General features: G+C 46.1%; 6 protein-coding genes and 2 long non-coding RNA genes across 14 annotated transcripts in view; 5 read left to right on the forward strand and 3 right to left on the reverse strand.

Annotated features, from left to right (window-relative positions):
• Positions 1–2,970: 2,970 nt before the first annotated feature.
• ostm1 (osteoclastogenesis associated transmembrane protein 1) lies at positions 2,971–7,101 on the reverse strand. The gene is made up of 6 exons (XM_076013488.1): positions 6,618–7,101; positions 5,899–6,013; positions 5,218–5,315; positions 5,030–5,140; positions 4,368–4,533; positions 2,971–3,754 (listed from the first exon to the last, which is right to left on the reverse strand). The coding sequence occupies exons 1-6, from the start codon at positions 7,098–7,100 to the stop codon at positions 3,699–3,701; spliced, it is 1,029 nt and encodes a 342-aa protein (XP_075869603.1). The 5' UTR covers position 7,101; the 3' UTR covers positions 2,971–3,698.
• Positions 7,102–15,800: 8,699 nt separating this feature from the next.
• Positions 15,801–16,652, forward strand: LOC142879998 (uncharacterized). Its single transcript, XR_012925367.1, has 3 exons — positions 15,801–15,912; positions 16,001–16,078; positions 16,216–16,652. It is a non-coding gene; the product is annotated as an uncharacterized LOC142879998 (long non-coding RNA).
• Positions 16,653–23,395: 6,743 nt separating this feature from the next.
• nr2e1 (nuclear receptor subfamily 2, group E, member 1) lies at positions 23,396–31,026 on the forward strand. The gene is made up of 9 exons (XM_076013588.1): positions 23,396–23,518; positions 26,242–26,387; positions 27,108–27,195; positions 27,398–27,633; positions 28,031–28,177; positions 28,310–28,406; positions 28,509–28,658; positions 29,576–29,681; positions 29,957–31,026. The coding sequence occupies exons 1-9, from the start codon at positions 23,458–23,460 to the stop codon at positions 30,117–30,119; spliced, it is 1,194 nt and encodes a 397-aa protein (XP_075869703.1). The 5' UTR covers positions 23,396–23,457; the 3' UTR covers positions 30,120–31,026.
• Positions 31,027–31,909: 883 nt separating this feature from the next.
• On the reverse strand, positions 31,910–43,606 carry snx3 (sorting nexin 3). The gene is made up of 4 exons (XM_076013634.1): positions 43,401–43,606; positions 35,687–35,782; positions 35,408–35,532; positions 31,910–32,774 (listed from the first exon to the last, which is right to left on the reverse strand). The coding sequence occupies exons 1-4, from the start codon at positions 43,560–43,562 to the stop codon at positions 32,669–32,671; spliced, it is 489 nt and encodes a 162-aa protein (XP_075869749.1). The 5' UTR covers positions 43,563–43,606; the 3' UTR covers positions 31,910–32,668.
• A 768-nt stretch (positions 43,607–44,374) lies between these two features.
• On the forward strand, positions 44,375–71,019 carry afg1lb (AFG1 like ATPase b). 2 transcript variants are annotated; one of them, XM_076013628.1, is made up of 13 exons: positions 44,375–44,539; positions 44,698–44,987; positions 48,210–48,279; positions 48,392–48,493; positions 48,764–48,891; positions 53,303–53,402; positions 56,306–56,364; positions 66,455–66,537; positions 67,277–67,347; positions 68,335–68,429; positions 68,921–69,061; positions 69,557–69,664; positions 70,419–71,019. In XM_076013628.1, the coding sequence occupies exons 1-13, from the start codon at positions 44,425–44,427 to the stop codon at positions 70,557–70,559; spliced, it is 1,503 nt and encodes a 500-aa protein (XP_075869743.1). In that variant the 5' UTR covers positions 44,375–44,424; the 3' UTR covers positions 70,560–71,019. The 2 variants fall into 2 exon arrangements, with proteins under 2 accessions (XP_075869743.1, XP_075869742.1); XM_076013627.1 differs by having other exon boundaries at positions 44,377–44,539; positions 68,329–68,429.
• A 1,299-nt stretch (positions 71,020–72,318) lies between these two features.
• On the reverse strand, positions 72,319–73,919 carry LOC142880019 (uncharacterized). The gene is made up of 3 exons (XR_012925371.1): positions 73,693–73,919; positions 73,023–73,181; positions 72,319–72,917 (listed from the first exon to the last, which is right to left on the reverse strand). It is a non-coding gene; the product is annotated as an uncharacterized LOC142880019 (long non-coding RNA).
• On the forward strand, positions 73,034–112,771 carry foxo3b (forkhead box O3b). 3 transcript variants are annotated; one of them, XM_076013626.1, is made up of 4 exons: positions 73,034–73,169; positions 74,616–75,403; positions 110,662–112,164; positions 112,388–112,771. In XM_076013626.1, the coding sequence occupies exons 2-3, from the start codon at positions 74,819–74,821 to the stop codon at positions 112,132–112,134; spliced, it is 2,058 nt and encodes a 685-aa protein (XP_075869741.1). In that variant the 5' UTR covers positions 73,034–73,169; positions 74,616–74,818; the 3' UTR covers positions 112,135–112,164; positions 112,388–112,771. The 3 variants fall into 3 exon arrangements, with proteins under 3 accessions (XP_075869741.1, XP_075869739.1, XP_075869740.1); XM_076013624.1 differs by lacking the exon at positions 73,034–73,169 and adding an exon at positions 73,913–74,269; XM_076013625.1 differs by lacking the exon at positions 73,034–73,169 and adding an exon at positions 73,913–74,100.
• A 17,795-nt stretch (positions 112,772–130,566) lies between these two features.
• Positions 130,567–141,488, forward strand: part of armc2 (armadillo repeat containing 2) — a 17,823-nt gene continuing 6,901 nt past the window's right edge. Inside the window, exons 1-13 of one of the 4 annotated variants that reach the window (XM_076013601.1) lie at positions 130,567–130,794; positions 131,776–132,062; positions 132,162–132,234; positions 132,902–133,043; positions 134,020–134,143; positions 134,249–134,308; positions 137,125–137,192; positions 137,730–137,834; positions 138,626–138,810; positions 138,920–139,022; positions 139,298–139,503; positions 140,188–140,333; positions 140,855–140,954. In XM_076013601.1, coding sequence (XP_075869716.1) covers positions 131,872–132,062; positions 132,162–132,234; positions 132,902–133,043; positions 134,020–134,143; positions 134,249–134,308; positions 137,125–137,192; positions 137,730–137,834; positions 138,626–138,810; positions 138,920–139,022; positions 139,298–139,503; positions 140,188–140,333; positions 140,855–140,954 — 1,503 coding nt within the window. In that variant the 5' untranslated portion in view covers positions 130,567–130,794; positions 131,776–131,871. Of the gene's footprint in view, positions 130,795–131,775; positions 132,063–132,161; positions 132,235–132,898; positions 133,044–134,019; positions 134,144–134,248; positions 134,309–137,121; positions 137,193–137,729; positions 137,835–138,625; positions 138,811–138,919; positions 139,023–139,297; positions 139,504–140,187; positions 140,334–140,854; positions 140,955–141,488 lie in introns of all 4 variants that reach the window. The other 3 variants (XM_076013600.1, XM_076013602.1, XM_076013603.1) reach the window with 3 other exon arrangements.

Consider the following 141,488-nt stretch of genomic DNA (forward strand, 5'->3'; position numbering starts at 1 on the left):
AGCATAATCACTTTTATTTTCTGTGCGTGGTGCACTCTTCTTTATTTTATTTTATTTTTTTTTCATATGGCCCTGCACCAGAACAGCACAAACTGGAGCGAGCTGTCAAGAATGAAATACCAGTCAACTCACAAAATATAAATTTCTTTTACAGAAATCATCACACTTGCAAGAGAATTAGTCTCAAAGTCATTTTTTTCTCAACAAAGCCCTTTGTGAGTGGATTAGGTGTACAATAATTATGTGTGGCATTAGTTCGAGATTAATGCAGGATTAATCCCCCCGCCCCCTTGGAAAAAAAGTAAGTTCAGTGAGAGTGTAAATCACTCCAACACCCCCACCAATTATTGGGCTTGAAAAAAATATTGATTTTATATGAAGCTGTGTCTTTCTTTAGCCCATCTCATGAATGACGTCCTCTTGGAACAACTGCTGACTTCTGTGACTGAATGTCTGACCACAACGTCTGCGTTTTACTGACTTGGCCAGGGGAATTTTACACCATAGTTATTGGCGATGACGATTCCAGTCCGTGAAGGGCTGACAGTAAATCTAAAGCCAGAAGATTACTGTGCTTCACTGCAGTGGATTTAGCACTGATGCAATTTGAAGGCTTTTACACAGAGTCCAACTTTGTCACCAGAATGATAGAACTCTGACATTAATTTGCAAATTACGCTCAATTCAAAAGGTTCTACTTCATGAATCACAAGATGCAAAAATAAGATTCCTGGAAAACAGCAAACTTAGTCCTATGTTTTATATTTTCCATAGTGTCAGCGCCCTTTGTGACATCAAAGAAGGCTGGCTTCCTTGTGAAATCATTATCCTCAAAGAGGAGCAAGCAAAAAAAAAAAAAAAAAGGGAAATGAAGGATGGATTTCCCAGTGGAAGGTTCACTGACAGGAAAGAGAAACCTTTAAATTTACATTTTTAAAGTTTTTCTTAATTCTGATCCAATGTCAAGCTCCCTCACAGTGGTTGGAACCAGGATTGTTGACACTATGGGTAAACCCAGCCAGAGGCAGCCGGTCCACCGGTTCCTTCGTTCACGTGTCAAACTTTTTTTTCCCGTGACTTTCAGCCCCACTTTGAGAACCCGACGAGGGTGGAGGTGGAGGGGGTGCGGAGGGGGGGGGAGGCTTAGCACCAATCAGAGCTGTCATTCTTGAGCTGACCGTGCACGATGACCGGGAGGTGGGGATAAGGCTTGTGTTTGCAAGCGGCCGCAAACCGGATCATATGACTCGGCATATCTGTAATGCTCTTTAGACCTGCTGATGGCCAGGAGTGGCTGCGCTCCATAAGACCAAAAAGCCAAAGGAGTTTAACGGATGTGTTGCCGTTATTATTCGGCCAAGTATCTTTATCCCACATTTAGATTAGCTGCTAATGACGGAGGGGGAAAAGCCTCGCTGAAACACAAGGGGCCACGTAACCTGAGAACAAGGGGGCCAATCCTGTGTGCACAAGCAGATTTAACAGCAATACAGCGCGCACTTGTCAGAGACTGTGGCTGCGGTCACTGCGCGGCTGCTGCTGCTGGATATTCAGGTCGGGACGAGAGACACAAATTAGATTTGGGTGGAGGATGGAAAAGCTACTGCACGCTCACGGTAGAAATGGATTTCTCTCCCCAAAAGCACACTTCTCAAAAAGTTTTATGAAAAGTAGGCTTCTTAATGCAGTTGGGAAGTAGCCAAACGCATCGCCCAGCTGCACTGATGGGATTTAAAAGGCTTGCACATTCATGTGAGTCACGCTTTTCACTGTCACAGCCTGCTGTAGATTTTGAGAACATGGTAAACGCAGAGAGTGGGGACCCTTACATTTGAAAGCATCGGATGTGAGCTAATAGATTTTACTTCTCAATGAAGTTTGGAGTGCTGACAAACTATGCCTTGCCACCGCTACTACTACTCTTAACAACAACAACAACAACAATAACAATAATAATAATAATAATAATAATAATAATAATAATAATAAATGTTAAAATAAAAATCCTGATTCACCTTGGATAGTTTGTGTCGTATCACTGCCTATTTTGCTAATTAAATTGACATTTTACCTGAAAAGTAATTTATTACGAAAGAGGATTGGGGCCACAAGAAGAGAGAAAAATATTACAGGAAGGAGATCTTTATTTAAGTTTTCATTTCGAGTTTTAAATTGAAATTTAGTGAATGAAGTAAATATTTTGTGAAAGTTTCCGTGAAAAAAAAAGTGTACGTAAAAAAAAAAGACGGAATTTCGTGAATAAAGTCAACATGTTGACTTACTTCACGTTGCCATTAATTGCGAAATTTTGATTTTAAATCACGAAATTTCGTCTTTTTACGTCAACTTTGCTCTCGAAATTTCAACTGTAATCTCAAAATGTCAACTTCATTCTCGAATTGGAAACTTGGAATAAAAAAAAAATCTCTTACTTTTTTTCTCTTCTTGTGGCCCTAATCCTCTTCCGTAGTTTATAGACGTCAACTGAATAACAAGGTTTTCTATGTAAATGGTAATAAAGTAGAGCGAAACCCACTCACTCAAGGGCAGCATCTCGCGTTGAACTAAACAACGTGACAAAACTAAACAGGCTCTGGCGAAATAACCGCACACGCAGGCGCAGGTCATTTCTGACTTACACATTATTTATTATGTATTCAGGATTTCTGCTTTCCATTTCTTTACAGCCAAAATAACTTAAATCCAGCTCGCCGCTTTCGGTGTGTGCGAGGAGATTGCACTTCCGCGTGCAGCCAGAAACTCTGAACAAATTCAGTTAACATCACTGTACGCTGACAAAAAAAAAAAAACGGAAAGAAAAAAAGAAAGAAAAAAACACATTAAAAGCTTTATGAAACCACAAGAGGACACGGTGACTGGAAAACAGGTAAGATCACAGTGTATCGCTCTGGAGTGCTTTTACATTAAATGTGTTACGTCTTTATTTACACCCCAACCCCACCCCACTCCACCCCCCCGCAGCGGATACATGTCACCACTAATGGACATCAAGTGGTTCCTTTTTTGCAGCTTTTTGGGACATACATTAGACACAGAGAACCCATTTCTCAAGCCATAAATAGAACTTGCGCACTCTCACACTGACAAACACACGCGCAGGACGCCGCATTCAAGGTGCTCAGATTTTCTAGTGGTGGAGAACAGCCTGGAGACCTTTAGTGCAGAGCAAAAAAAAAACAACAACAACAACAAAAAAAAAACCAACATGAACTAAAATAATCGTGCTTTATTTAGTTAGAACTCTTTGACTGCAATACAGGTACCGTGTAATGAGAATCTGGAGAAAATAATGACCATTAAAGAAGGCAGTTAGATCGCTTTTCAGACAGTCTTTGTACAATTTTTTTTTTTTTATATATTTTTGCAGCCGTTCTCCTCGAATGTGTTTCTTTTTTGTTAGTTTGTGGGTTTTTTTGGGGGCAGGAAAGATTTTAAGGAAATAAAAGCAATTGCTTTACGTCCCCAGAGCGCTTCACTGTTCTCGAGCTTTCAGTTCTTCGGAAATCTGATTTTAAAAAAAAAAAAAGAAAAGAAAAGAAAAAAAAAAAGACAACACGCTCCTCGCCAAGTCTGCCAACCCTCGGGCACACAACAGCGGCGCGTCAAGTCTTCCTCTGGTTCTGGCTTTCGGTAGATACCTGTCCTTCGTGTCCAGGCTCCGCCCCGGAGCTTCGTCCTCAGCTCATTTTGTCCTGGATGTTCATCAGGCTGGTGTACGACTTGGCTCGTTTGGCTGAAACGACACGGCAGAGAGAGCTTTCTGAGAAGCCTTAATCATTTTTTTTTTTTTTTTTTTTTTTTGGAGACGTTTTTACCCGGCGGGATAAACGAGGGATTGTTGAAAATGGCCCAAGAAAACACCGAAAAGATTTTCGTTGATTGATTGATTGATTGATTGATCGATCGATTGATTTCGTACGTTGAGTTTCAATTCAGCGTTTGCTACTGGGAGGCTTTTAAAAATGAAACGTTTGGCGTAAATGCAAAGACTATGAGATTGTCGAGCAATCGAGCCGAAGTCGACGCGGCGGCTCAAATTCGCCGCAGAGGCGCCCGGCGGCGCGAGCGGCCCCTCTTCTTCAAGTCATGCGAACCCATCGGCCGACACGCACAAAAACATCCTGCGTGTGTGATCAACGTTCCAGAGATTTGCTGGGGGGGTGGGGGGAAGAAGCTTAACGACACTTTAATAACCTCCACCGTGCACCGGCTCCTCTTCATCCCTCAATGCCACAGTCCTGCCCCTCCTCATCCTCGTCCCCGTCCACAAAGAGTCCAAGCCCCATCAAAAACTCCCCCCCACCCCACCCCCGCGTGACAATGGGCGAATTAAGCTGGTTACTCACGGTGTATGAGCTTTCGTTTCTTTTGTTCCGAGTGAAGGAAGCTGCTCAAGTAGAAGATGACGGGCAGAAAGAGCATGAAGCTGGACACGGCGATGACAGGCACCGTCTCCTCGCGGGGGACGGAGCACATGAAACTCTTACTCCAGAGTCGGCGGGTCACATTCATCTGCGGACAAAAGTGGCAAACATCAGACAAGCTTAAGCTGGCGTGATTTTACATACGCAGAGCCGAGGAGGTCAGGACTGATTTTTATTTTTTTTTCAGGTTTCAGGTCCAATTCTAGGTCACATGACAGAAATATTGTTAAAAAAAAAAAAAAGAAAAGACAAGAAAAGAAAACCACTGCAGAAAATTGTGATAATTAGTTTATTTAGTTTTGAAGGAAATATTTTTTGGGGGCGGAGAGAGAAACTGCTGCAAAGACAGCAATATTTCTGTGGATGCTCTATTGATTGTTGTATAGATGATTGAATTGTTATAGGGAGTTCCACTGGCATAGGGACAACCAGATGTTCTCAGAAATTCTGCTGCGTGGTTAAATCACTCGCCGTGTTTAGAGTCAAACACAGAAAATTTCCCATTCTGGTCGAGACACGACATTCAAATTTCTCATTCTTTGCTCAAAGTGGTGCACATTCCCCTCTCTGGAAATTCAACTTACCGAATCCTCTATGTCGATACACATGGTCTGGTTCTTCTCCTTCTGGCCGTAGATCTCATTCAGCTGTCTGTACTTGTCCTTACAGTTCCTGCACAGCTCCGTGCGATTCCCCTGAGAGAGGATAAAGGGACGAAAAGGAGTCACGGGCGACCTCTCGACGCAGAGCGCGGTCGTCGTAAAAAGCCAACCTGTTGATACTTCTCGAAGCAGGTGAGGGTTTGGTTCAGCACGGCCATGAAGTACAGGGTGTCAGAGGAGAGGTTGCGGTAGTCTTCTGTGATGCAACCTGCAGAAACAAAAGCACTCACATGATTTTGAATAAACTAGGACAATGCACATGTCAGCAAAAGCATGTAAATATGCCGGAGTTAGCATAAATGCTCTTTTTCATCCGTTGTCCTAAACTTTAGGTGAGGACAAACAGAGTGCAACAACTGCTGATTAACTTGAATTCACACAGTGAATTTAGGGCCTGTTCTTCCAATATTAACTTCCTCTTCACTAAGATGAAGGCTGGAAAACAATATTATTAGCCCTCTGTTTACAGTCTTCTGCAAAAACAACCAGTTTTGGCCTTCTGCTAAAACCGATGCTCTGTTCAGCCTCCCATATTCGGAACGGCAATCACAACTTAGGGTCAGAGGGCAGCAAAAAAACACCTGGAATGGGAAGCCGGCCCTTTGTGACGTCACAAAAGGCTGATAAATGACTGCCATTGCCGACAGCCTAGCATATAAATATCTTCCCTCCTATCAAGAGTGTACTCGGACCTCTCCTCTGTCTCGGTTAATCGTTTGAGTCCAAAGCTCAAGTGAAGGGCAAACAAAACTCCAACGTGACGACGACGGAGGAACCCCAGAGGTACTCACTCTGACAGTTCGAGTCGGCCCACAGGCGCTTGAGGCTGCTGAACAGCTCGAAAACCAGCATCAGCCGGTCGCTGCGCAGAATGCTGTCCCTGCAGCTCTCATTACTCGGACCTAGCTGTAGACAAACAGTGAGTCGTTATGCTAGTTAGTTTGATACTTTAGTAATCCTTCTTCACAGGGAATGAGATTGTTACAGCGGGAGTGCGTTATCATTAATTCGTTCAACACAAAACAGATCCATCCACAAAACTAAAACAGCTTCAATAATAAAATATATACACATACGTGCACATATATATACATACATAGAAATTAATCCAAATACCAATCATCTAAAAGTATACAAATGTAAGGCCAAACTAAACTAAAGTGAAACCAAAGTGCTTAAGTGCTGAATATAAGTGCTGGAGTCTTGCACAAAAGAAAGAGAGAGCAACAGTTATTGCACATTAAAGAGTTTGATGGCGGTTGGAAGGAGAGACTTTTTATCGTGCACAAAATTACTTTCTAGCCGTGCAACTGCTGCTTAATTCGCGATGAAAAAGGAAGTGATGCGCACTCGTGTTTACTCATATCAGTCCGCGCATCACAAGACCCGTGATCATATGACAGCGGAGCGGGGCCTGTACTACAAACAAAAATAAATAAAAATAAATAAAATCCAGGGATCTCTCGTTTACAGCGAAACAACGAGAGTGATGTGGTTGTCTTGTACGCACCTGGTTCGACGAGATGTTTTGGTAGGTCTCGTTGAGGCTGGCATAGGCGGAGAAACAGCTCTGGCACACCTTGACGGGTCGGGCTGCGGACACCAGGCAGTTCGCATAGGCGATGTAGCGCTGTCCGAATATGACGAGCAGCTGTCTGCAGTAGTCGCTCATCTCCACGTCCTCGGGGAAGGACGAGAGCAGACTGAGCGACACGCCGGGCCAACTTTGAAACACGGCCGCTCTGTCAACAGCTGCGGCGGCGGAGAGTCCCGGAGACGACGTCTCGTCTCCTTTGTCGAGCAGCGAACCGGAGAGGTTCGACCCGTCGCTGGGCACGACGGCGCCGCCGTTCAATAGTAGCGCTATCAAAAGAGGCAAAAACCAGCTGTTTTTAGGCGCAGCCATGGTCGAAAAGTGACCTGGACTCAGCTGCGACTTCTCCTTCCCTCGAAACAACACATGATTTCCTGGTTCTCTCTGGAAGCGGATCATGTGACACGCGGTGGTCTCGCGACATCACGTCTGCTCGCGTCAGTCCCAGAAACCGAGTAACTTCCTTTGTCGTATTTTACATGATCGAAATTTATTTAACTACTTGAAAGTACTAAATATATTCAGTTTTTAAGCCAAATTATTGCTTAAAACTGCTATTATTGCTATTATTTTCAAAAACCTACTCGATATTTCACAATATCAAAATCAATCTTTAATGTTGTTGTTGTTGTTGTTTTTTTTTTTAATCAATATGATTTAGGGGAGAAAGGGGCTGCATGTCACACTTTTTTAATCTTGTGTGAATTGCTCATCATCTAAACATATTTCATATGTTTGCCATCAACATTAATGTGTGCATATAATTTAAAAACACTTGAGAATATATGGACGATAATATGTTTGCTATGCTTTTCTGAACCAATTTTCACATCGAAAAATATGACCAGAAGTTGCCTAACCTAACTTGCGCTAAAAGACAAACAGCTAGCAAGTAACTTGAGCCACCATAAGTGATTAGTGCATTGTGTGCTCCAAACATCTGACAACAAAATGGGCAACAACATCAATATCAAATGCTGAAGTGGTGTGACGACCAACCCTGAGAGCAGCGTCATAGTCAACCCCAACCGACCTCTCGACAAACAATTTAAGCTATCTACCACATGGCTCTAGCTAGCTAAATACTGACTCGAATCAAAGCTTTTACTTTCAACTTTTTAGTAAGTGTTTGATTTTTAAATTATCAATAACCAACAAGCTTTTTGCACAAAAATAATTACCACATTAAAAAATACTCTGACCCATACAATATCACGTTACAGCGCCCTCTAGTGTGGCTGTAATAGGCGATGCTACAACCATCCCGTGTGACTAGTGTAGGAATTTTGCTTTTATCATCTGTATGATGTATCTGCCTACCTATTTGTGCAGCAGAGGCTCCCGGTGCACGCTTGTGTGCACACGCGTGCATGTGTCGGAAACGCAGCCTCTCCCCCTCTTGGCTGGGCTCTCGCCACCATACAATTTGACGAGCGGCGCTCTCGGCTCGCGGCAAATAATTACGGAGTCAAGGTAAACGATCTGGGCTCCAATCCTGATTGTGATAATTGTCCAAAAACCTACTCGAATCAAGCAACCCCAGTCAATGGTTGTTAATGTGAAATTAGTGGCTCTTGATAACTTGCGAGCCGCATCAATTCCGCAGTCATCAGAGCTCTAATGAAAATAGTGGGGGTAGAGAAGGCGCGCGGCATTAGCGGCCTATTCTACCCTATCCTATTCTATAAACCTATCCCACCTCCAGCAGTAAAGATGGATTCTTGGCCTCTGGTGCTTGTCTCGGTGCACATGGCGCAGTAACAGCTCATTAACTCCTCTTCTCCTGACCAGAGTTCACCTAATTGTTCAGATGTTCCCCATTCCTTTAGGATTCTCTGGGGGGGCTTCTCCGAAAGAGGACGTGATTATACTGTGCATGATCATGCTTTTTGTTGTCGGATTTCTTTCTCCGAGAAAGAAAACCTCCAGAAAGATATGCCAACTTGAATCCATATTGATACAGATAAATAAATAATTTCACGAATCCAGAAAAACACTATATTCTCGACATCCTCTGGACTATGGCAGTGGAGGCATTATTCACCAAGTTTTGGAGCTCTCTATCTTAATCAGTAGAGCGCAAAGTAAAATCGGCATATCATTACTACTTAGGATGACCGTTATTGTCAGATGGCAGAAAACGTCTTCATTAGCATGTGGTAGAAAAATCAAGGGGACAAAAAAAAAAAAAAAAAAATCTCTAATTAGATCTTGTAAATTCGATGAGGGCCATGATGAGAGCACTTTAGGATCCAAGTCGTGATTTAGTGCATGCGGCGATGGCATGGAAGGCTATTAATAAAGTGGGAGATGGAAAGGCCACAAGACAACTAAACTACTTTGGCGCTCATAAAACAATTCAAAACAACCGATAGAGAAACTTACTGTGCACTTTAAATAAATATGGAATAGACCTATAGTTTTTCTTTTATATTTTTCTAAATGGTGAAAAAAATATATTTAATTCAGTGGGTTGCAGCTAGTTACAAAAATCCACTACAGGGACAAAACATTTTTCTATAATTACTTGACACAAATGTTACTTATAATTAAGTTAAATTTAAACACTAAATACTTATATGACATCACACCTACAGGATATACTGCAAAAGTTGCATTTATTAAAAAAAAAGAATTGAGGGAGAGAACAAGTAACAAAAACAAAAACGGGCTAAATGGAGGCTAAATCGACTAACCTTATCTTGGAGTGTTGAAATGGTCTTTAAGCCCCATAAATGATGTTTTCATTAGCTCCAAAGGGCTTCTTGCACATTCACACAGTTTTGTAGATCTGATATGAACCCCTTTCAAATCCCTGAGAAAGCCTCAAACTGGACGATCACAAAAGGGGTTAACTCAAACAGTCCAGTCTTAAACTTGGCTCTTGGTGCGGGGAGAGAAAATAGCTGTAAAGTTATGCAGAAGTTATTCTTCATCCTTCGGGCCGTCCCTAATCCGCCCAAACCCTCATTCTTTCATCGGAGAACTGTGCCTCCTTTCTTGTTCCCCCCTCTCTATACAACATAAAGTCAGACTGCATTTAATGGTTATGTCGGGATGGGAGAGGGGCTTTCTTCTTCCCCCTTTTCTGTGGAATATTGCCCTTTTCGTCGTGTGAGTCTCCCAGCCCGCGGGGACCCCCATATTCATTCCTCCGCGTCTGACTCGAATCACAAACTAACCCTGATTTTCACCACGGTGCTGGGAAATGCGGGCAGTGATAATAGAGATTTCGCTTTCATTTTATACGCTTGACTTGGTTATTGTTGCTTTTCTCCACTACCGTGATTCTCCCCTTTTCCAGGGATTAGCCCTGACTTCGACCGCTATACTGGCCACCGAAGTGCCCCTGAGCCCTGGGATGACAATTGACGCAGATCAAGGCGGTCCCATTCTGGACCCGTGAAAAGGGGCGACCAGGGTCAGGTTAAAATAGGGGTGTCTTAATGGAAGAAACAGACTCTTCTCTCAGTCTGCCTGCACCAAGATTCATCATTTTTTTTCGCAGTGGGATTTTGAGGGATTACATTTACCATGAACCAGTAACAAACGCAAGCTTATCATGCACTTCTGCTGATCATTCCTTCGACTTGCATACCTAATGACGGCGATGGCGAGTGATAGGGTGAGGTAGGAGGAAGGCGAAACTGTGGATAATGGTGATGGCGAGTATGACAAGGGCCTGTATAGGGGGGGGATTATAATCAAGATCACGGCTAGGATGCGATTGGCAATGATTGGAACAGCGGCTGTGATGATGGTAATGGCGAGGGTGATGTTATAGTGCAGGCAAGTACAGGCAAGCACGGTAACTGAAAGACATGCTGATGGTCCAAGATGGTCCATGATGGTGATCACGGCAATGACCTTTTGTATGCGTGATGTACAGTATGTAGAGTGGGAAGTTTATTTAATTGCTCCTTACTCTATTTTTATCCATGTTAAGTTGAACTTTGCCCTTTTTTACATCTTTACACACGCATACTTCAAATTTGAAGCACTGGCAGTTACAAAGAGCGAGCTCAAACTGAAATAAACCAACTTTTTATTTACTTTTGTTTCAGATCTTGTGCTGATTTTTGAACATGAACTAATATATCAATGTCCCCAGTGTATTCAGTCATTAACCGCATCAAAATGGGCAAAGACTCAAACTCAAACTCACTCAAAAAGTATTACAGTTGTCTTTGACTGTTCTGATGTCTGTGTATCTACTTTAATTATTAAGATGTCTCATATTTATGCTATGAGAAATAGCATTTGATTGCTCTGTTTAAAGCAGAATAATCCACCTGTCTTTGTAGTATGTTCATTTTACTTTTTTTTTTTTCTTGTTTGACTGCTGACTAGATAAAAAAAAAAACACAAATCTTTGTGCTGAGCCTTTCTGAGGTTCTTCAAGTTTCGCGTCATCATGGGATGATCGGCTCCGACCAGAAGTCAGCGTTCATGCTCTGGCAGTTGAGAAAGAGCCTGACCGTGCAGATCCGCTCATCACCGGCCCGTCGCACGAGACAGAGTCTCCTGTGTTAGCAGTGTCTCCGCCAATCAGGCCTCTCCGCGTCGCCGCAAGGAGTTAATCGTTGTTGACGGTGTGTTGTGCACTCTCCCGTGGGCCGGCCGATTCGGGGTCTCTCCTGGAAAGCCCGGTCTGTGCTCACGGTGAGGGCCGGTTGGGGGCGGGAGGCGGAGGGGGAGGGAGGGGGATAATTACCAAACACGCAGCCGACTGCAGCGGCACAAAAGCCGCTTTGACTTCCTCACTGCTGGTCGCCTCCGAGGGACGGTCCCGCTCGGCGCTCACCCGGCTCACCCGGACCACTTCTCATCACTCCTGAGGGGCAGAGACGTCTTGTTCCATAACAAGACATGAAACTGACTTCTTTCAGCTCCAGTGAACTGGACATAAACCCCGACTGACAACCTCCAGTGCCCAAACAGAACAGGGAGAGGACGGGTGGGCCAGGACAGAGGACAAGAGTGGGATTGGGGTGGAAGGGGTGAGAGTGGGGAGGGGGCGGAAGAGCACACTCTAAATAAGTTGTTATTCACTTCCATCTCTGGCGGTGCAATAGATTTACACAACTGTTGGTGAAAAGTTTTGTGCAGCGGGGGCCACAAATTGCGTCCCGCCGCTTCTTTTTATCCACGGCCTTACAGCCGTCAATTTGTAGCGCGCCGGAGTTGCGCCGTCTGAGAGTTCAGTGCATCCCGGCAGTGAGAGCGCGACGTGCTGTAAATGTAATGGGCTGAGACTGATTGTTCCTGACAAGCAACAAAACACGTCGTCCCTCCCCTCAAATTAGTCCCCTAGGAGGGGGTGGGGTGAGGGGTTCACGTCCCAGGAGACGCATGGAGCGGGATGGCATGCCAGCATATAGCGCAGACACGCACCCAGTAAAAATACTTGACAACTACTTGTAGTAGTAATAGTAGTTTAGAGGCCAAATGTGTAACGTTTAAAATGTTGATTTCAAATTGAATAATTTTTTTTTTTTTTTTTTTTAAAACAGAAAAAACAAAACGTGTTTAGGTTAATAAAATCACTCAAATTTATAACTGTGTTTTAACTCATTGATAATAAACACATATCGTTAACCTAATAGCACTAGGTCATATTTGAACGTTTTCAGAAAACATTCACAACATTTTTTAGCAAGCGCATTGTTTTTTTTTTTTTTTCTCACAGATATCATAATTTGGCCAAAAAAATTGACTGAGGCGATTATGCTATTAGGCTAACGATATCTTGAAGCAGCTGTGGTGCAGCACCATTTTTCTACAGTGGCCCCAGACATTGTTCTGCTCAGGGTCCCGTGATTTTATCCTCACATCGCAGCTGGTATCAGAGAGAACCAGCTAATATGCTTTGTTAGCATTGAAGCTATACGTCTTACACACATAATAATAATACTAACAATAATTCAATTTGTCCTTGTATGTGTGATACGTACACTACCAGTCAAAGGTTTGGACACATCCTCTGAATTTAATGTCTTTTCTTTCATTCTCTTGACTATTGACATTGCAGTTTCTCACTGAAGGCATCAAAACTACGTATGAACACACCTGGAATTATGTAGGAAACATCAAAAGTGTATATTAACTTAATTGAATAAATTTACTTAATTTAATGATTTAAATTCTTCAAAATAGCCACCTTTCATAAAAAGCATGTTTAGAGTTATTCAACATGTTTTTCTTTGCTGCATAATTACATATATCTTATCCAGTGTAGAAAAAAATAGCATGAGAAGCTGAGTCCAAGCTGTTGACTGGTAGTGTACATTCCTTCTTTGCTTTCAGAAGGCTGTCCACTTTTTGGATGTGGTTTACAGCCATTAATTGAAATATGTTGCAGAATAATCTACCCCGTTAATCCTGAATATAAAAACTTCCTAAAACATCTGATTATAAAGCATATGCATATGGAATACTCTTGAGTCCACCAGAGTGGGCGAGGTGGCATGATGACTGGCTGCTGTATTTATTCAGTTTGCCAGGGATGAATGGGCCGGTTAGGCTGGGAATAATAATTTCTTTAAAAAAAAAAAAGGCAGTTAGCTAGTGGGATAGCAAAAGCGGTTAGCCCTGTAGCGGGGCGCTGATTTGTGAACGAGGCAGTGGGAGGAGTGCTGGAGGGCTGCGCGCTCAGGAAAGCCTCTCCTGGGCCAGAAGAAAAGGATTTGGCCCAGATGCAGGCAGCGATGTTAACTTTGAGTGGCCCCTGTGGCTCAAGCACGGCTCTCCCTCCTTCTTACTTCCCAAGACCCCAGGTTGCCTTTGCATGACATCATCCCCAAACTATGCCCCCCCATACCCATGTGAATCTGAGCTGTCACAATCGCCGACTCCCCTTCCACCACCGCCTGCCGCCTCCCCCCAACCCTATTAAACTGTACTGCGCCACAAACCCATATGCCTCACCCGCCGTCTCCGCCGCCGCCGCTGCCGCCCTCCCTCGACTACCACCAATCTCCTCCCTTCATCTCCTTTTTTAACCCCTAGAAAGGCATTGTTTGAGTCAGGGCCTGATCAAAAAACTGTTGCCCGCCAACCGCAGGGCTTTCTGTAAATTCAATAAGGCCACCTTAAAGATTTTCCTAATTAATGGATGACATCTTTGGCTGGAGGAGAGGCTCGGCATTCTGCTCCAGCTCGCTCTTTGTTCGCCTCCTAATTAACTTTCCTAGGTCACTCAGGTCCCCGCAACCTGAGAGTGAAGAGCCCCCATTGAGGAGGGAGTTGTAAACTTACTTTTTTTGCCTCGGCACTTAAAAGAGGAAAGCAACTATAGGGAACAGAAAATATCCTATTTAAGTCTTTTGTGAGTGAACTGCTTGCACATGTTCCAATAAAGGAAGTCTTCTAAATAAGCTGCCATGTTGCTCTCCCGCTCCCCCACTCTCTCTCCCTTATCCCACCTCTTTCACTCCCAACTCCACAGAAAGGTTATGAATGATAGCTCTAGGTTTGAGGGGGGTAAAGGGCCAAAGGACAGCATCTGGGCATTGTGGAATTGTGAGCATCTGAAACTTTGAGGGAATTTAAGGATGGGAAAAGCGCCGAGCGGCCGGGTGGTTGGGCTGGATGATTGGGAAAATGTGGTGAATATGGGAAAGAAAAGGGGGAGAAAAAAAAAAAGCAAGTGCCTCTGTGCCCTCGTCATTGTTTGGGTGTTTCTAAAGGACCCCCGAGTCTCCAAACTACTTTTATCATTCCTCATCTTAACCTTTAACATTGGCAAAATAATAAATAGTAATCAGTCGCATGTGAAAGACCTTTGCAGAACGACACACCCGATGATTTCAATTTAACGAGCGAAAATTGGATTAAAGTTAAAAAAAAAAAAAAAAAACACACACTTTTGATGTTTTATTATCAGCATATTTATTTTAAAGCTTTCGAAATGTAGTGTCGCTACAGTGGATTCGCAGAGCATATGATAGAACATGCAGTTGGATTTGATTAAAAACCAGGAAGAAATATCACATGCAGTTTTGGCCACTTGAGGCATGTGAGCTATACAGACGATCTTGTGAGTTATATGTTGTGAGGGGAGAGATAATAAGCAGAATATCATGAAATTATGAATGTCAAATTTAAAAAAAAACAAATGAAATGACTTTTAGTTTATCAAATAGACATACATATATATATATTGTTTGTTACCTTTATTTAATCTCGTTAATACACTGAGGCAAGCCTCATATTACAGTGCAGACGAGAGTACAAAGCAAAACAAAAATTAACATACAGATCAACTCAATAAAATACAGTAAAAATACAGTAACAGAGATGATCAGAGAATACACGTACAATTGGAAGACAGGAAAGTAGTGGTTAATGATTTGAAGTGAATGAATGGGATGCGTGAAGTTAATTTGAGAGTTAGCTGAAGTAGATTCCAAATGTACAGAGCATAAGCAGAAAAGGCAGACATTCCAAGCTCAGTCCGGATTATAGGATTAAATATATGTATAATCTATTCCGCAAATAAGAACAAAATACTAGCAATGCAGCTGTAGTATGTGTAATACACAATACACCAATTATTTAACCCAGTTACCACAAATGAAACATGCTTGTCAGCACTCCCACTATGTAAGTCTACTTACAACTGAATTTGAGCAGTCGCAGTTGCCGCCCTAAATCAAAACTGACAACGGACCTGACAGAATTATTCCAGCTGGTAATTGCGTGCTTATCTGTGTGGAAACGTGTCGGAACTCGCCCTGATTCCCCCAATGAATCAGTTGTCTCCCCTTGCGTCTATTAGGACCTGCGAGGTGAGTCTGGGGCTCCTGGGGTCCCGGAGGGTTAATGACGGGAGGAAACTGCGACCCCCAGTCTGTGACCGTTGAACCTGACCTGTGAGAGCCGCGGGGGAGAACATCGGGACGAGCGAGACTGACGACAGATCAACGCCACAGCGACTCCAGGTGCAGCCAGTCTGCAGCTAATCCGTCTGGCGGCGGTTTCCCCCGTTTGCACTTGGAAGACAGTTATCTTGCGTCAAACATGCTCTCTTTTAAGCTTTGATATTTTATTTCCATGGTGATCGTGAGGCAGTCACCTTAGAAAAGTGAAAGCATCCCTGTTGAAATTAAAGGGAATATTTCAAACTTTCGATTTTTCAGCTTTGATCTGCATTGCAGGTGGACTCAGTGGAGTAAAGGTGGTAAAGGCCTGGACTGGCACCCTGATTTTTGTAGGGACTGCATTAAAAATGTCTATTATTTATCATTGCTATTGTTATTATTTCCTTTTATCAGACTGACACTGGGTTTCGATTCCAGTGGCACAACACGGAGCCTTACAGTGGACCAAACTTGGCACAGAGCTCTCTCGGGTGGCCCTCCGTTGGACTCAACAGGGTGACATGCCCGCTAAGAATTCCCTTCAGACTGATGAAGTGCCCACTTGGGTGCCGCTTCCAGCAGCAAACATACGCAAAGTTCCCCCTCAGCCGCCCGTCTAGTGGAATTAAACATGTTAAATGTATTTTTTTTAGGTGTCGATCCAGTGGACAAAACATGGGCGAGAACTGCCTCTCAGCGACCCCTTCCAGTGGACAAAATGTTCTAAAGTGCCCTCTTGGATAGTGTTCCAGTGGACAAAACGGGACTATGTGCCTTGAAGGTCCTCATTCAGTCGGCAAAAGGGGGTTTGGTGCCATCTTGGCTGCCATTCTGCCAAATGCATCTTTAATTAAAAACAAATGTACAGCACTGAAATGTGTACAACAAATAATAAAAGTGTGCTTTATTTGGGGGGGAATATAAGATTCCAGACAACTTTATATGTAGAGCATCCACTCCATTAGGGAACAGACATAGGGACGAAAGGCTCCCTGATCTAATTCAGTCAGTAGAACCTCCCAGCTGGTCCCCTCCAGGTCACCAACATCTTCGATCACATAACCAAAAGAGAAATTCTTGTCCGACATTCCAAACGAATCATCTCTGTTGTGAATGTACAGTTCATTGCCACTTACGCCATCACCGTCACATAATAAGTCCTAAATAATGAATATTTCACCTTGTCAAAGGTGCAAACACTCCACCACCATTGATATAGAATCTTTCCTCTTTTTTTAAAAAAAAAAAAACAACAACTAAATGATCAAGCATTGTGTCTCACTCCACAAAGGACTTTATTTTTTAAACAAATTTCTGCGTAATTTATCATTTCAAACCATCTAATCGCTTACATTACTGGATGACATGACACGAGTTGAAAGATGTTAAGGTTGCACACCAAACTGATTCATTCTCAGTCGTGTCTGTAACACTAATATTAAGTAAATGGGAACCCAGACAAAAAGGCCACATCAAATACAAACTAATGTAATTTGAGAGACACATCAAAATCTGGTCGCCTCAGCATCAGCTCAGAACGTCGTCTACGGTGTTGGCGAGTCATCTATTACTAAGTAATCCACTACTGTAATTAAACTACTTTTTTTTTAATGTCACGGGATTACTGTGGCACAACGGGTGATTATATCATAATTACTTTATCAAGTAACGATTCCATTACTTTTCTGAACTATTTTTACGATTGCGTTTGTAGCTGGAAATACAAACATTATTTTGAGTTAATCTCGTCTAAATCAAAGAATATTGTGGTTGGTTGTACGTTATGTGCAGGAAACAAGACATTCTCAACTGTTACTTTATCTTTTTTTTTTTTTAAATCAAACTAATTAGTAATTGATTACTTATTAAACAAAGAAGTTAAAGAAGTAATTAGATTACTTTTTAAAGTAGTAGTCATAAATCATTAGTTGGATTACTTTCATGGCGTAATCCCAACAACACCGGTCGTCTGTCGGTTAATTCCATTCCCAGTGCTTTCAGAGTGTTGCTCCTCTTTACGAACTCAAAGCTTTTCAAAAGCTCTACAAACTCAGCCACCGAGTCACATAGTCAAAGTGCGGCACGCCACAGGCGAGGAGCGAAATCTCCAACCGACTGTAGATACATTGATTGGATGGCGGGCTCCTCGCCTCTCACATGTTTGTCTTTGCAGTGTGAACCGACTAAGCCCCTCTACTCAGCTGTCATAATTTGTTAACGAGTCCTTTCAGGGAGGGGGAAAAGAAAGGGAGAAGACAGAAAAAAAGAAAAGAAGGCTCTTCATGAGTGACTGAAAGCAGAGGTCCGTCCAGAGAGGGAACCCAGGGGCGACATCAGGCCGATTTCAAACCGGCCCGTGATGGCATCTCTGTATATTTTAATATTAATGACCCCGGCTGCAAAGCCGCCTCTAAGCCTCCAACAGGTGCCCCAGCCTCCACTTGAGTCTGAAAAACCAGGGATCATTCAGCGTCCCGCGATCCGCAACCACCAACCGGCGCTCGATGCAAAGAGGCGCAAAGAGTAAATTGGGGGGGGGTCGTCGGAGCGGAGAGTCCGCCGTCGCAAGTGGCGAATACGTTTTTTGAGTCACTTTCCCTGGACGAAACACGGGGTCCATATTCTCCGCCGGCGCCCCCCCCCCCGAACCCCCACCACCACCACCACCTCCACCCAACCCTCCCTTGAGAAAGAGATTGACTTTTGTTTGGAGTTTGTGAGAAGTGGGAATCAGAAGCGGGACAATGGGACTCCCCACGGTGAGAGGCTGAGAGGAGCCATCTCAAATCAGTCAGCCAGAGGACTGACTAATCCGTCCATTGTCCCTCCCCAGCCACCGGCCGCACATCAACACATTCGCCCCCCATTGTCCCCCACCCTCATGCAGCGGGATTTGCTCTCCCCAACAGCCAGTTTTGTCCACGGCAGTTCGAGCGGAAGTTTCTCACTGACAATTTGCCCCAAATAGATTTGTCAGAGCGTCCTACTGCACCGCACCGACTTGTGTGTTTCAGGGTTTAGGTTCTGGGCCCTGGTGTTTTTTTTTTTTTTATTCCCCGTTTTTTTTTTTTTTTTTTTTTTTTTTTTTCCTTTCCAGAGAGATTCTTCAGTTCTGAGGCCACGCCGTGTGTGCGTTTGTGCGTGTGTGCGCGCACCCGTGCGTATGCGGAGTTTGCACTACGTTGCGTGTGCACGTACGGACACGGGGGGGAGACGGTGGCATGAGATGAGGTCAAGAGTGCGGAACGTTGCTCGGGATGTTGAGGCGTTCACTGGGTAGGATGACAGAAATCGGGCTGGTTCTGACTGGACTGGGACTAGACTTTTCGTTCCGGACGTTCTGTTAACCTTTAACTAGGTCTTTATGACGTTCAAAACGACAAAACGGCTTTTGATCAGTCAGACAGCAGTCGCCGTTCGCTGATTCTGAGTCACGATGCCGCACAAAAGATGAGCCTGGAACCAAAACTCTAATTGGTAGAAAGTTGTTGTTGTGTGTGAGTCAGACTTTAGATACTCACAAAGGCGATAAAAACATTAGTCATATCTGGAATTTCTTTTTCTTCTATTCTTTTTTTTTTTTTTTTACCTTCCTCTCACCTCACACAGATAGCTTGTGCAAGAATTCAGTAAATCACTGAAAATCACAAAGTTATGGCATCAAGTCAACAGTCCTTCATATTTGGTCTTTAAAAAAATATTTTCAGAATCAAACACGAAGCAAGTGAAACGTCTGGTGACTGAGACTGATTGTAAGTTGCAGTGTGTCATTCAAGCCATTCAACTTTCATCAGTGGCCTCGAAGCTGCATGGAAACACGTGTTTATTTAGCAGCCGTAGTTTCCGAACTTTAGGTGAGACAATAAATAAAGGTAATTTATTGTAAAAGTGATTAAATGAAATCGTAAAACATCGGTCCGAGTCTGATGAAGCACATTTTGAAAACTCCTGTGACATGAGTCACCGCAATTTACTGTTCAGATACAGTTACCTTTAGTTCAACGCGAACTTGGTGAAACAGAGTGCACAAAACACAGGCGTCACAGGGGACATCCTTGATTGACTACTTAGTCAACATGACTGAGTTGCCATCCCAGAAATGATGACAGCAGAAAATGCTAAATGCTAAATGCTAAGACACAAAAAGGTTTCATTGCAATATAAAGTAATTGTAATTATTACAGCTCCATCCAATCCGCTCCCTGGATTCCTGGAGGCACGTGGACAGGTGTCGTCTGTTCGGCTACCCCTGCAGTAGAACTGTCCTTGGTGCTGAACACCAGCTGCTTAAATTTCACTTTTTTTTTTCTAATCACTCCACATTTCAGACCGGCACTTATGGGACGCACGTTATTTCCGTTTTTACATTTCACCTGGCACATGCATGCGCTTAACGAGCGCATGCATGTGCCTTCAGACGAGCCCGTGCCCGTGCCCGAGCGCGTGCCCGTGCCCGCGTGCGGCAGCAGCAGCAGCACATGCATTTGCACACCCACCCGGCCGAGGAACAGCGAGTGTGATCTCCTCGACGGTCCCATTTAAAAGAAAGCGCGGCTGCGTGGCTCTTTGGTTCGCCCTGAATCCGCCTCATTATTTGCTCTCCCGAGCTTTGTGACTTCTCCCTTAAAGCCAATTGGTTCACGCTTGGTCGCGTCGGGGCCTTGCACAGTGATAGCAGCGCGTAAAAAAAACAAAAAAAAACAGATGGAATGGCCTTAGCTGCGGCCTCCGCGATGATGTGCCAAGATTGAATGGCACGGCAAGCGTTTGTTCTATCTAATGATGAAGGTTCTGCAGGTTTATCAACGAGGTTTTAAACATGCAGGCAGGTGGCTGGAAACCCACGAACTGACCAGTGCGCAATTTATCTGTCGACTCCGGCTGGACCTTTCAGTCTAAAGTCCATCATACCGCATGTCAAGTATCCGTATAGTGACGCTGAGCTTCTTTACGCACAAAAAAAGAAGAAGAAGAAGAGATACACAATCCACTGGCGTCTTTGTTGCCGTCGTTTCATTGACTGTTGAAGAAGAAGGGAGTCACTCATACAAAAAAAAGTGAAAGAAGGCAACCCGGGCAACCATGATGTTGGTTATATTTGTGGAAAGGCTATCAGTGAATAACGAGGATTAGGGCCAGTTAAGGAGATTATGTCACACATTCACCATTCACAAGCCGTCGCCGCCGCCGCAGCGGCAGCCACCCACACGAGCGCGCGCGTGCACGCCTGCGTGCCCCGACGCAAGCGCGCGCATTGAAAAATTATTAAAAGCTAGTTACACTTGAGTTTTTGACGAGAGACACTATTACAGCGGTTCGTGACTTTAGATTTAAACAGATCGTTGTCGTTATTAATTAATTGATTAATTAGTTAGCGACGCTTTTTAAATGTGCCTGATGCTAAAGTACTGAAGCTTAAATTCCGACCAATTAAGCACGGCACACACAAAAAAACACAATGTGTGAAGTTTCTGTCAAGGACCCAGAGGCTTTCTATATGTCGCTGCAGGGAAAAATCAAAAGGAATATTATGGTGATTTCTCCTCCCGCGGGCTTGTTAGTCTCCATCCTCTACTGTTCAGCCTTAAAAAAAAAAAAAAAAAAAAAAAAGAAGAAGAAAAAAAAGGGCAGGTTGAAAGACAACAATGGCTGATTGCAATTAACTACGCCTCTCCGCCTCGCCCCTGTCCGCTTAAATCGACACTTTTTGTGAGTCCATATGGCCTCCAGTGTACCGTGGGAATGAACACAATTAAAAACAGAATATGGATTTCTGTGGCTCTCCGACCAAAGCGCAGCAAGCTGTCAAGGTCAGGGTGTCAGTGAGTAACCTCCGGACGGACAGACAGACAGACAGACCGCAACCCCGTGCCAAGGGCTTACCTAGTTATATAGGTTATGTTTGGACACTTTTTGGTATAATTTGGATTTTTAATGAGCAGTTTTTTTTTAATTGCCCGATTAACATATGCCACATAAAAATAATGCGATATAAATTCATTAAAATAACGAATTCCATAGTTGTGTCATAAACGGATAAAACAATTTGAATATGTCTCCCAAGCATAGAGCTCAATTATTTAAAGGGTAAAATGAAAAACCTAAAGATCCTTTAAATAACTGCCACTGCCACTGTGAAATTGCCAAAAGTGAAATGGCCTCGGATTTGAAAGTCAAAAAGAGGCGCCAAGATTTGATTAGATTTTGGGTGCACAGTACAAATTAAGCCAGCAGAATATTAGGGACGGATATCTGTGTTAAATTGCAAATCAGTAAAAAAAAAAAAAAGAAAAAAAAAAGAATAAAAAATAAATAAAAAGATGATAACAAAATAATGCTCTAAAGAAAAACTCTTAAAAAGCAGTATTTTATTTTGTAACTCATTCATATAAACATAAAAGCAGAGTTGTAAGTGTCAAATAATAAACACGTTTAAATGTAGGATATGTTGAATGATGATAATAACAACAGTTGTTACTATTTGTCTATTTTCGCTTTTCCTCTGCACTGATGTAAAGAACGGGTGATAAGCGAGGAACAGAAGATGATCCATGTCGACCAATAGGTTGTAAATCCCGCAGGTGCGGATCGTGCTGAGGAAAACAACAGCCAGTGAAAACGGCAGCAACAGGTTTAAAGAGCTTCATAACCGAACTAAACAAACTCGGGGCGTCTTAAGTCAAGTCAACTCCACATTTTTTTAACGTCATTTTTCGTGCATCGAACACTCCTGTTGAAAGTGCACCGACAGGTCAGTGTCTGCGCTGGAGAGGACAGTACAGTATGAGGTACACGGCACTGTCTGAACCTCCATGGTGATAATAATCCCCGTTGTTTCAAGACATTTGTGTCCCATCTTTAAAAACAAATATGCAAGCTGCACGACTTCTTGACGTGTGTTGAGTTTTAGAATTATTTTGTAAAACCCCGGTAAAAAACAACAACAACAAACAAACAAACAAACAAACAAACAAACAAACAAACAAACAAACAAAACGTCAGAAAAACGACGCCAAAAACCGGGAGCGTCGAAGGGAAAGGGTCGGAAAAAGAGAGAAAAACCTTGCGCGCAACACGTGTTTTTTGTCCCCCTGCGCCTCTTGATCCATGAGCAAGGCACTTTGCGTCGCTCGCGCGCACATTCACACGATCAGTCACCGCCGCGCAGTGGCTCGCGCGCCCCGTGACGTCAGGCCCGAGTTTCGGAGTAGAAAGCCAAGTGGATGAAGTAAAGTGGAGATCTCCTCCCTCCAGCCTCCTCCCTGACACTTCTCATAAATATTAGCAGGGCTTATTTGAGGAGGGCGCACCACAAAGTCACGTCGTGCTCCGCCGGCTTTTTTCTTCTTCTTCTTCTTCTATCCCCCGATCGGGTTTTTTTTTTTTTTTTTTTTCCACCTGTCAGAATATCCGAAATTTGAATCTTCTTTTCTTCATCCAACCGTCTGGAACACACTGGGTTCCGCACAAGCCAGCTCCGTTTTTTTTTCTTCTCCTCCTTCTCAGCTCCCCAACTTTTACGCGCAAGGACCGGAGGGCTGCTGTTCGCTGCCCCGGAGGTTCGCAAGTCCCTTTCCCAGCAACGCCGCTCAACAAAGGCGAGGGTTGCCAGGTACGATGCGTTAAAAACAAAAAAACAAAAAAATAACCCAACAACTCCGCTCTGAGCTTGAGGTCCAAGATCGGAGACGTTGCATTTATCTATTGATTTTTCCAACTTGGAGAGGAGGAAACTCTGGACATTGGACTCGCCGACTTCATCGCTGTTGGCTTTAAGTGAACTTCTGCAGATTGCCCTGCTTTCATTAAAAAAAAAAAAAAAAAAAAAAAAGATCGATAAAAAGGGGGGCTCCTGTATAATTTTCCCCCACCCCCTCGCAAGCAAGATAGCATCCATGATGAGCAAACCCACCGGCTCAACAAGTGGCTGTCTGGATATTCTCACCGTCAAATCAAGTAAGTGTTGCGTTGTTTTCTTCCACCCTCTCGCCTAATATCCCCTCGCCGAGCTTCCTCTTGGGAACGTTGCGGTGGCATCAGGGTTTAAATGACTTAACTGGAGGCCTTTCTGCGGCTGGAGTGTGACAACAACCTGTTGCGGCGTCCCATCATCACCGGGACTTAGTACCAGTCATTTTTTTACCGTTTGATTTAATGGTAATTTATCAAAAAGCGGCGAGATTATGTCTGCCGTGTGCAAGGAGAATTTGCCGAGCACACACACACACACACACACACACACACACACACACACACACACACACACACACACACACACACACTCTGACTCAAACGCGCACATACACACACATACAGAGAGAGAGAGAGTGCCGGACATAGACTTGCCGGATTGGACAGATCACTATGTGGTCTGAACGATAAAGATTTTTCTAATTTCATACAAATTCATGTGGTTAATTTAATTGTCGGCGCGGACGGGCCTTGGATTGACGATCCGTCTTCACTCCCGTCATTCGGTCCAATGTGATGCCACTTGTTGCCTTTCACGTAAAAGGGTACCGCGAGATATGTATGAAATAGCGAGATAATTATTCATTGCAAATTTGTTTGAACAAGAGCTAATTTTATTATTTCTTTTTTTAATTATTATCACGTTATCTTACACATGAATACATCTCAAGTGGGCCTTCTTGTCACGCGCCTGCGTCGGCGAGCTTCTTTTCAATTACAAATAAATAAATAAATAAAACTTGGGCCTGGAACCAACATATTGATTTCGTTTTTTTAAAAAAAATGAAATCAAACAACTTTTTTGTATTTCTTTCCAATTAATTTCCAGATTTGATTTTTAAGCAAAGTCATAACTCGACCAGTTTAAAAATAATATATATCCTTTAAGTTAACATTCCTTCATATTCACATAAACGTGCGTCTTTCGATCATTTTTTGGAATCTTCCCTGCATGTCTCATTCATGTCAAAACTATCTATTTTTTTCATTTTTAACCTCTATTCTAATCTTAGGTTGCCAACAGCAATTAATTTTTTTTTTTTTTTTAATCAAACCTCACGCGTTTACAAAAACAACCAGTGCCATTCTCCTCTTGTTGGGTGGTCAGCACAGACATTTCCTGCACACACTAAATTCAATTTCCAGTCCTCCCTCGAGTACGATTTTTTGTCTCCTTTTTTTTTCTTTTTCTTTTAGCAGGGTTCTGATGGTGATTACGTTAATAGAATATGCCATATATCTCCAAGCAATTAGTATACACAAAGGGGACGAATTGGACCCCCACAGCGGGAAGTTAAATACATTTCCCCCTTTCACAACAAAATTGTGTCATTTTATTTAATTGACCCTCGGCATTTTCAGAATTTGATGTTCATTTCAGCTAATCTTGTTAAAATGTTGCAGTGTGTATCGCCCTTAATTTAAGGGCTCCTCGTTTTCTGCATTTGTCTGAGTGAGCGGCTGACCTTTATTCGCCACACGTGATAAACTAGTGGCAATGTCAAACTTTTTGTATTAAAAAGGATACACTTAAAAAAAAATAATAATAATAACTCATTTTAATTCATGAATCATAGTGGCAGGTGCGTTTGCTGCTTTTCTCAGTTGCTCCGTCAGAACTTTCCTCAGGCCAACTCTCTAAGCACGTTATTAGTGGAGCAGGCCGTATAACATGGAAAGTTGTCGCTCTCCATTTTATGGCAGTTACACGACAATGGCCAGGAGTTAAATGGACATGCCCTTCTGATTCTACATAATCTGCCAATTGAAGCCATCCAAGTTTCTCCTGAAGTCATTGTTTTCGGTGCTCGCTGGTTATTCCCATGCTACCCTTTTTGACGGGTCACTGGCGAATCAATGAGCAGGTGGCAAAACGTCAGCGCGATTACGAAGACGGCTTTTCCCTCCAGAATTAAAAAAAAAAAAAAAAAAAAAAAAAAAAAATCAAATAAAGATAAACGGCAGAATCACATGCGTCCATATATTCATATTCAAAAACAACATTTTCAGCCCCAAAGGAAAATAATTATACTTTTTTTTATCCTACACTGAGTTCGATTTACATACACTTCATTTGAGTTTGCGCGTATTATTCTCATGGTGCAGTGTCACTCCCTAATCCTGGGGCCTATAGACCTGCGGGATAAAGCAGCTGTCGAGTTCCATTATGAAGGGGAGTTGGCAGCTTGTCGAGATCCAGGCAGTCAGACGAGGTTCAATGGGGGAAAATCATTAAGTTAACACTTTCCCCTAATGTCTCCATTGTGCGGGACCAGGCCCATTGTCTTAGAACGCCGCAGATATGACGCTTCCCACCGGACTTTGTTCTGGAAAATGCGCGCATGTGAATTCCCATGGACCGGTACCGGTGGAGGCCGAGGCGCCCGCGGCGCTGTGCGGTGTCTGCGAGCGCGTAGTAACATAAAAACAAGTCATTTGCGAGACTGTGTACAGTCAACATCAGTCTATAATGCACACGTTAAAGGAACTATTAATAATAAGAATGTTTTTTGTTGTTGTTGTTGTTGTTGTTGTTTTTTAAGTGAGGAGATTTTCAACTAGGATTTTTTTCTTTTTCTGTAGCTTCTTTCAACGTTTTACCCAAATGCAACAATAGACGTCATCGTCATCATTTTTGCTCAGGCATTTTTGTTCGACGCACGTCACGTGTCGCCTCCTCTAATAATGAAAACTGTGGCCTCGCTCAGGTCGGATTCTGGACATCCCATGCAAGGTGTGCGGCGACCGCAGCTCAGGGAAACACTACGGTGTTTACGCCTGCGACGGCTGCTCGGGATTCTTCAAAAGGAGCATCCGCAGGAACCGAACATACGTCTGTAAATCCGGCTCTCAGGTGAGGCCTCCTTCTAATTTTTTATTTATTTATTTTATTTTATTTTTTCATTTATATTTTTAATTTGACACACTGCGTTGAACCGGACATCAGGTTCAACCGGAAATGCTAAATTAGTTTTAAAATTAAGATGGTTTTTACGTTTTTGGCGCTCGGTATTTTTTTCTTTTTTTCGGAGCACACACACCAAACATTCGCAGAAAAATTCAAACATTATTTTACATGACTTAAAAATAACACGTAAGTAGCCTTACGACCAAAAAAAACAAAAACAAAACAAAACAAACAAACGTCTGTTTTAAAGAAGCGGGAACAAATTACGTAACTCCCCGTCGACCCTCCCCACCAAATTGACGGTGCGTACGTACCCCCCCCCTCTCTCTCTCCCTCCCTCGGTGCGGTGTTGTCGACGCCTTGATGAGCGTAATTTTGTTATGCGCCCACCAGTAAGTGCTGCTCTAAACACCGTGCACATGTAATCCAATCTAATGTGATGACTCGGGGCGGGGATAAAACACTTATCCTACCGAGTGAAACCTGCTAGGGAGCTGCAGGGGAGTTCGGCTCCGTCACAACGGTAATAATAGGACCGATCTTTCACCTGGAGCGGCCTCCCACCAAGATAATAAGAGGAAAAACCTTGTCGCTCAAGCTGAGAGGAACACAACTGCGTCTGACCCATCTCACCCTCTGTGTCTGTCTGTCCGTCTGTCTTTCCAGGGTGGTTGTCCGGTCGACAAAACTCACAGAAACCAGTGCCGAGCGTGCCGTTTGAAAAAGTGCCTGGAAGTGAACATGAATAAAGATGGTAAATGGGTTTCATTAAAGTATCACGTGGGGATGCGCACATCAGTCATGTGCAAAAACCAATAAATCCATATATTTTGTGGCTGCAAATATTTGATGTTAAACAAAAATCCCCCATCACCGGTTTTCTGCTAAACAAATCCCAATAAAACCAGAACACCTGTTGAATTGCTGATCAGCTCCGACGTTTTCCCGCCACGCAGCCGTCCAACACGAGAGGGGCCCCCGCACGTCCACCATCCGCAAGCAGGTCGCGCTGTATTTCCGGGGCCACAAAGAGGTCAACGGCTCATCCACGCACTTCCCGGGATCCTCCCTGCCCGGCCCGCCCTTCTTCACCACCGTCACGCAGCTGGAGCCCCACAACCTGGAGATGAGCGGCGTGGCCACCACGCCGGAGAGGCAGGCCATCGTGGGCTTGGCGCAGCCCACCCCGAAGGTAACCAAGGGGGGGGACGTTCTTTATTGTGTGTCATTAAAGGGGTCTTCTCTATTTTCCATTTTGGTGAGCAACAACAACAGCAACAAAAAATCCACTGTGCTTCCAAGTCTCAATAAACAACTCCCTGAATCGATTCTGATATTCGGGTGGAGGAAATTATAGCCTTGAAAAATGTTATTATAGGATTATTATTTCTTTCCTGCTCGGGGTTAGAAGTTGAAATTCTTGCCTCGACTCAATGCAACAAATCTGCCCGTTAAGATTTCTCGCTGTAAATCCGCTCACTCAATTTAGCCGGGTGCTTGGAATTTGCTCTCTGTGTTTGTAAGGAACCAAACGAATAAAATGATTTATTTTTTTTAACAAAAGTTTTCTTTTTTGCTTGTCCCTCCAGTATCCTCATGAGGTCAGCGGCACTCCCATGTACCTCTACGAGGTGGCGACGGAGTCCGTGTGCGAGTCTGCTGCGCGTCTCCTCTTCATGAGCATCAAATGGGCCAAAAGTGTTCCCGCCTTCTCCACCCTGCCCCTGTCGGACCAGGTACAGCTGCAGGGACTCAACTCTGTCTATAACACCATCAGATGTCAAGTTAAACCACTATTTTTAGTGGCTTTTGCACTTGCGGTTGAATTAAAATGCCACGCTTAAGCCGCTTTGTTTGACTCTTTGCAGCTGATTCTCCTGGAGGACGCCTGGAGAGAGCTGTTTGTTCTGGGTATCGCCCAGTGGGCCATCCCGGTGGACTCCACCACCCTCCTGGCCGTTTCTGGTGAGCAGCGAGACGGGAGGCCCCACCTCCATGGTGGACGAGCCCCCTGACGAGTTGAAGTCACGCGACGGCCTGCCTGACACTCCCCTTATTTTTTCACAGGAATGAACAGCGAAAACACAGAGTCCCAGCGGATGACCAAGATCATGGCCGAGATCCAGGCGCTGCAGGAGGTGGTGACCCGGTTCAGGCAGATGCGCTTGGACGCCACGGAGTTCGCCTGCTTGAAGTGCATCGTGACATTCAAGGCCGGTCAGTACGAGTTGCCAGAATTCCACTGAATTAATCTGAGCAAATTTTTTTCGTAAATATTTTGATTGAATTTCTCATGCACGTTCTTCAACCCTGAACCCTTTCCCATGAAAAGTTTTGTATTATGCAAAACAGTTGCACAAAAAAATTGGTTGAGAATAAAGTTTCAAGATCAAACAAAAACAAAAAAACATGAAGAAATTACACTTTGCTGAGATTAAACTCTGCCCTATACCAAGGGTGCTTGTACCATTTGGCCATCTTGCTTTTGTCCCCTTTAAAACATTGGGGAGATAGGTCTGCCTCAAGATGGCAGTGAAAATACTGAGAGGTCACATTGTATTTGAGCTGACGATCCAAGACCAGTAGACTAAAAAACAGTTTTTATCGGACTGCTGTGATCCAGTAAAATACCGACAACTTCCACTGAACAATTCACCTGTGCAATATTGAAATGTGATAACGCCCAGTGTTCCCTTTCTGCAACACAACAACAATCTGTGCAATAATGGAAATGTGCAATATACTATGGGGTGATGGAGTGCATGTGTATTTGTGAAGGAGTGTTTGGGTGAATGTTTTTTATTGTTGCTTGTATTACTCTGTTTCATTGCTTATTTTTAGTGTCTATTTAGTATGTTCTACTGCACCGATGGTTGGCACTTAGATTTTGTTGTCAACCTTGACAATGACAATAAAGTTTCTATTATATTCAAAGCTTTGGTTTAAGCAGGAATCTAAAACCAAAGCATTTCTGCTGCAGACAAACGACTAAATACGACCTTTTCTGATGATCGTGACACAGGACCATCAAACTACCAGTCTTTCTTAGAAGAGGAGTGGTTCGAAAATTAGGTTCATTCCGGTCGTATTTGTCTTTTTCAATCCAACTTTCTCCATGTATTCCTCCACTGCAGTTCCCACGCAAGGCAACACCGAGATCAGGACTTTCCGGAACGCCAGCGCCATCGCCGCCCTCCAGGACGAGGCGCAGCTCACCCTCAACAGCTACATTCACACCAGGTACTGTTGCCCAGTCCGTTTATCCATCTGCCGCCAAGCCAACCGCGCCGTCTATTTAGTCCGATTCGTTGCAAAAGTTAATGAGGCTTCAGAGCCTCTTGCCGCAGCTCCCCGTAATTGCGCGCAGGTGCGGGAGACCGACATTAGGTTTTAATTAGTGGCTATTTGAGAGCAGATGTGAAAAAGCCAACGGAAACAGACAGTCTGCGCGCGGAACCCCTCACACACCCCCGGGGAGATGGAGACGTTTGACTCACTCCTCTCGTGTCCTCCAGGTACCCGACCCAGCCGTGCCGCTTTGGCAAGTTGCTCCTGCTGCTGCCGGCGCTCCGCTCGGTGGGCCCGTCCACCATCGAGGAGGTGTTCTTCAAGAAGACCATCGGCAACGTGCCCATCACCAGGCTCCTCTCGGACATGTACAAGTCCAGCGACATATGAGCCTCCAGGCGAATACTCGAGCGACACAGGCACCAAGAACCCACCCCAGCAGGTCCTCAACAGAACCTTCAACCAGAACAGAAAGTTCAAATCCCTTCTGCAGCTGTCCGTCTCACCTTTCGGGACAATTTGAGACATGCTGAATCAAAGACTGACTCAAGAACCCTCACAACATAGCCGGTTAACAGTTGCTCTATAGGTTTAAGATTAGCCTGTAACTTTCCAACATAGAGTCGCAGAGTGACACCGAAACAAAAAACAGCTCCATCCTCTGGCGTGGGGGCGACAGACTTGCGCTGAAAAGACACTCGAGAGCTCCCGCCAAGTAACGCCTGACAAAGAAATGTTATATATTAAGATTTTTCTTTTCTTTTCCTTCTTTTCTTTTTTCCGAGCGTCTGCGAGACCAATGAGCTTGACAACCAATTTAGCCGTTTTATTGCTGTGTTCAATCTCACCTGGAGGAAACCAAATAAAGTTGACCCGCGCCTTATGAGGAAACAGGAGTGTTGGGGAGGGGGTCGTGAACTGCTGTCCCTCCATCCAATGCTGAAACCAAACGCATGGACGAAGGGGTGACGAAGACGAAGCGCAAAGACCCTGCTGCCAAGGACTCGGTGCGGCTTCGCGGCCGCCGTTCAATTTGTGCCCGGCACAGCGTTCAAACGTTTAGGTCGACTTGTGAAGTTAGACACTAACACTGGATGAAATAATATTCAGCACTTGGAAATGTTTTTTTTGTTTGTTTGTGTGCGTGTGTGTGAATGTGTGCGTGTGTGTGCGTGGCCCGTGATCTTCTCAATTCTGTTGTAAATATTTGGAGCTATAACTATTTAGAGTTGTTACTGAGAGAATAAAAAAAGGCATCGACCTGATCTGTCTTTAAAATAAATTCAACGTAAAGGTGGCAGTTGCAGAGTGCAGATTTATTTCTTCATTTACATTGTGGGAAATGAAAAAATTAATAAAAACCCAATAGGGATGCAACTTAACGATTAATCGTTAGTTGATTGACCTTATCGATCGATTAACGATTAATCGATAAGCAGCTATTTTTCCTGAGAACCTAAATATCAAAATGAAAAATGTGTAAGGAACACATTATTTAACCCTTAAATAATGTTGAAGGTCCAATGTGATCTATTTTTTACATCAGAGAACAGTGAAAACACCCTAAACATCTATCCTCTGACTTTAAGTTGACTTCTGATGGGTCACATTTCAACTTTTTTTTGTTTTTTGTTTTTTTAAAGTTGTCTAAAAGTAACCTGGTCTAGGTATACTGGTACACATCACAACATTAAAAAAAAAAAAAAAAAAAGCCCTGCGGAAATAAAAAAAATCAATTAATTGCGAGTAATTTAATTTAATCGATTAAATTCTTAATCGACAATTAATCGATAATCGATTAATTGTTAACATCCCTAGATCCCAATAGAATACGTTTTATGTTCGAGTCTAAAAATTCAGGAGTCGGTCTATATTATTGGAAAGGCAAGAAGATTTAACCTATTATGGAACCTTTGACAGCAGCTTATCTTTTTCTGGACAATCACTTTCAGATATGCTTTTATTTCAAGTGAGGATTTAAATATGAACAATACTAAAACATGGACCATATGCTCATACATTGATACGTTTTTGCTTTTGAGGCCGTAGCCTATTCTACTCTGAATAAAACAGAAGGCTGTGTAAACAAACTCTGATTTGCCAAATGGCCTATTAGGAACACACATTGTATTAAAGGAGAGAAATGAGGAAAGGGAATAATACAAAAAAGAAACATCAGATACAGTTGGTACATGGAGACATTTCTCTTTTTTTTTTATTGGAAAATCTTCAAAATAAACAAAAATGGCACAGCAGTATACAAATCTCAAAATGCATATAGCCAGTAGAAATACTGCACTCCCCCACCCCTGGTTACTTCTTCTGTCTTACTAGAAAATCACTGTGATAACTCGGCAGGCGCTGGTGGACACACACACATATACACACACACTCACATACATCCCTCGTTTGGAAACACGATCATCTTGGTGTCATTTTAAAGTCAAGGCTCATCAAATATATAATATGTGTGAGTTCTAGTGAAGGTGAGCAAAACATGCCAGTACTGGATACATATTTGGAAAAATGCTGTGGAAGGGGGGGGGGGGGGCTTTATGAGAGCTCTGCATACATTAAAGACTTACTCAATACTACTATATAAATGAATATATTCAAGACGTAGGTAAATGATAAATACATAACATACGCGTATTAGTGGCATCTCTGGAAAAAAAACCCCCGAGAGAAATTACGATAAATTAATTTCGACCACGTGTGCTGAAGAATCGAGACAATCAGGGTCACTTTGAAAAGAGCGAGCGGCATTACTCTCATGGGGGGAGGGGGGTCGGGGGAGGTGCGAGGAGGGGGTGTCTTTGTTGAAATGTTTATTGTCTGAGAGAAACCTGGAACAAGTGAAGAAGAGCTTTGGGTTGTTGAGGTGGGCCTGGGCCGAGCGTGCACCCCCCCCCGCCCCCCACCCCCCGTCCCCGGGGGTCTCAGGCTTGTCTGATTTTGGATGGGGTGTAGGCCTTGTCCACATGCTCGTCCTGGAGGAACATGTGCAGGCATCGTTCGTTCTGGGCCAGGGGGTGGCCGGCCACTCTGGAAACACAGGGTGGGAGGGGAGGAGGACAAAGTGGTGAAAAGAGACTCACGGCGACGAGCACGACGGCTAGGAGACAATAGCTGCGTTTCCATTGCAGTTAGTTTTTTTTTGCAAAATAAAAGCAATATTTCTAAAATTTTAGACAAAGTGCGATTGCGATTTGCAGGCGTTTCCATTGAATGGTGCGAAGCGCACAAGCCGGAATTCTCGTAAAGATCTCGTCCCCACCTTCAGGAGGATGGAGGTACAGAACATTTTGGGATAAGTCTGCATTTCGATGTTACTTGTTGTCATATCTTTTCGTATCTATCGTTTGATTACTCGTAAAAAATATTTTGTGTCCATCTCCGTCCAAACATAACGTGCCATTTTCACTTGAAGTGAACTGGTCACGTGACCCCGTGCATCACATCTGCTGACGTATAAATGCGGAAAAACTGTTTCCGTGACACTTTTGCGATATGTCTCCATACCGAGCAGTCTGAAAAACCACCTCATGAGTGTAAAAACCTTTTAGCGATATTTGAAAGCTTTTTCGAAGTTTAAGTGTTTCCATTACCGTTTTTTTTATTTTTTTTATTGCGATACTTAGGTTTTGCGCAATTCTAGGGTTAATGGAAACACAGCTAGTGAGCACGGAGGGACTGCTGGGTCTCTGGTATCGCACGCGATTTCTTTCTCACTCTTTTAAAGCATCTGTAACAAGCATGGGCAAACTACGGCCCGAGGGCCATATGCGGCCGACAAAACTAAAAGAAATTATATCAACAGTAAGTAAGTAGCTGCATTTCATAAATTTTTCTCAGTAGTTTAAGAGTCATTTCAATAAAGAGCTAAATATCATACGGCTTTCAAGGCACGTATTTTGTTGTAACATTTTCGTTCATTATCCAATGATGTATTTTTTTCCTCCGATGAGCTGGGTCATCAAAACACTCCATCCATCTGCTCCTTTGTGCCACTTTTCAGAGTGCATGTGCATTTTTCTTTTAATTAAAAAAAAACCCCTTAAGATTAGTGACAACACATCCAGTCGCGAGTCTGTTCTGCCCTCTGGCACCTTGTTTTTGACCCCTTTATTAAACAAGTGGTAGGTTGAACAATCATACTTTTTATTAAAGCAGGTATCCAAAACTTGGCGTTTCTGCAAAAAGGGTGAAAAGAGGCCAAAATTTGCAGCAGCGCTTGTTTGGATTATGAATCACGCAAAGCGGCCCCACGAGAGATCTGTATGAAAAACCGAGTGCCATAATAATACGGTATAACAGGTGGCCTTTAAGTAAGGTTCATCCCGTGGCATGACTCAATCCCGGCGTGCACCTCGTTGCGAGTTACACAAATCTCCATTTGTGACTGCGCCCCCGCCTCGTTAAAGCCACTCTGAAACTGAATTTCGCCGACTGTCTTCGGATGACCAAAGAAAAAAAGAAAAAGAAAGAAGGAACATGAGCAAACAAGCGAGTGCACCTGTGACCCCAAGACATTCCGTATTTTTTAATTGAATTTCTCCGAGCAATCTCCACGACAACAATGCGTTTCGATCGCAAACATTTTTTTTTTTTTTTTTGGTCGGGGGTGGGGATGGGGGTGGGAGGTTGAACCGCCCGGAAAAAGGCATCGGCAAAATGATGCACCAGGGTTACGGCGGGAGAGATCAGGCTCGCCCCTGACGATCAAACCCCCCTAATGGGTTGTAGGACTCTTGACATTGAGTACACGGATGTTCAAGCCTCAAGGCCTCGTTCGCTTTCTCGAGTGGAGATGGAAACGCTTCATTTTTCCCTTTTTTTTTTTTTTTTTTGAGTACAAATTATATTTGACTAGCCTGATTAAAAAGTGACGGTTATCTCTTCTCTTCCCTCTCACTTGTCTCGTGGGGACAATTAAGTTTACCGTTTTCCAAAAGATCTCTTCACAATGCCTCCAATCACAGACTCAACAATGCCGGCCGCATCGGCGGCTGGTGTCGAGTCGGAATAATGATATGATCAACAGCGCTCTTTCTCTCATAAGAAACAAGGAAGAAGACTCTTAATTACTGATACATTCTTATCCTCTTCTTTTAACAAGAAAAATAAAATTAAAAAAAATTTATGGACTTTAATTTTCTTTTTTTTTGACTATCGTTGCGCACTTAATAGTCCGACAGGAAACATTGACACATTTGCACATGAAACAGAGATAATGGCCAAAGACTGCAATCAAAGCAAATAATTACAATCGCACTGGTAGCTTTTATTGTTCGGCAGCTGAGAAACTGAGACGCGCGGGATCAAAAATACACAGGGGTGCACATACCATCCCACAGAAGCAGGCGCTGTAATTTGAGCGGCAATTACCATAAATTACACATCAACAGTACAACAAATGTGGGAAAAAGAATTATGTTAAGGGGGCTGCACAACTTGAGTCCCTCTTCGCCGTTCCTCGTCTTCCGCGAGCTAATTGCGAGACGGAGAAAACTGGGGAAGTGATGAAGTTAAATCCACTTTATTTTGTGCAGAGTTTCACGGCCGGTGAGAAATGATTAAAAATAAACCCTGCGCACTTTGACTGCACAGAAATGAAAGAAAGATTTGCAAATTGGAGAATTTGGAGAGGTTTCTTCGGTAAAAAAAAAAAAGCTTACTTGTTTAGAAACTGTTCCAGACCCTTTCTCCGCTCCTCTATGAACTCATCATCAAATATCCCTTCATCGCCTCGGAAGGGGAGCTGCCGGAACAGAGCTTTTCCGGGTAGGGGCGGGACCACCACCTGCAGCGGGGGAGGAAAATAATCAGACAGCAAAATGGATTAGTCGTTCAGTGATACTGGCTTGGCAAGAAAACTCTGGAACTTTGCGTTTTGGTGAATTATTAATCTTGGATTAATCACGGCGGGGGCCTGGAACAGTAGGCTTGAACCTCACCTTACTTTCCCTTTCCAGCTCCCCTCTGAGCCACTCAAAGTCGCTGTAGCGCCTCCGTACTGACGACTCCTTCAGCTTGAAGATGGGCAGGTTGGTCTGTGGGCACATGCAAAAAAAAGAGTCACGCGATATTTTGGCTGCGTTCAGACTGCAGGCGAATGTGATTCACATCCGATTCCTTCTCAAATCCAAGTGTCCAAATGGGATCTGGCTCTGTTCACACTTGGCGACATTATTGACCCATTTGACAGGTTGCCGTCGCAAAGACGTCGGAGCGGAGGCGTCGTCCGGCGCGTGTAGACAGTCAAAACCAATTGGTGCGTTTGGAGCTGTTCAGACTGAGACGCATCTATCCAAATGCCATTTGAAACTACCTCCCGAAGGTGGCTTCGATCCGTTTTACAAAAATCGTATTTCATGTGATTTGTGACTGTTCAGACTACAAAAGAGCCATCCTGTTTCAATCTGGATGGGCTAAAAATCGGATTCTGGCTGGCAGTCTGAACGTGGCTTTTGATTCACGAAGCGCCGGTTTCCAGAATGCTCGCATCCCCGACTCCCTGTTGGCACAGAAAAAGCAGGGTACGGTTTGAAATCAAGGTTTCAAGTTCAACTCTATAGCAAGTGAAAAACTCTGATGTTTAAGCGGCGGCTATGTAGCGTAGGTAAAGCCGTGGGACGAGGGACAAAAAAAAAAAGGCGGAGTGAAAGTTTACCGCAGCTGGCATGGCCAAGTGTTATCTACTCCTGTACTCTGAAGAGAAAGAGGAGGGAAGAAAAGACCAGGAAGACAAAGCCTCCTTCAATTTTACCCCAACTGAAAAGGAAAAATATAAAAAAATGGCCTCCAGGCAAGGAGTGGGGGATGGAAAGAAAAAAAAGAAGAAGAAGAAAAAGTTCACTTAATGTTTTGCTCACCAAGGTCTGTCTGTCCGCGTTTCTCCATCGCCCTTTGTGGGCGCGCGTGCTCGTGCGAGTGTAATTGTAACTCGCCGCCGACGGGCACTCGAGAGCGAATCCCATATTAAAAAAAAGGGGGCGGGAGTACGTGGGGGGGATGTTTCGACATTGACGGCGAACATCGAGCAAACAGCACACTATAGCACAATGCCAAAGCTCTTCACTCGTCTTGACGGCGCATGGCCATCCCATGGCAACGTTCAAACAAGGAGGGAGCTGAATGAGCATTTCATTGGCGGGGCCCCATTCACGGAAGGTCAGAATTCACGGGGAGGGAGGGGGGGAAATCACAAGAGCCCAGCCATCGAGCAAGTGGGCGCGGCGAGTGAATGCGGCGGCGGAGGGACTGATCGATGGAGCAAGGCAGCTGCGGCTGTGCTCGGCCGCGGCTGGAGTTAACTAAAGCGGGGGTGGGGTTTGGGGGGTTAGGTGGGTGAGTAAAATGCACACGCAGAAAATAAATAAGGGAGGTGCTTCCGGGTTGCGATGCCAAGAAACTGGAGAAGTCAGGGTTCTTCATCAGGTTGGTGCGGCGCTGGTAGCGGGAGAGAGCGGGAGTACTCTCTCCGTTTCCGCCCTTCCCCTCTTTATTCCCCCGCTCTGTCATAATTAGTCTGATTTTCCGCCCTTGAGACTCCTCCGAGGGTGTTTGAATGGAGGCGGGGGGGGGGGCGGGGGGGGTTGTTTTCTCCCCTCGACTTTGCCCAAAATTATGGATCGCGCCAAGGATGGGAGGGAGGACGGCAAATTCATTTGGTGAAAGGTCGGTGAGTCCGGGAGTCGAGGAGCGGCGCATCGGTCTTAATCGCACAACATTGCGGGTTGTCATTAAGAGAGAATGCAGGCCAAGGACTCATATTAGGCCTCGCAAAACAGTTTAGCCGAAGCTCCGATTGTCTCAAGTTGGGAGAGTGTCCCCAAGGTCGGCCGAGCTCACAGTCCTCACTGTCAAAGATCTCCAGCAAGATTTGAGGTCAAGTTGAAGCAATGGAAGTTGGAAGCAATGGGTACCATTTTTACAGTCTTTGGTATAACGCGGCTGGGGATTGAACCCACAGCCTACCAGTCTCAGGGCGGACACTCTACCCCCACACCACTGAGCACACTGGTCCACAACAATCCAACAGTTCAGTTCCGGCACTAATTTGGGTCAAGTTTTACCCCAGAAAACTAAGACATACCGACTACCAATTGGAGTTTATTTGTTTTACATGCAAATTGGAAGAAGACATTCGATGATTGAAGCCAAAGAAGAGCTCATATAGGACCGTTAGGACCGTTGGCGGTGAATAAAACACAAACCCCTGGGATTGGAGCCTAGAGTCTTGGCAAATGACGTGTTGAAGATGACAGTAGCAGTAATAAATGCCTTCCCGAGCTCAGGCCTCTTTTTCACCACGGCTATATCATTTGACCCTTGCAGTCTGAAAACCTCCTTTCCCTGTCCGCTTCCTCCGAGTTCTCCCCCAGGTGAAGTCGTCACTCGGGCCCGCGCTCCTCCCTCTCCGCCCCAGGGTCACAGAAGAAGTGGATTACCGTCGCTTTATCGCGGCGGTGCTCCGGCATAAACTTGCCTCTGTCCCCGCTGCGTCATGCTACCTCACAGCGTGGAGCGCCGCAAAGTTAATCCCCCACCACAACAGATCACAGTTACAGGTAATCTGCCACCGCCGTGACTCTAATCCCATCATGTGCGCGCTGAAAACACTTAACCACGCGCTGGCACACACTGACGTGCCTGAGCTGTGCGTGCGCAGGTGTTAAGTCCAAAGAAAGATTTGGGCCGGTCACAGAGGCCCGACGATGTAAATATAATAGTCCAAAGAATTTGAGCGTGTTGGTGCGCACAAAAGCCGAGCCCGGACAACAATGACGCTAAAGGTGAGAGCAAAAGGAGAGGAAGTCACCTGGCCTTTCAGTCTTCCTTTGCCTTCTTCCGAACCCTGTGATTAAGAGCTCGGTCTTGCGGGACACGGGGAGGGACAAAAAGGACAGAAGTGAAAAATGAGAGTTCTCACTCTCCCCGCAAAAACACCAACACAGAAGGAGGAGGTGCGTGAGAGTTCCACGAGTCAAAGATCAGGTTTCCCCCCCAAAACCGGCCTCTGTTCTCTTCACGGCTGGTTAGAGGTTAGGGCCCCGGGTGTCTCAACTTACTGGCCCCTGCAGTGATTGGGACATGGGACCAAGCCAGTGCGTTGCATTTCCTTTTTAAATGTGCAAGAAGGCCCACTGACTCTATTGCTGTTTAAAACGCGGAAACGTCGGCATATGACAAACTGAAGCAAGCTAACAAGGTACCGAGCGAAACAGGAAAACATGCAAAAGTCGACCAAACACACTGAAATGGGATTGTATATTATTAGAGCAGGTATGGAAAGAGGAAGTGGGTGTATCTTGGCAAAAAAAAGAAAAAGAAAAAGAAAAAAAAGGAAAAACGGAGCAAAAAGCTAAATGTACTGTCTTCAAAGTAGACCCTTCCTTGCTTCCCTTTCCATTACGAGCGGGTAAAGCACAATCCACGCTCCATAGGAGGAGCATGTGATTCATAATGTCTGAGACACAATGGCGCGGGCTCATTGAAAATGGGCTGAAAAGAGGCAGGACCCTTAAAAACAGCGAGACAGCGCGAGAGGGAGAGGGAGAGGACAAAGATCACGCATCTCCTGAGAGACTAGTTCAAGGCCACCGTGCATTAGCTTTTAGCAGGATGGATTAAGTCAAGTTTGAGAGCGCGCATCCTAAACCTCCCCGTGTCCCCTTTTCCCACCCCTTCTATACAGGCTTCTTTTTAGACCGGTGCCATGAAAAAAAAAATGGCAGCATAATACCATCTCATTGCATCATATTCCAAAATGGGGGGAAGAGAAGGCTGGGAACAAAAGAGTCGGGGGCTGCAGGTCTTCTGCTCTCGCCTCTCCCGTGTACTCTCACACTCCTCTCGCTCGCTGGCCCTTCGCGATCTGACAGCCTAGCCTCTCTCCGACTCGGCGAGCTGGCAAAAAGCTGCTTTGTTGCCATAGTTTCAACTCCCACTTTTGATACTGTCATTTCAAGTAGGATATGGTAGCCTTGATACAATATGTTCCCCATTTCCATTAAAATAGTTGTCGAAGAGGATGCTGTAGACTTTGGATTACACTTGACTGTGCCTGACAAGCGCCCGCCCCTCCCCCCGCTCTTCTGCCTCCCCACCTGCACACCCGCTCCCCATCTCTCCCCATTTTATTAATGACCAAAAGGCCCCCGCCCCAACTGCCCAAATGGAGAGGAGAAAGAAAGAGAGAAGGGGAAGCTATGGGAGCGGAGAAGAGGAGGGGAGGCGACAGAGCCATAAGAGGCCTTTTATCTCCTCCTATCCATAAACAAAGTGAGATCCCAAAGTTTGTTCCCTGAATGTGCTCGCCAGATGAGATGAGAAACAACTTAAGACAAGGCATTTGATAATGGCCAGCACTGAGCCCTCCCACTCTCTCTCTCTCTCACACACACACCAGCTTCAACCCTCAGTTTGCTGGGGCTCAAGATGAACTTCTTGAAACAAGCATCGAGCAAAGAAAGAAATACCCCAGAAAATATATTACTGCGATATGACAGATAAAGATAGTAGGCTGCACAAGCTCTCCATAGAAAAGACTGAACTTCCCAGAATACTGCGGGTTTATAAGCCATTACAGAATCTGCACTTAAATCAAATGGATTTGGGCGACAACAAAAGGCCATTGTTTCAACACGACCCTGGACATTACAAGTCTGCTCAGGCAAAATGAGATATCCGGCTCCTTTCAGCGCTGAGCTTCCACCTCTTTAAAAACCTGACTGAAAGACGGAGATTGATCCCATTGCTTTAAGGCGCACAATGCATTCCTGCTTGTGAACAAGTGACTGTGTAACCCGTCCCCGCAGCCACTGCGACCAGCTGACTTCCAAAAATGAAAATAAATCTATTTTCAAGGTTTTGCAGAAAAGTTTGCAAATAACCACCAACTACCGAAAGTTTGGGAGTCGATATGAAAGGGCCGAGGCCCTGACCTGCCGCTTAACAGCAAACGGTTAATTGCCGTCTACGCCGTGGTGTCGTTGGAACTCCACGGTCCGCTCCCACATATAATGACTGCACACAGCTGGGAGCGATATGGGATAAGTGGGTGACGGGGTGAAGGCGGGTGAGGGGGTGGCTTTCTGCCCTCCCAGGGATGGGGGGTAAGGATGGGGAATAAACGCTCCAGCACCCCCTCACCCTGGCCTGTTTCATTCTTCTCTCAATGAGGGGATTAGGGCAGACTCTCTCAGTGCAACCACAAGGGCTTTCTCAATTTTGGATGGATAGCGGAACAGCAGTGAGAACAGGACACACAGGAACGAGAGAGAAACAGAAACCGTATAGCCGGACCAGACACAAAAAAAAAAGAAAAAAAAAAGAAATTCTTTAAATATTACGCCAAAGACAGAGACCGGGGGGGGGAAAAAAAGCAAATCAAAAGCTGCGCATTCCGGGACGAGGCACTGTGGCTAACGCTCTTAATGCACCGGTGATGGAGGAAAATGCCTCCAAAGAAAGCTGAAGAAAGGAGGAGAGAAGCAAAGCAAGGTTGACACCGCATTTGTTGAGAAGTGAGGGATGCGCCACTTATTCTGTGGTCTTATGCAAAGCAGGGTCACACAGGGCTCGGAGGTGCACAATAATGCTGATTACACGCATATGCTAATTATTACACGCTAATCAAGTACAGTAGCCTTATACTCGACACTAATGTCTGAAGACTGCCTCTCGTCCCCCGGCCCAGTTCTTTAAGATAAATGGAAACTATAAACACTAGTGGGCTGCTCACCAATCTAAAAAAAACAAAACAAAACAAAAAAAAAACTTCAGACTGCTAACTACAGGGGTGTCATTCAACTGTAATGACAATTTAGAGAGAGAGAGAGAGAGAGAGAGAGAGTGATGAGGCAATCAAAGGGGCCTGGTGACTCCAAACAATTTCAGCTTCCAAATAAAGGCTTTGCATTAAAACTTAGAGAGCGGCTGAATGGCTCAATCAATGCAAAGCGACATGTTTTGACAAATGTGATAAAACGTAAGACGAGTGAATCATTATGAAAAATGAATAAATGTCTACTCTGAAAAGGAATATTACAACTTTCCTTTTCTGCCCAATGGTGAGGACAGAATTGAAAATCGTTCATATAAAGCAGAACTACAGCAACTTTTAACTAATATATAATTAAATCTGGGTCATTTATTTTTTTCAGTTAAGAACAGTTAAAATGTGAGTCCAGGAACTCTTTACAAACGTACCATAGCTTCTGCACTGATTTAGTATAGACAATACCTTGTGCAAATTCCAAAAAAAGACCTTGTGACTATTGTTTGCCCCAACCACCTTGGAATCATCTCTGTCACTGCCAAAACTCAAACTGTTCAAAAGTGGCTTAAAATGCTGATTTTGGTAGGTGATTTAAGAGCTCTCTATTGTTCACTGTGCATGTGTGTGTGTGTGTGTGTGCAAAACAGAACACATTTTGCAATATCTGAACTGTTTCCTCACAGATTGCTCAATGCCACATTTTGACGTATTTCCTGAACCAAAGTCAATTGTTGATAGGTTTGATTCGATGATCTTAAATGTCTCCAGCGTTCTTTCTCGAAAACATTTTTTTTCAAAATGATTTTTCCAAATCACATTTTTTGATGATTGAAGAAACTATTTTTTTTGTTTTTAAATTTGCATTAATTCTTTTTTTTTTTAGCTCTAGTTAACCTTGAGTACAGAAAAGGGAAGGAAGTGTGTTGTGGGGGAGACAGCTGGAGAGGAATGGGCGGCGTGTGTATCCTGTCCACAGTTCAAGAGATGCCAATGTGCTGACTGTACTGGGCTTTGGCTCCACGACATCTAAACATTCATTTTTTTTAATACAAAATCACAACATTGTAAACTTATAGCTCATAATTAAACATAATGATAAATAAAATAAAGATGTACACAGACACACAGACTGCATTGTGATTATATATGAGATTAAGGTACTAGAGAGGAGACAGTACAAGCCAAGGCTATCATCGTGTTAAGACGTTAGTTGTTACCACTGCTGTTGCTTGAAATTTACGGTTGGAAAATGAGGTGTGGCTATCGGGTTTTTAAACTGATAGGCACTGTTACTATTGACGTCTTAAGATACAGCACGATTCGCCTCACTAATGATCTTTTTTTTTTTTTTTTAATGTCACTCTCGTTTTCAATCTTGCAACACAGGCTTGTAATTGAACAGCGGATAAACAGACAGTGGGAGAAAATTCATTGAGTAAACATTTACTTAAGGGGCTTTTCGCAAAGTAACAGCAGCCAACCGCTCATCCCTCCTTTACTGATCATCACGTGAAATGTTGTCCGAGAGCTTCATAATTATCATGTATATGGTTTACCTGCTTGACTTTAAACGCTGCGTCATCAACTAGCGTTACACGTAATGTGAGTTTTACTGTCGCATTGCAAAGCAGTGCTAGCTGCTGTGGACGATCTTTACTAGCCAGCTAGCTTGGATGGCTAAATGGTGTTGCCAAAAGCGTCGCCATTTAAAAAACAACCAGTCACACGATAACATAAATACGGATCCTGGTAAACTGTAAGCCTCTGGCAACAGTGACAGAGTTGTCAAGAAGTCAAAACTTTCTTTAGCTACAACGAGCGCGTCACATCTTAAGTTGGGCTAGCTTAAACGCTAACGTCTTTAGCACTTGTTCTTACTGGCTCACCTTCAGTTTGACTTCATACGTTGTAAATCTGCCCCTGCCGACCCCGATGGTTTCAGGGTTGCTTACATCAATCTCTAGAAAATTACTGGGTGGTCCATAAGCGTCATTTAGGTTCTGAGGCTTAGTAAAAAGCCTTCGTGTATCAGCTATGGTGTTATCCATTTCTTTCCTGTCCTTCTGGCAGCAAACGATGGCATCAAGTTGCCTTGAACGCAAACATGAACGTTGCTTTTGTGCACTTCAAAATAAAGCAACTGGTAAGTGGTGCGTCGGTGTGATTAAACGATCTAGAAAAATGCGCATCTTCGAGCATTTTTTGCGACACGAAATTGTCTTATACATTTCAACGATTGCTTTCATCCGTCACTCTGTTGTCAGAAACATCATTAAAGGATTTATGTTGAAGGAAATTTTAGCGAGTTCCGGTATTGGTTTTGTATTCACGAAGGCTAACTTCAGAAGTCTCTTCCGATCAGCTGAGGTTCAGCTGACACCACTCGCTGACCCTTCTCGGCCACCTGCCGTTCGATTTGTTTACAATCCAACGTATCCATGACTTGAGTTAACCAAATAGTCATTATAATAATAGAAACAATGACATGAAATTGCATATCTGAGGTGAATGAAAGCGTACACGGGAGAGTAACCGCAAATAATATATTTAAAGGTTTAACTAGTCTTTACGCTAAACAAGAACAGAAACTATTCCGAAAGGTGAATAAAAACAACAGGACGTTGCATGTTGTCATGCAAACAAATACAAACCGAACTATTAAAAATAAAATAAAATAAAAAAATAAAAATAAAATCCAATGACAAGCTGATAAGAGAGGCATTAATGCAGTCATTATATTGTTAATACAATATTACTATTGACCAATTTAAGCAGTAGTCACGAATTTCTTTTCTTTTTTTTTTAAACCATAGTTAAAAGAAGAAGAAGAAGAAGAAGAAGAAATTCCTGCTCTCTCCAGGCAATTCCTGTTAACGGTGTCTTAATAAAGTTCTCGCATTTTGAAGCATCATGGCGGCGCACACGATCCTCGCAGCTGTCAGAAGCTCAGTAAAAACATCCATTTATGACAGCGTGTTGACCTTAAAGAAACCTCGACTTGTTTCAAATGGCGATACTGTGAAAAGTAAGTTTGCAACCGTCATGTTGTCGTCAGTAGTATTTGCGTTGCGCTTCATTTAACGTGGCAGTAGTAGTCTTTTAGCTTTGCGTGTTTTTGTCGCTGAATATCATTTGACTCCGGCACGTTGCCATGTAAAACTGTTCTGTTCTATTGTGTTTAAGGTTACGCTGTTTGGAGGCAATGCTCTTCTTCTGCGTCCTGCCCCGCCGGGTCTCCAGCAGCAAATCCCTGTGCGTCCTCCAGTGACACCGTTGGACACTTCGACCGCCTTGTTCGCAGCGGCATCCTGAGGGAAGACGCTCAGCAGAGGGCTGTCGTCAAGCAGCTGTCTCTGCTCCAGCACAGACTGGGCAACTACTCCAACAGCGTATACCTACATCAAACACATCGAAAGGATGACGACTTGCGTCTCACGTCAGCCGAACCCAAAGGCGCTGAATCTTCAGCAAAGGTAGAACAGTTATTACACATAAGTCATGAACTAATATAAGAACTTGTATAAGAAGCAAAGCTTAAAACGTCATCGGAATGATCTGGTGCACCAATACAATTTCCCCAAAACTCTAGTGATGGTTTTAGAATGGTTGCTATGTATTTTTCTTTATTTTGTAAAACACTAGACCACACTTATCACAAAGTGGCTACAGAACAAATGCTATCTTTGACTTTGACTGGCCTTCTTTGACCCATTGATTAATAGGACACATCAATTACACAATACAAGCAAGTCAATTCACTTTTAGCCAATGAGAAAAATAAACATTTCAATTGTTATTGGTGTTAGCTGCTGAACCTGTTGATCAAATACAGACATGGTAGTGAGTAATGGGTTACCTGGGTTAACTGGTTCGAGCAGTTATGCTAGCAATGTAGAGAAAACAAACGTTTCCCTCTGTAAGTGTATTTTTTTTCGCCTACCACATAAAAAAAAAAATCCACAACTAATGTAATGCTGCGACCAATGTTTTATTCACTTTATAACCACTAGTTCATAAGTCAGTTGTTATCATTTTTAGTGTAATTTTAAGAAGGCTAAATAGCTTTAAAAGAGCTTGTTGCTCAAATTTTCAAAACATGAAATATTTGCGTGCACAATTTTACCGAAACTGAATTCATCGCTTATTTGCTGTTATGTTTCTCTCTGTAAAGTGGAAAAATAACAAAACAAAAAAACACTGCATGCTTCCATTTTGACATGCGGCGTCATCCAAGTGTGCAGAAAACCTGTCCATCACATTTGACGTGAAACAGCAGCGTGAACAACGCGTTCTCAGACGAAATAACTACAGCGGCCTGACATTAACATGACTTCTTTCTCTTCTCATTTTCACTTCTGAAAAAGAGGATCCGCTTAGTGGAGATTCACTCGGTTAACTTTCGCTTCTGGGGGAACTCTCCCAAGAGTTTGTAACCGCAGCATTCATTTAGCCAAAACCTTTCATGGTGTGGCATCTGGACTCCCTCTCTGTCTGTGTTGTAAAGCCCCATTTAAAATCCAACATATGGAGGGAGTCGACAAAAGTCCGCTGCCCTGCACTCTGGTTGTATCACTGATGGTGGCCATGGGGCTCAGGTCAAAGGGAGGGTAGGGGTCTGGGAAGTGCATTGTGCATGTGAGTTTTGGAACAGCCTACTGTAGGGGACTGTTGTTGTTTTTAGGTCAGGGGAGCTGACTGTCTAGTATTTGCTGGTGGGAGTATTTTTTTTCTTCTTTCCGTCGTTGGTTGGCTGGCACAGACACATAGGGATAGACTGAGATTTTTTGGAAGGCAGCAGGGCCGACCTCCCGCTGAGCCCATCCCAGCACCCCGCTCACTCTCTCCGTCCCCACGCGGTAATGAGGGGATCCCTATTGTCTGCGCCATTCTTGTCCTTTTTGCTTTTGATTCGGGCCCTGACAAATACTTTGGTGTCAGGGTATCAACACCACCACCCCCCCTTCCATCCCTTTGCACCTTACTCCTCCGCCCGCTCCCTCGGCTGGACGACTTACGCAACCATTCTGGCTCGAATCAGGTCACACCGCTGTCCTTTCGGTGTCTGCCCTCCGCTGTGAAAGTGCCGCCATTGTCCTCGCCAACTGATCGAGTCTGCGAGGAGTGTACACTTGACTTAATATTGACCCGATGTGGCGTGGTTTTGCGGATGGCCGGCTAACAATGGGGCCATTGTTTGAAGGGGAGCAGCCCTCTTCAAGTCAAACTGGCACCGCCGAGTCCTCCTGTACGCCGTTGGCCTCCGCGCCGCCATTCCGTCAAACTCGCACGCGGTCCCCAGGCTTGTAGGTAAACAAGCGGAAGCTGGCGGCGGGTTGGGGGGGTTCTGCCCCTCGCGTGAACTTTGCGGTCATGTGCCCGTCTCTGTCCTCCTCCGGCGCAGGTGAGACAATGCCGCAGTGCCCAGCCAGACAGAATCGACTGAAGGGGCGGCCTTGTCCTTCTCCACTCCGCCGTGGCAGAATGGCTTCCAGCCACCGCTGACAATCACCCCGCCGTGCCAGAGGGCAGCTTGGGAAGTCAGGGAGAAGTCACACACTGTTATGCCAGGGCAGACAGGAAGGGGCTTGTTGCTCTTCCAGGATTCCGCATTGGCGCGGCACCGCCAGGGATGGATGGAGTTGGGTGGGGGGCAGCGAGGGAGAGGATGGGTAACAAGTTTGTTTTTTCATTTCGTTTTCAATTGGCCATTGTCCGCGTTTACCAGAGTCAAGTGCTCCTTCTGCCGGGCGGACACCGAGTGCAGTGGACACAGAGTACCAGCTCAGTGGGATTGCGGCTAAATTAAATTTAAGAAAGAGAGGGGGAAAAAGAAGAAAGGTTGAGCCCTCCTATTTAGTGCCGAGTTCATTCCGCAGCTATCCGCCGTTGCCCAGCTACGAGGACGGACGATCCCGAGCCACGTTTTTTTTTTTTCAAAAAGCATCTGTCATCCGTCCTACACCAATTTGCTCCAAGTTATCATTACATGCGGCAATTACGCCGATGACAAACTTGTTTACATGGCTCGGCCTCTCTTTAAAGATATTTGGCTTTACCCAGTATTCTCAGCTCAGTCACACAGAGGACTTTTTTTTTTTTTGAAGCAAGGACCTTTTGATGATAGGAGGCAGGCAATACAATGACTTCCAGCAGCACCTCAATGCAACAGTACCGTATCACAATTAGCAGCGCTAAACAGGCTGCACAGACAAGTCCACTCCATCTCGTATGGAGCCTCATCCAGTCCTCTCTGTTTTGTCTGACAAATCCCCCCATTGTTCCTCTGATGATGCTTTTCTTTCGTGGGAACCCTGGCTTGTCTTGTTGATTAGATCCCCTTTGTCTTCCTCCCCTGCAGCGGGGCTAGTCTGGAGAATGTGAAACCTCACACTGTAGCCGTGGCTTAATGCCTCATCATACTTTGTTTATCAAACCGTGATTCAGCCCTATATGGTAATGAATATAACAAAGTTTATTTAGGTCACCGGCCTATAGTTTTGCTTTTATTGTGATTTAAATAACGAATTCGGCCATGCATTTATTGCATATAAACCACCTCCCCCGCCCCCCCCCCCCTTTTTCCCTCCTGCACGGCCAATGTTGTTTATGATAAAAAGCAGCTGGTAAAAGATTTTGAGCAAGGCAAATAAACTACTGTCATTTCCTCTTTTTGTCTCTCCTTCTACGACATAAAGGAGGAACTCGCCTCGCCGTCACCCCCGCCGCCACCCCCTCCCAGGGGCCTTTATATTTACGGAGATGTTGGTATGATCACTGACTGGATCTTGTATAATGACTCAAACAAGCGTCACTTTAGCATTTCGAAGGTTGGAAAACATCATGATAAAGTGGCCTCGTTGTCTTTTCCTTTCATCAGGCACGGGCAAGACCAGGCTCATGGACATTTTCTACTCCTGCGTGACAGACACCCGTAAAAAGAGAGTACACTTCAATGGCTTCATGTTGGACGTCCACCAAAGTTAGTATTATCTGCCCCCCTCTGTGCCACAAAAGCATTGAAGGTTGCCTTGCGTGACTCCACAGTGCTCCCCCCCCCCCCCCCCCCCCTTGCAACTCGCGTGCCGGATATCCTGTATTTATCCCTTTTTGTCCTGAAGTTCTCTGGCTAATTGCCTGCCATTATGCACACAGGTGAAATTACGCCTTTATTCGGCATTGTCGTAGAGTTCTGGCTTTGCCGGTGCAGGTGTGCCTCAAGATGTGCCTGACGTTTGTGTCCCGCTTAAAGGAATCCACCGGAGGAAACAAAGCCTGCCAAAACGAGGGCTCGGGAAAATGTTCACCTATGATCCCATATCGCCGGTCGCCATGGAGATAAGCAGCGAAACCTGCCTCCTCTGCTTTGACGAGTTTCAGGTGAGTTTTCAAAAAGGCTGCGGTGCGCGCGAGTGCGCTTGGTTCCTGAAAGTCGCTCCACCGTTGTCTGCATGCTCATTATTAAACGTGCCTTGTTCACTTCAGCCTTTAGCTTTGAAAAAGAAGTTACGGACACCGGTGCTTGTAAGGATTCACATTGTTCACACCCTGGTTGCCAATGACAATTTTGCGAAAAGGTCTGCGGGTTAGAAATGGAAAAAAAAAATAGCTAGAATAAATAAAGTGTTACCAACCAGTAAATGTGCTAATCCATGGTGGAGATAAAGGCCACGATGCAATGTTCATGCTCAAAGCTATCAAAACCAAGGCAACAAGAAATATTTCATCGCTTGTAAAGATTGCGACTGTCGGCACGCGCCAATCAGAAATTCATCAAAAGTCAATTTTTTTTGTCTTTGTTATGAAATTGTTGCAATTTATCACAATTTATGGACACATTGATATAAAGCTTTTTGCGTGTTTTCCACGGTAGAAACACCTCCTGTTACAGCAGCAAAAAGAAAAGAAAAAAGAAAACGAGTAATGTTTGATAGACGATTGGAGAAAAAAATACTCCACATTATCTGTGCAGTAAAAAAAAGTAGCATGTATTGTAGCTCCTACTATCTAAGCTCATAACATCAGGCACTTTATGAGACAGAGGTTTTCTCTTTTGGACCAGTGTTACCATTTTTGTGTTGCACTAAATTTGCGTAAAAAGTATTATATGTGGCAGCCTTGCTTTTTTTTTTTTTTTTAGCAGCGTTCTGTGTCTACAGTTGGTCTGCTTTGGCAGGTGGTTCCTGTCCTGGCTGGACAACAGGCAACATGTCCTCACAAAAACAGGGCTGGGGACACCTAGTGGCTTTTTCTGAACATGGCATTTAAAAAAAAAAAAAAAAAAAAAATCAAAGTAAGTTCCTGGAGCGTTAAAACGTTAACTCTTTCATATGTGTATCACAAAATCTGTAAACTCACATTTAACAAAGTTTAATGCATTTTATTAGCAGTACTGCTGAAACTACAGCCGTCGATCCGGTCGGTTATCGATCGTTTCTCCCAAACCATGGCAACTAAAGTCACGCATGTTGTTGTTTTTTTTCTCTTGCCGACCTCATTGAAAACGCACTCTCATCCATTAGTACCGCAAGGAGGTGTCATTATTTCACCCTTGAGAGTCAAAGAACACAGCGGCTGCCAGGTCTGCGCGTTCTCTGCGAGCTCAGTCATTTTGCTTTTTGTAAAGAACAACAAACAAACAAACACGCCGCGCGTCCAAGGTAGGTCCGGCCAAACATACGGACGTGTTAGCGGCACAATGCTTCCCCTCTCACTGGTACCATTACGGCTAATACGGCAAGGTCAGAGGTCACGCAAGGTGTTCCCGCTCCCGCTAATCACTACCCCTTTTCGCATGTGCGAGGATCAAGAGCCGCCCCTTTCATCCCCCCCCCCCCCGTCTTTCTCATTTTAAACCGCGCTCGCCGTCCTCTGCCTTTCTCATTGATTTGTTTTGTTTCGCGCCGGCGCCGCTGTTTTCACTCAGGCGGGGGGGGGGGAATGGAGGGGAAACAAGAAGACATGTGCATGTTTGTTTGTGATGCATAAACAAGAGGTTGGGTGAGCCGGGCGCGATGACGACGGCGGTGGCGGCAGTGACAGCGTGAGGGGTTGAGGCGGGGGTTTGGGGGAGTGGGGGGGGGGGGGGCGTACCAATCAGCATCCTCCACCACTCAGCCATGCAAATCAGGCTGTGGGTATCAGTCGCACTCGCCCGCTTCCTTAAGTGAGAGGAGCTAGAAAGCGACTGGCGGCGGGTCGGATGGATCTTATCCTCTTAAATGCTAATGACATTTCGCCATTCTCTTCATTAGCGCCGTGCCATTATCAGTAATTTGTAACCCACCACCACCGCCGCCCTCCCCTCCCTTCCTTTTGCGAACCCCCCCCACCACCGCCGGGCCGGCTCCTTAATGAATACTCATCATTGAGAGGGTCCGAGATGCAAAGATAGAGAGAGAGAGAGACAGAGGGAGAAGGGAAGAGTGAGAAGAAAACGCTCCAGCGTCATTGTCTCAGGGCCTCGGTCGGCACCCCCCCCCCCCCCCCCCCCTGTGAAATTGCTCATATGCCGTGTACATGAAGAGGTGTAACATCAAAAGGGCTTTAATTTGGCACCCGTGCGCCTCGCTGCCGTAAACTGGCGGCCGCTCGGGGGGTAATTGGATGCTCATTTAAATATCGGCATTGGCCTGACGGCAATTGCCGCATTATTTTTTTTTTACGTGCACAAGTGCCCCCCCCCCCCATTCCCTTCCCTCCGGCAATCAATATTGCCCCTCATACTTTGCACAGGGCACATGAATAAACAAATCCAGGTCGCATAAAAGGTCATTTTTAAATGATTCTTTTGAAATGAAAATAAAAATCCGGTGGTCAGAGGAAATGGGGCCCCATTCAGAGGGACATAGAGCCTTGGCTTTTCTGTTGATTCTCATTACACACACACACACACACACACGCACGCACACGCGGGTTAATTTGATGCCCGGCGCCACCTCTCCTTAGCGAAATCAAGGCTTTAGCACAAATGTTAATCAAGTATCGGCAAGGGCAGCAGCGCCAATATGCAAAGAAGCAGAAGACCCTCAAGACTGTGAAAGGGGGCATATGCTGTGGGTCTGGCCGTCACAAGTGCCTGTTGGAAACAGTGGAGTAGCTGAGAGGGAGGCGGGAGGGGAGGGCGGGACAAAAGTCTCTTTTCCGCTCGCCACGTCGTCGTTAAATATTTGCCGGAAACTTTACGTTTGCTTGAGCAGCGTGGAGCAGAGAAGGGAATATTTAGCAAGAGAGGGCAAATTAAAGGTCCAGTGTGTAAAATTTTTAAGGAAGTCCGGTATTTAAGGACGCCTGCCTGACTGTTTGTTTTATATTTAAAATGCTGTCAGGTGGGCGTCCTTAAAAAATGGCGGCGCAAGATGGCAGCTAACTAGAAACGAGTCCCTTGCTCTGTGTATATTCTAATATATATGACAAATGTTCTAAGGGTCGGAGAACCAAATTACTTTATTATGCTGCGAGTATACACTTTTATTAATGTATAGAAGGGCAGTATATTAAGCTTTTACCAATATAAAAGTCATGAATCAAGCCAAATTTTACAACACTGGAACCTTCCACGGTCCAACATTTCAGCCGTTTTCAGATTTTTCATTTTCTTCCCTGACCCTCACTGAGACGCCTTGCATGGGAAATCGTCCCCAAAACAACATAACGAGAACCAGAAAACAACATAATTAGCTCTTTGTTTGCTTCCTGCAACAAAACACACTCCACGTCCTACTAAAACCTAAAACCGATGCTTCACTGGAAGTGCTGGACAAAAACAGGTGGCCACTGAGGTTGCGACGGACACCTGGCCGGAGGGCGGGGGGGGTGGTATCAGTGCCCTTGGTGATGTCACGCAGGGCCAACTCCTGCCACACACTGAAAAGAAGTGAAGGCTGGATGAACTTTTCTCACCTGAAGAATGAAAACGACTTATCAGTGTGCGTTGAAGACGACCGTCATGACTCCACGGCGCACCCCAGCTGCTCAACCGCGTCATTTTTGTAACAACACACTCGTTCTCATCGCTCTTGTTTCCCGGACGCGGCCCCGTTGTGTACGCGCGGCCTCGTGCATCAGAGAGTTGCACGCCGGCGATCGAAAGAGCAACGGAGGCGAACGAGACGGAGGCGAACGAGACGCAGGCGAAAGACCGGGGCGGAATAAAAGTGCGAGCAGAAAGGTCGGAGCACTCGGCGAATGTCGGCGCCGCCATTGACCTTTGTCCATTGTGCGCTGGAAATGGCAGCGGATAACCGCGTTCGTTTGCGGCCTGGCGTTCTCGACCAACAAAAGGCCGCCTTGGCGCGGCCTTCCCGGAGTTGGGGGGAGGAGGGGGGCTCCGCCGCCCGCAATCGCGATCCCCCCGCCCCCTTCAGGGATGCGCGTCGCTCCGCCGTTGTCTCTTGTTTTGTTTTTTTTTCCCTCCCGCGTGACTCTCACATCTGTGCTGTTGATTAGCTCCGCACCTTGTTCTCTGCAGGGGAAAAAAAAAACCCACAGTTAGTTCAAGTGGGTTGTGCGTGTGTGTGTGTGTGTGTGTGTGTGTGTGTGTGTGTGTGTGTGTGTGTGTGTGTGTGTGTGTGTGTGTGTGTGTGTGTGTGTGTGTGTGTGTGTGTGTGTGTGTGAGGTCGCGTCACCATGACCACACAGAAAGGGCTGAATGACGCTAATCAACGTGGAGTGTTGACGGCAGGGTTTGACCTCCGACACCGCACGCACTCACACACACACACACACACACACACACACACACACACCTGATTGTGTATCTTGTGTCGCTCTTCTGCCACTGGGCCCTCAGGTGACCGACGTCGCCGACGCCATGATCCTGAAGCAGCTGTTCGAGACGCTGTTCAAGAGAGGCGTGGTCGTGGTCGCCACCTCCAACAGAGCCCCCGATGGTGAGACGACGAGTTTCTTTATTGTATTCTTTATTGTTTGTCTTTGTAAATAAAGACAAACAATAGAGGCATGAGAAGCAGTGAATACAAACAACATCGTACAAAACATACAAGCACAAGGACACTTCTACAATGCCCTCTTATGTTGAATAAATGCCTGCTTGTGCAAAAGACGTACAGCTGAAACACACTGTTTTGGAAAACTTGCCTTTTGTGATGTCACGAAGGGCGGGCGATCCCTTGCAGATCTCTGTTAGTTTTATTAACCATGTGAAGCTGCTCCGCTAGAGTCGATCAAGAAAAAAGTGAAGATGTGAAAATGGGTAAAATATGGGAGCTTTAGGTGAATTGCACACATATTGTTGTGTATTGGAGTGTTTCTCAACTGGTGGGTCGCGGAGCTATTTTGATTGGGTCGCAGCTTAGTGGGCAGTTTCCTTTTTTTTTTTTTATTAAAAGGGATTTTAAATGTATACATTTATAGAGGAAATGTTGAGCATTTATTTTCATTATCATTTATCATTATCATTTTCAATTCAAGTAATTCCAATAATTTATTTACTTGACATGATATGATGTATTTTGTGTTATAAATTTGGGTTGCAACTTCATGATCAGGACAAAAAGTGTGGTTTCTGAGACTCCACCAGTTAAGAACCACCGGTGTTTTGTATATGCTTAAATAATTCTTTTACAGTAGAATTTCAAATTCAAAACTACTGCAGAATTACAAATTTGTGATTTCATTGTGATCGGAGAGAAAGCATTGCGGCCGTGTCTAAAACCCTTCCAAAACTACTGTACACTGTAAGCTTTCCACCAGCGCCATCATGATCCAACCAGTACCCCGGCGTTCCTTTTAACGCTAGATGGCCACTTTTGCAAGGGAGGACCGGGGGCACTAAGTGTATTATCAAGGAGGGCATTAATGCATTGGGTGCCATCTTATGTCTTTCACTGGAAATGTTATGATATCTCAGGGTCTCAAGTGGCTACAAAGTGGACGGCGGCAGCATGTTCCCCGGTACCACCAAGATGCGGGTCTCTATATTTACTAGCTATTAAGAACAAAGCAGCAAACCATACAAAAGTTGATAGAGAGCCTACTTGGTATTAATGACATGGTTAATGGAAGCCATAAGAGAGAAGTGGACATGAAAGGCATACGTTTTCCATTTTTATTGATGTGGAGATGCTGTAATCAAGGAGCATAGATGTGTTTTTGAGAAGGAGGTTAGGAATAGGACTTTTTTATTCTCCCCCCACCCTTAATTGCAAGAGTGGCGTTGTGTCTTTATGCACTGACGGGAGTTTAATGAGGCTGAGGAGGGTAAGGAGGATAAAAGATGCCTTTTTGAACATGTACACCCACTTATGCATTTCCCATAAATGGATTAAAGATGCACGCCTGCTTTGGGGAACTTGAGTTCCAAATAATGGCTTTTTTTTTTAAAAAGCAATCAGCGTTTCCATATCACGCAAAAATAGTGTCATAGAAACAAACCACAAACCTGCCTGTTGAATAATTAGATACCTGGACACAAAAGAATGTCCAGCAGGGAGGTCGATTGACGGTTGTGTAGGCGACGCTACCCCTTTGTTGGCTAAATCACTCTCTTTTGCGCATGGTTACAAATTCAACTCACCCACATTTTTTTCTTCAGATTGTCTGTGGTCCCTTCAAGGTCCCCCGTTGTGCAAAAATCCACCTTAGCTACGTAGCCAACGGTAACATGTCTCAAGTTAACTCCCCAGAAACAGGAGTCCTTCCTTGATTTGTCTTTTGCGTTAAAACACGCCATTCTGTGAACCAGCCCTCTGTGATGTCACAAGGGGCACTAATACTTTCTTGATACTGCTCCTGCATTCTCTGAGGCCGCTTCGAGTTACACCTAACAAAGCATCAGCTGTGGGGAGAAGCTAAATCCAACCTTTTTTTTCAAAGTACGATATGCATTTGCTATCCTAAAACAGATCAAGAGAGCAAGTTTTTAATGGGAAATCATCTGAAACACAACCCTCGGTTGAATCACTGTTTCCTTTCGCCACGACAGATATAGTGTATAAGTGTCTGTCAACAAACCTCATAAGCCTTCATTAAACTTCAGCAATTGAAAAGCCAAGCAGCGTTGATTTTATGCTGAAACTGAAACCTGCAGTTTCAGGATTTTAGGTTTAGGTCTGCATACAGTTTATTAGCGGGAAAATGCACCAAATGTGTTTGCCAAAATATTGAACTGCTCCTTTAACCTCGGCAGCATCTGTACCCCCCGGCCCCCACACACACACACACACAAACACACACACACACACACACCGACAAAACAGCTCAGCCCCGGTCCGGGACAATACAGGAGTTATTAAGCGAGCGCTATTTGTTTGCCAGGTTTCACTATAGTGATAGCCTTAGCCCGCACATCAACAGCGACCACTTGTTTGCAGCTGGACTCGAGCTTAAGGCTGGATGTGTGTCTGCACAACGTGTGTGTGATTGTGTGTGTGTGTGTGTGTGTATGCGCGCGCCCCTGTCTGTTTTATCTGTCTATCAGGGATGCTACTTCAGATGTAATTTGTTCCAGCCGAGCTAATTGAAACCCCCATTCAGGGAGCCGCTGTGGACATTGTCCGCGCTGAAAAGGCGACAGTCCTTTCTCCCGCCGCCATTGTTTGGGAATGTAATGAATTTTATGTTGCTGCTGCCGCTGCCGGTAGAGAAATCCATTTTTCTCTAACCCCCCCCACCCTCCCACCTCGCCGCCCGGTCCCCCGGTCCCTTTGTCGCGCCTCCCCACCCATCCTTCAGTTCATCAATAGCCACTTTATGTGCCAATCTGTGGTGGGGGAATGACATTATTAGGAGGCTAAACAGCAGCACTAATTCAGGCCCTCCCCTCCTCTTTCAGATCTGTACAAAAACGGACTTCAGAGGGACACCTTCCTACCTTTCATCGGCGCGCTGAAGGTAGAGACAAAGTCATCCTCCTCTCTCTCTCTCTCTCTCTCTCTCTCTCCCTCTCTCGCCTTGTTAATTTATTCATCTGTTTGTCACAGACGCATTCAGACTTTTACACACGTCCCTTCTGTGTCAGTCTACCCCCTCTCTCTCTTTTTTTTTTCCCTTCTTCTTCTTTTTTTTTTTTGTGTGAGTTGCTCCGCCGGGCCAGTTTGATGTTTTCTGTCTCCCGGATGCCTCGCTCGGTGTCACAAAGCTGTCTTTGATCATGGCCAGGGCACTGTGAAAGGACTGGCAGAGAGCGAGCGGGAGAAAGGTAGCGGTGGGGAAAAAATAGAAAGAGGGCCGGCTAGCCCGCCCGCCCGCGCGCGCGCGAGGTTTAGACGGCGTGAATGAGTAACGGGCAGATGAGCTCGGTGACTGACCCGCGCTGCTTGCATTTCAAACGTGGGGCGGGAGGGGTGGCGCGCGCGCGTGCGTGCGCAGCGTCGAGCGTTTGTGGCCACGAAACAAAAATCTGCTTTGCAATTTTAAGCAGGCCGCACCATTATCCCGAGACGATCATTGATGTGTCTGGAGTGACGGCCATCATAAATAATTGCATAAAAAATTGACGGCATGCATTTTGCAACAGAGCACGGCCGCATTCTTGCACCTTTTATTGGCATCCGCGACCCCAAATTGTTGAGAAATACACTGCGTTAAAAGTGTTCCGCGTGAGGGGTTTTTCCCTGTGGTTTCACACAGAGTTCCTGTCTGGTGCCATGTTGTTGCAAAAAGGAGGCCCGGAAAAACGAACTTTATTCGTAATTTGCTTCTCCTGTTCTTTGCAGTTTTAATTGTTGTTTAAATATATGAGAAGGCAAGACAGATCCAGCTTCATTGCCAAAAGGGGCAACGATAAGTTGTTTTTATATTCAAAAATGTTGTTTCAGTCTGTTGAAGAAGACTGCTTAGAGTGAATAGTCAGCATGTTTAATCAATAAAAAAACGCATCCCTAATATATATAGCTCAAAACATATTGCGAAATTATTCTTTTTTTGTATGATGGCGGAACAAGCGTCTGTGCAAAGGTGTTAACCTGAATGAGGTCCAGCTGCCCTTTGTGAGATCATAGAGGTCAGTAGCTGCATTTCCATTACCCCTAGAATTGCGCAAAGCCTAAATATCGCAATAAAAATAGAGGTGTATCGCAAAAGTGTCATGAAAACACTTTTTTCGCATTTACACATCAGCAGACGTGATGTACGGGGTCACGTGGCCAGTTCACGTCAAGTGAAAAAGGCGCGTTATGTTTGGACAGAGGAGGAGACGGAATGTATTTTACAAGTAATCAAAGTGAAAATTATAACAACCATTCTTGACAGTTAACAAACGTAAACAAACAAAAGCAAACGTAATTCCCCGAGAATTACAGTTTATGCGCTTCACACCATTCAATGGAAACACCTGCGCATCTCAATTGCAAATCTCAAATCTCAATTTTTATTTTGCGAAAAAGCGTAATGGAAACACAGCTATAGATATCAAGAGAGGCAGATTATTGTTAATATATTGATAGTGAACATTAGAGAAGGTGGCACATGCCCAATATTATTTGATGCAATACTTCTGTATTGCATGTCCTTATATGGCGAGTACCCTGCTGGCACTCACACGGAACACTAGAAGCACTGCAGCCGGTAAGGAGTTCCGAGTCAAGGCGGCCAACGTCGACTCCCCTGGCGGCACCCTTTGCCCTTTCTAATCCACCCTCATCGTGGCCCTGAATGCGTGGCTCCCGCTCTCTGCTCTCTTCTCCAACGTCCCCTCTTTCACCGTCTCCGTCCCTCGCTCTTTGTAATGCCATCTGGTTGTTCGGGGGTCAGGGTGTTTTTTTTGTTTTGTTTTTCTTCAGTTTGGATCGAGCGGGGGGGTGCGCAGGGCGGCACGGCCTCCTCTCTGTGGCGTTAACGCGTGCTCCCGCAGGGTCACTTCGCTAACTAGCTCTCCCTCAATTGAGTGAATTAATGCCACCCCTCGCCCCCCTCCCGATGCGACTCCCGCTAACACGTCCGTGACGGGTTGTGTTTCTAAAGAAAGTAAGGGAGTGAATAAGGGTTTTCAGTTGGTTAAAAATAAAGGAGTAACCCCCCCGACTCCGACCTACCCTCCCCTATCACCTGAGTGGGAGTGTTAGGGGTTAATCCACTGCCTCTGTCCGCTTGGGTTGACGTCTTTATTTAACTATTGACTTCTGATTAGTTGGGACCCCTTTTTCCTCGGAAACACCCGCCTTCTCCTCCCCGCACCACCCCCCCAAGGCCTTTCTCCCCTAAGATCTCCTAGGGCTCTCATTCTGTGGCTGTGTTCACACCTGGACCAACAGGGGCAACATGAGGGCGCATTTCCACATTGGTTTGTTTTATACACGCTACTCACAAAATGTTTGGGATATTTCACCTTCGGGTGTAATTGTTGAGAAGTGTAGAAAGTTCTGCTGTGATGCTGTGTCATGGAGGTAGGGTATTTAAGTAAGATCATGGAGTGGTCATTGCGTCATCTCATACAATGCGTTGAAACAAAATCACTGGCAACAAATGTCAACGTAACTTGTCATGTGACCTTTTTGTCAGGTGTCATCTTCGGGGCTGTTTACACCGAGACGTTTTTTTTTTAAACCGCACATTTACGAAAATGTGCTTGAAAAAAAACGTGTGTCTACACAAAGTCAGTAATCAAAACAATTTTACACGCATATGCTGGAAACGACTGAAAACGATTTAGTACTTATGCCAGGCCTGGTGTGGCGCCGCAAGTTTACTGCCTGAGTCCGTTGCACGACATGATTGTTGTTGTTGTGAGTGGTCGTCTGCACCCCACGGCCGCTCAGGTTGCAAGGCGGGGGGGGGGGGGGGGGGGGGGGGGGGCGTTTACTAAAAAGATTGGTTTCTGCGTTTATGCGAATCGAGGCAAGGCGGCATTTTCAAACTTATCCACCCTGAGGGGCGTTTTCGAAAAAGTCTCGGTCTGTGCAGTTTCAGTCAAAATGCTGACTTCGTGTAAGTGCGAGGCCGAACCGCGCATATATTTGTGCGTTGTCAGAAAAACCCGTATTTGTGTAAACGGGGCCTAAGAGGACTGACATTGAACCAGAGCGTTTAGTTGGCGCCACTCGTGGATCAGACACTTCTGTTTTTTTGTGGTTAACCACCTTGTTAGAGAACAGTGTGTGCTGCAATAAACGCTGAAACAGTTGGACAAGCGCATCGAAAGCTCAGAGAAGGTCAAACGAAGTCAGCCTGTAAAGCTTACACTGCATTTTAGGTGCATTCTGAAATTTCATCCCAAAGCCAAATATCCCCAACTTTTCCTGAGTGGTGTATATGAACCACAAAAACCAGGCTGCCTCAAACACCTTGAAGAAGTTGCTGCAGCTCGATTGCTTTAAAAACCCAAACCCTAACATAACCTTCTGCAACCCGGACAAGAAGCCTCTGGAAGATCTGCCTGGGCAAGATTGTTTGAATGACGGGAAGCTCCTCACGACAGACACATTTCACCTTTTTAATGCCTGCACTCGTGGTATACGGTAAGAGTGCCACAAAAAAGGACATCTCGGTCAAGGTGTGTTTACAATAACGCAAACGCAGAACAACCAAGGGGAGATAGGCAAGACGGCAAACTCATCATGGAACGTCCCAAAAAGCTAAAATATCGTTTTAGTGGCATGATTTTTTTTTTAACCTGATACACTTTACTCTTTACGCTGATACACGTATGGACGGAACTAAATGCCACTTGGCTTGTTTACCACTTTTTTTTCCTTTTTGCGTTTGTGCTGTCATATCTCTGCCTTTTCAGCATCCTTGCCGGCTCCAACGGGGAATCTTGTTTTGTTTGTTCGCTCTTCAGTTCTTCTTTGTAGCCACAGCGAAACCTGGAGTTCCACAAAATACCCGGGTTTCAGGGCTCTTCTTCTTCTTCTTCCTCCTTTTTTTTTTTTTTTTTTTTAATGGATGCCGCCAGCATTGTAGCACTTTTTTTCTGCTCTCGCGAACTGTCCTCCCTCTCCACTCCTCTTTCATCGGCCGTCCTCTCTCCCTGCCCCTCTATCCCCCGGCTCTTTATTCTGTTACTCTCCTGTTCTGCTCTCTGGCTCCGCTCACCCAAGGTCAGGTCTCGTATGTTTTGGAAGCAGAATAGTGACTTTCTTTGTCCGACCTCCCTTGTTTTGATTGCAGTTGCGCGCAAAATGCTGCACAAGGGGAAAAAAAGGGGGACGGACACGTGACGGTGGCCATGAGGCTTCTTTGATGTTACTTTGGTTTTTCAAACCGCTTGTAACCCTTTTGTTTAACCCCCTCCTCGCGCCAAGCGCTTCTTCTTTTTTTTTCTTTCTTTAAAGTTGTTTATTAATAAGCGTTTATTAATCGCTGTTCAGACCGCGATTGGAAAAGGAAGGTGGAATATGGCACTGAAAAGGGGACAATATGGAGGCAGGGGGCTAAGGAATGAGTGGGACGAGGCCCTCCAGTGGGGGACCTTGGTGAGAAGGACTGCCTATGAAGAGACGGCAGGCTGCCAGCTTGATGACTGCTCTTGTCTTCCTCGCGAGCTTTTAATGGCAAGGCAGCGCCACTCGCTGTATGGCTCGAGGGCACGCCTCACTCCTCTCTTATCAGCGTCTCCCTTCTCCGGATTTCAGCCATTGACGGAGGACAAATCAATCTGGCTCCTTTTCAAATGCGGCAGAGTTTAATACTGGCTCTGTGTTTATCGCCTGAGTTTTTATTTTATTATTATTTTTTTTTAATTGATGCTTTCACCTTGGCCCGCCTCATTGAAGTTTTTCAACGATTTATCTGTGGCGCGTCCCGTGGGTGCGTGCGCTGTCTGTTTGAGAGCTGCTTCTCATTTTTTGAGATCACCAACTTGTACGTTTCAAAGTTCTCATTTGAAAGGTCAACCCCCCTGTGGACAAACTTAGTTTTTTTTTAAGGCTAACATCAGGGGTGGGCAAACTTTTTGACTGGTGGACCCCAATGGGTTCAAAGAATTTGACAGAGGGGGCTGGAGCAGGATCAGATGGATGGAGTGTTTTGGTGACAGTTTATCGCAGGGCCCCGTAGCCCAAGGGAGCGAAGATAGTAAACAAATGATTTTAAAGGATTCAATAACACATGCAACCTAACATAAGAGGATTAATTCATCATTGCGCCACTGAGATCATATGTGTCGTCAAGACATCCTGGTAGGGTTTAGTTCTCATCTCATATCTCATAGTGCTCATTCTCATGGTCTGTCCCGGCTGTGGTTGGTCGAAGGTGGGGGTACACCCTTGACAAGTTGCCAGGTTATCGCAGGGCCTCGTAGCCAATGGGTCGAACTCGCGACCTGACGAGCTCAGTGGTCTAGTGCTCGAGTGTCCGCCCTGGTAGGTTGTGGGTTAAATTCCCGGCCAGGTCATACCAAAGACCGTACAAACGGTACCCATTGCCTCCGTGCTTGGCAGACAGTATTCGGGGTTGGATTTCGGGGGGGTTGATCACCCAATGATTTCTCGGCGCGGCACCGCTGCAGCCCACCTCTCCCTCAGGGGATGATGGGTGGACAAATTTCGCATCCTTGGGGATGTGACAATCACTGGGACTTTAACCTTCCTGCTGCGAGGGGACAGCGCAAACCACTGAGACTCCTGGCAGGTGGATGCCAGGGTTATTCTAATGTGGAACAGTGTTGCAGCCGCCCTGGTTGGTAATGAGCTGATGCACTCTGCTTCGCCGACTCCACTTGCTCCCCGACCCAACTTGAGCTGCCTCCCGGTGGCCAGGTGCAAGCGGCGCAGGGCCCCTAAGTCACAGACTCGGAGCGGGTTTTTGGGGGCGGGGGCAGTGGGAGAGAGAGAGTGTGAGAGAGAGTGGGGGGTCCCGGATCACGGAAGGTGGGGCCCGCGGCTCAAAAGATGTTTCCCCAAGAGGAGCAGCCGAGGCAGGGGGAGGTTGTGAGAACGACCTCTCGGAACAAACCATCGTTGGCCCAAGGCGGTCACACTTTAGGGGAATAGATCATTAGGTGTAATTAGGGTGTTCACATTGTCACGTACCTTCCCCCCCACAACCCCCCACGCACACCCCCTACAACCCCCCCCCAAATGTCCGAGAATGAATAAAATCACCAGCTACACCCCCCCCCCCCCCACACTCACACTCCTACACACACACACACACACACACACACACACGGCTCCCCAGTTAGTGAAAACACTTTGATGTCAGGAGAGTCGTCCAGAACTTGCCAGCATAAAGGCAGTGTTTTAAGCTTTCTCTCTTTTCTCCCGCGTCTCTCTCCCTCTCTCTCTCCCTCTCTCTCTCGCTCTCTCTCTCTCTCTCTCTCTCTCTCGACCCCTCTGTCCCCACCTCCCTCTTTTCTTCTCCTGCGCCACACAAGGCTGTAAGACACACACGGCTGAATGAACGACAACCTTTCCCCCCCTCCACCACCACCTCTCTAGTAGCACTCTCTCTCTCTCTCTCTCTCTCTCTCTCTCTCTCTCTCCTTCCCTCTCTCTCTCTCTCTCTCCCTCCCTCCCCCTGCCCCCTTCATCTCTTTTTCAGCCTTCCCACCCCGCGTTTCTTTGAGGCCCGGTCAATTCTCCGGGCCAAACAAAAAAAAAAAAAAAGCAGCCGCAGCAGCATCAAATGTTTTCTGCTGCCGGGTAATGAGGGAGTGGACCTCATCAGGGCCCAATAGTCAGCTATCCTTGGCTTTTGTTGCAGCTCAATGGTGCCGCGCTCTTTGAAAAACTCAAAAGCAACTTTTTGAGGAGTGAAGGATAGAGAAAGATACGGTGCGGGGAGAGCGGGCCACGGCGAGGGGAGCGGGGGCAGCAAGTGAAAAAAAAAAGAGACCAAAAAAAAAGGATAAAATAAAGAAGCCACTCTGTTTTTATGCTAAACGGCTGTCCAGAGAGAGCAGTGGACAGCTCGGACAATGACATGATTGGGGCTACATGTGTTTGGATGACTTTCTTCCAAAGAGACCCTGATTCTCATGTCTGTCATCCCTCCCGCACACCCCCCCCCCACCCCCCCATCCACCCTCCTCCGCCTTCCCCGCCTCCACGCTCCCCCTCCCTTGTGTCTGTGAGGTCGTGAATGCGTCTGTGCGAGCGGAGGAACGCTTAATTTGCAGCGAGGCTGCCTCCACACTGCTTTTCCCCGGGGGTCAGCAGCACAAGGTTTTTTGAGAATGCTAATTCGGCGGTGCAGGGACGATATAAAACTATTGTTGCAGCTGAAGTTAATGTTTCTCAGTGGGAGTCAGTTTGGTGTGCTGAAACTACTTCCCCACAAGGGCCAAAAACACAGGGACACTCTAAAGCCCCTTTCCCACTGGCCAAAAAACGTAATGTAGTCCCACTACGAATTGGAAATGATTTACCCCAAAGGTTTCCTCTTCATGTTTCCAGTTTGTCAAACCAAAACGTTTAGCATCACAACACAGTCCTTGTAAAATATTATGTAGTTACCAACAAAAGCCTGTTTCTTTAGGTGAGAAGCTAAAACCAAAATCCTTTTATTTGTTTATTTAAATTGGCTTGAGAAATGGTTTTTACTAAACTTTACTCTCATTAACGTTTGCCTAAAAGCCTCAGAAACACACACACGCACACACGCACACAAAGAAACATTATCTTGAAATGCACAAGCACTTCTTCAATACTCACTGAATCCAATGGAGGATGTTTCACTCTTAATGGGGTTCACATATCACACACCGGCCATTATTTCAGTATCATATCAGAGTGACATTAAGTACCAGTACTACACAGGACATGTAGTCACAAGAAGGATCCATATCGTGTCAGCCATGCACTGGTAACCTCTATATTTTACTTCAATGTGAATCAGTTGCACAGACCAAAAGTCCACGTACAAATAAAACATTTTTTGAGTGATAGCTGTTTACTACCTAGCATTCAGCGACAGTTTTTTTTTTTTTTTGTTGCATTGTTACAGGTATTCTTATATACATAGGCACTGCGCATCTTATTTGTATCTGCCATTGAATGCAGGCAATCATAGGTTATTCATTATAAAAACATACCATATAATATATCCCAACCTACATATCTTTAAAACATTTTAAAAATGTATCTTAAAACTAAATTTGATCACCAAAAAAAAAAAAAAATGTATATTAAAACTAAGATTGTGTTCGAGATAAAACTGTGCGGCGCAAAGGAACACTGGTGCAGGAGAAGCGCGGCGGTGGACGGGGCCGCTGTGTGTAGGCGGGTAAAAATCTTGGAGGAGTGAGAACTTGACAATCCTCTCAAGAAGGATAATCAAGTAATGACCCGCGGGGCCTCAGCCTCATCTGATTATAAATAACCAATGGAATCATCACCGCTGATTGTGTTTCCATTCCGCCGTCTTTGTACCTCGCTTCTCCCTGCGAGGGACGCGTCAGCCGTCTTCGGCAGCGGGTTTGAGGCGGTTCACAATATAGGAGGGAGTCTAAGACGGCGGGAGAAAAGACAAACGGGGCTTCTAATGATGCGGCGGCGATGGTGACAAGTTTTCTTCTTCCTCTTCTTCTTCTTCTTCTTCTTCTTCTTCTTCTTCTTCCTCTGCCTCTTTATTTAGTGGGGGTCTGGAGGGGCTATTTACCCGCTGGCGGGGTCACTGTAGGTTGATGAAATGACACCTCCCTTTTGTGTGTGGGGGAGGGCGAGCTTGTCAGGTTGTTATTAAGCCTGATTCAGCCAATTGGCTACGAGCGGGAACCCCGTTTGTGTGAGCGGACATGGAGATAAAAAGTTGACAGCGGAGAAGAATGGAGTATTTCCATCCCCTTGCTTTGTGATGATTGCTAATTATCCTGCAGCTCGAGGGGGCCAGTGGCAGAAATTCACTGATTTCATAATTTAGCCGGCGCCGCCGTCGAACACTCAGTCAGCCATGGCGGCGGCGTGGATGGCATGATATGCAATTCCTTTCTTTTCTTTGATAGAATGGCGGAGATGATGATTATAATTGGTGGCGTACTCCCTGACATGAATCCTGTTGACGTTTTACACCGCGTGGAAAAGTTTGAACTCCACTTCGAAAGTTCAGCGCTGCTTTAAAGCACATGAATAGCTCCGGGAACAATAGACCTGCTCGGTTAACCAGGAGGAAGCGAAAACAAAGTCCAAGTACCGTCAGAGCACAGGCAGACATTCTCGCTCTCTATCTCGATATCTCAATACTTGTAGCATTGCATGGTAAGAATTACAAGCAATGTCTTGCATGAAAGGCACAGGGCCACGAAGACTGACCAACACCACTGATAATGAATGAATTTTGTGCTTCATTCAATTTGATTTCATATAAATTATTTGAAGTGGTGCATTTCTAAGCTTATTTCAAGTTAATTTACCAAAAGGAAGAAGAACGGTAGCTTCAATTACAGAATTCTTTTTTCTAACTGCAAGCTGTGTCTTACAGTTGGGTTTTTGCAATGAGGATTTATAACATAGCACAAGACGACAATAAAATATTCGTAACTTGCGCATTACTCGATTAATTTGGCTAGTCCAGCCTAACGACTAATATTATTGATTTTGTAAACCATGTGTCATCATTGTTTAACCACACAGGCAGAGTCAAAGTTTCGTGCACTGCATCTCAATTACTGATCATCCAAAGTAATCTATAAATACATTGCTTTCTAAATATCGCCTAATAGCATAGTCGCCTAAGTCATATTTTAACGTTTCCGGAAAACAAGAAAAAACACATTTTTAGCAAGCACATTGGTATTTTTTATTAAATATCACAATTTGGCCAAAAAATGACTATTATGCTATTAGGCTAGCAATATGCTTCATAAAGAGCCGGCAATGGCAAAGATCCTCACATCTGTAGGTTCTAGCAGGACGACCCATTTTGTTTGTATGTCTTAAAATGGAGACTACAAGATGTGGAATAATATAGCTGCTACAATACATAAGCCACACAGAACAGTGTTCTCTGAAATAGAAACGTAAACTCCTTTTGCTAGCCTAGAAAGTGGATAATCAGAAGAAGAAAAAGACTAATATTCTCCACCATCTCTCTGTGTGTTTGGCAGGAGAACTGTGGCACAGTCTGCCTCGACTCTGGAGTGGACTACCGGAGACTGGCTAGAGCCGCGGAGGGGAGGCTGTACTTCCTGTAAGAACACACAGAAACACTCTGAGCCTGGCGCGCCACTCACTGTCCGACTCATCCCCGAGGCCGTCGAGGGGTTCAATAGAGGGTTCAGCTTCATTAAAACACCAGGATGTTGTTAAACTGATGTTTTCAGGAGGCACGGGAGAAGGCAAACAGATGGATAAATGGAGAGAATCTGAATTAGAGAATGAATAATGGCCTGCGTTACCTTGAGAGAGCCGCGACAAAGAGCGGGGGATTGAATACATAGGAGGAAAATGGCAGAGCTTTAAAAGCTACTTTTCTGTTTACCTGATTACAGACGCGCTGCTGGCGAGCGCACGCGTCGATAAATATAGTATGAATGACACTGCCGATGCTCATCGCCGCGTTGGGGCTTTCAAGTGCTTTCGCCCATTCACTGTATGTAAATGGAGCGCCTCGCACCCCTTTTTACCTGGAGTTAAAACACAAGCACACATGCGGACACAAAGGCGCACACTTCACCGTCTCATTGTGACGTGCATTCACTGGCGAATGCTTGTATTTTGAGCCTAACATCCTGTTTGCTACCGCCGGAGTGAAAAGCTAAGTGTCGCACACGCGCACAAGCACACTCACGCTCACGCTTCTCTGCTGTGCCCACCTCACTGCCACCGTTTGATGTGACCACTTCACTGTTATTAATTTCATATCCTATTTTGTCGTCTCTGTGTCATTGACCTGTGTGTGTGTGTGTTTGTGTGTGTGTATGGCTCAGTACGGGGGAGCCTGGTGTGGAGGCCCTCTTGGGTGTCCTCTTTGAGGAGCTGGCATTAAGACAAAAGAGCGGTAAGTGTGGCTGTGTGTGTGTGATCTGTTGATGTAGAATGTAATAGAAATGCGTTTTTTAGTAGGGCTGTCAAACCATTCATTGTTTTAATCGAGAGTAATCACAGAATCTTCGGCTTTAACTCCGATTAATCGCGGTTTGAATTGCATGTGTAAAATTCTGTTATTTTGCAGTTCAAGGCAGTTCTAACCCCATATTGTAAAGTATTTCTTACCAGAAATCGGCCAGAGGGGCCAACTACGAGCTAGTAAAAGGGACTAAAAGACTCACGACAGGTTCACACCGGACACGGAAGTCGCACAAAAATTGCGCGAGAGCCGCAGCCCTCCTGTTCACGCTAGACACACATTTCTCTGCGATGGCCGACTAAGCGCTTCTGCTTGGCTGTTGTTTACTCCCATTCAGGGCTATTTTTTTCATCAAGATCAATTTAACACCGTCCATCTTGACTTGACAACAACTCCGCTCGCTCTTTCCCTTTGTCTGTGTGTTTAGACCCCCCCCACCCACACACACACACACACACGGAGCCAGCCTATTCAGTTGCTCTCTTTTGTGTGCGTGTGTGTTTGTTTGTTTTCATCTCTCTCGCACTCTGTTTAGATACTGACAAATATACCGCGACTGACAAAAGAGATCATGTATGTTATTTTATTTTGAAAGTTGCTTTTATTTTGAAGACTTACGTGTTTCTTTGAGTGCCTTTCTGTCCAGCTTGACGCGGCCCTTCCGCTTCCGGCGTGAACCTGGCCTCAAGTTTGAAATGTGGTTAAAAAGAAAAATCAGGCGTCATGGATTGTATTTAACTAATCGCAATTAACACGTTAATGCTGACAGCACTAGTTTTTTAGAGAGTGTCTCTCTTACAGAATGTCACAGAATAAATAGCTGGTACTTTTTTTTTGCTTTCTGCTGTGGTTACAACACCATGAAGGATGTAATAAATATGATTTTTCCTCTATTGTTGGGTGTTCGTCTAGCCACAGGCCCTCGGACGCTCACAGTGCTGGGCAGAGACCTAACGCTGCAGAAGACATGCGGCTCCATTGCAGACTGCACTTTTGACGAGCTCTGTGGCGTGGTGAGCATTTGCTTCCCATACATTATACTGTCAGACACCCTGACTGACATGTTTCCTCGGTGGCTTCTCCTCTGTAATGCTGAAACAACAGTTTAATTTTTTGCGCCGGCAAATTTTTTTTGCGCTCGTCAGGGGAAACTTGCTGAAATTGCCGCCTTTCAATTCTCTTTCTCACCTCCACCTCACTCTTTTCTTTTCTCTGCTCAATGTCAGAGAGCAAGCTTATTTATGACATTTTGAATAGCCGTGCCTCCTAAAAGGCAGTTTAATACATTCATTTTGAAGTCTGAAGCCTAATTCACGGGGTTGATTTTTTTTCACACGCACTCCAAGGATTCGTCCTGCAGGTGCAAGCTGGAGCTTTTAATTAATTCCAAAAATGCAAAATGAAATGATATCGCTCAGCGATCGAAACACGCTGCGGCTGATGAGAGACGGCTGTAGTGGAATTTTGTCCTCTGCGTGTTCACATCCGCCGGGCATTGTTCCAGCCTCTGGGGGCCAGCGACTACCTGGAGATGGCGCGGATCTTTGACACCGTATTTATTCGCAACGTGCCCATGTTGACGCTGACGCTGAAGGACCAAGCCAGGCGCTTCACCACTCTCATAGACAACTTCTATGACAAAAAGGTATGTACGTGCATTTAGTTTTTACTGCTGAATTAAAAGGTCTGAAAACAATCTTAAAGGTGCAAAGCTCAATAAGGCAGTGTGGCTGTGAGACATCCTCAACCTCATTATTAAGTACTGAGAGTTAGTTATTACATGATTATAGCCCCTATGATATTGTATTTGGATTTTATTGCTGACGAGTGGGCTGTTGGTGACAGCACGTGTTATATCAGAATACTTTTCCTGATAAATATTTCAATTAAATCCAACCAGTTTAAAACACTTTGACACCTTTGCGTTCCTGTCATCTCCTAAATTATGAGTCAGTGGAAACAGATGTTTATTAAAGTCAAATCTGTGAATTATTACTGTATGTTTTGTATTTCTTGAATTCAAAATACCTGGGAAACCTCTTGTTGAAGTCCTCAGTCAGGAATTATGCAACAAGCAAATGTCTTTTAAAAATACTTTTTTTTTTTTTACACGTGCAAGCCTTTTCATTTTTCCTCCCAGGTGAGAGTGGTGCTTCTGGCTGCCGCTCCTGTTGACCGGCTGTTTGTGCACAGCGGAGGGGAAGGGGAGAGGGACCGACAACTGCTGGATGATCTCGGCCTCAGTGGGGTAAAATGTGCACGAGCTGCAACACTGCATGACAAGCTAAATGTACTGGGAACCCTTCAAAATAAATTGTTAAATGCTGCATATTTTAAATACATATATATTTTAGGGATGTTAACAATTACTCCATTATCGATTAATTGTCGATTAAGAATTTAATCGATTAAATAAATTAAATTATCACTCAATTGAACATTTTTTACACGGGTAGTTAATATCATTATAACAGTGTAGTGGCAGGAAAGAGCAATTCGCCTCTAGATACTGTGATGGTCATAATATACCTAGAACAAGTTACTTTTAAACAACTTTTTTTTTTTTTAAAAGAAAAAGTTGAAATGTGACCCATTAGAAGTCAACTCAAAGTCACAGGATAAATGTTTAGGGTGTTTTTACTGTTCTCGAATGTAAAAATGGGTCACATTGGACCGTCAACATTATGTAAGGGTTAAATAATGTTTTCCTGACACATTTTTCACTGTGAAATTTAGGTTCTCAGGAAAAATTGCCGCATATCAATTAATCGTTAATCGAATAATCAGGTCAATCAACTACTGATTTATGAATTAATCGATAAATTTGCATCCCTAATATATATATATATGTGTGTGTGTGGGTGGGTATATGTATATACATCCATATACGCATATACACACTTGTGTCATCACAAGGTGGCTTAGTACCGCAGCATTGAGTCAGCACTTTTCCTTTTTTTGTTGTCAACCTCCTTAACCTGCTTTTGCCTCCTTTTCTGCAGGAGGCGGCCGAGCGCCTGACTTTGTTCACGGCCGAGGAGGAGATCTTTGCCTTCCAGCGGACCGCCTCCAGGATTATGGAGATGCAAACGGAGAAATACTGGGGAGAAGGCGACCGCAGTAGCAGCAAGAAGCACACATGAGTGCCTGACGCAGTGGCTGAGCCGCAATCCTCTACCTCTAAACACAAACATCAAATGCAGGGAACAACAAACCGAAATGAACCTGCTCATCTTCGGCAATAAGAAGTGTTACTTTAATGAAGTGTTTTCAATAAAGACCTGTTCACCTCGATTATGCATCTATGCAAACTAACTACTTGTTCTGTCTTGGGGCCCTGACCCACCCTCCATCATGTTCCGCAACTTGTTTTTGCAGTTTTCCTCTATGAGGTGTGTGCTCTCCCCCTTGTGGCCAGTGTCTTAAAAAACCAAGACTGGGGCCACAAAGCAACCAGAAGGGATGCGGGGGGCTCACCAGTGGTACTCTGCTGCCCTCTTGTGTGTACATTTAGATTAGATTAGATGTGGGTTTAAACTGACCAGACCAGATTGTGTCATGACAAAATAAGGCTGCTGTGTTAATTAAACTTGACAATGCAAATGTTTTCCCATATTGTATGTATGTATGTATGTGTGTGTTCTGAATGTGTTAGAGGACCTGGCTGTTGTTGTTAGTGCTAAATGTCTTGTAACATGGTTACACACATAAATGCAAACTGCATCGTAATAAAAGAAAGAAAGACTCTTTGTCTGGTGACTGTGAGACTATAATCAATGAAGAAAATCAATAAAGGCGGAAAAGGAAAGTAAAACGTTTAGAGCCGCAAGTTTTAAATGTAGTGCCTATTACTGAGTGTCGCAAAAAATATTTTCATGTACACTGATATGAAAGCTGCACTGAGAACATAATTCTAAATTACATCAAAGCCGCATTTCTTTTTCAAAGTGAAGTAGATAAAATATTTTAGTCGACATGGAGGAGGCAGCTAATATTTTTTCATTTTGTCCTATTGTGGGACTCTTTTTCTTGTTGCCTATAGGTGGCAGCAGATGGCAACCAATCACTCCGAGGGTTGTTATTGCAGCCGTGGAAGGATGAGGTCATCCTAGTGCACCACTCCAGCATGGACCAGCCCTTAGAGCTACAGTAAGAGCAGAGAGCAGCACTTACACCTTCCATACTAAGAGTATTTACATAGGCTGCAGTCACTGTATGAAAAAAAATAAAATGAAATTCCTAAGCCAGTGATGTTGCACAGACGTACTGCCGTGAACCTGCAAAGAGGCTCAGTGATGTTGACGTTTTGTTGAGTGAGCACCAAAACATGCACTCATCATGCAACATTCTCTGAAGCACTCCTGCCCACAGAAGCATATCCCACACTTAATTAAAGCAAAATCAATCACAGCTCATGCCAAGAGCCCTAATCCAATCAGGTTACAATGCTGCGCATCAGACTGCGCCCTGGCCGCTGTGGCTTTGTGATCGTCCTAATGGGTTGATGCATGCTAGCGAGACAGGGCTAGCTGTGGTTTTCCATTCTATTCTTCTCAGGACAACATTATTCATATTTTTACCCCCCATTCAGAAGTAGGGAATTGATATATATGCATGCATGTATGTATATATATATGTATATATATATATATACATACATATATATATATATATATATACATACATATATATGTATATATGTATATATATATATATATATATATATATATATATATATATATATATATATATATGTATATATATATATATATATATATATATGTATATATATATATATATATATATATATATATATATATATATATATGTATATATATATATATACATATATATGTACATTGTTTTTTTTTCTCCTTTTTTTAAAAACCCACAATGAGTCCACAAGTACACAACATTTTCCTTTCACGGCCCCTGACAGATATGGATGGTGCACATGTTAAATAACAATATAATATGGATCCCAGTAGATCCCCACTGACTATTCTCTGGAGAAAGTGTGCAAGGCTTGTTCAGCAAGCAGCAATGAAAGTGACTTGTTTTTGGTCACCAGCCATATATTTAAATATGTTTATTGCTCTTATAGGAACGCAAAGAAAAAAAAAACCCATAGCACTACCCTGCTATTTTGAATGAGCAGGTGTACTTATTTGCATGCATTTGTGTGGCCTCTCTAATGTAATTCCATAAGGTATACTATTAGTATATATATTGTGCTAATAGTACATGCTATTATGCTGTGTACACACACAGTGGCATGTGTAAAACATTGCCTACGTTTCTGTGTACAGCTTTTAGTAACAATTTATTTACCACTAAGAATGACATCGCAGTGGTCTGTTGTAATTGAAAAAAATTAAACATAACCCAGACGACTGACGTGCTTGAACGGTCATCTCTGAAGGTACCGGCTACATTCCTGCACACCTCGATCACACGCAGATGAACGCGTGTTTTGCACCCTTGAGAGCCCCACCGCCACCCTCCACACGGATGGAACAAAGGAGACGTGGCTGTTTTGATCCGGAGGAGGAAGTGGAGGATGAGGGAGAGGAGGAAGAGTGGGGGAGGTCCAGAGCATCACTTACAGGATGAAGAAGGACCATCTAGGATTTCTTCCCTCATCTTTTCTGGCTAAGAAAAGCGATGACATCACCCGGGGAGGAGGCGGGACATGCTGCCGGAGGGGGCGTGGCCTGGAGACGACGGACGTAATTGATGCGCTCTGATTAAAGGTACAAGTCGACCTGGCAGGAAGGGGAGGAAATTGGGGGGAAACAAATTTGTGAATGAGTGAGTAGAATTTGTGATTATTTTTCTGAACAGCTATAATAATTTATCAGAACGTTGCATACATTTTAGTTTGTAATTCGGATTAGTGACATTTTAAACACTTAAAAAAACATTAATTGATATTTTGTCATGCTGCTAGAGTAGTTTACCATTACAAAAGTAAACTACTAATTTTCTAATATTCGTGTGTCAGTCCATATTCATTATTTATAACAAGGTTTGTACGCCATTGCTGTACAATTTGTTTCACCGGACAAGACCTGGGGTATCTAAAACTCTTTGTTATTGGATAAAAACAAAGGAAATAGTTAAATAAGTTGAAAAAAAAATATGTATGTGTGTGTGTTTGTAGGTTGTTGGTTCTAAAAATAACCCGAACACCTGTTTCTCCACCTGTGGCGTTGGGGAAACTCCCTCTCTAACTCTATTCACACTTGTGTTGAAATGTTTGACGCATTCATCAACCTGAGCGCGCGTGTCTTCGCTTCATGGTTGACGTTCTCGAGTCGGACTCGCAACATGTCAGAACGTGTCCCAGCCTTGGCTCTCTCCCTCTTTCCGCGCGCGCAGCCCTCCTCGCTCTCCGTGCCGCCGCTCGCGCTGCTGCTGCTGCTGCTGCAGTGTCTCTTTAAAAGGCGATCCCACGCGCAGGATTCAGGGGGCTGGCCCTTGATTGACTTGTGTGCGCGTCTATGCCGTGTGTATGTGTGTGTATGTATGTGTGTGTGCGTGCGTGTGTGTACTAACGCGTCTGTATGGGGGAGCAAAATCGAGCTACAGTAGTAAAGTGGAGTGAGGTGGCAGCTTTATTCCACATCGACACTGACTTGGTGCCGTCTATCGCTCCGCGCGCACTTGAGGACTTGAAGGAAGGCAAGATGGCATCTGGAAGTGGACGGAGACAAACTGGGATTTAGTCTTCTTCTTCTATTTCTTCTTCTTCTCCTTCCTCTCCTTCTTCTTCTTGCCTCTTTCCCCCACCGTTATTATTACCATTACAATTCATCTGGCACCACGGGGCGCGAGTGACTGACCGTGCAAGGTATTTAATTGAAATTATTTCGAGTCAATTTTTTTGTCACCCACTAATGTATTGATTGGGGCGATTTGGGCACTTTATTCTCTTGCCGTTGACCTCCAGAGGGAGGATTCAGAGCCTTGCAAAAGGGGACTTGAGTGCAGGGCTTCTCTCTTCTTTTTTTTTTACGCGCACCTGAATGAAAACATAACGACTGGAGAGCAGAGGAGATGTTGTGATGTTCTGGCTGTTTTATTGCGATTCCACTGGCAGGACGTGTGCCGTCGTGTGTCATTGTCTCGAAATGACGAATGTGTAATTGTGTGTGTTTTTTTTTTAAATGTATATATTCCGCTTGTGTGCTCAACAGGCGCTAATACCAACAGCAAGTTCGCTCCGTGGCCCTGCTGGGACTCCGCCGCCGTCGCCGAGGAATAGCAACAAAGGACGGGAGCGCGCATTCATGGGACGCGACTTTGACAGCTCTCCGTATCTCGTCTTATAACTTTTAACTTGACAGCGGAGGAGGAGGAGGAGGAAGGGGGTCGAGATTGCGCCACGAGCAGGAGAATCATGGCCGAGGCTCAGCTCCCCGAGCCGCTCCCGGACTTGGACGTGGCCATCGACCCGGACTTTGAGCCCCAGAAGCGGCCCAGATCTTGCACCTGGCCGCTGCCACGACCGGACTCGAACGCGGTGAAGCCGGAGAGCCACGACACGGACATCATCCCCGAGGAGGAGGATGACGAGGAGGACGGCGGCGGCGCCGCGGCGGCCGTCAACGTCAACGGCTCGGCAGCCGCGGCGGCGGCGGCGGAGGATGACCGGAGCGGCGGCAGCCCCTTGGCCGACGGCGCGCTCTCCTCCCCCGGCCAGGAGAGCAGCAGCGGCGGCGGCGGCTCGCCGCTCTCCACGCACTCGCCGACTCCCTCCTCCGGCGCGCTGACCCCGAGCAGCCTGTCCGCGCAGCAGACCCCGAGGAAGGCGTCGTCGCGCCGCAATGCGTGGGGGAATCTGTCCTACGCCGACCTGATCACCAAAGCCATCGAGAGCACGCCGGACAAGAGGCTGACGCTGTCCCAGATTTACGACTGGATGGTGCGATCCATCCCCTACTTCAAAGACAAAGGCGACAGCAACAGCTCGGCGGGCTGGAAGGTAAAGAATCACCCTCCTCTTCTTCCTACCCCCCCCCCACACACAACCCGTCACACCGCAACACAACCCTCCCCCCCTTCCTCCATCAAAACAAAAACAAAAAAGCATGTGGCTTGTGGAAGCCACCGACACGCGCGCGCACACGCGCTCAAACGCAATCATAACCCAGCCTCAGTTGTGGTGTTGGCGTCAATTTGGACAGCCTGGCATTCATTACCCCCCCACCACCACCACTAATTATTATCATTGTAATGGAAATTTCCCGTCAGCTCTGCAAACGTGGTGGGAATTTAAACGGCCAAAAAATAAATAAATAAATAAAAACAATCACAGGAATGACTATCTGTTTAAGCATTGCATAATTATCACGTGAAACGAAGCTAATCATCACCCTCAGCCCCAGACTCGAGCGCACCTCAAATAAAGTGGGGTAGTTTTGATTAGGAGTGCATCAGATGCACCTCTCCCACCTCCATACTTTCTCCCTGGACTTTACTGACAAGCTGTGTGCATACTGTTCCTGGAGGCCTCCGCAGTCACATGGCAGGAATTAGAGCAAACAGTTATGTTGTAACCGGTTTGTCTGGAAGCACAGTAGCCTATTTAGGGTGACGCAACCCCGGCTAAGACTCCAGGAACGATACAATTACACAAGACAGCTCGCTAAAAAGTGCCTAATCCATTACCGCAGCGAGGAGCGGGATGCAACCAACCAATCTAAACTGATTTTAAGATTTCCTGAGATAACTTTAGTAAACATCACCGCTGCTTCGGTGTGTTTCGCTATCTTTATTTCGATGCAAACGCTGCAGTTTTATCCCCGCTCGTGTGTGTGTGTTCAAACCCTCCTTTCAAATCTCTCTTTCAAAACATAATTTACATGTCTTTTGGCCTTTCATATAGCACAGCAGTAACAGATATGTCATAAATACTCACCAAACTGACAAACTGTGTGGCACAAAGTATCCACGTTGAAAAACTGAGCGTTCGAGGTGTGCAACAGCCAAGTGTGCACATCTATTCTTGTTCTCTTCTTAACGAAAACCATAGTGACAACTCACCCTTGACGTCTGTCCTCACAAAGGAAACTCCTTTAATTTTCGGCCTCACCACAACCTTCTGAATTTCCTGAAATTCCTATTAGCGCTGCCAAAACTAAGGCACAGACTCTTCTTGCCTGCTATTTGACTTCTTGCCTTTTCCCACCTTGTTGGTCTGGCAGCATATTCAGCTTTGGGAGTCTTTTTTTTTTTTTTTTAAAGTTGCGCCCTATGCACAGAAATAGTTTTTATTTATTTAATGCTGTGTACACGCGAGAGCTTGGCCTAAAAAAAATCCCCTTGCTGCTACTTTAATCACGGTGGCATCACCCCATCCTGCGTTTGTTATGTAAACCTTGGCATGGATCTGTCGATCCCTTGAGGAAGGTAAGCAACTGCCAAGGTTGAGCCATGTGGGAATTACGTAACAAGCGGGTTTGCAGGGAGTTTGAATGGGGCGTTAAGGGTGAGTCTTTTTTTGTGAAGGCACCTATTTGGTCAGCCAAAAGACATGTGTTATCCCATGGAAGGCGGTCGGCGTACCAGAGGCAGACGGGTCAGAGAGTAGAAGATTAACACCCATTACGGGCCTGAGGTGGCCACGCTGGCCCAGTGGTTTCGCCATATTTCGAGAGGGCTTCTCAAGTTTGGCCATGTGATCCTCCTCAAGTCCGGAGCGGGGAGGGATGTTGTGCACGTCGCCTCAAGTCAAGGCCGGGTTCACCATCGCCACAAAGTGCTGTTACTCCTGGAATGTCGGGCATGAGGGCCAGGCTGTTCAGCGGTTTAAGGTTACGCCGGGGTCTGTCAGTAAATCTATGCCGCAGCTCGCAGCAGAGGCCCTTTTTTTAGGTTTCGCATAAGAGAAGGCCAGCTTCTTCTCCAGAGGCGGAGGTTTTCGGAATCGGATGAAACGTTTGCAGACTTACAGTCGGGCTCGAGCACGCCACGATCTGCAGTGGAGGTCTGGAGTGAAAAGCCTGTGAAACCGAGACAGCCAGGTGTTCGGAAGACCGCCTCCACGCTCGGGCTTCTTTTCAGAGCACCTTTTCTCTCCATTTCACTCTGGGAGATTCTTGGGTTTCACGTCCTCGCAGAGCCCAGAGTCTGAGCGCCTGACAGTTTCATGCGGCCGGCGCACCTTTGTTGAGGAGATTTGCTCGGCAAATCCCAGTAATCCCCCCACGCCACCCTGGAGTTTCTCTCCCCTTTTCCCACTTTGCGTCATGCAGTTTCATATCTTGGACATTTAACCATTAACTCGGCCATAAGTGGGCCATAACACGGCCAAAGCATAACACGAGTAAATGTTTGATCACGTTACACCGTCGTTAACTGAAGAAAAGGTTTGCCAACGAGCTAACATTGCGATATGGCGTTTGTTCGTGTACTTGTTCTCGAAGAACTGAGCATACAGGAAAGCTGCCTCCACAGTAAACCACACTTTAACCCTGACCCACATACTGTCCACTAGCATGAAATAGACTTTGTCTTGAGATTGCATTATCTCATCCATATGCATCCGTAAAGTTGATTCAATAACAACACAGAAAAGCCCAGACCTTGTTCTTTAATCAATACCACTGTTCCCTAAAAAAAAAATACCTATGCTTATACACATTAGAAAGATACAAATTAGCCACATGCAATTAAAAAATGCTTTCAAATCTTACATTTTTATATACAGCAAATACACAACTTTGTCTAAAGTCTAGCTAAAGCGACTTCTTCATTGGTATGGTGTCCAAATAACACATAAAAAAGCCAAATAAAATGACAACTGTAATACGAAACGACAAACATACACAAAAAAAACCCCATATGCACTTTTTCGAAGTGTCTCTGCCCATGCGTCACAGTCTTTTATTAGCACCACACCTCATATTAACGCAGCGTGTCTCAAGGTTCTGGCATACACAGGCAGGTTTGCTCCGGCGCTGCTGAAATGTTGCGCTTACAGAAGGTCTGGTATGGTTAGGGAGTGATGGCTGCGTCCGAATATAGCCCCGGTAAACACGCCATTGTGTGCGTGGGCGTGTTTGTCTGTGCGTGTGAGTTTCAGCCTGAGTGTCTTTGCATAATCAAAAAAAAGAAAAGAAAAGAAATTGCTACACCTTTGTGTTGTCGTGTACGTGCCTGTGCATGTGTTTATGGGTATTCCTGGCCACGGTGGACCTTGTCCTATAGTGTTACTTAACCCTGCTGTAACAGGCTCGCCGTTCCCAGCAGCCGTCCATCACAGGCCGAGACCCAGTTATGTCACAGCGAGCCGCACGAAAATACACACAACCACCGCAAGTTTGAACGGCCCGACATGCTCTCATCCATCTGTTTATTTGTTTTTATTTATTTTAATACTTGAGATGCTATCGACAGCTCATGTGTTGTTTTTTTTTTTTAAAGCCAGCCAGGCATTCCCTCACAGACAGACGGACTTGTCAGGTCATGTTCCAGCTTATCACTGGGGGTTCATAACTGTAAAGCGTCTGCCACAAGGCTGTAATTTTATACACAGGCCTGCGACTAATTTTAGGATTTTATTTGTTGGATGGATCTCCGAGGCCACCTGGGGATACAAAGAGCGGACGATCATTGTCAACATCGAGTTGCTGTTTTCCTCCCCGTTAATCAGTTTTAATGAGAAACTTATGCTCGTTGATTAATGATTATTTGCAGATGCTTCGTTTTAGGCACAGACCACAAAACCATCAGTCAAGTCTTTTTTTTTATTTCTTTAACTTCGATCTTTGGCTTCACGAAACTTGATTATCTCCACATTCCCCTCCCAATATGTTCGTTTTTTGTTTTTTTTTAAAGATGCCTTCTCAAGCCCACACAAACATTAGTTATTAGTTAGTTAATAATTTTTAAAGGAGCCCATTGCTTTTATAGTGTGAAAATGGGTTGTAAGAAAAAAAAAAGCTATCATAAGACTGAAGATCAGACGGTTCGCGTGATAAGGTTCTGCGGTCGGGTCTCATTTACAAAAGGCGAGACTTTTAAGAATTTCAGGCGTCTTGCTTGACGACTGTCTGTGCGTGCGTTTGAGTGTACACTCAGGTATTCAAAATACAATCTGGATCCTTTTCAAATGCAGCTGGCAATGTGCCAAGCCAAAGCAAAAAGGCAGTTAAAAAAATAACAGGGTGGGGGGTGTGGAGGTGGAGTGCAGACAGTAGAACTTGAAGAAAGGAGGGAGAGAAGGGGGCGAGGAAAGGGGGTAAATTAACAGGCTTTGCTCCAAATTGGTGTATTACAACTGCCCTCTGGCTGCGATTCCCTATGGACAGGGTTTTGTGTATGTGTGAGGATTGTGGGGGTGATGGGTTGTGGGAACCCACCCGCTCCAGAGCCCCTTCTCCGAGCCTTGAATAGGGAACATGCTGAGGAGTCAGCCTCAGTGTGGAGGGAAGCCCCCAGGCTCTGTTCTACTTCCATTTTCAATCAGTGGTTGTAATTTCTTTTTTTCCTTTCCTAATTTGAATTTCACTACATGCCCCAAGATTTACACTACAACATCTGAGAGTGTTTCTTCAAGGCGGTGCGTTGCTTGTGTCTGGTGTTTTAGAACTCCTCGTTTGAAACTATTTCACCAAAACGTGCAACCGCAGGATAAGCGCCTCCCACTCCTCTGTAAAAATACTTAGTACACTATTAGTACACTATTCTGAGAACTCCCATACAGTCGGTAGCTGCGTTTCCATTACATTTTTTTTGCAAAATAAAAGCGATCTTTCTAAAGTTTTCCCGCAAAATTTTACGATTTTATGTCCAAACGTAACGCACCATTTTCACTTGAAGTGAACTGGTCATGTGACCCCGTATGTCACGTCCGGTGACTTGTAAATGCCAAAAAAGTGTTTCCGTGACACTTTTGTGACATACCTCTATATCGATACGTCTGATTAACCACCTCATGATAGTGTAAAAACCTTTTAGTGACATTTGAGAGGTTTATGGAAGTTTAGGTGTTTCCATGACCATTTTTTTCTTGCGATATTTAGATTTTGTGCAGTTCTAGGGCTAATGGAAACACACCTACTGTTCATCTTTCCATTAGTACTTCAAGTCCCTAGTACACTAGTGCCTACAACACTGTTGTTCGGGCAAAAAATAGGTTTCCTTGACTAAGAACAACGAAAAGAAATTGCTGACAATTTTTTTTTTTAATGTGATTGCATTGGGGTTGAACTTAACCACTTATTGCTAGCAAAGCTACAGCCGCTGTTGGTTATTTACCGCTGACTGTGCCTGTGACAAAGAGAGGAAATGGGCAAAACATTAGGTCACATTAATTCAAGTCAGTACACGCTCATGTAAAAACTCTGTCATTTTATGGCCTTCAGCGGCTTTGGAGAAAGCTGTTATCCCCTTTGAGTGAAGCCACAGCTTTCTGTCTCAGCAAAGCTCTTTTTTTATGGAGTGATCAATCGCATTTAATTCTGTTAAGCGGCGCACTCTACAGCCTCAGATCAGACACAATGTTGTTGTCGTTGGTCTTTGTATGCTCCCCTTTTCTCGTGTTTGGATGTTCCTTGTCCCTTTTTACCATCTCCTCACCAGTTCCGGCTTGTTTGCGTTAGCGGCGGCAACGCCGCTCGTCGAATCTGTCCACACTTTAAAATCGTGATCAAAGAGAGAGTTTGAGAGTTTCCGTCTGTCAGTTTAATGTTCATTTGTGTTTTGTAAAAGGGGGAGGCGTGAAAGGAAAAAAGAGAGAGAGAGTGAGACAGAGCCGATCCGGGTGCCTCTCTTTAGTTTTTCCCATCCCTGTCTGCGCCCTCCACGGTCTCCACCATGTCACACTTGGCATAATCTCCTCTCCTCAAAGACACCTCTCAATTATTCAGAGCGCCCGGGATGAATTCGGATCGTTGTATGAATTTTTAAGTGCCTGCTCTCGCCTCAAGGCTAGCCCCTCTATTCCAGTTTCTGCCTCTCTTTCACGGCTCCCACTCGCCATCTCTCACTCCCACTCTCACTATTCCTCTCCCATGCCAGTCCTCATTATTTTTCCCGCCCGCCCGCCCGCCTGCTCGCTCGCTCGCTTGTTTGTCTGAATGTAAAGCGCCTTGGTGAGAAAAACAACAAGCCGTTCCCCTGTAGCTCCTCCAAAGGAGCGCTCTGGAAATCTGTTGCCGGCTCTGAAGAATGGCGATGAATCTCGGGCAGCTTATTCCACGCAGCACTCCACTGACTTTGTCTCGTCTTTTGTTGTAGAGGAGACTTTGCGGCCTCGCTGCCATTGAACGTGTTAAAAAAATATTGAGTTGAAAATTGAAGAAAAAAAAACAAACAGAGTTGCCCGAGAGCCTCAGTGTTGGGCGATGAGTTGGAGGTTCAGAGTTCAAGGCAGATTTATGACATGACTTTGATTTGCTCCACATAGTGATGACAGGACGGTGTGGAAAGGTCACAGGATTTTCATGTTGCACACATACAGAGGTGTACTCTCAGGATCTTCAAGATGAATACCTGGATCATCAATAGCTGGATCATCAAGAACTCTCGCTCATCCGTCTCGTCGAACTCCAAAAGAAAACGTCATAAGTTGATTGCGGAATGCACTGGTTGCCATAACCACTCGGTCTTCCTTTGAATTGCGGCAAAACTGTTACGTAACCGCTGCCGGCTGCCTTTCTGAGGAAACAAATATTGTAAAAAGTAAAAAAAAAAAAAAAAAAAAAAAAAAAAAAAAAGTCGTAGTTAGCCAAGTAAGCTAAGCCCTCTGCACGCCAACGTTTGAAACCCGGCAGTTTGATCGCAAAATCTCGAAGCTTGGTGAATTGCTTGCTTAGCGCTATTATTTCAGGGTCATTTAAATAACCGGCATTTTAGATCTGGCTTTCAAAAGCGGCCTTCCGTAGCGCCTATCTATTACTCGGCCGTTCACACGACTTCAGATTACAATAATCTTTCCCAACTGTTGCTGCATGAAACCCGTGTTTGAGCCAGATAACCGCAGCAGAGCCCTCGGCATTCGTCAAGCACGGCGGAGTGGAAATACCGGTAGGTTCAGGGGGGACAGCGGAAATATGTTGTAACGATGGAAATAACACGCGTGAACACAACACACACACACACACACACACACACACAAATCTATAATTAGCGCACATTGGTTTTTAAGAGGCGGATCATACACCGCAACATTTCTGGGCGTGACTAAGTGGAGGGCTTTGGTGGTTCGTCCACTGACTGACTGACTGACTGACTGACTGGGACACCTTCCTCCGACCTCCAGTTCAAGTCGGTCAACTCCTTTCGTTGAGCTTGACCTTTGACATATTTTAGCCCAATGCAAGCAAGAACGGGTTTGTCAAGGCGCGCTTTTCAAAGGCGCTTAAGTTTTACTTATTTGACTTGGAGGGAGGGTGGCGGGGGGGTCATGTGGGTGACATACCGCTGTTATTACTCACTCACATTGTGTCTCCAAATGAGTTTGTCACAAATAATACTAATAATAATGATAGATGACCTTACGTGGGGTAAAGTTTTTCTCATCTCTGGCAAACATCTCTGCAAGCGGTGTATTTACGGAAGTGCAATTTTTTTTTGTCTGAGGCGCAAATTGGGTTAATTTCTTTGGAGTGGAGTTATCAGTACACTGATAATGAAGCACAGCTAAATGAAATAAATAATCATATATTTCATATCATATGTAATATAATATAAGGCAGTGTTCGTGACAATGAGAGACACCTCGTGGCATCATGGCCTTGAACGTCACATTGAAGTTCGATGACATTTTTGCAGATTTCCTCTTTGTATACATTGAAAATTAACTGTAATAGACTTTTGTGCCATGCATGTGAATGTGCATGCACACACATGCAGGCATGCTTCTTCAGGAAAGGCCGGGGTGGGGGGGCACTCTGTTTGTTTCCATAGCAACTGATAAGAGGTCAAGCAGGTGGGGGAACGACACAGTTTGGTTGACAGCTGATAACAGCTCCCCACCCCCTTGCCCAATGCTCACGCACACGCGCGCACGCGCACACACACTACGTAACGCACATACTTCCCGTTCTGGCCTTGCTTCATGGTTTCTCCGATAACCACATTGCTGAAGTGGCCCCCCAACTCCTGGTTGCCTCGTCCACGACTGTAACTGACACTTCGTCATCATCATCATCATCCTCATCATCATCAACCCACTCAGACACACACACACACTGCCTGGATGCCAGTGCCAGTCTTGTTTTTAGAGGTCATGTGTCAACAAAGTGTTTTAAAAAATTAAATGGAATTTGATTTATGCATTTGATTTAGTCTGTGTTTTAACCTATTTAGAGCAGGTGTTTCTCCTGGTGCGCTGGAACGTCAAGCGATCACGCGCGCGTGGCACTGCCGCGATCAATGCGAACCTGCCGTCCCCTGATTTGGAGTTCCAGAATGCGACCTCCGCCTTTTAAACTTTAATTTGTTTTTCTTCTGAGCCTGTCTCTTTCGATTACTCCGCTCCACCTATCCGGCATCGCCGAGTCTGCAGAGTTCAGTCCCAGCTACTGTTCCTGATTAAGATTTAATTGGCTACATCAAAGCTTTGTGTGTGTCAGAGCCGCGAAGGAGACAGAGAGGGAGATGGGAGAGAGGTGGAGACGCAGGGGCAGGTGTCAGCCTGATGCCGAGGCTGACGAGCTGTGGAAAAAAATTGTAATTGACACTTTTGGTGACAAAAAAATTAGCTGTGAAAATGTCATTTTGCGGCTTAAATTTAATAACATGCACATTAGCAATAAGAACTGTTGTCTTTTTAATAGTTGTGTTAGGGATGCAAATTATCGATTAATTCATTAATCATTAGTTGGTTGACGTGATCAATCGATTAATTGATAAACGGCGATTTTTCCTGAGAACCTAAATTTCACATTGAACAATGTGTAAGGAACACATTATTTAACCCTTCAATAATATTGAGGGTCCAATGTGACCCATATTTTCATTAGAGAACAGTAAAAACACCCTAAACATTTAACCTCTGACTTTAAGTTGACTTCTTTTTTTCTTTTTTTTTTAATGTTGTTTAAAAGTAACTTGTTCTACTTATATTGACCATCACAGTATCTAAAGGTGAACTGCTCTTTCCTGACACTACACTGTTATAATGATATTAACTAGCCATGCAAAAAATGTTAAATTAATTGTGACTGATTTAATTTAATCAATTAAATTCTTAATCAACGATTAATCGCTAATCGATTAATTGTTAACGTCCCTAGTTGGTATTAGTTAGTTGATATTATTTTAGAGGTTACCCTTCTCTTGTTCTCAAAACCTTCAGTGCTTCCCTCTGATGCAATAAACAGTCATAACTCGGCCTGTTTATGAATGAAAACTGCTTTTGGCCTTATTTCCTTTGACGGCCATCCAAAATGGAAGTACAGGCCGAGAGATGATGGTCCTCCCAAAACAAATGTCATTGGCCAGGATCAGGCCATCATTGTAAAGTTCTTCTGTATGAGCCAAAGGCGGCAAACCATCAACAGTGAGAAGATAAAAACTAGCAGATGCGATTTTAAAAACCCCTTTAATATCGAGCAGCGCTCCTTGTGTTTTTTTTTTTAGCTTCAAGTCGCCCTGCCTGTGCGCTGCCAGTTTTCAGTCATTCTCAGCGCTTCTCCTCCTCCTCCTCCTCCTCCTCCCCCGTCTCCTTCTTCTTCTTCTGGAAACCGTCCAAGCTCGGCGCTCGGCGCTCCCAGATTTGATAAGCAACGACTGAGAGTGCCCACGGTGCAGCCAGCCTGCCAGCCACCTGTTCCACCCGCAGCTTTTCTTTCTGGACACACTGGATTCTCTTGTCTCTGTGAAATCCTATAGGTCAGAGTCACACATGCAAAGCGTGTCAGTTTCTGGTGTGAGTTACACAACCGGGGAGATTTGTCGGTGCGCGTGCGCACGCTCGGTCCCAGCGCTGCGCGTTGTTCATGCGCCATTACAAGAAAGGAATGGTCTCGGAGGCCGTTTGGATAATAGTTCCCATAATGCCTGAGTGATGATCCTTAGCTCTCGTGTGAGCCTTTTCGAGACGAACTCAGATGTTTGCATTTATTGCGTATATCGCAGCCATTGTGCTAGTGTGCCTCGAGGTCCTCCAGTCAGCTCCGTAGTATCAATCCCACTCGTTATGAAGTCACGACTGCCGACGTGGACCTCAGAGGTTGCGTGTGAGCGCGTGCAGGCAGCGGGCTGCTATTAGGTGAAGGCGAGCCATTGTTGAGCCAGCTTTAGCCACCCAATGCGGAAAGGCTGATGGCAGCAGCTGAAATAATGTCAGTGTGCGCGTGTGCGTGCGTGCGTGTGTGTACAAATGCACCAGAAGACACGTGGTGCGTTTGAATGCACAGCTCACTTGAGCTCAGGGTGTAGCCGAGCTAAGCCGTTCACTTGTACTCTCGCCCTCGTCTCGGCACGCAAAAGCCCAGGAAGGGGAAACAGAAATTCAATAAAGGAGGAAAGGAAGGTCTTCGGCCTTTTAATGGAGAGGATCAAGAGGTCACCGACTGTACACAAAAAAGGACGGCTAGTGGTGTTCGACCCAGCCCCCGAGTTTTGTCTGACTTTGAAAATATTTGACATTGTTCGATTTCAGGAGCCCCTTTCTGGATTGTAAAAATCCATTTTAAGCTGGACAAGCATAATGGTGTGCACGGTGTGATTCTTTTTTCTTATGTTATGTATTCATACGAGGCACGTTATGCTCTGAACTTGAAGTTCTTCAATGTTCTCTGCTTCCTTCATCAAATGAAACTCCCTCCAATAAGAAACTCTCGCGGAGGTCATGAACTCCACCTGTTACGTAAAGTGTGTTTATTTATTCGACAGTTTGATCGAAGGTGTCGTTGACAGCTAACATGGGTGTGGCTGCAACCGCACAGAACAGTAAGTACCCTGAGACAGTAGCCTGGCAGGGACCCAAGTAGCGCCCTGCCGCACCGCAGGCCGTAAAGGAGCCCACGGAGCAGCCGCCCTGGTGGGAGTGGGAGAATCATGATAGTGAAAAAACAAAAGCTGATAAGGTTGCTGTCAGAGCGATCATGGCTTCACTCACGACAGTGGATGAGGCAACAGATGACCTTTTTTTTCTGTGCCAGAATCTTCAGTTTTAATGCTTCTCATCTAAACTAGGCCAAGTCTCAGGACAGATTAGAGCTCCGCCGTGGATCCAAGACGCCCGGTCTCCCTGCTCCTTGTTCCTGCCCTGCTCCCGCCTTATCTGCTGTCGTTTATGAGCCCTAGGTAAACTTTTGTGTTTGCACACCTGGGTTTTATAAGCGAGAGTCGGGGGAAGGCCCGAGGAGAACAGCTGATAAGGATGTAGCAGATACGGCCCCAGCGCGGCAGATGCAGGCCGGCCCCAACAGCCGTACCGCCGTGAGCTTGCTGACAGAGAACAAATCGACTTGAACATCAGCCAAAAAGGCTTTGGACGAGTTTGATTAATTGGGTGGTGTGGATGGTGGAGGAGAGGACAAAGGCAAGCCAATGAGCTACAAATGAATTCATCTCCTCCAAGGCCCCAGTTGAGTCGGTGAAATCTGACTCCGGGGTCAGGGGCTGGGGCAAGTCCACCTTACGCTGACGATAGAAAAGGTCAGAAATCGACCACTGGCCCAATCACCTAGAGCGAAACGTTTCTGCAGGACCTTGCACCCAAAGACCTACGACTGTAAGCGCGGAAGCCCGTTCTGTCCTCCGGCTTCTACTACGTACGTCTGCTGTTGTGAAATTCAACGTCTGGGTGTTGCATTCGATGTCCGTGTCTGGAACATCGTTGACGCAACAAGGAATTGCGTCGTTCACTGGGGCGTTTTTACAGGTCCAATCCTCAGCCAGGCAGGGATTTTATGGGAACATCTGAACAGCTTTTGTAGCGCTGTGCTTCATCAAGATAATTGACTGCTAAAAATCTGTTTTACACTTACCTGAGTTGATAATGGCCTTTTAACAAAAACTTCCTTTTCACCCTCGACTACTTTTACTTAGGAAAATTGAAAGAAACTGCGAAATCGGTACCGAAATGTCGCCAGACTGAAATATGCTACTGTAGCTAGGCACAGATTAATCACAGAGGGGGCCCTAATGTTAGCGAGCATGCTTATACTGTTACTCTTGTCGTTCCACACACTTGTCGGTGTGAACGCACGTCCTGTGCGCAAGCACTCAAAGCAAACCTTTTATTACGGGAATACGCAATTTCTTTTTATGGCCTAGGCGCATAGCTTTGGCAAGCAGTGCGTTCGATTGTGGGGCGAATTACGCAGGAACGGCCCTGTTAATGTTCCCCTTGACGTTTTTCACAGAACACACTTGCATGCAACCTCATTCGTTTTTTAGCACTGAGTAACTCTGCAAAGAGTATGCCCAAATAAGCAGCAGCTAATCGTGAACGCGTGTTCCAGTGCATGTGGTCCTTTATTTTGCCCTCTCCACGTGCCGCGCTTTTCTTCCTTTCTTCATTTATTTATCTGATGCGGGCGGGTAGCCGCGCCGAGACAATGCCCGGCCAACACGGCTGCATTACCGTGGCTCGTGTCCGTCTGGCTCTGCGTGTTTCATTGCTTATGGGGGCATGAAATCGCTCCAGAGCCAGAAGGGCCCCGCGCACAGACACACACAGTCATCTCCTCCTCTCCGCCCTTTAGACCCCTCCCCCTCGCTCCCCTCCGTGCCCCACGTGGCGGCGATCGTCGGCGCTACGGACGCGCGCACGCGTGATTCCTCTCGACTCGTCGCTCGCTCCCCCACCCTACCCCTCCTGTGTTCCCACGCCGACCTTTATCCCGACCGGAGAGCCATCTGTCCGTCAATCTATCCAACCTCCCTCTGCGCCGCCGAGGAGAGAAAGTGATACCCGGAGACACTGACCCCGAGACCCGAGGGGTCTGGAAATGGTGCCACGGCAGGGACGGAGCGCCCACTGGTGCACGTATGCAAACGCACACAAACATTTTAAAGAAGAGGCCCCCCGAAGTACAAATACACGGCATGAAGCAGAGCATATTTAGCAAGGGCGGGTGGAATTTCCATTTTCTCTCCCACTTCCTCAGGCATTTGAATATGAAGAGGCCCCGATATAGTGAAGGCTTTGTGTCCACTATGTCGGCATGTGTGTGTGTGTGTGTGTGTCATACTACACGCAGAGGGGGCTGGGCTAGCGTAGAGGAAAGCCCTGGCCTCAGCTGTTATTGTACATTCTCCCCACCCACCCCCCCCAAGAGAGATCCTCACTTTTCCCTGCACAGACAACTTTCTGCCCTGTTTTCCTTTCTGGGTGGGGGAGGGGAGAGGCCTGAAGAACTGAAGCAAGCAGTTGGAGGAAGAAAAAACGAAAAAGAAAAAAAATCCCTGTAGACCTCTTGCCTTTTCTTTCCATTTTTTCCACTCGTCCTCCCCCAGGCGTGCAGTCAAGTGGGGGGAGGGTTGGGTCGTGGTGTTAGCGGAGCTCATGTGATCCGGCTCGGCGAGTCGAGCGAGGAGACAGCGTCGCGCGCGGAGTCGCTGCCTGTTTGGCTGTCGCACTGTAAAGGCGAACGCAAATGAAGGCAAACAAGGGGGCGGCGTTCTTTCGGGGGGAAAGTTCCACCAGATGTATTTGACGCCGTTCCAAATCGTTGCGCCGTTGATTGGTTCAAGTTCAGTCGCTGACCCAAAGCTATATTAAAATTGGAAAAATCACGGCAACAAATTAGGAAGGAAGTGCAACCGCGTGTCCCACCAACAATACTAATACAAATAGCTCGTCGGCCAATCGCGCGACAGCAGCTCAGTGCACTCGATAGTGAGTCTCATCCATGCTAATCTAAAAGCTATATGAGCTTATAGATTGTTGGTTGGTGGCACCAATTAAACTTGAGTATTTCCTCAGCCGCTGTCCCATCAGTCGGTCAAGTCCAGAGAAGGTTTTGATCCAAAAGATGGGCCCGGTTAAACCTCTGCACCAACAACGCGGCCTTGTATTTGCTCAGCACTTGGCCCCAGCGCGGTTTAATGGTGCGTTCACATTGAAGAGTCACTGCAGCCCTCCAGCCCCTCTCACTTTCACATTACGGTATAATTATGCCCGACACCTCACTCTGGGTTAAGTGCTTCTGGGGTGTTTTTTTTTTTTTTTTTCTCTCCTTTTGTGGGTGGTCTTTCGGGCCGTGTTTTATTTTGCTTTTTCTTTTTTCTGAAGTAGCAGGCAAGTCAATATTCAGGAATCCATTTTCATTCGAGCACTTCAGCCGGCGTGTGTATTATTCATGAGGGCCCATCACCACTGATTGGCGCGGCTCTCCGCTGAAAACGAGGAGTGGCGGCGGCGGCGGCGGGAGGCGGTGGGCTCGGATTGACCGTCTGCGCGAGACGGACCTGCGCTGACCACCGTATCCTTGGGGATAGATTATTGCTCTGCAGTGACATCACCACCGGGTTGAAAGGCTTTTAGTCTGATTAATGTTGACTGTGTGCACAGGGATGAGTGAACCAGATACGGATCTGGTTTGCCAGAGTGTGCGTGTGATCTTTTTTTCCCCTCGTTTTTCTTATTGCACGTGAGAAAAAAAAAAACAACCTATAACTGCTCGCATATTTAGATGTTTTTTTTTTTTTTTTTGCTGAACACCTGGTGATTTAAAATCCTACTTTGTTGCCCAAGCATCATACGATAGCTTCCTTCCCTCCCCACGTAATCCATCATTTCCAGAGCGCTGCCTCTAGCGCACGGGCTCCATAAGCCTCCATCGCCGTAAATATAGGTTAGTGTGCCTCACTCTGCTGCCCCCACTTTTCCCTTTCGCTCGCCTGTCTGTGGCCACCTCATTGTCTCGCTTATGGGACTCGTTTTCCTTCCTGCGAAAAATCCAGCCAAGCCGTTGGCAGCAACGCGGCAGGATGGAAGTGTGTTGGAATTTGGATGTTTTTTTCCCCCTCTGTTTCTCTCTCTCCCTGTCGCTGTTCGAGCCTGCGGTCGCTAGCTTGCAGGATGACCTTTCCCCCTTTTCTTTTTTGTTTTCTTTTTTTCTCCCCCCCTGGGGAACCCCTCGCACTCTGCGGTGGCATCGGGCTGTCAAGTCAAAGTGTGTTATCTAAGCGCACGCTGGCTGCGTGCAGCTTTGGTGTCTGTTTGTGGGCGAGAGTTATCTCTCGGTCTCGTGTGCTCAGGCTGTGTGTGTGTGTGTGTGTGTGTGTGTGTGTGTGTGTGTGTGTGTGTGCGTGTGTGTGCTGACGGTCGGACGTTCACGCAGAGTCGCCATCATTGCTACTTATTATGAACTTTACAATAGAAAATCAATTCAATATTCCTCAATGAAACTAATGTCTGAGGCTCGGATCTCGAAAAGTTCTCAGCTTAATAAAAAGTGGAACCACTGCCCGGTGAAGAAACCTGGACTGCTGTTCTTTGGAATTTAACCATTCAGGCTCAAACTGCAGAATTCTTAAAAAGAAAAAAAAAAAAAAAAAAAAAACACGAGTCAGAGTCAGCTTCTTTATTTCCAATGGGCCCTGAAGTATACAGCCAGTATAAGGCCGGCGCAGGTTGCTGGCTGGGAAAAGAGCAGTGACAAATATGGGCCACTAATCTACTCTTCAACATTAGCCAGCATTAGCCCTTATCTGTCTGCGGCCGTGCTGCTGCCGCTGCGAGGCACTGGGGCGAGAGAGAGAGAGAGAGAGAGAGAGAGAGAGAGAGAGAGAGAGAGAGAGAGAGTGCATGGAAGGAGAAGCCGTTTATTTTTATCCGTCTGTGCCACATTCGCCCTCCGTCCGCGCTCTGCCTGCCTTCCCCCTCGTTCTGTCTCGTCCTTTTCTGCTCATTTTTTTTCTCCCCCCCCCCCCCCCCAACCACCGTAACTCTCGTCTGTCAGAACCACCCCCCCCCCCCCTGCCCCCCCTCCACCTCCTCTCACGCCACTCCCCCCCGGTTTGCACGGTGACTGAAAACTGTACGGAGACAGCGGCGCGGCGCTGCAGACTGCGGCCCGCGCCATTGGCTGCCGAGCACTCCACCCCCGCTCGCGATTGGCCGCAGGCCCCAGCGTAAGATTCAATCAGCTGGGTGGAAGTGTATGTAGGTCACTGTGTAGCGATGTGAGCTCTCTTCCCCGGCTGCTGCTGCTGCTGCTCCTGCTGCTGCTGCTGCTGCTGCTGCTGCTGCTGCTGCTCCCCTCCTCCACCACCACCATTTTCTTTTCTTTTTTTGGCAAACCGGCTGTGTTAATTGGCCAAGATCCAACTTTCATACCCCGTGGAGAGTCAAGGGAGGAAAAGGAGAGGAGGGAGGGAGGAGAGGGGGATAAAGTGGGAAGGTTAGGGGAGCAGGGGAAGTTGAAGAGGCTGCAGGAGGAGGGAGGGGGACAAGGGTTTAACATGCGCTACCCTGTTGCACTCGGCGGTGCAATAGTACAGTGTGTCAGTCAGTCAAGCGCGCGCGCGCACGCTATTCAAACAGACGACTCCTGGCAAATATAGCAGCTCGCCGTATTTATTTTCTCTCCGGCTGAATGTGGGAAGACACCAAGGAGCGGCAGAAAAGGCAGGCAGGCCAAACCAGGGCCGATCCAATGAAAGTGGCTCACAAGAAGCAAAACGCCTGAACCCCACCGCCCACCATACGCCGTCCCCCCCCGACCCCACAAAGTCGATCCTGAAGCTGGGCACCGCCTCCCTTTGGCGAGCGCTCAGAATCTGAGACTTTTTTTTGGACTCGGCGAACCTGTCGATAACGGCCAACCCCGCCGCCGTCGCAGTGACCCCGTGTGCCCCCCCCCGTCGCCGTGCTGCGGCGCCCCCCCGAGGAGACGCCCTCGTGTAAGCGCTGAATAATTCAGGCTAACCCAAATTCTTCTACAAGTGCTCGCTCCAGCCCCTTAAGTGCTCCCATAAAGACGCAGACAGACACACACACACACACACACTCATGCCCATACACACCCTCCCCTCAGACTCGCCACCCCTCCCTCCCCCAACCGACCCCATATAACTGGTGGTCCCGAGGCATCGCCCCGTAGTGGCGGAAGCCAGACAAGCAGACTGTAAAAAGCAGACAAAATAAAGTCGTGCTGCTGCTCCCTCCGTCTGTCTGTCCGTCTGTCTGTCTCTCTGGCTGCGTTTCCATTACAGTTCTTCGCAACATGAAAACGACGTTTCAAAAATTCCGACAAAGTACAATTCTGATTTGCAGGCGTTTCCATTGAATGGTGTGAAGGGCATAAGCCGTAGTTCTCGTAAAATCTCGTCTCGCAGGATGTAATTCGTTTACGAGAATTACGTACGTCACGTCCGCAAACGCCTAAATGCGAAAAAGTGTTTCCATTGCACTTTTGCGATGTACCTCTATATTGACACGTCTGATTACCCACCTCATGAGAGCGTCAAAACCTTTTAGCCATATTTGAGAGGTTTTTCTAAGTTTCCACCAGCGATATTTAGGTTTTGCGCAATTCTAAGGGCTAATGGAAACGCAGCTAATGTCTCTCTGTCTGTCTTGTCTGTCTGCTTGTCTGCAAACATTAAAGCGAGCCCCCAAGGCGGGCCGCGCACCCCGCGACGTCCCCCTCGTCCGTCCGTCCCTCCGTCCGCCGGTCCTTCCAACGACGCGTCTCGCCCTCGTGCACCCCTCCGCATGTTTTCCCCTTTTATTAGAAACCGCTCGTTTTTGTACAGTAGCGTTTCAGATCATGGCCCTGCCCACACCATCTCAAGTACATTCCTGCCTGTCTGGCTCGTTCCATTTCCTTTAAAAAAAAAAAAAAAAAAGAGGGAGACCCTCCCATGTCTGTTCTCCTCTTTCTCGCTCTGCCCAGGCTTTGAACTTTTAACGCCTGGACGTCGCAGACTCTTCCCACCACCCGCACGAGACGACACGCACGCGCACAGACACACACACTCACACACTGGGTGATTTCTGCCCGGCTCTACCCTCTCACCCACCCAGCCGCTGACCCACTTAGCGGAGGGGGTGGGGGGGGGGGAGCGCACCAGACGACTGCGGGGCATTCTGGGAGCGCTCAGCCGGACGCAGCAGAAGGATGCACGCTGGTGGACGCTCGCTGGCACGGGAAGCGGCCGCACTTAGTCACAGTTCCCATCAGGCTGCGGATGGAACGGTCGCGTTCGCACGTCAAAACAGCCGAATACCTTGACAGCGACGCTTTCTCTCGGCTTAGTTTTTGAGAAATGCCCGAATGGAGATTCCAAACACGCTCGGGAGATTTCAGAAACAGTGCGGCGGCAGTCCAGGTCAAAGAATATCCAGCTAACCGACATCTGCGCCACAGCTTACTCAGATGTTGCTGTTTGTTTATGCACAAAGACAATTCTGACAACTAACAGTTAGTTGTGCGATGAGCAGGTTCAGATCAGACCATTTGTCAACAGAGACTCTCTGGCGCCTTTTTTCACCGGCAGGCTTGGCAGCTTTCCAAAAGACTTTCAAGGAAGTCGTCGGTTCCCGGGTAATAAAACGTCTGGCAGACAGTCCGGGTATTAAACTACAAATTGTATTTATGAGGAAAAAAAAAATCTCACGGCTTAATCATTTTTACGGAGCCAAACCGGTGCTCCTTTTGTCCGATTAGATTTTGTTTTTCCTGCGGGAAACTGAAAGCAGCAAAGTTCCCAAAATAGTATCTATTTTTTTTCAAATAACAGACCCACTCTTTCATTTTTGGGAATATAGAGGATTTATATGGGTATACAGCGACAGCCCTAAAAACAGAGCAACACACTGTGCCGAACTGCCATAAGTATAGTCTGTGGCCACGCCCTGAAACTTAAACACTGCCTGATCGTGATGCAGACGCCTAAAAATAGGTTTGCAACGTATGCAGCAGATGTGGTGCGATCGCATTTGACCAGTTTCAGTTTGCAGAAAATAAACACAGAACTCTTCAACTTTGGATTTTGCGCCTCTCCCACCCCCTTTTTTTTTTTTTTTTAAGAATTACCACACAAGTTTGCACAAAATGCGAGCCAGCTCAGCTCTTCTCGTGGCCCGATCTTGTGACCAGACAAGTGTGCGACAGACCGGCCGTCTGATGTAACCCCCACCACTTCCCTTTTCCTCCAGCTATTTCAGTCGTTTTTAAGGGCCATGGCTATCTGACTGCCTGTGTCACACGAGTGACGGGGGCCAGGTCAGCTTGTGAGCTCAGAGCTGCAGCAGGATTTTGTTTTTTATACTCAAGACTAGGGATGCTAACAATTAATCGATTATTGATTAATTGTCTATTAAGAGCTTAATCGATTAAATTAAATTAGTCACAATTAATTTAACATTTTTTACACTGTTTTTTTTTTTTGTTAAATGGCGTGGTGTACACCTGTATACCTAGAACAAGTTACTTTTAAACTTTTTTTAAAAAAAGGTGAAATTTAGGTTCTCAGGAAAAATCGCAGCTTATCAATGAACACACTCTCCCGACTCATCTCAGTTTTTTTTTCAGCAGCTGTTTTTTTTCCCCCTCGCTGTTCTGTTTTTCGCTAAACCTGTTGCATGACAAACATTTGTGAATCAGCCTCTGCGCCCCGAGGCGACGGTGAGGTGTGCGCGCCGCGAGGCACCGCTGCGGTCGGCGTTGGGCTTTAAAAAAAAAAAAACACACAAAACACATGCAGCTCACCCGGTGTTTTAAAATAATCCCTCGCGCATGTAACTGCATGCAATGTCAAGTGCACGGCAAAAACCTCTAATTGCGAGGTCACGTTGGCCGATCAGAAGACGGCAGACAAAAGTAGAAAAGTCAACAAGAAGTCGCGGACTGATGGTGAAGTCGATTTCTCTTTCTTTTTTTTTCCAGTTTCTCTCAGGAATATGAAGCTAGCTAACGCACAACGCGGTGGAAGAGTAGACGGTGGAAGAGTAGACAGATATTTATCAGGACATATAAAGAGGTTAAAAGCGGCACTATGACGGTTATCTCCACCATTTCGGCACCGTTCGTTTCGGAGATAAAGTCTCCAAAACAACAGATGCCATCAAACAAAGAGGTTCTTGTACATGTAGAGTTTTCCTCACAGTGCTGAACTGGGTTTTCCAAAAGCTCAGATTCTACTGACACAAACACCGGTTTTCTGCTTGCTTTGAAAACATACGTGTGGACAGTTTCCGTCTGCTCTTTTCTTTCGTCTTCCCCTTCCTCCCCCCCCTCCCTCTCCGCTTTTACAAGGCCTTCGCACACAAGCTCCAAAAGAGACACACCCCGTCCAGAAGCACTAAGCCCTTCGGCTCACCTCTCCGTGTGTGTGTGTGTGTGTGTGTGTGTGTGTTTGTGTGTTGATTGTGCGTGTGAAAGGGAATGTTTGAGCAAGAGCTTTCAAGATCTCACACTTCTCTACTCCTTCTGGAGAAAAGAAAGTAGGGAACGGGGGGGGAATAACAAGAGGAACGTCGGTGGTGGGTGGACGGCGGTGGGGGTGGTTTTGGAGGGGGGGGGGGGCAGCCGATTGAGTGATCGCTGCACGCTGACACGCCGGAGTCAGAGAGCAGCTCTTTTGGGCCGGCAGCCAACTAGTGCCACCATGCAGCTTTTGTTGCTGGGGGCTTGACTCAGAAAGGACCTTTCAGAGGCGAAGCGGGAAAAGACGTCGGAGATGACGGATTTGAGAAGGAGGGGGAAAAAAAAGGTTGGGCAAAGGGGTTCGGGTGCGGGGGGGGGGCGAAAAATAACCCACAAAAGGCCGCTGTGAGGAGGAGCGGCGGCAAATAATGAGAAAGGAGGAAAAATGAGGAGTGGGAGGAGGGTTTATGGCCGATGACAGAGAGAGTCATTCATGAGCCCTGTAAAAAGCAGATGAAAGAGATCCGGCCCAAGCTAGGCCGCTCTGCCATTTTATCAGCAACCCCGACCCCCTCCGACCCCGTCGCCCCTCTTCACACCCACCCAAACCCAGTTTAGCCCCTTAAAAGGTCACTTAAAAAAAAAAAAAAAAAAAAAAAAAAAATCGGAAGTGGCAGAGAAACTCCATCTCGGCCCAGGTGATTTCAGTCGGCGTGACATCACCGTGTCACCGGTGAGGCAATTTCGCCCGATGCTGCCAGCTGAGGCTCCGATGAAGCCATTTCACTTGGTCCGGTGAGACCTTTGCATCCTGCCCCGCTGACACACACACACAAGCACAAACTTTCGAATCCAGACTCAAATGCAGCAGGGATGTTTAAATAAATAAATAAATAAATAAATGAAATAAAAATACGCAAAAGGGGAGGGATGAGAATAACAGACTGCCGGCTAAAATACGGAATGTGCACGAAGGAGGGAAAGGGGGTGGCCGTGTGGTTGCCAGCTCTCTATTAATAGCCGGGCAACATCCACCAAGCTGAGCAGCCACGGGGAAGTGGGGAGGTGGCGGAAATATGTCGGCGTTCCCGGTGCCACATTTGCGCCTCGACAGTGTTCATCACCTGCAAGGCCGGTGGATGGAAGGAACCCGACCTGTGAGCAGGAGATGGTGCGTGTGTGCGTGTGAGGGTATTGTCATGTATGAGCGCTAAGCCGCGAGCGCCTGACAGAGCCGGGACAAAGGGAACGGCGGAGGAAGGCAACGCAGGGGCCTCTTGTGTCCTCGCTGAACCCTGTGTGTGTGTTTTAGGTTGGAACTGACTGGGGGTCGCCCACGCGGGAAGCCCCCCTCTTTTAGGTGGGGTGGTGTTGAAGTTCAAGTTGCTGTCGGGCCCCCAAAATAAATGTTTTTTTTTTTTTTTTTTAATTCAAAAAAAGGAGGCCTGATGATAACGTGGGGTCTGCTTGGACTAATGAAATTCCTTGATGGTCGCCATGGCGTTGATGTGCCAAAAATGCTTATATGTTGTTGGTGCAGACATGTACCCGCACCCTGATGCAACAAGAGAGTGACTGTAAATGTCATGTAAAAAGCAAACTGAGAAACAGGACGCAATCAAGCATGAAAAGAACGCAAAGTTAAAAAGGTGCGTTGGGTCCGACTGGGCAAAGGTGCACGCTTGAGAATGTTATTCAGTCAGGCGAAAGGACTTCCAGACAGTCTCTGTTTCCTCCCCCGACTTCCCGCCTCTGTTCTCTTCAGCCGTCGCAAAACAGACGGCTGATAAAAAAAATAAAAAAAATCTTTTTGCGGCGTCGGGTGAATGTTAATGAAACGAAAAAGTTTCCGGAGAAGGAGGTGGTCGTCGCGTCGGCCGCAGCCACAAGAGCGTCGACGGGCTCCGCGAGCATGAGAACTTCACGGTTGGAAATTGCATTTGAATTATTCAAACGCGGACCTCAAGCGTTCTCGAACAGGATGTCAGAGAGAAAAGGAGAGAAGATGAAAAAGAAGAAGAAGAAAAAAGCACAACCGAGATGCAAAACAAAGCAGGCCTGTGCTCTGTGAGCTTCGCCCACCTACGGCTGTGGTTTTTAAAGTCAACAGTTGAGCTTCTCGCTCCACGTCAGAAAAAAAAAAAGAGAAACCACACGGACGTCGCTGCGAAACCGCTCGGCGTTCTAATCGGCGCGGAGGGCCGCTGTTTGTTCGTTTTTTGTTTTTTTTTGTCGCGGTGGAACAACCTTTTTTAAGAAATGCGCAAAATAAGAAAAAAAACAAAACAAAACACAACGGGTCACGTGCAGCGAGCAGAGAGGCCGGCTCGCCGTCACGATTGCACGCGATGGTGCAGAAGCCTCGAGAGGACGCGCGGTTAAAAAAACAAAAAACAAAAAAAACCCTGACTCAGCAGACTCGGAACGCGGCACCAACATCCGCGTCACCATTTGTTTGTTCCCCTGAGCGATGATTAATAAGCTTAACCCGAAAAACGGCCTCGCGTCTTTGCGCGCCGAGGCACGCAAGCGCACGCGAGCCGAATCCCAAGTCACGCACGCACACACACACACACACACACACACACAAACAGTCGTGGTCCTGGAGGTGGGGTGGGGGGTGGCCGAGGGTGTAATCACGCCCGCTGGACAACCACTGAAGTGGGTCATCGCAAGTCGCGGTGGCGAAACAATGGCTCCGCTCGAGGAAACGGCTGTTTCAAAGGGGTTGTTTGAGGTGCGGCGGGGCCCAGGGGGGGCGAGGAGAGCGCGGGGGGGCGACGGCGAAACCGAGCTGGGGGGGAGGGGAGGAAACCTCAGCGAGATGTTCGGCAATGCCGACAGAATCCCACGAAAATCAACAGTTAAAAAGAAATAGAAAAAAAGTTGCCCGGACGACCACTTTTCTTCCTTTTTTGCCTCAAAGCAGGAAGTTGTGTGACTCCTGCGAGGGGGGGGCGGAGCGTCGAGCAGCTGACAGAGGGCCCCTCTGTTGCCGCAGTCGGTGTGTTTTCACAGTGCAAGTGTACGTGTGTGTGTGTGTGTTTGCCTTGCGAAAGTTACGATCGCACCTCCGGCTAAAGCACACACTCAGGGCTCAGACGCTCTTTTGTGAGCGTTTTGGGCGTCAAACACAGCCGTCACCTCCTTCTCTCTCTCTCCCTCCCTCCCTCTCTCTCCAGCTGCTCAGCTGGTGGTGTGTAGGAGGAAGAGTGACAGGCGTGGAAGCGCTTACATCAGCCAAAAAACTCAGGCACACTGTCGCACGCACAGGAGAAGTGCAAGAACTCCTAGAAGTTGCAGCCAGAGAGAAGCAACTTGCTTTTTGTTTTATCAGCGCTTTACCGCTCGCTCCGAGAGCTTTCCGTATTGATTTGCAACGGCCACAGCTCTTTTTTTTTTTTTTTTTTTTAGCTCCACTCTGCGGTTGCGTGCTGTGCAGCCTCCCTCAGGTTGACAAAGCAATTGTGTTTCTAATTATTACTCACAACGCCGGGCGTGGCAGGTCTAAGAAAGCTCACTTGTTCGTGATTCTCTCTCAACCTGTTTTCTGATAGCCGGTCGAGCTAACCTGAAGCCGTTTCCTGTGTGGGTCTTCTCCTTCGGGAGCGCTTGCGATCCCAGTAGGTGTAGCCGTTCCACAATACGGGGCGACAATTGTCTCCATTGTCGCCGAGGAGATGTTTTCTTGGCAAAAGTTGTCGTGTGCGGAAAAGCGAAGTAAAGTTAGCAAAGTTAGCGAAGGCTACGATAAACGTCAACTTTTGCATTAAGCACGATACAAATTAGATACAAATCTAAGACAGACAAAAAAAAATAGCAACATAAACATAAACAACATAAACTACTATAGACTATAAGTAATTCATTAATTTGCACATATTAAAAATTCAAATATTCTGTGACGTTGACAGTACTTATTTTATCCCTATTTGTATTTTCTCTTATAAATTGATTCACGTGGAATTGTTCCTGAGGTAATTTTTTCTTCAGTTCTCAGTTTCTCAGGAATAACAATGGGAGTTGAATTTTTTTTCAATAATAATGGTCAGAAGTATAAAGACACAGTATAACCAAAGTTTTAAGAACACTGCGTGTGAGTGCGCAACATACGGTACGCATCAGTGGGCTGTGGTTGGTTGTGTGTGTGTGTGCGCGCGCGTGCGTGTGTTTACTGTATCTGTTTTTAGCACCATTAGAGCGAACAGTCCCATGAACGCCAGTGGGGCCTCAGCGCTAATCCAGACCAGATGTGGGCTCCGTCAAAACCGAAAACACAGGCACATGTGCCGCATCTCCAAACACGAATCGGCACGTCACCACTTATCTAACGAGATCCGTAGCCCGGTGTTTAGTTAGCCAACATGACTAAACCTAATGCTATTATCACCGTAATCTCTCTTAATGAGATCATAGCTCACCTTCAGAGCAGTTAACTCAAGATTTGAGAGGTCAACAAACCCATTTGTGCGTGCGTGTGTGTGTGTGTGTGTGTATTTTTGTGTGTGTGTTGCGGAAAATGATGTTGAAATTTACGACTGCTGCGTCCTGTCCGGTAGTGCTTGATGCAGCCTGGAGGCACCGAGCCGGCTGTGTTGTGGAAATAGAGGGTTGAAGAGGCGACACACATCATTGTCTCACACACACAAACACGGCAGAGAAACGGGAGATCAAGCGGTGTGTAATGGCAGATGATATGTGGACACGCTGGAATCCACACAGGGGAAGTCGGTGGCAAAGGTGTCTATGCGTGTATTCCTTAGAATATGTGTGTGTGTGTGTGTGTGTGTGTGTTCATTTTGTTACATATTGAGGACTTTGTACTAATGAGCACTGACCTTTCGGGGACCATTGTTACTCGTCATGCAGTAAAAATATTTTATGTAACATTGTACTCGGGGTGAGAGCGAGGGCTGGATAATAAAGTAGATTTCAGTGTCAGCTATGATTTTGGCCTCTCGACGGTCATAGAAACCAGAAGATTGAGGGGAAAATTGATGATGGACGGTTGTGCTCCATCCAGTGGAATTCCGCTGGATGCGCGGAACAGCTGCGTTACGTGTCCTGCGCGCCCCACTGTTCGTCAACACTGCAATTTTTTCTCTCTCCTTTTTTTCTTTTGGAGCTGAGCACGGTGCAGCTCTCCAAGCCAAGATAGCTGGAGAGTCACGAGACCGGCAAGGTTGGGCAGGAAGAATTCACACATGATCGCTTGATGTGACACGGTGTAGTTTATCCTCACGCTTATTTTTCCGAGTCGTCGGGCCAGCAGAAGGGCTGACCTGGCAACCTGACTTTGTTGTTGTGATTTCGTGTTGTCATTGAAAGCAAACAGTGAAGTAACGGCATTCATTTTTGTGTTATTTATTTTGGTGTTTGTGTAATGTAGATTGTCTTATCTTACATATTGATAATTTTAATATTATTGTAATAATGGACTGATAATCTCTTTATCGACAACACTCTGCATTCCTAAACAAATGTGTACACCAGGTGCTCCTGGTCTAAATGGTTACATAACACTTGCAGGAGCGGATTTGCCTCGCTTGAGTGTCACTCAAAGATTTACTGCCGGTGGCTCGATTCCAGAAAATAACTGGGGTTACATGGAGTCACAGGGGAATGTTTACCTTCTTCTTAATCAGACCAACACCTGTCCGCCCTGCAGTGGTCAAGATCCTGATTATTTCCTCAAAGACTTTTTTTCCCCAGCAGTATTCCTTGGTTCTTGTCTTTTCCAAACTGCTTCCCAATGGAAATTGAAGTATGCGCACAGGGGCAGTAAACCTAAGTCAACCTTCCCCTGGAAAGAATGTAAAATCAGACGCATGAGGCTGACCAGGTCGAATCGGAAGCAAACCAAAAGCTCGTCCCCAAAGTGGTGCAACGCTTGCTTCAGCCCCGCTTCACCCGCTTCTTGTCAATCAACTCTCTCCCTTTGAAGATTTCTCGTCGGAGAGTATTCTCACCGCAAGGGTTAAAAAAAAAACCTCCTCCCTCGTGTTATCTGTGCAGAAAATGCGCAGGCCTTTTACTCTGTCAGCCCCTCGAGAGCGAAAAACGAAATCCCTCTGCTCCATCAGTTGTCCTTGGAACACAGGCCCGGCGGCTGGAGGTGTAGATGACACACTTGTTTCCCCGGCACGTACCCTTGTTGCATCTTCCCGCAGGAATAGCTGCGTTCTCCCTCACTGATAATTATGAATGATCCAGCCCTCCTCTTCCTCCTCCTCCTCCTCTTCCTCCCACACCCCACCCCCTTCCCTTCAGCTGATCTGCGCCGTTTGTTTCGAGCGGAGATGTAATTAATCAGCAACACAAACCCTACCAGTCGTACCGCGGAGAGTGGGCCCTGTTTCTAGATATCGAGACACAGACATGTCTGTCTCCGCCCCCCCTTGGTGACTCTCAATCTTCTTTTCATTCCACTTTGGATGTCTCATTAATCACCTGGAAGGCCTTGTAATACATTCCTGTCGGATCATTAGGTGCTTGGCCTCCAGGGTTGTTTTGTAGGACTAAGTGCGTCCGTCATCAGCGCTCTCGTAAACCGGGGGTAAATATGATAATCTCCCGGACCAGGCTGCCACCTCGTATGCCCCCCGCCCCTCTATTTTTAGATGTCAGACGTTCAAGTTTTGTGTGCAAGAAAGGGCAGCCGAGTCGCTGTCACATCCTCATAAATCTGGATGAGAGGATCTGTCAGTGCAGCCCCGTGGACAAACCCAAACAGCCCTCGTATTTCCCGTTATGTCGCTAATGTCCCAGAGGCGAGCGGCTGTTTGCTCGGTCCAACCGTGGAACCGCGTTTCATAATGTCCCGTGCGCGTGCTGCTTTCTTTCATAACAGGCAAGCGCGTGGGGAATGACAGTTAAAATGTAATCAACAGATATTTATCAAGCAGCCATATCAATAAAACTCCTGGCAACTTCAGCTTTGATAATTGGAAGAACAGGAGGAAGCCTTTCCGAGCCTAAGCCTGTGAGCTGAAGCCTCTTCGTGGATTTAATTCTTACAGAGAAGTAACGTATAATTCAAGGCTACTATTGTTTAATGCGTTATTTTGCACATTATATTATAATACAGACTGTCCTTCCACTTTCCTACTTATCCCCTTCAAAGCCAAAAACTCCACAACACTGACTCTGTGTTTCCCTCTTTGTCAAAATGACAAGAAAAGCTGTTTATGAACCAGGCAGTCTGTTATATTTTCATGGCATTCTGACAGTATTATGTAGCTATGGCAACATACCTGCAACATACATTGTTTCTTTTGTCCTTTCACCGTACCCGTTCCAGCCAGTATCGGCTGAGAATGCTAACAGCGCCTAGTGCCAACGCCAACTGCTTCTTGTCAACTGGAACACGACGTGTTCCAGTGGTCATCGAATGCACCGCCGGAGTCATATGATATTTTAATAGATGTTTAATATAGAAAGAATAACATAACAAAGTATTGCATTCACACACACCATCTTTAACCAGCTTGTCCACAGTCATTTGTCAGATCTTGAAGTAGAATAAAAAAAATAAATCAAATTGATCTGATGTCACGTTTGTATATGCTGTGCTGTTGTTTGTATGTTTGTGAGCGCGCTTGTGTGTGTACGTGCGCTTACGCGCGTGCGTGTGGGTGTGCATGTGTGTATTCTTGGCAGGCAGAGTTTATCTGCGGCTTAAGGACACAGTGTCCTGGAACTTCGGTTGATAAAACCCAGCAGGGATGTCCTGTGCTGTTCCAAAGCAAAGCGTAGTCGTCCTGTGTGTTTTTGTGTGTGTGTGTGTGTGTGTGTGTGTGTGTGTGTGTGTGTGTGTGTGTGTGTGTGTGTGTGTTTGTCTGTGGGTGTGAACGCACACCAATACTTGCCTCACGAGCAAAAACAAACATTCTGAAGTCATATTTTGTTTTTGCTCTTAAAAAAAAAAATAAAAAAAGATACATGAGGACTGATTACTCTGCTCCATCCTGGCTCGCGTGTTCCGAATTCTTCTGCTTCGACTGTCTGTTTTTCGTCTCCCCGTTGATTGTGGGCCAAAGTTTAACCAGGAAACGATGTGACCCTCCGGAGCTGATCAAAAACACACTGACCCAATAAAGCAGGGTAACGTGGTCGACCGTGCCTCCGCCGAAGCGCTGCTCCGATTGGCCGTACGAGGTGGGTTGGGTCCCGCCACCTTTTCCCTCCCCGGGCCAACCGATTGGAGGGGAATCTTTTAAGTAAACAAATAGTTCTTTGAGCGAGTTGGACGGCACATGGTGACACAAAATAGGAAAAGCAGAGGCGGCGCGGCGAAGGAGGGGGTGAGAGAGAGCCAGACAGATGAAAAAGATATAAAGGGATAAAGAGGATTGGCGGGGGGGTCACAACGGCGCGTTGCTTTTCCTGGAGGCGCGCAAGTGTCTTGTTTGCGTGTCGCTTCGAGCCTAATGAGCCGGCGGTCTAAACGAGGCGCTGTGGATTTGGCAGAGGCCTTTGATGGCAGAACATGTAAAAAAACAAAAAAAACAAAAACAAAATGTGTTCAGGCTATTTCCAAAGTGGAAACATGGCGGCGAGTGGCTGCACGACAACCCTGATGTGGTCGCACGGAAAGGGAGTGGTTAGAGTTGGGTTACAAGCAGAATGAGGTGTCATGGAATTTCTTCTGCCAAGCCCCAGATCCTTGTCAGTATATATACTGTACATATGTACACACGGGCACGCACGCACGCACGCACGCACGCAAGACTTCCAGCGCAGACAAAGTGAGAGACACCCGGGCCGCTGGCAGGGAAACGCACATATGATTGAAGGGAATGGAATGTTCTGTCTGCAGTCCAGGGCTCAGGGCAGCTGGAACCAGGGCCAGTCATTGCGTTCCTGTGTGTGTGTGTGTGTGCGTGTGTGTGTGCGCGCGCGCGCTTGTCCATGGGCGTCTACGTGCGTATTTGCATGTGTATAATGCGCGGTGAGTTAAATCCCCTCGCATTTTGTGTAGATCTAGTGGATATCCTTATTATTATTATTATATGCTGACTTTCAACCGTCCCCACATGGCAAAGATTTGCATTTGCCTCAACACTTGATCTGCCCTTCATGGTTTTTATCATCCCGGGACACGACCGGCACTGCTCCCGTTTGCATCTGTTTGCCCCAGTGAAGGAACACGGCCAATGCGGTCGGAGTGGGGGGGTGGGGGGGGGGTAAGAAAAACAAGTTTTTCCTTTTCGAACTTGGGACCCGTCGCCGTCGTTCCTCCTTTGTCTTAAATGGCAACAAACGTTGCGCAAGGTGTTTGCTCTGTCCAATGTTGACATTAGCACCAGATTAATGCGGGGGTGGGGGGGGGGGGGGTTTACATAATGGCTGATAACGCATGCGTGCCAACGGGCCCCGCGCATGCCTGTACGCCGGCGGAGGTGCCGCCACTCAGGTCGCACAGGTTTTCGTCCAATCGCGGCGGTGGGTCTGTCGGGTCACGGGGGAGGTTCTGACACGTACCAGGCGAAAGCTTTGACCTCCCGAGCCGCTCTGACCCGTCTGCTGGCCCTCTGACACTGTAACCTCCTGAGCCAACGCCCTGACCTGAGGTGTGTGTGTTGTGTGTGTGTACGTAGGGATTTGGCCGTGTGTTTTCCTTTGTGTCTCCGAAGGCACAAAGGCATACGTCTGTGTAAGGGCCAGCCATTTGAACGCACCTCTCGGGGGCACAGTCTCGAGTGTGGCAATTTTGAGAATGACCCACTCCCCTGCATCTGAGTTCAGCTATGCGCCGTCGCTGGGTGATGAAACACACTTGCAATACTATGCAGACCCTCCCTTTTTCTGTGTGTGTGTGTGTGCTGCCTGGATATGAAAGCCTGTCCTCAGCAGCACCAATCACCTCAACCGGAGCCCAGGCAGCGACAACCAATGAGGGGGAAGCTTTCCCTGACTCGTTTGAGCCAATCAGAGGAAGCCCGGCTCCGAGAAGCATAATGAGTCCGAGGCATTATCTCACACGCTTCAGTGCAATTCGCCTCGTCAAATTACGCTGGTTCCCCTCACGATCCGTCCTCAGAACGCCTCCTCTCGCATGCCCGTTCTCAATTTTGGATTTACATAAATGCAAATGTTTGACTTGACACCTACGCACCTTTCGGAATTGGGATAATGAGTGAAAGGCGAGAGGGATTCCTAGCATGGTTGCTGACAGTGATTAATTGTTCCCACATGTTGCTGACGGACCAAAAGGGGCCTCTTTGTTTCTGGCCCTGGTTGCAGCTGGTGCACTCATACACGCACACAAATGCATGCACACAGACGCACACACACACGCACACACGCACACATACAGCTGGGGCCTATCTCACAGATCAAGTTTGGCTTCTTTCAAGCTAGTTTGCTAAAGAAAAAAAAATGGAGCTATGTGGTTGAACCTGGATAACCGAGAAGACCAGTTGACTCTGTTGATGGTGCACAGCAGTTTAAGGACGATTCACAATGAGCCAGAATCTTTTTGATCTTTAAATGTATGCCTTGGCTCAGTATCCCAGTGGAAACGCATGAGACAGCCTGGCCCTGATCTTTCAACCCCCTGCTGATTACTACAATTCATTACAACAAACGCTTGTGATGTTGCATTAAATTCTCAGCTAGGTGTCATAGTTCTGAAAATAAAAAACATGGGACTTGACATCAGAATAGCACGATACAGTAACACCTTGCGGAGGAGGTGCCGGGGTAGATTTTGAGGTTTGCTTCTCGTCTATGTCGATGACACGGTTTGAGTTGTTGCGGATCTCCAAGAAAGGTGCAGTTTCTAAATTTGAAAGGGTGACTAGGAAAAACACCCTGCGAGAAGAAGGGAGAAGCGGTTATTGAAAATGGATGGATGTATGGAATAGGAAAAACAACGCAAGAGGAAAGAAGGGAGCCAGGGTGCTGATATTCCCAAGGGACCGTTGAGCCACGTGTGTGTATGTGCAATTTCTTGTGAGTCTATAGCAGGAGTTATGAATCAGAGCTGCTGTCTCAGGGAGCAGTTGTTTTTATTAATGGACTTTGGGGGCTGTCCCAGAGGAGCTGTACAGGACAGCGTCCCACTGTTAAGAACAACAGCGGTGCTCGGCGCACGCACACACTCACCCACAGTCTGCAAACTGTACACAAAGTGAAAACGTAATAAAATGGAACAGGCTTGCTCTGTATGACGCTCAGGGCTTTTTTTTCCCCCGGACGGTTTACATATAAACACAAATAAGATAAAGTGGAGGATTCCAGGAATTAGCCGCACTCGCTCAATATTGATTTTACTCGCTCGGCCTATTTCAGCTGGAGGAGCAGATTAGTTGGATGAATGATGAACACAAAGGAATGAGGTTCGAACTGCACCAAAGGAGGAACTCCATCCCCCCTTCAGTGTGAATTATGGGGTCATTTCTTATTTTTCAATTTTTTTTTCTTTCAAGGAAGAGCCTCTGGAGAGTCGCTCCGCTCTCCACATCTGAGGTCAGCAACCTCCGCGAGAGCGCTGCGCCGGGAGTTGGTAGTAATTTTGGTGCCGTTCGACAAACTCGGGGGAACTCGAAATGATACGATTGGTCGTGTCAGCGGAGCCAGAAATGAGACGCTGCGGTTTTGGGGGAGAGACTGAATGTCTATATGAAATATCAGACACCGATGGTTAAAAGGTCAGTCCACTAAAAAAAATAAATAATAAATGATGGCGGAATAGAAAACGTCCCAGAGAACTGTGAATCATCTGAAACGGAAGGGACGAGATGTCCGGAGAGTGAGCGCGGTGTGATGCACACGTGGGAGGATCCACTGACACCACTGACTTCACACACATGAAGCATTGCATGTTAAATCCTGCAATCTTCTCGCCTCTCCTTCCCACCTCCACTCACACATTTTCGCTGTGCACCCCTCCGCTCCTCGCCCCCACTGTTCTTTCAGCTGCAGATGTCCTGCTATAATTTGCTGCCCGGTCACACCAGGGACAGAAGTGCCTCACATTGGCACATCGGCGGAAGGAGCGTTTCCTAAATCCTTTTGGATTTACCCCATGTATCCATCTGTGAAGAGCTCAGGGAAGCATTGGGGAAAGATAAGGCAAAGCTCAATGGGTGATTGGGCGAATGGTCGGTCGTATTTGGGGCCGACCAATCAGATTTGCTGCTGCTATTTTAGCCGAGGGGCAGACGAGAGATCGCCGGAGCTCGAGGCTTCCTGTTGCTGTGTGGGCCAACGTGTGCTAAGCCACTGTGCCTAGTTGTGTTTACCCTGACTCTGGCCCAGGGGTGGGCAAAGTTTTTGACTTTGACTGCTAAAGTTTGGCAGCAGCAGATGGATGGAGTGTTTTGGTGGCCCAGCTCATAGGAGGAAAAAAAATATATCATGGTATATGTAGAAGACTTTAATGCTTAGTGCTTTAATGTAAATTGGAAATGAACAAAATGTGTCTCTGAAGCCCCACAGCATTTAGCTCTTTATTGAAATTGCTCTTAAAACTTTGAAAAAATTGATTAAATACAGCTATTTTGTTCCTGAGTTACTATTAATTTCTTCAAGTTTGGCTGGCAGGATTTGGAAGATTAATTGGCCACATATGGCCCACGGGATGCAGCTTGCCCATACCTGCTCTAGCCAAAGCCATACAGGAGCTGAAGCGGAAACATGAAGCCTTTTTAAAAAACAAATCTCTGTGAAGACGCCATCGAGTTCCAATGAAATTTGCGCTAATCTCTTCAGTCGTTGGTTACAACTTCTCGTACCTTCCTCTCCGGCCTTATTCATGGCAGCTCAGCCACTTCCGACGTTGGCCGGATAGATTTGCGAGCTCTCCGAGTTGATTGTCCGAGCTGTCCAGGAGCCGTGTCATTTGATTGAAGAACCTCGTCTTGACGTTTCAGCGGCGCGAGGAGAAACATTAAAGAAGCGGCGGCGGCGGCGGCTTGGTTTTTGAAGTCGGGGGTGGGGTGGCGCAGGGAGACAGGTTGTGCAGTGCTGGTCAAAGGAGGACGGGGAGAAGGATTGATGGCGTGTCAGGTTCTGGCAGGTGAGTGTTTACGGCGGCGAGAGAAGGGACACATGCTGTTCTGTTCAAACAATTTCCCCTATCCGAAATTATCCTCTTGCCTTCACGTCGTACGTCTTCCGACCTTATTTACATCTCCTGGCAGCTGGAAAGATTTAGCGCGTGCACGTGCATGTGTGTTTGCGAAGGGTTCTCTAATAAAGGCATTACATCATGCCTCAAGAGATGCTGCAGAGAATAAACACGGGTGAGCCTGATATCACTTCTCGTCTTACTGAATGCACACACACAAACACTCACAAACACTAACACTCACTCAGAGACACTTGGGAAAATTCATTCACACACATACACACACACACACACACACACACACACACACGCCATTCATGCCAAATTTCAACCCTTTATGGTTCTGCCAATTTACTGATTGCGAACAGTGCAAGAAAAACTGTTTTTTACATGAACAATCAGAAACCCAGATTTTGGAGTTTTCCTCGAAACAAACATATATGCTCAAGTGCCAGTGCACACTTTCTCCGAAAGCGTCGCTTTAGCCCCAGTTTTCCAATTTGTGGCTAGCACCGTAGTCGGAACAGCAACTTCCAGCCAGTTCTCCTCTCTCCTCTGAATGAACTGCCTGCAACCAGTCCAAGCTCTCTTTAAACTGGGGCCACTTCGTGGAAAACAATATTGTTTTTCCCACAAAAAGCTCTGAAATTCTGCCCCGGGCCAACTTTGAAAGCCAGACATTTATTCTGTCGAAGGGAGTAAAAATATACAACGAAAAGCGAGAGTGGGAGAAGAAAGAAAATGCATGCGTGTTGTGGGTGGCGGTTGGTTTGTTTATATGGGAGGATATAGCATCGGCCCCAAAGTCCCTCAGGGTCTATAAGTGCGATGTGTTTGTGAAACAACCGAAAGTGCAGAGGAAGGAGAGGGCATGGAGAGACAGGGAGACTGAAGCAAAAAGGAAAAAAATGACTTCAAAGTAGCTTGAAAGACAGAAGTAGGGTGTTGAGGAGCTTGCTGACTTTCCCCTTTTTAACATACTTATAATCCAGAATGGCATATTTCTCATCCTGCATTTTGTATTAGTTTAAATACAGCCTCTGCACAAACATGTCTGCCGTTGCATGGTCGTAATTGATATAAACTACATTTTATTTAAAAGCGCCTTTATTGCATCCATTAGAGCAAATACAATATAGCAATAGATTATAGCTACACACAGTATATACAAAAAATAACTTAAATCGGTTATTGAGCAAGTGAACCAAAAAAGTGTAACAATCAACAAGTGTCCTGCAACAAATCAGCAATGCCGCTAGCAGCACAATCCAGAGGTGCTACTGCGGTTCGAAATGTGAACATTGCAGTAAATAAAAACTGTTGATCATAACCGAGGGGCTTTTGTGAGACACAACCAGACTCGGCCAAAGCAAAAGTATCACTGGATCAATACACACGCTGGCTCGGGCCAACTCGCGTGATGATGCGACACAAAGCGCTTCCCATAAGCGGCACAAGGGGGCCTCTTTGTACGCAGCCATTCATAAAGAAGGAGGAGCTTCATCGCAGACCGCCGTCTCCGTTTTCCCCTTTTATTGCGATAACACACAAAAGACGCGCCGGGGCCACAATGCAGACATCAGCGCTAAGTGGCGCCGCAATCAGTGTCTCGTTGTCCCGTATTTTTTGTTTTCGCGGAACCGGAGACGTCACTGGCGGCGGCAGCGTTGGCTCAGTTTGTGTGTTTTTCTTTTTCAACGATAATGACAGTGTGTTTGTGGAATCAAGTGGCCCTGTGTGGTCTCGGGGATCCGGGCGCTCCATCGATTGTTTTCATATCGGTAAAAGGAGAGAAAGAAAACAGAAAGTCGATATTAATGGTTTTTCGTCGATTTCCGAGGGACTCACGCAAGGATTCTTTCCTCTCTCTCTCTCCCGCAGAACTCCATCCGGCACAACCTCTCCCTCCACAGCCGCTTCATCCGCGTCCAGAACGAGGGCACGGGCAAGAGCTCGTGGTGGATGATCAACCCCGAGGGAGGGAAGGGCGGCAAGGCTCCCCGCCGCCGCGCCGTCTCCATGGACAACAGCAACAAGTACACCAAGTCGGCCCGCGGCCGCGCCGCCAAGAAGAAGGCGGCGCTGCAGGCGGCAGCTGCCGCCACCGATGGTGGCGGCGGGGGCGGCGACAGCCCGTCGGGCCTCTCCAAGTGGCCCGGCAGCCCCACGTCGCGCAGCAGCGAGGAGCTGGACGCCTGGACCGACTTCCGCTCGCGCACCAACTCCAACGCCAGCACGCTGAGCGGCCGGCTCTCGCCCATCCTGGCCAACCCCGAGCTGGACGAGGTGCCGGACGACGAGCCGCCGCTCTCGCCAATGCTCTACTCCAGCCCCGGCCGGGCGGCGTTGTCGCCGGGCAACGGCACAGCTGCCGCCGCCGCCGCCATCAACGGGAAGCCGGCGCCGGCCGAGCTGCCGCGCCTGGCCGACCTGGCCGGCACCATGAACCTGAACGACGGGCTGACCGACGACCTGATGGACGAGCTGCTGGACGACATGGGCCTGTCGTCCGCCGTGACGGGGCCCGGCACCCCCAACGGGTCCTCGGGCTTCATCTTTGGCTCCAAAGCCAACGGGCTGAGCACCCCGGCCTCCTCCGTCGCCCCCGCCCCCTCGCCCCCCTCTAACCCCGGCATCAACGGCTACTCCAACTCCATCTTCGGCCCCCACGCGGCCGGCTCCTCGCTGCGCCCGGCGCCCATGCAGACCATCCAGGAGAACAAGCAGACGTCCTTCTCCTCCGCCGTCGGCCTGTCCCGCTTCGGCGGCCAGACGCTGCAGGACCTGCTCAACTCCGACAGCCACGGCGGCGTCATGATGACGCAGTCCGACCCGCTCATGTCGCAGGCCAGCGCCGCCGCCGTGGTCTCGCAGAACTCCCGCCGCGGCCTCATGCTCCGCGGCGACCCCATCATGACCTTCGCCACCACCAACGTCACGCAGCAGCAGCTCCGGAACGGCCAGGCGGACGCGGCGCACGGCAACAACCACAACCAGAGCGCCCTGCGGTGTCTGAACGGCGGGCTGAACCTGGCCAACGAGGCCAACGCGCTCGCCAACGCCAGGCAGCAGCTCCTGCTGTCGCCCCTAGGGGGCAACGGCTCGTCCTCCATGCAGATCGACACGTCCATCTTCCTGAACGGCACCAGCGGCGGAGGCCAGGACCGCTTCCCCACCGACCTGGACCTGGACATGTTCAACAGCAGCCTGGAGTGCGACATGGACTCTATCATCAGGAATGACCTGATGGACGCCGACGGCCTGGACTTTAACTTCGACTCCCTGGCCAACATGAACGGGGTCGGGAGCTTCACGAGCGCCAAGCAGGCCTCCCAGAGCTGGGTGCCCGGCTGAGAGGCCCCCGGCTGGGATGGGGGAGAGCAGGTATGTTTGAGCGTCGCGGCAAAAGTGAGCGTGTTGCAAGTGTAGGAATTGACGTCTCCTCCCATGGAAATGGTTGCAATACCATAAAAATACAGATGAAAATTGAGAAAAAAAATCTTTTCATTTGTGGTCTCATCCTTTAAAGGTCCGGTGTATAAAATTTGGCCTGATTCATGATCTTTATATTGGTAAAAGCCAATAAAATTTTGTTTTCTTTCTCCAGGTCTGAAATGTTGGGTGCGAGGAAAAAAAAACACACAAGACACAAGACACCGTTTTTTTTGTTTGTTTGTTTTTTTTGCCAAACCTGCTATCAGCACAACCTAAAATAATAAGAAAAAAAAACAACCCCGTGTTTACAGAGGACGACTTCCTCTCGAGAGCTTTACCCTCCCTCGCGCACACTGGCGAACCCCTGCGGACGACTCGGCGGACTCTGAAAGACGCAGCGCACGTCCACTCTCAAGGCCTCCTGTGGAACGACGACGAAAAGAGAAGCTGTCAAACTCATGAATTATGCAATATTTTTCTTCATCGGTCTGTTGATATCAAAGAGACAACGCTTGAGTGGTGAAATACAAGGACTTACTATCAGGAAGACGAGGAGGAGGAAAAAAAAAAAAAAAGGATTGTCGAAGGGGCGCATGGTGCAGTCGTTCCCGTCGGAGACGAAAGAGGAGGAAAGAAATGGACAAAAGTGAAAAGTGGGGGGAAAAAAGTGGAGAAGTGAAGTGGTAAAATCTAATCCAGTAGTTTCCTGGGATGTGTTATGTTTTAAAATACATATACATATATACATATATATATATATATGTATATATATGTATATATATGTACATATATATATATATATATATATATATATATATATATATATATATATATACACACACATATATATATATATATACATATATATATATATATACATATAAAAATATACTGTATATATACATATATATTTTCCCTCCATCTTCACACATTGTGGTTTTCTTAGATATTCAGTGTTTGTTTCTTTTAACCTCTTCTTCATCCTAACCATTGAAGCGCTCACAGGTGTTTGTTGAGGAGGAGTTTGTTGGTGTTCTGACGAAACGCAGGGGCCGCCAAGTGGTCACGCGTAACACACATGCAAAACACACACACACACACACACACACACACACACTGTCAAACACACACACAGGCAAACCCACTCGCCCTCTGGTTTGCGCGGCGTCAAAACGCCTCGCGTACACACACACGGCTTGATTTCACCAGGCACGGCTGTGTTGCACTCGGCATTAAAGCAGTGTGGCCCTCACAGACCTTTTTTTTTTTTTTGGAAGTTTTTTTTGTTAACGATCCTACCAGACACACTGCAGCACTTTTCTCTCTCCCTCTCTCTCGCTCGCTCTCTCTCTCTCTCGTATTTGTTGTCCAAGGAGCTGATTTCCATTCTGCTCCATGGAAAATATGCAGCTGAATATTTTTGACATCACGCTGCAAGAGAGCAGTTCGAGCCATGGACGTGCAATAGAAAATCCAAACCGTGTGCTAAAATTTCAACAATAACAAAAAAAAAAAGAGAATTTTTTTTTTCTGCGTTGCCATGCATGGACGACACGTGATTAGGGTTGAAGTCGGGCGTGCAGGAGCGCAGCGCGACACTCGGTGCAGCCAGCCTTCCCTGTGGAATCAAACTATAAATGAAGATTTCTCACCTTCCCGTTTCGTTGCTGGACAAAAGGACCAGTGTGTCAGATTTACGGTGGTTTGCTGGGAGAAACTGGATCTTAGCTATGCTTATTATCATGTATGCACAACTCTGAAATACTCGCGCTTGCGTTGTTTTTATTGGTCTGCTTTTGGTGGCGGCTGCCGCGTTTCTATCAAAGCCCTGAAAGGCCAAACATCAATTTAACCTACCCAAAACTTGGCTCGCTTACAATATTATCTCATCTAATGAACATCTTCTTTTTCTTCAGTCCAGAAATGAAATTTCTAATCCAAAGCCAAAGTATCTAGAATCTCTGGACTTTCACAAGGACACAATCGCAAATAATTTCTGTAATCTGTCTCGCATATTTAAACTTGAGTTGTTATTTTACTCTCATCCACATTCTCAATGGTGTATACCACTCAAACTGACACACTGGGCCTTTAAAAAATATATATATATTTAGCTTTCTGGGGGTTTAAATTAGCATCATATGATTATTATTTTTTTCTGAAAAGGTTTTTAAAAAATGTTTACCTTGAGCACATATCCGATCCACCAATGGAGAACGTCCACCGTGAGGTCTCGTCCGACTCTCCTCTTCTTCTGTCTCTCAACTTCCTGTGAGTTCTGTCCAGTTTGTTGTTTCACCGCATACGATGTAGCCAAAACCAATACCTGTCTCTGAAAGGGTTGTGAACATTTCCACACCATTACAGGTGCTATGTAAACAGTGTTGAATCCTGCCTGGAGCATTGTTTTTTTTTTGTTGTTGTTTTGTTGTTGTTGTTGTTGTTGTTTTGTTTTTGTTTTGTTCCTTTGCGCCCACCGCCTACACCACCTGGTAGCATGGTGAGGGGTTTAGGCTCATTCCTCTAGACGCCTTTTATTGTTATTGTTTGTTTCCTCGAGCAAAACAATAAGCTATCACTGTATATTGCCAAAATTACTTGAAGACAAACAGTAGGATATGCTGGCAGCCAAATCACAAACGCACGCACGCACACACAGACACAATACACTGACATACACACACACAACACACGTGGAAAGAAAAAATGTATACCAGGGATCTGTTTTAAACTCTGCTGTATGTTTTTTTTGTCATGAGCTTGTGGGGGCTTGTTACGCATCTATAAGTATCACTCAGGGGCGGGGGGGTGGGGAGGGGGAAGGGAGGCTTTAACTAACATCAAGTCACCTTCTAATGTCAATTTAACATGTCTTGAGTAGGAAGGAAAAAAACAAACAAACTGAAAAAAAACAACAAAAAAACGACATGTAACGCTTTGTGTTTGTGAACTTGTAACCTGTGAAATTTTGGCTGGGATGGAGGGCGAGACGTCAGGACTTCATGCCGTTTGTCGTGTTTTTTTGAATTGCTCGGCTGTCGCAGCTTTCGTTTTTTTATTTTCATTTCGGTTGTCGTTTCTCCTCTTGTCGAGACTTTACACACACGCAGGACCCCTCACGATGGGACACACACCTGGCGACTCTCGCAGGTGACTTCCTGTATCTCCCGACTTACTCGTTATCGTGTGCATGTGCGCCTTCCTTTTCATTCATCTCGCTCTCTCCGTTTTCCGCGGAGTTCGTTTCTTGCCGTCGAGTGGAATCTCACCGCCCCCGCCCCCCCCCAACCCTCCTCGCCGCGCAAGCCAGCAACACGTTGTGCCGCGTGTGCGCGCGAGCTCGCCCTGTATTTATGCATCGTGGATAGCGCGAAATGCATATACGCATCTCGCCTGTATGTCGTTGTTGTAAACATGTAGTACTTGACCCATGGGGGATTCGTGATACCTCCGAAGGTAAAGCTGAAGAAACGATTGAGCAGCAGTTACGTGCTGGGAAGAAGGGGAACACTGTCACCAGCCGCTTTCACCGCTCAAGCTAGGTTTCGTTTTTCTGGCGTTCTTTTTTTTTTGTTTTTCCTCTGACATTGGGCGGGCGGCGCCGTCGTCGTAGCATCCGGTGAGCCCCGGTGTCCCCCTACCGGCGTGTGGAAGCATCGTCTGCCGTGTATAATAGTGTACAGATGTGTACGTGTGTGTGTGTGTGTGTGTGTGTGTGTGCGCGCGCGAGTGTGCGTGTGTGTATGTGTGTGTCACTTTGAGGTCAAGGCAGAGGAGCTCGTGCGTGGTTCCGCCGTGCCGGCCGAGGGTTTTTTTTGGTGCATGACCCGAGCTGGACCTCTCTTGGTCTCCCCTCATATGGTGCCGTCCTGCGAACCGAAACCGAAATCAGGGCTCAACGCTGCGACGCGTCGTCCCGCGCTCGCGGAACTTGGTGCGACCCGCACGCCAAAACACAGGGAGAGCCTCTGTCGGAACTGTCGCTCCTCAGCCTCACTTGCTTTTTGTAATTTTTCATTTGAATTTGTCTCCGCCGTGGAGTTACAGTCCGGTCACATCCGAGCCGAGGAGCAGTCGAGGCAATAGCACGATGAACGTCACGGCACATCGCAAAAGAGGAATTTTATCTCATCTCCTGTTTGTGAAGGTTCTCAGTCATCCAGGTCATCTTCAAGGTAGAAGGGTTAAGTTAATTCAGCTGGACTTGTGGAGTTTGCATGTTCTCCCCGTGTCTGCGTGGGTTCTCTCCGGGTTCTCCGGCTTCCTCCTACAGTCCAAAGACATGCATGTGAGGTGAAATGGGAACTCTAAACTGACCCTAGGTGTGTCTGTGAGTGTGAATGGTGGTTTGTCTCGATGTGGCCCTGCGATGAATTGGCGACTTGCCCATGGTGTCACGTGGTGCCCGCCTTCGCCCTATAACAGCTGGGGGAGGCTCCAGCAGACCCCCGTGACCCTGAGCTTCAGGAAGAAGCGGGTATTGAAAATGGATGGATGGACTTTTTCTGTCAATCTTGAAGACGTTTCGCCTCTTCGGAACTGAAGAACCAACTTAACCCTTCTACTGTCGCGTCGCCTGCTCGAGGGACCTTCGAGCCATCGGCTAATTCGATCCCTGCGACTTCCACTAGAAGCGGCGGCGGCGGCGGTGGAGTCGCGTCATACTCGCTCCCTTTCAAAGTATAGAGCGCGTTGATCTTTGACGACGTGCTAAAAGCTCCTCCCGGGGGTGCAAAAACAAAGTCTTTGGGCGAGATCCAAAGTCTTCTCGGCACAGCAGGCAATTTCCTGGTAACCACTCGGTGCCGAGGCACAGATTACTCAGACTCCTCTTGGTGCCTGACGCTCAACCACCTGCAAACAGAGAACGTGAACATTTTAAGCAAAAAAGCAAAAATAAAAAAAAATAAAAAAAACTAGGAGAGACACACCACTAGAAACCTTAATCACCTCCTGGGTGTTTCTTTGTCACCATCCTCCTCCGTCAGTCTCTCTTCTTCTCGTTTAGAGGCCGAGGCCAGTTTCCTCCTCCACGCACCCTTTGATCTTTTATTAATCTCGCTTCTTCTTTCTCGACTTGATGTTAGTGGGTATTTTTTCCTGTGTATTCCATTTTGAATTGTAATCTAGTTTGTATAAGAAACGGTGCGCATGTAAATAAAACTGAAGAAAAAAAAATTCTCAGCCCTTTCTGTCTCTTGTCTCGGCTCATTTTCCCCTTTTTTCTCTTTTCCTTTTGATACCACGAAAATGAAAAGCACGCCAGAGTGCGAGGAGCTTTCGCCTGCATGACGTTAATCCCCAAGATGGCCCTCCGACTGTTTTTCCAAAACAACGTCCTCCCCCAGCACATGTGCGCGAGCAACAAATTTTAACCTCGCACCCCACCCCACCCCACCCCACCTCCAGAAGATAAATCTCCCCTCCTCCTCCTCCTCCTCCTCCTCTCCCTCGTGTCAGTCTGGAGAGAACGGCCAAACAACTCCGTGTTCCTCTCAAGTTCCTGGAAGTCCTCTTGCTCAATGTTTGTTTTATGTAAGGTTGCAATAAATGGGAGCAGACGTACGGCGAAAGGTTTCCGCCGTTGCAGCAGGCCCTGCTCGTGTTTCCTCCGGGTTGTTGCGAAACATGAAGGGGGCCGGGGAGGCAGTCAGGGGGCGCAGACCTGTCAGAGATGGGGTTCGGTTGTATGTCTAAGACCCCCCCCCCCCCCTCTCCAAGGCGTCCTTGCCACATGTTAACTCATACTTTGGGCCGCTCCGCCGGTGCTCCAAGCTTACAGGCTGCTGCTTCAGTGAACAGAGTGTTCGTTAGACGAGTTCAGTCTGTTCCAAGGGTGATTGCGACAGAGGACTTGTTAAATGTGTCAATATTTCATGTGAAGTCTCATGTTTTATCAATTTTTTAAGATAGTTTTTGTGGAAGCAGACTTGCATATTTAATCGCATGAGGAAAAAAAACTGGAAAATATTCCAAACATCTACAGAATTTCTAGGATTTGAATCGGTCAATTATTAGTCAGCCCGCTTTAAACTTCAAGAATGCCTGACTTGCCATTGTTACGGGCTTCTTGCACAAAGCAGCATTCTAAACCTGCACACCGAGGCTCAGAAAGCATTTTCTTTTCTTTTCTTTTCTTTTTTTCCAAAAAGAAACCTCACACTCAAATTACAGGCTGCGTCGGCGCCCACACATATAGCATGATCCATATCATGAACCTGCAATTACAGAGCCACTTCAAATCTTCAAAGTGTTTTCTCAGCGCTCCGCCGGCTTTGGTTCTCATCCGAGTAGAAAACAGTCTGAATGATTTATGAAAGCCAGCCGGTGTTGTCATACATTGTGCGGCGCACTCTTAACCTCACTGTCATTGTTGCCGTGCCGGGGACGGGCATTAGGTACCGTTGGGTCGACCGTCGCGGCTTTCTCGTTTGGCCGCGAACAGACAAAAGAAGCGTGTTTATTTGGTGTTTTTCAACCTCCCACTCTCTGTGAGGGCCAGACATTTTAGAAGGGATGAAAGAGAGAAAAATGAAAAAAGAAAAACCAGCGAGGGAGGGGGCGGGGGGTTGGCTACAACAAAGAGTCAAGATTTGAGCGCTAACCCCAAAAATACTCAAACATGATGTGCGACGGAGAGAGCTCGCCGCAGCTACAAATACCCAGGCCGCATTTCCAACAGCGGTTCCCAGTCGGCCGGCCGCTCATGTGACTGCCTGGATGTTTGGTCTGGTCAGGTCTGGCTGCAGTCGCTCCAGTCGGCGCGAGGTCCACCGAGGTTACCGCTCCGCTGGAAACTCCTCCGGGCCGCCTCTGTTATTTTGTGTCGTCTCAGCGTGATGGACTGCGCTGCGGCTCGGAGACTTTGGTCCGCGACGAAAGCATAATCATCTGCTGCTCTGTGCGCCGAGCATCGACAGCTGGTGATGATTTGGCATTGAAATAATTAAATTTGATACTGGGCTGGAAATGAGGGTTGAATTGATGATGACTATTGTGTAATAAATGATATTGAAGGCATCCTGAAGATTCAAGAACTTCATTCATCACGTGCTCACGCTGGATGTGCAGTGGAATGTATATATATATATTACAAAGAAAGGGGGTCATTTCTGATCAAATTTTGAATGGAACCTGAGGTTTTTGTCAATTTAGTGAATTTTGGCACATATTTAGGGGTGAAAATTTGTTTTTTAAAAGAAGAAATACATGAAAAAGAAGAAGAAGAAGAAGAAGAAGAAGAAGAATCAATAAATCAAAAAAGCTTTAACTGTGTGTGTGAGTGAGTGGTTACTTTTTTTGTTTTGTTTGTTTGTTTGTTTTTTTACATCCCAGCACACCTGCCCCTGCCTGAGCCTCACCTGTCCCTCTCTTAATCAGCCCACCTGTGTCTATTTAAGCCTCCACATGGTTCTGCTTCAGTTTGATGCTGGTTTTGTCACGGGTGTCCATGCTCACTAGATTCTCCTTTGGAACTTTCTGAATTTCTTTTGATTTTTTTTATTTTTTTTATTTAGCCTTCTTGTTTGTATCCATGTCTCTGGCAGCTTAGACTCGTACAAAACTGTGCCTTCTCACGTGTCAGTTGGCACCTGTTTTGTGAAATGCGTTTTCTTTAAACAAATAATTAATCTGTGAACTGAGAGTCGTTGATGGTTGCTTGAAAGCAATGGCAGCAGATGTTTTCACCTCACAACAGCAACATATGGTTGTTGTGCAGAGATCTGAAAATAGGACGTTTTTTTTCACATTTACATTTCAACCTGTGAAGAAGCCCCTGAAGTAAATGTGCATTTAAACAGACCTTAGAAGTGTGCGTGTGTAGTCAGGTAGCAAGAGAGAAAATATGTATTATATAATAAAACTTAGAAAATAGGAAAAAAAATAGAAACATCAGATCAAGTTGAGACTCACATTTCTTTTAATTTGCAAAGTAAATTGCAACCTGAAACGCACCTCCTCATGCAAATATGTCATTCTTTGTCATACTTGAAAAAACTGCACCAGAGCAAAAGTCTCGAGGGCTTTTGCTCTGGTGCTCAGCCTTTTTTTCCCCAAGATGAAGTCTTATGCAACATGCAAAGACGTTTTACTCCGCAGGAATGCAGCTTTGCTCTTGGCTTCAGGTCATATTTTACACAATTCCATCCCATGTTGTGGAAAAGTCTTTAAGTGTGTCTTTAATGAATGACTGAACACTAGGGCCCTTTTTTTTTTTTTTTATGTGACTCACTGAACCCAGCGGGGATGATTCAGAGGTCTGCAAAAGTCAAGCCAACAATGTCCTGAGGTCTTTGGTGGACAGGTGATGCGTTACATAACATTATCTGCACAAAGCCTCCACTGTGAGTCACAGTTCCAACCGTCCGTCCCACAGAACGACACAATGAGACTTTATCCATCCGTCCGCTACCGAAACGTAGAAGCCGTCGATAATTGCGTCGCGGGGTCCCAGAGTGTAAACAAGACGTGAACGTGATGGATGTGTTGAGATGCGCCCGTTAGCGGGGCTGCTCGTCTCTCCGAGCCCTGTGACCGAGAGCTCCTCTCGACATCGACGCTCGGCTTTTGTCTCTGTATCTTATCTGAACTCCAGCCCTGCACACAAACACACCAACACATACAGTGTCGCTGGAAGCACCAAGACGGTTTCAGGAGGGAAGGGTAATGTTGCAGTCAATGACCACACCAACAGAGACCATGACATTATCAAGACTATTCAATTCAATTCAAACTTTATTAATCCCCGAAGGGCAATTCAGATTACAGCCTCGACAAAAAAGGCACCAGATAACAAACAACACAAACAGCATCCACTCTTTCAGTACCACAGGATGGCAAGGGCAATCAGCGCTAGCAGCACATAATAATATAATATGATGAATAAATATAAGACTGGAGACTAGAGTATGAAGGTCGAGACAAGTCCAAGACTGTATATATAGAATTCTCTTTTTTAAAATTCAAGTCTTCTTCCTTCTTTCTACAGGTATCTATCCAATAATTTTCTTTAACATTTTGCTGCTCTGCCAACTATTTAGAACCAATTCCCAAAAAACAACTTTGTTTCTTAAAATGAAAAAGCAAATTAACCAAGAATAAGGGGTCTGGGTGTCACAAACAGAGTGTAACAAGGCAGCAACAGGATTCTTTTACGTTATCTGTCATTGCAGTGTTGTCGAGTCGGCCCAGTCCGAGACCGAGACCCTTATAAAGTGGTCTCGAGACCGAGACCAATCTCGAGTACAGCAACACCAGGAGAGGCAGGCTTAGAACGGAGCAGTCGTAAATGATACTGCATGTGTGTGTGTGTGTGTGCGTGTGCGTGCTAAGTGCTGCAGTAGAATGATGTCATCTCTGTAATGGCACACCGGCACAGAGGCGGCCGGGCCATTGTCCCGCAGCGCCTCCATTCACAGGCTGCGACGAGCGTCAGCGAGGCGGATTACCACCGAGAATCACAGCCTGTGGCGCGATGACAGATCTTTTCACACCGCACAGATGCTTTGTAATTACCAGCCCGACGCGACGCTCGCAAAACGCCGAGCAACACTTGCCGTTTGGAAGCAGGGGGGAAAAAAAAAAACGCAAAAGAAACATCTCCATCATTACGGTTTCACACATACTTGCTCGCCGCGGTGCAGGATTTTGAAGTTGGGCCTTCAAAATCACGATTTTTCTTCTTCTTTTTTTTTTTAGTTCCTTCCCCTGAGGTTTTTTTTTATTTATTTATTTTCCCGAGCATCTTCACACAGGCGTGAGTCACAAGTCTGAACGTGCCAAGATCCGATGTGCGGCAGCAGAGCGAGAGGCAGAGGTGAGGTGCGATGAAATAACCGAAATAGAGAGAAGTGAGAAGTTGAGGGAGTGGATCGGAGCTGCTTGCGGCAGGTGCGAAGCAGAGAATTGAGAGTTCTGATATCCACCGCATATCAGTGGACATCCCAATATGTTCTTCAAAACTGAAGCACCTTTGTCAGCCGGCAAACAAATCGTCCTGAAATTGTTTTTTCGCATCCTCGTCTTTCCAGTCTTTTCCTCTGAGGTCTTTGCCAGTGGAGCAACCAATCAAATTCTGAAAATTAAGCATCAAGTGAAAGATTAACATGTAAAACATTAAAAAAGTGCCTCAGCTCTTGAGTGCGAGAGCTTTGCCTTTGTCTCCATGACTCTTTCTTTCATCCTCTCCTGCCCTCTGTGATTCTCTTGCGTTTGTGGTGCTGTTGTTTTGCGGGCGGCAGAAAAAGCTCCACGGTCGGTAATTATGTGAACTTTGCGGGCTCGCTGGGTTTTTTTTTTTCCTGGCTGTCTTCAAACAGCTCAGGACTTTCTCCAATAAAGCACATGTTTAGCAAAGGACGGAGACCAAATAAGCAACAACAACGAAAAGAAATCGGTGTCCGTAGGTTTAGCCGAACAAAAGACGACCTCAACATGAAGCCAATATATCGTTGGACTCTATGGCAACAATGCAAGTGCATCCTTTCCTTTCCTTGCTTTGCTCGCTCTGCTTAAACTCACAGTTCTGGATATGAACCCTTTGTGCGTCTGGTTGATTTCAATATAAATATCAATACAATTTGGAGGATGCTTCTTTTCAAAATGCAGTTTCAGCTTCCAATTCCGTCCCCTTATCTGACTGGAAGTGGAAGCGAGTTGGGATTTTGTTTGTCTCCATGAGTCCATGAGCTGGTGGTGTGGTGGGGGGAGGTTCAACCATTAATGGGAATGAACTGGATGGCCTCACACCGCCCAGCGGTGAGGCAGGAGCAGCAGCAGCAGCAGCGGCATTGAACTATCAGGAGATGGGAAATCGTTGTTTTTGACCGATTGCTTTTCATTTGTGGCATTGATTTGTTTTGCCGTTTGCAAATGCATGTGGCGAAAATCCGAGTGGCAGCAGCAACGGACCCCTTGATTGCGCCTAATCGGTTCAATCCGGTTCCGGGACGCATCCCGTTGTCTTAATTTACGCTTCAAACCCGCCGTCCCCCCGCGCTTCTCCTCGCACCTCTTTACTGCAGGTTCTTCACCCGGGCGGTAATATTTCACCGGCGCCTGCACTCAATCCTCTTTGCTCGAGAATCCCAGCAAACTTCCATCATCCCGCCCCCATCCCCCACTGCCCTCTGGGTTACGAGCATGACATCCAACTGTAGCATGTGTCCCAACATGATTGCGTTTCAAGCGGTCAGGGTGGCTTTTTTTTTTTTTTTTCTTTTCTATGATGGAAGATCCTTCAAACAGAGAGTCTTTGTGCTGTGTCGGCCACCGCCGACCTACAAGGAAATACGTTATCATATAGAATCTAGATTGGGTTTTTTTAATTGCATATCTAACACAAAAAAAAGAACATTTTATCCTTGGTAAAAGAAAAACCTAACTCGCTTTGTTGTGGCCTTCCAAGAGCCTCACAACATTATACAACCAGTTGCTGTGCACTAAATTATGCAGATGCATCATCAAGTGGTCCCTAAACCTCTTTAGCATTGGTCCTTGGTGACAGCCCAACGGAACAGTTGGTTTTCTAATCACCCTGAAAAATTACATACACAAATTAGATGCCCCTCTTTGTTTCACTGTCTAATAAACAGGTCCACAGGCCTCAAAAAAGTGGTACGTGCAATTTCGAACGACCTAAAATTGCGCCGTATAGGCAAAAAAAAAAAACAAGCTAGCTACTTAAAATCGGAGAGTCAGCTGTGCAACCGTGTGCGCTTTATGTTCGCTGGGAGTGCTGATTTATACGGCACGCTATTACATTGATTCATAGACACTCTGTCAGTAAGAGAGACCCTCACCCACCCCCATCCGAGACGCACACACACACACGCACACTATTCACATGGGGAAGTCAAGGTCACTGTGCTCAACACATCCATATATCTTCTCCGCACCGGCCTAAATGGATGGTAGGAAACACACAAAGAGAGAGTCCAAAGTATGGCTCTGGGCATCTGCGCGCGTGTGTGTGTGTGTGTGTGTGTGTCTGTGTGTGTGTGTGTGTGTGTGTGTGTGTGTGTGTGTGTGCGTGTACGTGGGCGCGCGTGCATTCATTTGTGCCTCCACGCATGCACGCCGGGGTTGAATTATGGTCTGCACTCACCATTAGCGCCACCAGGGGAAAAAAAGCACATTCATGGCTTCATTACTCCCTTTCTCCGCCTTGGCCTCTCCGCCCTCCGCGCGTCCGCCGCCGCCTCCTCCTCCTCCGCGCGTTAAGTTGATTGTCACGGCGGCGCGTTGGACGCCAGGCAAAAGGGATGTAATCTAGCATAGGGAACGATCCCGTGCTTGTGCGCGCGCAAACCTACGTGACAGCGTGCGTTTTTTTTCCGATCTCGAGGCCGGGACACTTGGATGAACCGCCGGCTCCATCGGATCAAACGTGGAAAAACATTGACATCCAGCGTCTCTGAAATGTGCAACCAGTGTTCGTCTTTGTGCGTCTTTGCGCTCGTCATGTGCGTGACAGGGGGCACATGTGTTTGCGCGCCTGCCGCGTGTTTACGCTCGTGTGACGGCAGATTGCTCAACCCCGAACCCGCTCTCATCTGTGTGACACATGTTTTTAGGGGTGTTTTTTTCACACCATTTTGCATTTTATCGTGAGGTCTTGCCAGGTTGCGGAATCGAAAATGCATGCTGCTTTTTTTTGGTTTAGTTTGTTGTGGGAGGACTAAGGAAATTCCACCCATGCTACACATCAGGGTTGGAAAAGAAAGAATAGAGAAAAAGGAAGCTGGTTCTGCGGGCAGCTTCAGACCTGATGATGCACAATGTGTAACAAAGGACATCAGGTCTGGGGGAGGGGTGACGACAGGACACAAAGACCTCACCGATGGTGATGATATGTTGTATGTGTGTGTGTTAACACAGTGCAGGTTACTTGAGGGCACCATTAGCCACTCTGGAGACCTGTGTTCTGCGCCACACGGCACCTTTTTTATGTTCAGCCGTTCAAGTAAATCAAAGCGTTTATTTAATGTCTCGTAAGTTCGTTGGAAAAAAAATAATAAAGTACGTCAAAGGCCGGGTCACGTCGCGTCCAATATTTCTTCCTTTCTTCACCTTTTGGCTCCGCTGCTTTTTCTCCGTGAGCCTCCGAGTTGTTTTTCCACGTGACGAGGTGAAAAATGATGTGGCACACTGCTGTCAGCGAGTGTGCTCCATCGCCGCGAGGCTTGCGTGCACCTAATATTTTTACACATGCATTCCACAATTCCGACCGCAGAGACCCAAACAGGGCAGAGCGCAGCTCACTGAGTTTTCAAAGTGGTGGGCTGACATTTCGGCACATACCCGTCTCGCGATGTACTGGAACTCAAAAGGGGCCTTGACAGAACTGTTTAAAACAACAACAACAACAACAACAACAAAAATAATAATATAATCATGTAATGATCATACAATAAGTGTCATTTGTTAATTTCTAAATCGTATCATCTCCATGTCTCTAAACATGTCTGGCAAATTAAAGTTTAAAGCTAAAAAGAATGTTTTTCAGCCATATCAAACTCTAGTTTACTTTTATTCTAATGACCGTGAAGGCAGTGCGCATTAAACGAGCAACAACAAGAAAAAAAAGTCTGCGGTGATCGCAATGTCATTCATCGTCAAAGAGACACTCAAATCCACTCTGAAAAATGGGTAACCCTGAAGAACACAAGCCTGGAAAAGAACTCGGCGCGGAGAGAGCCAGCCAGGCACAGATGGCCTTCGCTGGCAGCCGCCGCGCAACAAGAGTCTATTGTGAGCGCACCCGACGCGGACCTTGATGCTCACTCCATCGCTGGAACTTTTCTTGCCTTTTTTTTCAGGCCCGACAACTCGGATGGAGGCGATTCTGGCACGGCCACTTTGGCATAAACGTTCTGTTCATTATTCCGGTAGAGGCGGGGTTGAAAAAAATAACCTGAGTGCTGGCGCTTCTCCATCCGCTTGAGGTCGTTTGCGTGTCATCAAGTGACCTTGATGAAAGCCTGCTGCGACGGACGATCCAGGGCCAGAGGACGGACACGCGCTCACCACATCCGCAGAAACAGACATTGGTTTCTTCGAGATGGCTCTGAGTCACCTGCGCTCTGACCTGCAAGCAAAAAACACTTTTCTGCTTTTATCTCTGAAACTTGCTGAGAACAACTTCTTTCTTGTCCTCGGTGTTGTTGTTGCTGTGCCGTCACGGAGCAATAAACGCCCGCACGTCCGCACACTTCACTCTGGGGTTTGTCTGCTTATCCTCGTCACGGCCGGGCGACGCTCTTTAAAAAGCTTGTCTATGCACAATATCGTGTGTGTGTGTGTGTGTGTGTGTGTGCGGGCAGGCGGGTTGGGCGCGAGATGTTTTATTTTCCATGCGCACAAAGAGATGAGTGATAAGATGGCGACTGTCTGCCCGGCCAGTCTGCTCGATTTGTATGTCTGTGCGCCGGTGTCAGTTCACCACTGGCCCCAACACGGCATAAGGCTCCGGCCGTCTCCGGCTTTGACTCGTGACTTGCGCACAATTGGTCACGTCCAAATGGGAAGCAGAAAGCGGAATGAATGGGAAATGGTTGAATTGTTGTTCAAAAGCTCTGCCCAGAATGCAAAATCAACCACTAATGAGGCGTAAAGCTATTCAATTTTGTAAAAAAAATGAAATAAATAAAAAATATCCATCCAGATCTGATTTGTAATTTCCAGAAATTAGTTGCACATACTTTCCAACAACTGGAGAAGAAAAAGAAGTAAGATTGGACTTTTCTCATTTTCATCTAATTAAAAAATAAAAGTTGTTCTCCCATCTTTTTTGTCTTCCGCAGGTCATTCCTGCCTGCAGCCATCGGGCTGTACAACTGCACCCAATAAAACACATCCTTTTTTTTTATCAAAAGTGCAATAAAGTCTTATCTATTGTCAGTATGTATGCACGTATGTCAGTAGCTTTTCTTTTCTGCTTATACCCACAAATATTCAATTTTCTTGCCTTATTTCTTTAATTAATATAGTTCTCTATCTTTTTTGCACTATACAGTTTTGCTTCTGTAATTATGCAAATTTCCCCACTGTGAGATCAATAAAGATCATCTATTCTATTCTATTCTCTATAAAACACTATCTGACTAATCTCAGACTGCTATGCAAGCAACGCGGTGAGCAAAGCGAGGAGTCGTATTTTCAATTCCGAAAAAGCAAACAAGCCGCTGAGTCAGAACAAAACCAACAAACTTGCTCCGTCATGTGCCTGCGCTGACCTGATTGCTCTAAGTCAGGTGGATATTTTGCATCGCGGCTGGAAAAAAAAAGAAGAGGAAGAAAAAAACCGCTGATGAGCCAAAGAGCTATAAAAGGTCGACGCGTTTGGAAGATAAGAAGCCACATGAGTCCAAGGGAGGCTCTGCCCTGATGTTGGCTCAGGCCGGCATTAGGGCCACTTTAGTCAACACAGACATGCAAAAATTGATAAGTCATCAATTCATTTGCTTACAGGAAAAGGGATTTCGACTGGATGTGAACGAGACCTTTTAGACACAAACAAAACGGGCCACTGCAAGCACTGCGCTATCGCTAACACATGTACCTTCCCGCCATTACTGCGGGGACAGCACTATTATCGTCTATTATTCAAGTTACGCATGTTTTCTAATAATGTAATCTGCCTCAAGGACGTCATTGGAGCCTGCGGAAATGATATCAGTCCAGCCGTTACTGCTTTTGCTTGCTGCACCGAGCAAGAGTTGAGTATTCAAACACATATCATTCTGTGATGCTAGGGGTGTAAGCCCGAACGTTCACTATACTGTTGGCTTAATTAATGAAGGCCGCTCTATTACTATTCCGTATGACAAATATTATGAAAGATCTAAAACTGTGTCAAAATATGGGAACTTACTTACCACACTTTGACAGCTACAGTCGTTGTTGTTTTTGTAAAATTGTGATAATTATAATTCTCATCCACCACGCTGAGAAATCAAGGGCCTTTTGCTCTGGAGAACAAAGCGGGCTATTTCAAGGAGGACGCCTCCTGTTCGTTAAGAGTCAAACGGGACTGAATGGGAATCAAAGGGGAGTCCCTGCCTTGCAAGCCGAGTGCTTCCTGACAGCCCCGCTGGCCTGGAGTTGAAGAGAGTTTCCAAGGAGACACACCACCTTCGAAAAGGACGAAAGCTCCCGCTAATCTACCCATTCATTCATTCATTCATTCATTCATTCAATCATGTGACGTGAGCAGCAGCGGTCACGGCGGCGTGAGGGGATTCTCCGCTCACGTGAATGGGATTCTTTTTTTTTTTCAGCTGCAAGTGCAAACAACCATGACTCTTCTTGTGTTTTCAACCTCCCGACCCGCCCCGACAGATCATCTCAAACGCATATTCTCACCAACACAGAATCGGTCCACCGTACTTACCACGTTAGTGCCAACTGTCCTGGCAGTGCAGTTTCCTCCTCCCCCTGGTGACAATGAAACCACAGGGACCATCTCTCTCCTCCCATTGGCTCGCAAGCACCATGGTGATGCCCCATGATTGGGCCTGCCCTGCGCGCGCTCTCGGCCAATCGGGCTCACTGTATCCAAGAGACTAGAGCGTGTGAGGCTATTTAAATCCAACCAGAGACTCAAAAGATTGCTCAGATGTATGTTTCACGGTGCAAAAAAAAAAAGCGAGCGGGGGAGGGGGGGGGGGGAGGTTTATGAGTGGACGAGCGGGCAAATCCAGGCTGATCTGATTGGTGTTTGAAAATGTTGCCCTATCTGGATGGGTTAAAGACACCCAGAGCGAAGCGTGATGTGAATGAATGAAGTTCTGCATCACTCTCCTGCTCTTGAGACCAGAGTTCGTCGTAGGGCATCAGTCAGAATCTACTTCTCATTTGCAGTTTGCAGTTTGCAGGGCTTGAAGAGGGCGCGAACGTCGTGGTTAAATCATGGCGGACCTAACAACTGAAGGTCTCATATCTGAAACGGTCAAGGAACGTGGGAGCAGCCAGCTCCTGGTCTTCCACGGAGCAGGAATGCCGCAGCGAAGGCCAACTCGGAGTGGAAGGCGGCCACAGAGAGCGAAAGCGGCGCTGACGATCACGGCGTAAGTCCGCGGCCATTTTGCGTCTCTCTGTTTGTGACACGTCGTACTTTCCGTGACGACAAAATGGTGGGGCGACCTGAAGTTTAACTCATCTCAATAAATTTGCATGATTAGAATATTTATAAAAGGACATAAGGCCGTCACCATGGACAGACATTTCTTTGTATATTGTTTGTGTATGCAAGCTAAGTAAACATTTTTTTTTTTTTTTTAAATGTGTGTTGTTTTAATGTGGATTGTATTTGATTTTAAATCAGATGTGAAGAGAATAAAAAGATTGCCATTCTACTGTGTAACAGAAAAAAATAATGCCAGTCATTGTCAAACCTAATGTATTTGTTATTTACAAATATTTATATATATATTTTTGTGAAGATGCAAGCCACCTAAAATCGGTCTGTGTAACGGGGCAAATGAATAACAAGGCAGCAAGTTATTTGACTCTTAACTCTGAACAAACAATTTGATAAAATATTTTGTTCCACAAAGTATGGTATGAGACATTGTATTAAACATAGTATTGTTGTGTGTTTGCCTTTATATCCTCCAATATAACTGACACCAACTTTCAACTTTCTGAATGGAACAACTTGAAAACATTTGCTGTTGTGAAAAGAGTATAGATTCATGAAAGAAAAAAAATGAATGTACTGTTTGCAAATATTGCATGTACGTAGCACTTCAAAAATGCATCAAATTGTAACATTTGTTATTTAATAAAAGTAATTTCCACACAGATGTAAGTTGCTGCTCTGCCAAACACCCTTTCCCCCCCTGCAAATGCATTTGTAGAGACTTATTATTAAAATATGCTCGTAATGGTCAAGGCATGAAGAGACCAAACAAGACATCAAAGGAGGCAAGAAAGACAAGAAGACCAAGCTCGAGGCAGGTCTGTTCCAACAAGAAGTTTTGTGCAAGCAACCAAAATTGCACAATCATACACCATGCCAGCCTGTCAATAGTTGGGATCCCACACTCTCTCTCTGACAAGTTCCTAAAATTTACTATACATTTCGGGCAGAAAAACTATACATTGTTGCTTTAAGTTGGACGGAATATCATGGGGAATTTGGGGGGGTGAGAAGTGAACTTTTTGTTTGATTTATTACTTTTTGTACCGCCAGTTAGTTTCTGCATGCCCTTAAAACTATTAAACCGTCGTAAATCAGTAATGTGTCCCAATAAATAAAAATTAAAAAAAAATCCCTTGGCTTTGTGCTTCCGCCCACGAGCCCACTGTTTCCGCCCACTTCCTTTACAGGTGCGGGCGCGTGGCCACGTCGCGCGAGACTGGCCTCGAGCAAAGCTCGTTCGCGTGCCCACCCACCCCCTGCCTCGGTTGGTTTGCACCGGGAAAGTTTTGGAGGGTCTTGGACTCGTTTTGTTTTTTTTTTAAACAAAGTTCCGTCACCATCATTGTTTAAACGTGTCAGTAGAAGTCGACTGTGAGATGTGTGGAGACGGCTGTCTGCACGACAACTGCCTGAAGTCCTTTCCTGGCTTAAAAGTAAGCTTTCTCTATCTCACTCTCTTTCTGTCTGTTTTGGGTCCCGTTCCTAGCTGCATTTGTTTGGAGTTCAGTTTATTTGTTTTGACCGTCTGATTTTATCTTAAATATTGCACACTGTGTATTTTATGACGTCGACATTCGTGGTTGTCCCTATCAAGGCTGAAATAATTCACTTTATTGGGTTTGTTGTCTCCAGCAAGCATTCATAGCGTCCTTTGGTAACCATGGAAACGAAGCGTGAACGCGCAGAGGGACACGAGACACGACTTGTTTACTACGTTCAGTCCCACAATAATGTTCAGCTTTTATAAAAACAAATATCATAAGTAAACAAATAATACTAAAAATAAATAAATAAATACAGAGTGTTATAAATGGTATTTATTATTTATGGTATTTACTTGAGTTCTGTTTATTCACCTCGTTTCTAAACCAATGACTTAATCTGAAGCTAAATTCATGAACAAGCCAAGTCATTCTAAATGAGATCGTATTTAAATATTAAATTCATTAGTACATTAATATAATCAGTCATTGTTTGTAGGTTTTTGTCTCGATAATAAAGGAACAACAACAAAAAAAAAAAAAAAAAGCTATATCTAAAATGGAATAACTGATGGTGAATGGGTTGGATTTAAAAACTTTTTTATTATCATTAACATGTCCGCTGTATCCATATGTGCTTCTTTTTCTATCAAGTTTCTCAACTGTTATTACCCCATGGATGTAATTGTTGTTCTTCCCCTTGTTATTATGATTATTTATGTACATGTTCAAAACAAAATGACCAAATGCAAATATATACAAGCACATTTGTTTTTTAACTTTACACCAAATAAGAAGTGTGTTGTATTTCTTAATAAACAACATTATTATATTTTATTAATACACAAAAAGGTTTATTAATAATAATCACATGATTATCATTATCCACTGTTCACCGCTAATTTATTTTTGTGTCCAACTGTTTCGTGTCAGCGAGACAACCTGAGTCCTGTCTCATAATGAAATCACACCTCTGAAGGCACAGAGACCTGATATTGCTGAACGGCCTGCAAAGGGAAACAACAAGACATGTCCAGTCAGACCGTTAAACAGCGCAAATGTACGACAAAAACAAGTGCCGAAATAGTCAGTGAGGCCAGGCAGTCCCTGCGGGTGCAGTCCACCAAGCGGCCGTTCACTCCCAGAGATGGACACCGGCACCTTTTTGGAGAGGACACTGTCCGTGCAAGCCATGGCAACAGGCCTCCGTCATCCTTCAGGTTAGTGTCAAAGCAACCTAGATTCCAATAATCGAATAAAGTTTTCCAACAAATTGTTCATGCTACACGGAATTAATACCCCGCGTTTGTACATTTCAGCCTTCATGCTCAGAATTTTGACGCTCCCGACTCCAGACCGGGTTCAGGGACACGCCTCTCTCCTCTGGAACACGTACGTCTGCCTTCTTCCTCGAGTTCTTAAGTGTGATGCATATTTTTTTTTTGCGGGCAAATGTTCATAACTAGATAATGCAGATTGATCAGTTTCAGTTTATTGTTTATATAGACGGGACAGTGTGCATGCTCGGACATGTTCACAATACAGACCACTCTAAACATGTGAACAAATTCCATCCAGAGTCCCCAATAAATAACGATAAAATGAAACAATCAGTCATTTAGACGTCACAAGACAACAAGGACATGCAATGTGCCATCGCAGGGATACCACATTACCGTTGACACAGTACAAATGGAGACAGGGTGAACATGTAAGATGTCATATCAGAGGTAACAGAAGTTACAGATGTCACATTTAATGCACAGACAAGAGCCGTTCATGCAACAGCTGCTCTACTCTATCCTAGATTGCTGGAAATACAATGTCAAGTGCGTAGCGTCTTGTGAGCATTTCTAAAAAAAAGAAGAAAATACGCTTCTATTTTGTACGCCATATCAAATCTCAGTTTAGTTTAGATAAGTGGAACAGTACTTTTAAGTACATCCTGTAAATAATGAACCAAGTAAGAGGATCTTTTCAGGCATAAGTTGTTACGTGAATTAAAATTCCGGCTCTGTACTCACTCAAGCAAATGCCAATAATGTGTTTGTGCCAGAAGCCGAAGCTCCCAGAACCATGCGACACTAACAGTCCTTTCAAGGCCTTTCCCAAACCCCCTACTGACCCACTGGAAGTGAAGAGTCGCCTGGCAGTGTCCCGAGGACGCTTCCTGAGGGTCGAAACCCTCGTGGACGGAGATGGTACGAGTGCAAAATGTGTGAATAAAGGATTTCAAAAGAGAAGTTAAGTTGCAATGGCCGAAGGTTTCGCACGGACATTTTTTTTTTTTACATGAGCAATTGAACCAACAACTGAATTTTTTTAGCTGCTGTGTTGCCGTGCAGGCGTTAGTTCAAGGGCGTTTTTTTTCTGAGGGCATGAATGGAGTCATTCACAGGCGCGCTTGCTACCTGATTTACATTCTCTGCCATTGTGTCAAGTGAAAGACTGAATCAAACGCTGCTGTCTCGAATTGACCTTGCACAGCAGCTGAATCGATCAGATTCAGAGCCTGAAATCTCACTCATCCCTCTTGCCAAAACTTTCCAACAGAACGCATTTTGAACTGATTTCGGGATTGCATTGGATTTACAAGATTGGCTTCCTTTAAAGTCCTTAAATGTCCCAGAAGCAGATCAAGGACTGCGATGCCAAGCCTAGCTGCTGGTACTGTTGCAAAATGTTTTTGAAAGAACGCCAGAAACAACAGAAAAACTCCTCTGGAGGTTTTTCTTGGTGGAACGACATGTCTTCAAACTGTTTCCAACTGACTGTTTAGTTAAACTCTTATGCACCGCAGCTTGCCAAAGAGCATCAACTTGTGGATAATCTCACCCCACACTCCAACAGAGAGCATAAGGTTTTAGCTATCTGGCGAGACAAGCAGAAAAATATCTTAATAGTTGGACTAGTGTGAAAACTTCCAAGTCCTCTAAAAGTTGGGGAGACATTCAATCTGGCCTGTGAGGCTGGTAGAGAGTGAAAAATCACTCCCTGCTTGTCCTAGATTTAGATTTTCAGTTTTTTTTTTTAATTTGTCGATTTTTTTTTAGATGTTTAATAGCATCTCGGAATGTTTGAATTTGAAACCTGAATGCATTTGCATACACCTCAGTTTTTATATTTAGATACTGTGGACCTGTTGCAGCATCTACATCTTTTCTGTGTTTCTTTCAGCGAAAGAGAAGCTGAATCCAGGCCACAGTCAAAAGCAGCCGTCAGCTAAAAAAGTCCCCGGCAAAGACCGCACTGAGGTCCACATTCCCAGGAAACCTGAACAGCGCGGAACCGCGAGTGAAAGGTGGGCTTTCTCCCCTCGGTTTGCCTTGCAGAATCTGTCCCTCTCGCTCTCTCCTGACCACACCCCCTGCCCTCTCCCGTTCCCTCCCCACGACCCGACCGACAGCACGACAATGAGCTCAAGATTTACAGACGCGCAGGGGGCCGCGGCGGTTGCCGCTACAAGGTGGTGCTGATTGTGCCTTCCCACTTTTATGCCTTCTGCTAAATCTTTCTCTCACATCTTGTTGCCATTTTTCCTCCCCTGAGATCTGCCGAGCTTCCAACGTTTTTGTTGTTCCTGTTTTGGTCCTTTTGGTCCTTAGATCCTCCAGGCAACTGGGACATGAACATTATAACAGGAAATGCCTTTGCAAGGCCGGTACCATTAGAATTGTGTTTGTTTAAACGCTGACTCATGCTTTAAATGAAAACAACTATCACAGATGTTATGGACATATATGTATATATATATATATATATATTATTAGCAGCTCCACAGCATGTACAACACTTTGAAAATTACTTACAGCCTATTTAACATGTCAGCTGTAAGTATTGATGTTGCATGCAGACACTTGTGCAACTATCCCAAAGTTCCTACATTTCTCCAATTTGCAGATCTTTAGCATTCATCCCTGATTCCACTAGAGCAGCTTTGCACAATTAAATTATCCAAAAATCTTGCTAGATCCCCAGTGCCTTGTGGTTTAGGAGGAAAACAAAACCAATCTTGAAAAAGGTGTGTGAGCACACACTTCCTGAGAAGTGAGAGAATTCAAGAGAATTAACAGAATTAATGGCTGGCCTTGATTCACCATCGCGTGTCAGATTTTACACCGTCACGACGCCAAGGGTTCCAGACTTTTCTGCCGACCTCATCAGCCACTTGGTGGCGCGAGGGGCATAACTCTGGGCCTGAGGTCAGGGGCTTGTTACACTCCATCCTCCTATTGATTAGGTGGTGCAGGTGAGGTTGCAGAGAGCATAATAAACTTTGAATGGGCAAATTAGGCTTGCGGGACATGTTCTGGCAAAGACTTGCTCAATGTGTTGCTGCGGTAGTCAGCCTTGAGTAGTGCTGGGAGGTTAACTATTGTCTTTGTCAGTACTATGGTGGACTCGCTTTGTCTCCTTATTTTTTTTTTTGGATGGAAATAAGAATTCCAGATAAATTATTTCCTCTTCAAAGGATATTGCATAATCTAGTAAGAAGTAAATAGATAAATAAATATTAACTAGAGATTCACAATGACTGCCTTCAACAGCGAACTTATTTTTTTTTTTAAATTGATTCAGGAAACTATGCAGCTATTTTTTCCCCAGTTTCCCAAGTTTCTTTGTTTTGTGAAGTTCCAGACAGAAACGACCCAGAGATGGTCCGGCCACTGTGTTAGCATGATATATTAACGCGATAATTTGGCTAAGATGTAAAGATTGGGACGATTAGGCGTGCGCTGTCTTCTTTGTCTCCAGTAAGCCGGAGCTTTATGGCTCCAAATGGCTCTCTATTTGATTTGGGTGCCCATCTGGGCAAGGCTGGCAGCGGCGTGTGTTGTGACTACGAGTGAGACTCTGGCCAGGCCCGAAAGACGAGGATGAGGTCATGTCTCAGAGAATGCCGTATAACACAAAGAGGCCTTATCGTCAGCCTCTTAATCCTATCACGCAGAGCCAACAGCCCCCTCACTGACATTCACCGTAATGTGCATCAGCCAGCAGTCGCTGCTGCACGGGCCCTGTGTGCCAGCTCATGCAACTCACTACATCTTCATCAAAGTGAAAGCGCTCACCGTACTGCACCCACATAGCCTATATCGATACCGGTGTAACACAACCTCTACAGTTATCATTCAATTAAATAGAGGGCTGCCTTTAGTGTGAATTCATCCATGCCTCACTTCAAGTCCAACTCATGGGTCGCATATTCAGACTTGAAGTTTGTATCCCAGTGCGGTAGCCCTTGATTTATTATCCTGAGAACTTCATTTCCTCAAAAACTTTTGCAATCTGTTCACAGCTTCCTGCTAAAACGGACGCTTGGTTTCAGCTTCCACGTGTTTTGGAAGGAGACTGAAACAAGGTGGCCACGAGGATCAAGCGAAACTCTCACTCGCCTGAAGGAGCTACCAGTGTGGTCTCTCAGACGTTTGTGACATCATAAAGGGCTAGCTCTGAACGGTGTCTATTTAAATTAACACTGAGCAGGCAAAACAAGATAAAGATGACTTTCATTCCTGGGGGAAACCACTGCAACATGCTTCGCATGCTTAGCATGTTTATTTCATGTCAAATGTAGTTTAACACGTTCAGTATGTTTTTTTTTCTTCCCCCAACTGCTTTATTTCCTCCAGCTTTATCACAGTCGGTCAGATGACGCACTAAATGCAGCTCTTCACGGAAAGAAATATCAATGTTTAGTTTAGTCATGCAGCCCTGATAGTGACATGTAATGACAAGGCTGCAGCGATGATAGAAAAAAAAATAAGAAAAAAAAAAATAAGCGGGCGAGCCACAACACACGGCGGCCTGGCATGACAAGGAGGCGCGCTTCACCGACTCTTGTGTGCTGTTTTGCGTGTGAAGACAGCTAATGGTGACAAAGCGTTGAGCAACCCAAGCCAAACGGACCTCGGAGCTCAAACCCGTGTCCCTGTGCGCTGCGGTTTGTCATGAACAAAAGCGCCACGGCTCCGGCAGCGAAGGCTCAACCTCTGCGGCAAGAGAGACACCCAGTGGCGCCAAATGGAAATGCTGTCGTGGCCCCTGGAAGGCTCCAAGCGTCACCTTTTTAATGCATCCTTCATTATTATTATTATTATTATTACATTCGTGTTTCATTTCCCTTTAACTTTGAATGTCCCCCCCTCTTATGAAAGATTCCCAGTGTGGTCTTTAATTGGTGTCGTGGTCTCGTACGAGTGGTGACACATGACGGGTCTTGTGCAAACTGTGCTGCAGCAACCGGCCTCTTTGTGTTCATGTGTGTCTTTATGCCAGCAGCGGAACAATCCAGCCAGGTGATGACTCAGCAGACAGACCCGCAGACCGCGGATCAGGCCAGAAAACAGGTTTGTCCAGATATGGTACTGCGCCCAACTTCACTGCACTTGCAATTCGTTCGAAAAGAGCATCAAAGAGTAATAGCTCATGAATAACATGGTGGGCAACAGCATTTGCACTCAACTTTTGTCTGAACTTAATTGAGGCGTTGCTGCTCAGGGACAGATTTTACACCGTCGGATTGTTGGTTTTGTGTGACCACAGTTTGCTGCACGAGGGCGTGCAAAGAGCTCAATAATCAAAGATGCATGATGCGAGAGAGCCTCTGCAGACTTTTTTTTTTTTTTTTTTTTTCCATTTGTTTTTGCACACGTTTTCATCACACGTGCACAGACACTCATGCCCACATGCTTTCGGAAGCACAAGTAAGAGGAAGTGTGACTGTGCGATGGAGGAGACCTTTCATTGTGGCATCAAACTTCCTGACACTTTATTTTGAGACGGTGAACTTGTGAACCGTGCATGCTGCTCATGTTTGCCATTTCGGTGGTTTTTTTAGTGGTGGCAACTTTTTCCTTTTTTTAATTCTCTCGGCCCATTTTCAGAGCTGGAGAGGCGAGGCGAGGCCAAGAGCAAGGAGGATGTAGAGGCAGTGGCGTGGAAAAATCGAATCGCTCCTCTTCTGCAAGAACTTGAGAGTGTGGCCGCAGGTAGTTTCTGGGTTTGTTTTTTTCCTCTCTCGATCTTTTTCAATTTAGATTTTTTTTTTTTTTTTCCACTCGGCCTGAACTGAAATAGCACCGCAGAATTGCTTCTCAAAAAAAAAATGTCTTCAGGAAACAACATATTTACCCCGTTCGCTCATTTTAGTAATTTTCCAGTTAGGTTGGCATGACATTACAAGAAAATGCACTCAGTTGTTTTTTAAAGGTATATGAAAGGTACATCCTTTTTTTTTTTTTTTACTGTTATGTTCACATTCCTTGTAAAATGTGTAAATCTGTGAAGAAAGTCAAAGCCTTTTTTTTATTGTTATTATTAGAAATGGCCGAACCTGGTTATTTATACAGGGGGAAAACATTTATTCTACCTCAAACACAAGGAAAAGGCGCCACGCCTCTCTTCCTCTGTGTCAAGACTAAAACCGCCTCGCGGACAAATTGTTCCCCCGCGCTCAGGCAAAGAAACTGTTGCGGTGCTTCTTGGAAAAGGGAGGGGAATGTTATTCCACCGTCGCCCGGCGCGGATTATGAGCGCTGAGGACTCGGCCTCAAAAGTTTCTTTATGCAAAATGATGAATGTGCTCAATGCGAGTGAATGAAACGTTACGTATGTACGCCACACGGGCATCCGTCATCTGTATTTACACAGCCAAACGCTGGCCAGCGCACACAAGCGGCTGTTTTCATTTTGAGATGTTTGCTCCATCTGATGTCGCCCTGGATCTGACACGCATTTTATGTTATTTCACGTTTATTTAACTCTTTCGACGCCACGCCAGGCAGCTCCGAGGGTTCGGTGGAGCGCCTGTGCGAGCTGTGCGAGGGTCTCCACAGGGCCTTGGCCAGAGCCGACCTGCTGGGCCGGAGCTGCAAGAGGAGGGCAGCGATACTCCGGACGCTGTTCCGCCTGGTGGACCTCAACTCCGCCCGGCTCGACCTGTGCATCGCCCGACTCTGCCTGGCCGTGAGTCTCTGATCCGCCCTCCACCCCGAGTGCACGCTGCCAAACGTGGAATACAGAATGTTCAGAACGTGTGTCTGGTTGTTGTCGTCGTCGTCGTCGATCCCCTCAGCTGCGCGTCAGTGGAAACAACCTGCTCAACATCTGCAAGCTGGTCTTCCAGATGAGCCGCAACGAGCGCAACGACGGCCTCTTCCAGGAAAACTCCATCATCGGTGAACGCTCTCCTCCACCTGTTTGATATCACAGGCCATAACACAATCCAGGGATTTATTTGAAGCCTGCTGCTGTGCATACCCAAATGCTATTTACGTCCCTGATGTATTTGTCAGTTAAAATCTCTCCCAATTGTGTTCACAAATGTTTTTGTTTATGTCTGCTGCACAACAAATGTCTTGCGGCCCGTGTTGGAATTTCCCTGCCTTTGTGTTTCGCTGCTGTTTTGCATTAGCCCATGCGAGTCTTGATCAGCCGCCGCTCTTGTGTGCAGAGACACTGCTGTCCGTCCTGACCGCAGAAGAGTCAGAAGAAGCTCTGCTGTACTGCGTCGGCGCCCTGAAGTTCCTCTCGGGAAACGGCGCCATCCTCAGACTCCTGCTGGACAACAACTGCATGAGTGTGGCTCAGAGGCTCATGGGGCGCCTCTGCAGCGCGGAGGACGCCCGCTCCGCCATGGCAGGACACATCCTCGTGCAGGTGCGGCGGTGGGAGGTGGCTTGGTTAGGACGAAATGAGAACGAGTCCTTGGAAAAAGTTTTTCCATCTGTTCAAGTCGATAAAGATACAAATATATGGTTGTTTAATGGGACAAAATGAAAAACGTCATCCTCGCTTTGTTCTCTACCCAATCTGACTCAGTATTACCATATTAAGTTTTTGTTATTAACTCGTCCTCCGCTCCTGCTGGAGCGTAACGTTCCCTTCCGACCCCTGTTGGATTCCATCTAAGACATTCCTCTGTCCCTCCAAGAAAATAAGTGCTGCTAACCGCATTAGCTGGGCTGAAGGAAACTCCTCCAGCCAAGCCTCCGTTCAGTATCCAGTTGGAATGGCCCTGGAAATAAGCACGCAGCCGCTCTTCATCAACTTCCAGCGCTGCCGTGCATTGAAATGGCCCTTTTCCCCTCGGTCCAAGAGTGATTTATGTCAAAGCTAAATGGTTTCCGGTCACCCTGCAGTATGGCATCCTGTGCAGGCCCAGAGCCAGCCTTAATGAGAGCGTGACCCACATCGGCGGCGGCAACAATAACACCACGACGACAGGCTAAATTTGATGTGAACTCCCTGATGCTTTTTGTCCGTTTGCACGCCCGTCATTCCTCGCAATTCAAAAACTCTCACTCTGGTCTGTTGGCTTGGTTTGACCTCTCACCCCTGCAGCTGACGACCCTGCTGAGGAACCTGGCAGATCTCCCCGACTCCCGTCCGCTCTTTGTTTCCTTTTCCATCCTGCCTGAGCTCTGCCGAGTGTTGCGCCACCACAGCGACGATCAGGACATCTGCACCAATATTTCTAGAATCTACAGGTAGCACGCATGAACCTTCATGTTGTCACGCGTCATAAAATGATCACTTAGCAACTCTTGTGGAGATTATTTTTCGTGTGTGATTCTTATTGCATTAATAAAACCCTAACAGTACTAGAAGCATCGAATGGCAATGAGGTATATTGCAAAAATGCTAATGCTAATCCCTGATTACTGATTTCAAGCTTCTTCTCACATGTTTTGCACACTAGGTGGGATGTCAGTTGAAAAGCGCACTTGTAGAAACAGTCTGGTTACCTTCACGCAAGCGTATCCACTCATTTTTCAATGCTTTTTTTTAATTGAAAATTATTACAGTGGACTTCAACTAGAAACACACATGTTCACCTACGATTCCAAATCATGTCAGTTAATACTATTGGACACAGGGCCTTATTTCAAGATATTGACATGGTGCCCTGTGTGAGTCGTTTGAATCCATATTAAGCCGACATAGCCGCGCAGTCGGTGAGTGATCGCTGGCGTTTGCTGTCCCCTGTCCTTCCTCCCTGCGTCCCCAGCAAGCTCTCCTCCTACTCCGAGTGTCGCCACGCTCTGGCCCGCACCCCTGACTGCTACCGGCTATTTTTAGAACTGCTGAACAAACATCACCAAAAACAGGTGAGCCCACCAGTGTGTGTGTGTCTGTCTGTGTGTGTGTGTGTGTGTGTGTGTGTGTGTGTGTGGCAAGTAAAGTGAAGGTTTACAACGTCCGTGTTTACCCGCTGAGCATGCTTACGCTCATCTGCTAAAGAGTTTGTCTCAAAGGGTCCCATATTATGCAAAAAAGGTACTTTTACTCAATGTTTTATTGCAGTAACGTCTCCAGTTGGTCTGTCTAATAGGATGGCAAAAAATATATCCTTATAAACGCTGTACGGTGTGATTTGTAGTCCGTCCGCTCTCATGTGCCCTGCGTCACGTTGGGCCCAGGGACGAGTGTGTTCTCTGCTTCACCTGCTCTTGGTTTTGGAGTCGGGAAGGGAACTCGTGGGAAGTGGTCGGTACAGATTGGGTGTAGCTGCATGTAAAGAGCCAGTCGACGCAGCCCTGAGCTCCCAGGGGGGCTGCTGAGGATTATGCTGCCAGACGGGAGAGGCCCAGGATGCTTTGGCTGGATGTTGAGTTTCGCTGCCTTAAATGTTGGGTGGGGTT

Source organism: Nelusetta ayraudi, unplaced genomic scaffold (assembly GCF_046127955.1).
Source record: "Nelusetta ayraudi isolate G7.1 ecotype Tasmania unplaced genomic scaffold, CSIRO-AGI_Nayr_v1 ptg000151l, whole genome shotgun sequence".
Lineage (NCBI taxonomy): Eukaryota > Metazoa > Chordata > Actinopteri > Tetraodontiformes > Monacanthidae > Nelusetta > Nelusetta ayraudi.

What these genes read in the sequence shown, in the direction of transcription:
- nr2e1 (XM_076013588.1), top strand. Translation starts at nt 23,458, where the DNA reads ATGATGAGCAAACCCACCGGCTCAACAAGTGGCTGTCTGGATATTCTC. An exon ending in CCCTGCCCCTGTCGGACCAG is followed by an intron (nt 28,178 to 28,309) that starts GTACAGCTGCAG and finishes GACTCTTTGCAG; the next exon opens with CTGATTCTCCTGGAGGACGC. An exon ending in AACAGCTACATTCACACCAG is followed by an intron (nt 29,682 to 29,956) that starts GTACTGTTGCCC and finishes CGTGTCCTCCAG; the next exon opens with GTACCCGACCCAGCCGTGCC.
- snx3 (XM_076013634.1), bottom strand. Translation starts at nt 43,562, where the DNA reads ATGGATAACACCATAGCTGATACACGAAGGCTTTTTACTAAGCCTCAG. An exon ending in AGCTGGAAAGGGAAAGTAAG is followed by an intron (nt 35,533 to 35,686) that starts GTGAGGTTCAAG and finishes CCCCCGCTGCAG; the next exon opens with GTGGTGGTCCCGCCCCTACC. An exon ending in CTGGAACAGTTTCTAAACAA is followed by an intron (nt 32,775 to 35,407) that starts GTAAGCTTTTTT and finishes CTGTGTTTCCAG; the next exon opens with AGTGGCCGGCCACCCCCTGG.
- afg1lb (XM_076013627.1), top strand. Translation starts at nt 44,425, where the DNA reads ATGGCGGCGCACACGATCCTCGCAGCTGTCAGAAGCTCAGTAAAAACA. An exon ending in AAATGGCGATACTGTGAAAA is followed by an intron (nt 44,540 to 44,697) that starts GTAAGTTTGCAA and finishes ATTGTGTTTAAG; the next exon opens with GTTACGCTGTTTGGAGGCAA. An exon ending in ATGATCTCGGCCTCAGTGGG is followed by an intron (nt 69,665 to 70,418) that starts GTAAAATGTGCA and finishes CCTTTTCTGCAG; the next exon opens with GAGGCGGCCGAGCGCCTGAC.
- foxo3b (XM_076013626.1), top strand. Translation starts at nt 74,819, where the DNA reads ATGGCCGAGGCTCAGCTCCCCGAGCCGCTCCCGGACTTGGACGTGGCC. An exon ending in ACAGCTCGGCGGGCTGGAAG is followed by an intron (nt 75,404 to 110,661) that starts GTAAAGAATCAC and finishes TCTCTCCCGCAG; the next exon opens with AACTCCATCCGGCACAACCT.
- ostm1 (XM_076013488.1), bottom strand. Translation starts at nt 7,100, where the DNA reads ATGATCCGCTTCCAGAGAGAACCAGGAAATCATGTGTTGTTTCGAGGG. An exon ending in GGCCGACTCGAACTGTCAGA is followed by an intron (nt 5,316 to 5,898) that starts GTGAGTACCTCT and finishes TTGTTTCTGCAG; the next exon opens with GTTGCATCACAGAAGACTAC. An exon ending in GCTTCGAGAAGTATCAACAG is followed by an intron (nt 5,141 to 5,217) that starts GTTGGCTTTTTA and finishes ATCCTCTCTCAG; the next exon opens with GGGAATCGCACGGAGCTGTG.